Here is a 144,179-nt window from a genome sequence, read left to right on the forward strand (position 1 = left end):
TTCTAATTCTCTAAATTTCCCTAGTTTCATCCATTTTTACAATATTGCTCGCAGGGTTGGAGCTCTGTATATCCCGAGAATGCTAGACTCATTAAGAACGGAGCAATTCGACTTATAGACAATCCAAAGAACACTGGACTGACTGTTTTACCGATACTACCACAGCAGATGCTCTTCCGAACTGTCCAACATAATCTCATCAGAAGAATAGAAAATACTGAGTACTTAAAAATTTTATTAAAATATAATTTTAATCAAATATATTAATAAATATTTAAAACATGAAACTATGAAATAGTTCATTTAACAATATAAATATACGTTAAGACTAGACAAGTATAAAACTAACGAAACTGAACGTTGGTAAAGATTATGACAATTCAGTAATAATTTATATTGTTGATATTTATTGTACAAAGCAAATCAAATGACAAAGACCTTATAAATAATTATCCAACGTTCTTATTTACGTGTGGAGAATAAATATCACAAAAATATTCGTATTTACAAAATAGTGATAACTTTTCTATATTGTATATTCATTCAATAATTACATATATACGTTAAAGGTTCTCATTCTGATATGAAAATATGCCGTAGAAATTTCTTAAATTGAGCATTTTACCTTTAACTTTTACATATTTCAGTTCGTACGTTTTAATACATTTTCAACTAAAAAGAGGAAACATAAAATTTCAATAACATTACAAGTTGTATTAAAAACTATTTAACAGAATCGGGTTTCATTTAATAGTTTTGACGAATGATCTTCAACCAATTGTTCGTCAGTTATAATGATTGGATTTTCATATTCGTGCTGTCCTGGCTGTAGAATTGATTTTGGATCTTCTACAACTGGCTTTCCGTACAGCGGATTGTAGAATCTCATGCTAAAAATAAGTGATCTAGTTAAATATAGCTAAATTCAGTGACACTGAAAGTGCTACATCGAGAAGGAACAATTTCTTATTAACCTCGACGTTTTGGTAATATATTGCCTATACTCAGAGCAGGCCATGTTTATAAAAGCACATTTTTTTCTGAAGAAACCTATTTACAAAAGCCGAACAGTACAGATTTTTTCATTTATTCCAACTTAATTAATTTGTATTAAGCCTAACAAAAATCATCAAAATAACAAGCATGTTGATAGTCAGAATGTGGTCTATCGATTTGTTGGTTTGTTGTTAACTGTACTGTAATTATTGTAATTGTCATGTGTTTATCTCATGTAGACCGAAATAGACAAAAGAAGAAAATCTGTTAAATTGCATGTGGACAGGACTGTTAACGTAATGGTTTGTGGGCTGATTTCTTATTATGATTGATAATCACTTGTGTTTATTGGAGGCAATATCACAGCTGCTTTATTAGAATGGGCATTCATAAGTTCTTTTTTAGCAATACAAAACAACGCTACATATTGCACGTCTAATTATGCAGTTTTTTTTAATACAATCCGCAAACTCTAGCGCAGTTGATCTGATATGTCGTTTGGAACAAAGTGATATGGTAAAATCCGTGGAGGGTTTCCGCCTATATTGACCAACCGCTTATTAGCGAAGTTTGGATTCCATATAAAATTTTATATACATGAGTGGTATATCATGACTGTTATAGTGACCAACATGATTCCTAACATATTCTGAATTGTTACCCAACGACGTTTGGCGCATGCTTGGCTTTTTCTGTTTCAAGTCTCTCTATGGGAAATATGGATAATTGAGATTATGCATTGATTATTATTGATTTATGAAAACGGTAGGGCATTTATGATGTTTTTGAAAACAAGAACTTGATTAAGGTATTGCTCAATTCAAAAATTTGGAAACTAAAGAGGCTTTGAAAATGTCCTCACAATAATGTTGATTATGTATTTATAGAAAAATATTTGCATAAATTCTGATAAACCTAGGAAGAAAACTTTCTAATAATGAGATTTTCAATACAGGTGAAACTGCACTATTTTACAACAAACAAATTTAAAGGTGAGATTATAGTGGGGGCAATTTGTCAAAAAACTGAATAATTGTCATGTTCCCAGAAAATATGAGCGGCACGAGTAATTGCTCGTTAATTCTCTTATTACTTATTCTAGAAAATGCTTCGTATGACGTGTATGTTATTTTTCTGCGATGTTATGACATTACAGTTTATTTCAGAAATGTATATAGTAATAAAAACTCATTAGGTATGCAAAGGGACCTCAGAGTGACCCAACGAATATTTAAGCCACTTTCATACTTTGGAATTGATTTAATTTTTTTTATCAAGTACAAGTAGTACCACCCGGGTTGGGGACAATATATGGGTTTAGCCTATTGTTATCCATTCACAAACACTAAAAATTTTCTGCCAAAGGCATGCTGGTAGGATACTCGTAAAAGGGAAAGAATTTTATTTTAACAGAATAAAAGTTAGGCATTATGAACATAGTATTAGGTACACTTATTTTTTATTGAACATTATACGAAAATAAATTATAAAAAATCATAATATTTCTCGTGATCTGAGGAACTGTCATCTTTTCTTGACGTTATAATTAACGGGTCGACGGTCAGATCGATCAAGTAGTCAAGATCCCATATTTTCTTCTCTTCTTCAATGATATTCTGGACTGCTTTTCACCAGTTCTCTGGTGTCACCTCTTTAATGGCTTGATCAAACAGTAACTTAACGTCTTTCATTTTAAAGGTCGCGATGTGTCTTGCTACAAATCCCTTCACTTGCGCCCATATAAGTTCTATATGATTTAGTTCGCAACGATACGGCGGTGTGCACACTATGTTTATTTTTCTGCTATATCTTCCACGGCGTATTTTATAAAACGATGTGTAAATTTACTATAGCTAATAGTTCTTTTTTCATCAAATTATCTTCAAACTCAATACTTTTGGAGATTAACCAGTTAATAATTTCTTGTTTTCTCCAAGATGAAGTTGGAGTTTTCTCTATGCGTTGAGAATGTAAACTTGCGTTATTCATAACTACTACTGAATCAGCCGGAAGATATTTTATCATTTCACCAAAATAGTCTTCAATGTCCTCGTGGTAATCTATCGTATGGTACGACTGAAAGGTTAGCAAACCTTCTTTTAAAAATCCCTCTTCGCTTCCAGTATGGACGATTATTAATCTTTTCCCTTTACCTGAAGGCACCTTAATACCCGTTGACAGGCCTTCCTGCTTGGCGAGCACTGGTTATATTTTGGTCTTGCTACATTTTTGGTACTGTATAACCTTCATTAATTCACGTCTCATCGCTTTCCAGTAAAAGGGCTTTACGGTTATGCTTTTCCCAGGTAAAATCCATATTTCTCAAAGTGGTCCATAAAAGTTTTTAGTTATCAACGGAATACTGTCATACTGGTCAAGCTCCATTAAAATCTTATCTAGGGTGGGTATTTCTTTTTTAAAATAAAAATAGTGAACTTTTCTTCGAATTACACTTTTGGTTTGTCCATCAAGGACTTTTACTGGTCTGCCTGGACTTTTCTTGGGAGTTTCCACTTGACCTGCTATCTTTCTCCTCCGCGTACATTAAAAATAATTTTTTCATTCACTGATAGTGGAGATTATTGGAACATCTTTTCTTTCTTATAATACTGTGAACACTATTTACGCCTTAACAGCAAATACTGATGCGTTAAAATTATAAGGCCTAAAAATTTTGGAAAAGGCACTATTGCTCTTACGGCGCATGGTTAAGTAGAATCTAAAATAGGGCTGGAATTAGGCAGATGCACTAATAGAAGGTTAAACGGTACCTGTTAAACGCAAAACGTAATTATATAATCTACTACCTAATTAATCCCTATACAATATTTCAAGACCTTCCAGCCGAACTGGACGGATTTCCTCATTTTACTACTCTTTACTTTACTACTCATTTTACTACTTACTTACATTTCTGAAATAGACTATATACCTGAACGTGCACACTAGTGTATTCAGCTACGAAGACACCAAATATACTATTATTATTTTTTCATAGTACATTTTAATAAAATTTTTTGTAAAGTCGATTGTTTCATACTTAATGAAAGGCGATTACATTACCAAAAAATCAAGTTTCTCCTTCTTGGTGAAACACATATTTGGACTACTTGGCACAAGCGCCAATATTGAGTTGATACATGCCTGATGTTTAATCCAGTATTATTTTTTCTTTTAATAACGTAATAAAATATTACTCCGATCAATAATAAAAATAGGGGTACCAGCACTGCGGTAACAATAGCTGCAGAATGTTTTTTCGTGATATTTGAATTGATTGGTGTTGAGTGAACCGTGAATCTATGTTGGTTGTATGAATATTCCTAAAAATAATATATTTAATTATTTTATGGTAACAGAAATAAAAGTTTTGAGAAATAAATGATATCAATGTACATAGCTGACATAGCTGTTCGTTCATATCTAGTTATATTTGATTTTTAAAGTAGGGGACATTAAGGAGAATGAAATTCAGATTATGGGGTAGAAAAATTTTATTTCATTTGAACGCAGTTTCCTTGAACAGACACACTGTACCTAACACTTCTCCAATTTTATAGTTAAGTCATGGATAGAGGATGTGTACTTAAAAATTAACTTTGTCAGATGAAGTTTCTATAGAATCCACTATGTCCAAATGATTTTAACAATTCATACCGTTATTTGAAAGTTTGTTTTTCAATTCCTATGAATTTCATATTTTATAACGAAATTGTAACACTTCAATTCTAGGTCAATCACCCAATGATGAGTAAATGAATATTCGAAAGCTTAAAATAGATATTAAAAAGAGTATTTTATAAATTTCTAATATCTTTTTGACGAAATTACTAGGTTGGTTTAAATATAATCTGGAATTATGCTATAAAACATTTTATTATTAAGTGACAGAGCTAAAAGTTTTTATAGTTTTTCTAGATAATCATTGTCACACTTTTAATCGCGACTATTAGGATTTGTTCAATGTTTCCATCTTAAGCCGCGCCTTTTACGGTCTGGCGTTGTCTTGCTGCAATATTGCACTATGTATTGGAATACCTTGTCGTTTTGATCTGACAGGTTTCACCGTATTTACCGAGTTTACTATAATACAGCGCATTCACAGTTCGTTGTTTAGTGAGAAAATTAACCGCAATGAATCCTCTCATGTCCCAAAACAAGGTACACAATTCTTTTTCCACTGACAGAGTATTATTCACTTTAACTGACGCCCTTTCGTTTTTCTTCCTTCCGCACTTTATTTCCGAAATATAGTGGTGTACCCAAGTCTCGTCTGTGGTGATTATTCCGTGCAATAGATTTCTCTTTCTTTTATACCACTGCAGGAGACGCGTGCAAAATTCAGAAATGTTGGCATCCATCTTGTTGTTATGTTGCAGGAATCAAGCCGTTCATGAATTATTGAATTATTTGCTCAATTCTACTTACAATGATGCCCAATTCTTCAGCTATATCGCGAACAGCTTTGCGTCCGTCTCCCAGCGCTGACGTTCTTATCGGTAACATTTGCTTTACTTTTTTGGCCTTTTCGAAAAGAGGAACACTTAAGTCCTGGATCTCATAATATATTCGACCAAAAAACTAATGATGAAGCGTTGCGCAATAGACACTGGTGTATCCTTCTCGCTCATGGTAATAAGTACACTAAAAAGCGAGGTTACAGTTCTTAACAGACCAGTCCAGTGCAGCCATTTCTACGACACATTCCGGTTTATAAGGAAAACTGTTATTATCAGATTTTTCAATTCATAGGGTGAAAATACAAATAGTCACAAATAATCTTGGCAAATCTATCGAATATTAAGAAGAGAAACAACAAATATTAAATTACAAATTTTAAGATTCAATTTCATGAACATTAGTTTGGGTGGCTACCTATATGTATTTGACCAGACTTGAGTTTTGATAAATAGAAGCCCTTATACCTACCAAATTTAAGGTGGGAACTCACTAAGGCCAAAGCGATGGACACGACGCGTGCTTACGTAAGACAGCTATTAATTTTTAGTGGATCTAAATCCATTTGACAACGTCTGCCACTTTGAAATTTGCAAATATATTATTATTACTTATTATTACTATCGGTAAATAATAATAGTAGACCATTATCGCGCGGTTAACATGGTGGCAGACAATTTGTAAAAAATTCAGAAACTATTGGTGATGATGATCATTCGTCTTTTATTAGTCGTAGAGTTTTTAAATGATGAGATAATTTTTTTGTATTCTTAGAATCTCCTCTCGCAAAATAGTAGCGACAGCTTGCAAAGTGTCTTGGTCTTACAAGTGTATCATTTTAAGGTATCATCAATAATTGAAATTCCTTGTGGATATTTTTTTCTAAATGGTGTGCTGTGAATATTGATTTTGCGTCTGAGCCTTCACTCAATTGTAAATATTTATCTCGTTCAAACTTTGATAAAATTGATGTTTCAAGGTGAAGTACGTAATGGCTCATTCATAGACCGACATTGTTTTTCTTGTATAACAAAAGAAAAAACACAAATTTATATTAGCTGCAGCCACGGTATCAGAAGTCTGAAAAGTTGATGATTCTGAAGTATTTTCCACAAGGGAATCATCAACTATAGATCTATTAGTTGATGTCGATGGTAGTTCAATCGTTGAGGAAGAAGTAGGTTAGGTTATGACATTTCTAGAAAATTTTTTATTTCTGTGTGAAAAAATTTGAGATTATATATCTGTTGACAGAATGTCACTTTTTTATGAAATTACTTTTCTCCCAAGAAAAAAATTAGTACTTTTTCCCGGATATTGTATAAACACATAAGCAGAGGAAGATAGTTAATTTTAGAATATTTTATTGTACAATAGTTACATTTCCTTAATATCGAAAGTACAATTATTTAATATGCTTTGCATGAATGACACGTTCCTTAAACTATTCGGTACAACAGTCCAACTTTCTTGTGAAATGTGAATACATTCATGAAACACGAGATATCTGTATGAAATTTCAATGACTGACAACCATTACGTTGATACAAAAGGACCCTTTCAGTTACAAACTCAACTTTATATGAATAGTAATAACTGTAAGGGAACAAATATGAAGTCCATGCTTACCACCCGAACAAATTATTATTATCTATTAATCTGTGTCATGAATTATCTCCCCACTCCTGATGGAACCCATTAGGATCTGTTAATCAAATATCAAGTGATACGATGTGTCTTATATTAATGTGACTGTGTAACTTTTAGTTACTATTGTATTTATATTATAAGATTTATTGTACATTGACCGCTCCTAATGGGAACCAACGTCAAATTCAAGCGATATCAAGTGTACCTTAGACAGGATAGTCTTCACATCCAACAAGTACAGACGTCAGATTATTGAAACCACTTTATTTATTTATATCTTTTGCTTTTTATGATGTTGTGAATTGAATTATTTAACTCCTGATAAATATAGGTTCTTAAGAGTATAAGGAATAAAATATATGAATGGCAGAAGTGGTCAAATACTTTTAAAAATTTTAATTTTTGTGGCTTTTTCAAAATTGTCTGCCACAACTTGTAAATCAAATTCACTAAATCCATAAAGTTAACTAGTATTCTTTAACAGTTTATAATAAATAAACCTACTCACCTCTACGCACACATCCGTGATATTACCAATTTTCCCATCGTGACAGAGGCATTTGAATCCAACTTTCGTTGGAATACATAAATAGGGACATTTGTGACCTTCGCATACGTTCCTTGTTTTTGGTTGAAGAGAACTTTGTGATATAATGAAATTTCCATTAGTGAAACTGTTCAATTTTATTCTATGACTGCAGGTCCTAGTCCAAATAAAAATATAAAGTTAATGGAAATGATAGAAACATATTTCAATTTTTAAAATTAACAATCTATCACAGGTATCACACTAAAAGTGAAGCTTACTATCCGTTATTAGCCAAATCCTTGAAAAGTATATTTCAATCTTAATTAAGAGGTTCTTTAACGAAGACGTGCAATTTGAAGGCAGGTACAGGTATATTGATATTGTGAAAACAATTGATCTCAATATTTTTAGATATGTATCAATAATATAAAATATTGCAGCGTTTATTTAATCTTTTCTGATTTCATTCGCAATATTAGGTCTCCTGAATCTTCTATCATTCGTGTTTATCTGTTATGGGTTTCACTTTTATTTTGGATTATATGGGAAACAGTAACAAAAATAGAGTTTTGGTTGCTCAGCCTCAGCATCTACAAGGGTTGTTATTTAAGATTTATAATAGTGGTAATAATGTTATAAATATGTCAAATCTGAGATTGCCATCATAGAATTTGAAATTTTTAATCGTGCACGTACTGAGAACGTGTTGTCATACGAGTACTATTTGAGTTGATACTTGAAACATTCATCTTGGTCAAAAAATCGCGAACCTTCTATTGCAATGATTTTCTATAACAACTAAACCAACAGCAGTGTCCCGATAAATTCACTTCTTCATTTGGTGATGAAGTACCAACATTATCTACCGTGTTTCGCTGGTTTTCCGAATACAATCGTTATCGCACTATTCTACAGAATGAATTTCGTGAAGGTCTTCCACAACCAGAAAATATCGATGCTGATATTGCAAGATCGGCATGTCATTTACTGTGAGATTGGATACCGCTTAGACAATCACTCAATAAAAAGTACTTTCAAAGACGTCTATAAGATCGTGACAGCCAAATCCAACAAAAGTTATTCAAGCACGAACCACTTCGAAGAAAATTGTCGCCTGATTTTTAGAGTAACGTATAACGACCAATTCTGAATGATACATCAAAATTTGTTGCCATAAGTGCTCGAAAAAATCAGGGAAATTGATCGCAGAAGACAAATCATTCTCCACCATGACAATGCCGAGTCTTCACTCATCAGTTCAAACAAAATCGGTTTTGACCAGTAAAAACATTCAATTGGTAAGTCATTCGCCGTACAATTCTTGTTTGGTCGATGATTTCATTTTTTAACACCTGAAGAAGCGATTGATGTGTTAAAATCCCTCAATCGGAATGAAAACATGGATCGACAATTGGTTCAAACGTATACAAAAGTGTATTAATCTCAACATATTTTGAGATCAATAAAGCCTTATTCAATTATAATTATTTGTTTTTATTTGTCAAAACTCAAACCCAAGTAGCAATCCTTATATAAAAAAGACCAGATATTTTGTACATGACTCTGAATTAATCTCATTGCTCTGCCTCCAAAATAAGTAGATTTTTATCAAAGGAGGATATTCGTCTGAGAATTTATTGTTCTATTTCTTGAAGTGTTAGCTCTACTCCTCCGAGGTACCTAAGCCTTTTGTAGAAATATGAAGGATATTCGCAGAGTAGATCTTATGCTGTCTCTAGCAGTCAACAGTTTAATGTCGTTTCTGAACATCATAAGAAGTTTCTCATACTACTTAGCTGATATAGTTCTGAATGTTATGGATTGTCTTCGTAGTTTAAGGTTGGGTAGTGGGCTGTCAGAGACCATTGTGCCATTTGATATACCTATCTTACAACACTTGAAATTACCAGAGGCCTAAGTCTCCTGGAAAACTAATCAAGCAACTTAATTTGAACTTTTCAACATCTCTATGAAATCTATAATGTTTGGAAAACTTGCTCCTTATCTAATTCACCATAAATTTGTATCAGATTGTCAACTGCTACAGCCAGAGCGTCATCTGAAGCTTTTAGCATAAACTTTGTTTCAATAATTTGGAAAATATTATTGATTTGTTTCATGGCTCCGTATCGTGACGTCTATAAATCGGTCTATGAATTCAAACATTGACCGACATGTTTCTTCTTGAATTGATAATCCTGTATCATGAGCTGATTCACCCGACATCGTTCTTTTTATCTTCCTTCCATGTCATTGCCTTTTTTATGCCAAAAGTTACAGCATTGTCTACAATTGTGGTTCGTTCGGTCACTAAACACTCATTCAAGGCGTTTAGTTTGGTGATTCCTGTATCTAGAGTCATTTTTGGAGAGTGCAAATATTGTTAAACTAAATTTATTTCCTCTAGTATAGAAAGAAACTACTCACAATTGTCTCTATGTTTTCTTTTACTGACTCGTAATGAGCACTCCAGCGAGTATCCGATAAATTTTTTCCAGTTTTCTCTTTCAGTAATTACCATCTCTGTGAAGATGACGAGAAGAAAGAATATAATTTCTCTACAGATTTAACTAACTAATATCTCAGGGTGACGAGCACATTGCATTGTCGCGCAGAATTTTTATATTCTGGGTGGTATGGATTGTTATGGACAAACTATTGTCAAACTTGAAATGTTCTTTAAAACTCAGCTGCTCGCACGTCAGTTATTGAAAACGCGATACGCGGGTTGCTTTAAGTATATAACAACACTTTCAGTAACGTATGTTACTTTTAATTATATACGAGATCCTTGGAGGCTTTAAGTTTTATTTTAACACTACTAGTAACTCTAAACACTACTATATAACCCCACAAAGTTATGTATCATTACTATCGGTTATACAAGATCACAACAAGTGATTTTTAGGTTTCCATTATTTATAAAATTACTATACAATGATTTCGCCATGATTGTTTACTCAAATGAAAAGGGACGATTCATTATGCCTTCAAAAAACGAAAATTAAACTTATTTGAACAACATGGAATCCAAAATTAATATCACCCTGTTAAATACTGGTTATACGAATATCTTTGGCCACATTATTTAGCGTCTATGTTAAAAATAAAATAAAAAATATTGTTGGATATTTGAAAGGTCCGTGCATTTTTTCAAGGCATCTTGTCCATGTTAGCAGTAAAAACCGTTTCCCTCATGAAATTTAAGTCACTGCAATGCTAAAAACGCCTAATTAAGATAAATGTTATACGGCATTATAGGTAACGTGTATATAATATATATTTATCTGCCATCTTATAAATTTTTATTTTGCAGATAATAATCGAACATAACGCCATTAGAAAAAGAGCGATGTAATAAAGTTAACAACGAAAATGTGTGTCCAAGTGAGAGAAAACATATATTTGACAGGGAGAAGAGTAACAGAAATTGGTAACAGAAATATTATCAAAATTATTATAGACAATGTTTATAAGGGTAACAGTAACATATATAACGCTACATTTGACCACTAAAAGGCTCCAACCGTGGATTTTTAAGTAGTTATATAGTGGTTGCCAAAATGTTTTCGTTACTTTTGGTTAAAGCACAAGTTTATATAGCGTTACTAACCTAAGTTTTCCATAACCTTTATATACTCCCCATTTAAGCTCTTTAAGGGGTTTATACGAGTAACAGAAATATTACGGTTACTATCATATAAACATTTAAGTTATTTAATGAGGTGATATAATATTTACGGCAACTGTAATATAAAAAAAATGTTTATTGGGCAAGCGTGACGCTTACTATCAGGAGAGCGATTTATTAATGTCGTCATATAATCTCATAAGAAAAGACTCCTAAGCTTTTTTGTTGTATTTTTACCCAAGGGGAAATCACACGAAGGCATAATTTTGGTTTCTTTTTATTGCACTACCAATGAAGACGTGTAGTTCATCTTACGTCCTGAGAAGGAGTGAGCGGTGATGAGACATTATAGCTCAAGTGATCGTCTTCAAACGTGCGCTTCTTGTGAGCCCTTCCATTTAATTTAAAGCCTCGATGGTACTAAGCATATTTTTAAAGTCCTCCCAAGATTGGAGCTCCCCTGTTTTCGATATGTCGATACCGATCCCATATGAACGTTAATTTGCAGGAACAAATTGAAAAATTTGGTGATCTGTGATGGTTTAAACTAAAATTGGTCTAGACCAGTCTAGATCTAGAAACCACATTTTGCAAAAGTTCTAGAGAGATTAAATGGTATATTGATTTCGTTTTTGACGATCGTACGATACTGATATATCATTGAGTTCGCTTATTTGTTTTGATGCAAGATAAAGCAAAGATGGATTCATTCAAAGGCGCATACTGCTGCCATCCCAATGATTTTTTATCAACCCCAGGGACAGAATACAATCAAAAAATTGGCCACCACAGACATCTGATGGAAAACCCATACAGAAACTTTGGAATCTGTTAGAAAGACGGATTCGGAAGCTCCGAGATTATTGTCAGACAATGGTAATACAGGGCTAGCTGTTAACCTTGACATTAATGAAATTTTGAACAAATCACAAAATTTCTTGTCTGTTCAATCCAATACTGTGTAGTCATATAACAAAGAATGCTATGAAATAGTATTATTCTCAATGATTGAATGATTTAGTACATTATAGAGTGTATCATATCTTTCACAACATTAAAGCTTTATAAATTGAATTAAATGACACCAAGTATTGGAGTTATCGTTAGAGGTAGAGTAATATTCGTTACCTGCCATCATATAACTTGCAGCTAATTATAAATCCATCTGATTGGTAGTAGTATAATTGATTTTCGTAAAATTGTAAGGATCTAGTTTCATTGACGTTGGAAAAAAGAGGCTTAACTAATCCTCCTCTGTAACTTACAGAATTTATTGTTCCTGCTTGATGATCTTTGAAGTACAGAATTTGTTTGTTGATATCGAGAGTAATATCTTCAATATTACCTACAATGAAAAGGTTTTCATGATTTTTTCAAAGAAATATAAATTGATTTTATGTACAATGTTCCCTTAAATTCAGTTTTAAAAATATGAGATATTGATATTTATGAGAATTTCTAAATAGATTCCCATAAAAAACAGTTGCTTCGTATTTTAAAAAGGTTTCATTTCAAAAACGAGTATGTTGTTGATAGCATTATCAGGACTAATGGAGATATCTTATTAAAACTTTGTTCGTATTATTGTGTTTAATCTCTTAGAAATAGTTTGAAGTACAATAAAAGAAATGCTACGCAAATATAATCGTTCACCGACTTAAACTACGGTAGTGATTAAAAATATCAAGTTATAACGGAATTTGACATCTATGAATAAAAAATTTATGTTGAACATGTAATAATAAATTAATATTCTATTTTACCACCCGTGACACCATTAATAATTAATATTCATGATTCCAGTTCAGAACAGTCTTGCTTTTCGCATTAATGCGTTATTTTTTCAATATTTACTAGATACAAATGTGTAATAAGTAACTTTTAATGAAGTAATATTCTACTTGTGCTTTATTAATTGGATGTAATATGTGAAATAAAATGTGAATGCTAATCATTTAAATTCTATATTTCTTTCCGATAAAGGTTGTTGATATCAAAGAAAACATTTAAATTAAAATTCGGGCCAGATAACTTATAACAATAATTTTTTTTATGACCAAAGTGAGTTGTGGATAAGAAATTTCAGATTTATAATTTGCAAAACTAGTTTTTTATGAATTTTGATAACGAACAAAAGTTATCTTTTATCTGTTGCGCGAATTTTGCGGTGGATAATGTGCACTTATTATATGCTTTTGTCATATCCACAGTGAATAGTTCGAGTGATTTTGTTTTATTTTTATCACATAAGCGTGTATATTAATTGATAACAGGCTTATTGTGCTGTATTAATAATTGTTGGAAACCAACAATCTAAAGACACTACAAATGACAATCCTATATCGTATTCATTCTCTTAACATCGCACTCACTCTGTGTCGTCAGTCGGAAGCCAACAGTCGCCAGTGCAGTCAGTATATCTTATGCTCTCTATTAGTCAACAGTTTAATGTCGTTTCTGGACAGCATGAGAAGTTTCTCAGATTACTTAGCTGATATAGTTCTGAGTCTTTTGGATTGTCTTCATAGCTCATAGTTGGATAGTGGGCTGTCACACAATTACGCATGGTCTTCTGATAGACCTATTGAGCATCACTTGAAACTACAAAAGGTTGATGTCTCCTAGATAGCTAATCAAGCAACTTGGCTTGAACTTTTCAACGTCAAAATGAAAACTGTAAGGCTTGTTCGAGGGTTTGAGCCCTACACCGAGGAAGTACTCGAGAGCCATTAGGGCTTTTAAGGAACCTGAAGAGAATGTGAATATTCTTTTTAGAGAGATTTCTACACAAACACTAAGGAGCATATATATTCATTGCTATGCTCTATCAGAATTTTAATATCTAATAACTGAAACTCAAAAGACATCGATGTAATATATTCAAGACTTGATAATCGCATCAAATTCAACAATATAGAAATATGATAACGCTTGTTTAGAAAAATCGTGAATTAAAAAAATGGTAATCCCTTTTGCCACATATATGATAATGTCATCAATGTGTTATAGAGGTAGAGGTCGCCATAGAAAAATGATCTTATACAACAAATGCGAAGAAAATTTGCTAAAGAAAATAAAAAAGTGAAGGTGAAGAAGATGTTCAGTTTAATTCAGATAGTTAACCAGATGCCTCCATAGGAAGTGAAGCTCCTGACACTGCCGATGCAGTGTGTATGAACTTTTTTCCAAAAATGCAGCAAGAGAACTGTGGTTCAGATGTTTTAAAGTGGGCACATAATGACTGTGCTGGGCCAGAATTTGACAGATTAATATCTGATATTTATTAGTAAATTAACTAATTATCCCAGCTACCAAGATAAACATTTATAATAATTATTTAAGGTCTATTTTGCAATATGTTTATAATATTATGAACATAAGGCTATTACTTAGATCTTTAAACAAATATATTTTTACGTCAATTAATGGTTAATTTTTGAAGAGTTTGTTACTATTGAGACAAAAATAAAATAGTTTTTGTTTCATGAGTAATTAAAATACATGTTGTGTAAACAATTTAGATCATTTTTGCTTAAAAAAAGTAGAGAATATATGTTTAAAGATATTTTTGGATGGTATTGGATAAAAATGAGGAGTTTTGGGCACCCAATTCTGTTTTGTAAATCGTCTGAGGAATAGTAAATTTTATGGGAAAATGGTAAAAGAAATGCGTTTGAATTTTGAGCACCGACTATTTGGCGAAAGCCACAAATTCATCTCGATGACGGTTATTTTTATAGTTTGAACGTGATCGGTTTAAACACTAAAAATCGAGCTAAATGACGATATTCAAGTTTTAGTTGTGTTCAATATTCAAAGCAGCGCTCAACTAACTCTTCATTGCTTAAAAATATATTTGAACCCTCAGAACAAAACATCTTTCTAAAGAAGATTCAGAATTGTTAGCATAAAGACTGAAAGCAAAATATTCGATCAAATGAGTTTATTCAATAACGGCACAAAGCCTAGCTTAAAATGTATTCTAAATTCGTGGCCATAAAAAACGCAACACCCTTTATTTCAATATCAAAACCTAAAATTTTTTTTCTATCTCAAAAAGTTAAAGTATCTTAAATGTTAGCGATAAAATGTAGCAAAGTTTATTATCAGCAAATAACTGCTTTTGTAGTTTTTCAAAATTTTAATTTTATGCATATTTTAATGTTTGTTTAATTCTATTATTGTACCTACTTGTGGACAGCAGTAATTCAAGTCAATCAAGGTGTGTTAAAGTCGAGACTAGTTAAACAAAAAATGAATAGAGCTAGGCAGTTAAGCGAACGCGAAGCTGAAAGAATAGCCGAGTTAGTTGGTCAGGGATAAAGTTATCGTGAAGTGGCAAATCTGTTTGGCGTACACCACACAACCATTGGCAAATTGATGCAGATTTCGAAAGACCGGTTCACATTCTAGGAGGCTTGAACAAGGACGTCCTTCAGTTTTAACTCCTCGAAATGACCGTTTTTTGCAATTAAATTCATTAAGAAATCGGTCGATGACAAGGGTCGAGCTCAAGAGCCTTTTAAGAGCTTTGCTAACCAGGCAGCATCGTGTTGCTAGACTAAGATTTGCAAGGCAACATTTAGATTGGAATTTAGAAAATTGGTACCAAGTTTTATTAACTGATAAGTCAAGAATCAGTCTAAGAGGTCCAGATGGACGTAATCAAATTCGAAGACGGCGAGGAAAAAGATTTGCGCAGTCTTGTATAATTTCCAGGGAGCCGTTCCAAGAAGGGTGTATCATGTTTTGGGGAGGAATTTGTTTTGATGACCATACAAAATTAGTGTCTTTTCCTAGACCAGTCGTTAACGCAGCAAGATACATAACTGACATTTTTGAAAATCACGTCGTTCCATTTGGGCCATTTATTGGTGATGATTTTCGTTTAATGCATGATAATGCTACACCACACGTTGCGGCAGATGCTCTGAATTACGTAAGCGAAGTAGGAATTCATACCCTGGACTGACCAACAAGAAGCCCAGATATAAATCCTATCGAGCATGTCTGGGACATTTTAAAACGCCACATTCGTCGTCGAAATCCATCTCCTCAAAATATAAATGAGCTTGAGCAAGAGGCATTTGAGGAATGGGACAACATACCTTAAGAAGTGATACAGCACCTAATTGAAAGCATGCCCAGGAGTATACTGGTAACAATTACATCCAGAGGCGTTTAGAATGCAATTTTTATTTTTAAGAAAAATTGGTTCTATTGGAATGTTTTTACTTTTATTTTTTTACTCATTAAAAATCACTCAAAATTACTACACATTTCTTATTATTGCGTCATAATCATTGAAAAGAAGTTAAACAATAGCAATATTGATTTAAATTTATTAAACAAAAAAATATTTTTAGAAATCGGGGTGGTGCGTTATTTCTGTGTCCACGAGTGTATTATATAATGAAAAAAGACACGCTGGGATATCTATTGCTCACAGTACAAAGTTAAAGAAAGAATATTGCAACATTTAGTTAGTTCTGAACAAAATAAAATACAATGACCATAAGCGGCAAATTTGTGTCGATTTAAAAATTGTAAACATTCTTCTCGGCCAAATAAGTTGTTTTATATGTCTTTGAGCATTGGGTGAGAAGAAACTGCCCTTTAGAGAAAATATGGAGCTTGGAAAGAGAAATATAGTCCAGGAATCATTAGTGGCTCGTGACAAGACTATCCTTTAACCATTACACATAAAACTTGGAATCATGAAACAATTAGATGAATTACTAGATAAAGACGAGAACTTCTTATATTTAATAAAAAATTTCTTCAGCTCACTATGGAAAACATTAAAGCCGTTATTTTTGATGGCCCCAATTAAACACAGTTAACCTTCAGTCTCTGAAGACAATAACTTGGTTTTAGAAACACTTCATATGTCAGACAGTATGATTGTGAGTGTTGATGTAGTGGTAGTGTGAACAGTATGTTTAGAATCAATAAAAATAATCAATTGAGAAATTATATGACTTAGAACTGAAGGCTTGGACAGCTCTCTTCTTTGTGATTTAGAAACTTCTCTGAGAATTTTATGGAACTTCCTCCATCGTCCAGGTTTCCGGAAAATTTAGAAGATATAAGTTAAGAGCAGGAAGAGCGTACTAATGTATAGATGCATCTAAATGTTCTTGATTTTAGATCTCTTCTGTTTTAAAATTAGTTTTTTTTTGATAATTTTTAAAAGGAAGATAAATTTTGACGTTTCGACTTTTCTTAGATGCATTAAATATCAAAAGGTCTAAGAAATAAGAAATTAAAGAAATTTTGGTTTTTGATCTCAACTTACCTAATGTTGTTCCAACAATTTCCGTTTTATTCGAGCCGTCCAAATTAGTTTTATAAATGACGTAATTGGGTGAATCTAGTATCCACCAATTTCTCAGAACATAAAAGAGGACTTTATTAATAGAATCAACGGCTAAAGCAGAAACCTGTCGGTGTGCATCGATATCTATCAATTTTGCACATTTTTCCTCGAAACTACATACGCTAATCGACTTCTCGATTGAATCATCATTGTAGAAGTAAACATTCTGAGTAGACCAATCAATAGCAATTTTTTGTGGCTTTCCAACGTGTCGGATGATATGCATCATGTTAGTGTTTATGTCCAGTTTGTATATTGCTCCAGTTTCTGCGGTACTGAAGAAAACTGTTTTCGGTTCGACGAGAGCTTGTAAACTAGAAATTTTGATCATCGGTGTCGTTGAAATGATAGTCATCGCATTCGATTTCGAAATAAGCTCTCGAATTTGATAATCATGAACTATGAAGTACATAGACATGCGGGTGCCATCTGCTTTACAGCTTTTCTTATCGCTCCTGAAAAGTTGATAAGTTTATAAATCAATGTTACAGAAAAAAAAATATGAAATTTTTCAAACCAGAACTCATTGATAGTGTATAAGTGTGGTATAAATACAAATAACACTACTAGTGAAAAATCATAATTTAATACAGCCGGCGGAAGACAAAATTAGTGTCCCACCGTGATGCTGAGTTCCTGTTATATCTGCTAAAAACTATATTTTTCATTAAAAACATTTATTTGCATGTAGCCAGTGTTCAGTTATAGTAACTGTCTGCGGAAACCCCAATTTCTCCAAAAACAAATACAACTCGTCCGTTTTGTTTCGTATATTAAATAGAATCATTCTCAAATTAGTCCTTAAAACTAAGTGAGGATTCAAGTTGCTCTGGACACGACCTATTATTGAAAAATTTTTACTCGAAAAATCGGCTATTACTCTGTTTAATTTGTTACACCCTTCGGAAGATAAAAACACATAAAAACTTGTATAAAGTCCAAAACATACACACGTTGGTTGGTCATGTAGATAGGAGAGAAATAGTTTGAGAGCCGGTTCTCTTAGTCTAGACATAATGTAACGATTGCTTCCAGTAGAGTTCTTCTGTGTTAATCTGCCCTCAGGAAGAGTTATCGGATCCAACGAAAAGTTAAGAGCCCTTGTGTGAATTTTTTGTGAACTTAAAAGATTTATCACACGAAAAACTGTTTGATTTACATACTTAACTTGTTTGTCAGATGATGTGGATGCTACGATGAAGTATTGAAAAATTTTTAGCCTACTATAGAACCAAACAAAATTTCAATGTCAAAATATTTTATTACTCAACATATTCTCCTCTCAATTAATTAATTTTTTCTTCTTGTTCTGGGGGCTTTCTAGTAATTCAAACCGTAAATCACGAATTTGTTGCATGGCAACATGAGACTTGTGTGCAGGGGCGTTGTCCTGCAAAAACAAAACACCTTTGGATAGCATCTTTTCTCTTTAATTTTTGGTCAACATTCAAACATTTGAGGATCCATTTTGCAGTAATTTTTCTTATGTCCTAATTGACGTGAACTATATGATGAACGCGTTCGTATGAAATATTCAGTGCTTCAGATATCCGTTTTAGCCCAATTCGACGGTCTGATAAAATCATGTCATGAACTATATCGATATTTTCGGGGACTGACACAGAAACTGGCCTTCCCGATCGGTCATCATCTTAAATGGAAAATTTACCTTTTTTGAAGCTTGAAGTCAAATTTTTCACGATCGCATACGAAGGACATTGATCACCAAGGGTATTAAGCATATTTTCATGAATCTGCTTACCTCTTAACCCTTTTAAATACAGGTACTTGATGATGGCTCGATACTCCAATTTTTCGATTTTCCGCAATATAATAACGCAATATTTCGTTTATGCATGGAACTGGTCTAGGCTAACTAGATATCAATACATCCTCGTATTTCTGGACGCGAACCTGTACTTACAGGATGAATCACTTGATTCACCTTCACTGGTTCAAGAATATCCACTATCGGTGGAGGTGAGGCTTCTTGGAACAATGAAAATTCACCGTCGATCAATTTGATAGCAAAAACTTTTGTTTGAAAATCAATTTTAAATGATATTTCCTAATCATTACCTCCGTTGAATAAAAATGAACTCTATAAAACTCAACTTTTCTTTAACATGATGTACAATATGATTTTTGGTGCAGCCTGTATGGAGATTGCTCACTATTACATAATGTCTTTGATTACTGCTAGGGGACACGGCGTACGAAACTTCTGGAAAACTGGATATATGTGTTAAATTATTTTTAAAATTTTGCAAATATTGTTTCATCTCCTCGGATGAAGAATCGTCGATATGAATTTTCATTGTTTCTTTGGAATTGTTGAAAAGCATTGAAGATGTATTGAAGAGATTGTGTTCCAAATCCAGTACTTATTTAAACAACAAATCTTGCTTGATGAAAGTAAACATTTTGGCTATTTTGTTGATCATCTACCTCATTTTTTATGAGATTCTATTTAGATTCGTTGGTTAACTGATTTATACGACTTGCTAGCGAGTCAAAAATTTCTTGGATAATCTGATTTGTTGAACTTCTGGGAAAGTTGAATATTTGTAGTAGCTTTGTTCTAAAGTCCTGTACATCCCAAATAGAAAAAGCGTCTACATTCACCGCTGCATCAAAGCTTATTAAACTTATTGTGTAAAAATTTCTTACAGCAATTGTCAGATTTGTACCCGACCATATCCAGATTAAGATCCTTGCCAATATCTAACGAAAACGCGCTGCTAGTTAACAATAACAAAAATGACAAAAATCAAAACAAACTACTATTGAGTAATAGTTCGACTGTGAAAATAAATAGAAAACAAACACAACCGAACGGTACCATTTTTTAAATAATGTCATAGTGTAATTGTGTAATTTTTAACAGATTTCGAAACGTATTAGATTAGAAACAGACCAACGCCTTAGGTGGAGGTCTCTTGCCTATAAGCAATAAGCTTATAAAATTTTTTTATTTTATCAATGTTCGGACACAAATTTTTTTGCTAATTACAGAAAAATACAGAGCAAGAATAATTTATTTGAAGATGCAATTAACAAAAAACAAATAGAAAAGTCAAGTGAAGATCCAAACGTGTTTGTTTCTATAACTGATGAAGATCTATTTCCAATACGCAAGCTGTTAATAATTGGAATATGATATATAATCATATAGGGATTATTAAATTGGCATTGTTGTTATCCGTAATTTTTAAGAGCTCTTTCTCTTGTTCACCACTTTTGGCTAATCAAGTAACCGCGGTCGATCTGTAGGAGTGATTTTTTTCCTTGGTATTCAAGCCAATCGCTTCGGTAGACTATTTTGTCCAATTTTGAATCGTATTTCTTCCAATAGGCATATTATCATATCAGTGATCATTTTCGGATTTCCAGTGACGATTTATTCTTAGGATTAATCTGTTGATTCTAATATTTGGGCCCCTTTTTGACATCAATTTTTTGAATAATCTGAGAGGACAAACATTGTTGTCGTTGTTTTCTGTTGAAAATTTGCTTATCGACGCACCTCCATGATGCATGATCTAAATTACAATACTGATTATTTTCATTATTACTCAGTTAAAGCCAATATACATATTTAGTGATACTCACCCCAAAAAGAAGTTATTGTAACAATCACAAGTATATCCTCCATCTTTGTTGTGACATAGTTGACTGCAAACTGGTGGATCCCATTGACACTCGTTATCATCTTCACATAACTTACCATCTCCTCGTAATTTGTAACCAAGTTTACATCGACATTGTGGACCCGCTGGTGTTTTGAGACAAACTTGTTCACATGGATTCGCCGTACCGGTACAGGAATCTGAACAAAGTCCATCTTCGTCGGAACCGTCATAGCAGTCATGCTTACCGTTGCAAACCAGTGACATATTTAAGCAAGCTCCATTCTTGCATCTAAGTAAAAATAAACCATTAGAAAGAGGAAGATTTTTATACTGTTGCTCTTCTCTATGGTTTGAAAATAAAATTTTTAGACTTACATCTAATAATCAAACAGAATTAAAATAATTATCTAGTTATTAACAAAAAAATCTTTTATAAATGCTTTTTGGTGATTTTTATAAACTCTTGTTAGCTAGATATTCTCAATAAATTTTTTCAGTGAAATAAAATCTCGTTGTGTCTTCTATTTGGAACAAACTTCTATCTACGATTGATGTTTATCTGCATAAATACCACCCAGTTTATGTGGTAAATTTGTTGTTATGCCTCATTAACTGAATACTTTCACTGCTTTTTAGTATTGGAAAAAACAGTTTTATCAAGATTCTGTATATTTTCTATAAGGTTTGAAAATTTAGAGTATCAAAAAGTAGGGATGAGACTGAGAGGGCCAGACATTCTCCATCGGGGCTACCATTCTTCATGTAAATTGTTACAATAAATGCATACTAATAAGTGTGAAACGTGTAAAAGACAAAATATTCTCAATTCAAATTTTCATTTCAAGACAAAAAGAACGATTCTCCTGGGGCACAGGACCGCACCCAACTGTAATCCAGACCTTGTTTCCCCATGCGAGACTAGGCGAGGCCATTTATCTCTTAAGTAAGAATACCTCAAGAAAAAAGGAAACAGAAGAAAAGTGATCCTCCTCTTCCACTGTTAGACATGAGGAGAACATGCCGGATTGGGTCAACCGAGAGGCGTGGACTCAGTGGCGCTGGATGCCAATAATATCTTTTCTACCTCAGTGAGGGCTTCCATGAGAGAAGGTGACAGTCGAGGCATTTAGCACAAATCTAAAATTTGGGAAAGAAAACACCACCCCTAGCTCAAAATAAAAATGGGTTGAGACTACCCCAACCCAAAAAACTGAGAAAAAGAAAGAGAATAAGCGCGAAGGCGTTTCCTGAGATTTTCCTCAGCGCGGACGAGCAAATTTTTGTTGGGGAGGCATAAGTGGAAGTGATGTTTTTAGGATAGAGGCAAAATTTAGAGGTATCTACTTTTGGTCGGGACTGATAGATCTACAGAACAAAGGCTTTCACATCTCATAATGGAAAGTCATAAATCGAAAGGACAGCTTCCGAGGGTGAGAATAGACTAATCATCTTACTTGAATATTAAGGCCAATGGTTACATCATAAATTACGGTTTGGAAAAATACCAGTACATGATCTAGAAAAAAACCCATTCTCAGAACTTCTAACGAAGGTATGAAAACGAAGATCACTTTTACATTGAAAGTCCAGGTCAAGGAGAAGCAAAATCCAAGACGCCAATGAAAATTGAAGGAAACAAGTCTGCTGTTGAAGAACACCAATGGGTATACCCTGGGCAAACAGAACGAATCTAAGTTTTAATGGCAGGCATAAAACAGCTCAAGTAAAAGCTTATCACGCTAAACGAGCATCAGCCTTCATCATCCGGATGTCCAATAAAGAAAAGCGTAGTGTAGTTCAGATAAAGGAACCACTTGTCTTTAGAGAACAGGTTAGAGATCATGTATTATGGCGAATAAACGACATAAATCACCATTGTCTTCCTGAATTCCCGACAAGAGACCTAGTACCAGAATTTCAGAATATCTCAAATACGAGAAGAAGGGTAAAAAAATCGTTATTGTTTGCTACTACTTCGATAGTTACGGGCCTGTACCGCCTCCGTAATTGCGAATACTAGTTTAGTACTCCTAGGATGCGATGCAAGTGCATACAACATTTGTGGAAATAACGACACCAACAGTAAGGAGTGAGCAATATATTTTAAATAACAACCTTTCCATATACAATGTGGAGAGTACACCAGCTTTTTAAACAAAGGTGGGGGAAGGAGTTTTAGAAATAGCATTAAATACAGCGAACCTAAAAGTACGTATGAAAATCTGTTCAGACTAGAAAGCAATTCCACAGAGCGGAAGTAACCAATTATATCTGGAATAAGATCTCAAAGTGAAAGGTGAGGCAATACACGATGCATACAATTCGAGTTGCCCCATATGAAAAAGCAAAAATAATAACGATGCTCCTTGGTCGAATGACCATCTGTCTAAGTTAAGCCACAAGATACACCAATAAAGTCACTACCAACAACAAATAAATTAGATAAGCAAAGCGGCTAACTCCAGGAAATTCTGCGCGCATATTGTACTCTTCTGGCTGAAAGATTTTATAAGGTTCACGAAAGAGGAGAAATACGGAGAATGGCTCCTGTAAAAACTCACTCTCTAAGGAGCAAAAAATGAGATGAAAAGATGTACCAGAGTTACAAGAGAAACTGCAGCAATAGAAGTGGAATAGGAATGTATGAATAAAATGAGAGACTTAGTAAATAGAAAGAAATATATGGAAAACATGTTGTATTTGAATGGAACTCTTTTTACCAGCTTTTGTTTTATAATTTTTTGAGAAAGAAGAAAATACCAGTAGTAATCCGTCATAATGTAACGATTCCACCGATCCCGATACCTTCCCTTCAACACTTTTAAATGCTGGAGGAAGCGCTCTCTCTTTCTCTAGGAGTCGTCTGGCAAGAGTCTGAATCGGGTATTTTAATTTTATGTAAACTTCAGTTTATTTTATCAGAAATTAAAATTCTTTTCATTAAGGTAATTTATATTTCCTCGCATTTAACTCATAACATACACTGGCGGTACTGGCACACATTCTGTTTTCTGATACGGGAATGTGACGATTCGTTTAGTATTCACAGCAAAAAAATTATTTTAAAATAGAATCATATCAATACTTAATTCAATTGAGGGAGGTATGTTACCTGTATCCATTAACACATTGATCAGCTACAGGAGATGCAACCAAAACAGTTTTAATCTTATGGGAACATAAATTGACATCTTCGTCACTGTTATCGTTACAATCATTGGTTCCATCACACATCCATGATTTAGGAATGCATTCTTTATCATTTTTACTAGCACACTCAAATTCTTCTTCGGCACATCGCGAACAACCAATTTCATCTTCGTTATTGGGACACTCTGATGTTCCGTTACATTTTGCTGATATTGGGATGCAAATGGATGTATTTGAACTACATTCCATCTCGTTTAACGAACAACCTGATGATTTTACATAGTGATGACAATAATCTAACGTTTCATCTGAGTGATCTCCGCAGTCATCTACACCATCACATAGAAGTTTTTTATCAATACATCTGTAGTTTTCGCATTTGAAAAAATCGTCGGAGCAAGTATCAAAAGCTGAAATGAACCTTAATTAAATTTTTTTCAATGCAGTGATATTAACGTTATTGTTACAAATGTAAACTAAAATTGGAATCAATTCGGTATCCATAGTAGTACAGAACAGGTGGTTTTTCAATTTACAAATAAAACGCATTTTGAAAGCAAATTTTAATATTTTAATTGCAATGTAAGCATTTCCTATCATATATTGTATAAAATATCCGGCATACGGTTCTCGTGGTTCTAAATAAAACGAAATACGAATGTTGCTACTTAAATTTTGAGATATGGCAACAATGATGTGGATACGTCAAATCTGACATTACCATCATAAAGCTTAACATTTTTATTGGTGAACGTACTCAGCACGTGTTGTCATACGAGTGCTGTTTTAGTTTTTTACAGATACTTGAAACATTCATTTTGGTCAAAAATGGAATTAAATTTAAATAAAGATTTTCCATGAGATGAATTGAACCGACAGCAATTAAATTAAAACAACCCGCTTCGACTTCTGGTGATGAAATACCATTTGGAGCCATCGTGTTTCGCATTTTTTCCGAATGCAATCATGATCACACTTCGCTACAGGATGAATTTCGTGAAGGTGGTCCAAAATCAGCTCTTGTGCCAGAAAACATCAATGCTGTACGTAAACTGTTATTGCAAGATCGTCATGTGACATACCGTGAGATTGAAGCATACTTGAAAATTAGTTCCACTCGCATTCATTCAATCTTGCACGATCCTTTAGATGTCAGAAAAAATTTGTTCGCGTTGAATACTGTATAATTTTACAAGGGCTCAAAAAAAGTTCGTGATGATTGGTGTGAATAAATGTTGAGAAAATTCAATCGCGATACTTCAAAAGACATCTATAAGAACGTGACAGGCGAAGAATCATGGATCTATGCATATGAATCCGAAAATAAACAAAAATCAACTGTATGGACCCTTCAAGATGAGCCAAATCCAATAAAATTTGTTCGCGCACGAAGCACTTCACAGCAAGCAAGCAGTTCAAACATAAACGTTTTTGAAGAGTCCAAACATAAAATTGATGGGCCATTCGCCGTACAGTCCTTACTTGGAATCCAACGATTTCTTATTATTCTCGCAGATCAAAATTAAATTGCGAGGTCAACGTTTTTCTACACCCGAAGAAGCGATTGATGCGTTTAAATAACATGTTTTGAAGGTATCTCAATCGAAATGCAAAAATGCTTTGACAATTGGTTCAAATGCATTCAAGAGTTTATTGATCTTAATGAAGAAGATTGTGAAAAATATCCAATTATAAACATCCGTTTATATTTGTCTATGCCAAAACTTAAGTAGAAGTCCTCTTATGTAGCTCCATTTTTCGATAATATATTGGATCTTGGTCTCAAGCTTATGGTTTATTTATATGAACAAAAAAATAAATGATCTTAGCTAGTTGATAGATTGAAATTTAGCAGATAATTCGAACTGGAAACTGGAAATTGATGCTTCTAAATCAATTTTTTCGTGCACTGTGTGGCAGGTGACGTTGTCCTGCCACATCTCATTCAAAACCATAGAAATCTGATTACGATACAAGAGCTTTGTTAAAAAATTTGAATACCAACTAGAATAAAGAAATTCCATATTCATCACATGCGTAAATTTGAATATTGCATTTTGAATCCTACGAATTTAATAATTTTTTTAAACAAAAAAAAAACACTACAAAACTATGTAATTAATTTTTACATTGGAAAATTACTATAATTTTAGTTACCGATACTGAAAACGAATTAGAAAGCTGGGGTTAGACATATACGATGGGCGCCGCCTTTTCTTTCACAGCTCCAACAGAATTTTGTTTCTTTTAATGCAGATTTCATTTCTCACAAGCTATTACCTCTTCTAATAAGTCTAAGAGTCATTTTCAATCGCATTCAAAGTGTAGATAGAAATATTTTTGCGAGTTTCTTTTTGTCGAAATGTGAGGATTTTAGGCCCCTGTTTTGCACACACTTTTCGCATGTTAAAATGTTAAAATTTACCCCAGACATTCTTTGTCAATTTCCATAGATTCAGCAATAGCACGAATACTTAGCTGAGGGTCAGATTGAAAAAGATTACCGACTTTTCCTATATTTTCATCTGGTTTTGACATGTAAAGGCGACCCAAACATCTTTTCGTCATCTTGAAAAAGCTTAAACCACTCAAAAACACGTAGACGCGACAAACATTCATTGCCGTACACTTGTTTCAATAAATTATAAGTTTCAGTTTCGATTTTTCCGAGTTTCATGTGGAATTTCACAACAATCTGTTACAACAGAAAAATAGGCCCAATTCAAACGAAAGCCACGGATATCCTGGTTTGTCTACAGACACGGTATTTGAAAGAGTACGGGTTCACTTTGGATTTTTACCACAATCCCACAACGTTTTTATATAATTTTTTTAAAAGGAAACACAAAATTCAACACACCACAATTTTCAAGTGAATAATGTAAGGAATTTTTAATAATGTTATACCTTTTTAAATACGAGGATATATTGAGAAATTCTTAGCCTGCTATAGAACCAAACAAAATTTCAATGTCAAAATATTTTATTACTCAATATAATATTTATCTCCTCTCAATTGAATATATTACAGCGAACCTGCAACGTCTCTAGACCTTTCAAGTAAAATGTTTCTTCTTTCTCTGAAAAACAGATTTCCACAGCTTTTATTACCTCCTCGTTGGAAAAAAATTTACGACATTTTAAACTTTTTTACAGTTGAGGAAAGATATGATAGTCGGACGGAGCCACATCTGGTGAATAGGAGGGGTGTTCTAGTAATTCAAACCCTAAATCATAAATTTTTTGCCTGGTAACATGAGATTTGTGTGTAGGGGCGTTGTCCTCCAAAAACAAAACACATTTGGATAGCTTTCCGCGTACTTTCTCTTTAATTTTTTCCCGTAGTAATGTCGAAAAGTAATCTCCAGTTATTGTTCTACCCTTATCCAAAAAATCAATCACGATTACTCCATGGCAATCCCAAAAAACTGTAGCAAGAACTTTTCCAGCAGATTTTTGGAAACGAAATTTTTTAGGTCTTGGAGAACCAGAGTTTCGCCATTTCATCGATTGTATCTTTTTGTCAACATTCAAATATTTGGGGATCCATTTTGCAACAATTTTTCTCATGTCCAAATTGACGTGACTATATGATAAACGCGTTCGTATGAAATATCCAGTGCTTCATATATCCGTTTCAGCCCAATTCGACGGTCTGATCAAATCATGTAATGAACTGATTCCATATTTTCGAAGACTGACACAGAAACTGGCTTTCCCGATCGGTCATCATCTTCAATGGAAAATTTACCTCTTTTGAAGTTTGCAGCCCAATTTTCACGGTCGCATACGAAGGACATTGATCACCAAGGGTATTAAGCATATCTTCATAAATCTGTTTACCTCTTAACCCGTTCGAATACAGGTACTTGATGAAGGCTCGATACTCCAATTTTCGGTGGACATCTTTTTTCTTTTAATTTATTGCGTAACTCTGAATTACTTTTTTGACGTCAAACTTTACACTGACACTTCTAATAAGTTATTGTTCGTTGTTATAGTAACTCAATAATTTGTTTATGCATGGAAATGGTCTAGGCTAACTAGATATTAATACATCCTCTTATTATTACATTGTACAATGACTATAATTTCAGTTCCCAATGATAAATACATAAGTAATCGAAAGCTCGAAATATATATTGAAAAGATAATACTTTGATGTTTGTTTGTCACAACATCACAAGAATTACCTTCATAACCAGATTAGCAAAGACTTTCGTGGAATGATCACTTACCACAATGTTCATCTGAATTGTCAGGACAATCATATGCTCTGTCACATTCCCATGCTTTCGGTATACAAGCTCCTGAATCACATCTATAATATGAAAATCTGATGAACAGTAATATTACGAGAAAGTTGAATTTTAGTTTATTCTGAGATTGCTTCATCTACATTATATGTACTGTTAATTGTTACAATTGTCGTCTATAAAATAAGCGATAGAAATATCCATAGTATGTCAAGTATCGCGAAATAATGATACGAATATTGTATATAATTTTAAATAAGAAAATATTGTTTTGGCCATCGATAAGATCATAAATCCTCAGTGCCAATCCGGTGTCCGGTTCTGGATATACCCAGAGGAAAGTGCGTATTCACGTGCTCCTCATTTAATCATACATAAGTAGAAGTATTCTTCATTAAAATTCAATTAGTTTGTAGTGTGATAAGAATGAGTGAATTGCCTGGATATTAAGTGACAGAAAAGTAGTGTAAGTTAGAAATTCCATGCACTAATTATTTCAAAATAAAAATTAACATCCAACAAATCATTCTTATCAAAATAATATATATTGGTCACATGTCAGGACTATTAAAGGTCATTGATTAAAACTAAATACTACAAAAGTAAGTTCTAGAGAAACAAATGTAAGGTCAGCCTATGTGTGGGCCAGACTTCGAATTGCGTAGATGCTTGGTAATAAAACTGTACAGATGACACCGGCGTTTAGGTGGATGGAAATAGGCTAAGGAATTGAGTTGCAATGAAAAATATGGAAAAAATAAAACATATATTTGAATAAATGAAATGCAAATTAAAAGCAATGGAACAAAAACGCAAAAAGTTATAGATCAAATAGAATTCAAAACGGACCTGGAAAAAGAATTTTTATAAATGGAAAGATTAGGTATTTTTAAACCTGGAAGAAGAAACGAAGAAGATTACTACCTTACCTTAAAAATAGCAGCGAATGTCTAAGACACATTAAGCGAATGAAAAATAATAGTGACGTTAAAAAAATAACCGTTAGAAAACCGGCCTAGATGAAAATCAAACAGCCAATAGGAAAGTAACAAATTATCTGAACATAATGGAAGTCCGGTGGCCTAATACCCAGGAAAGGAAAAATGAAGAAAAGTAGCGGAAAAAGCCAAAACATGCTAGGACTTTGGTTAAAAAAAAGAAAAATGAATAAAACGTGAATAGACTCATCACAAAAAATGAGTGAAGGAGCTCTTATATAATTCATAATACAAAAATTCTGTCTCAAATATAATCAGATGGCTTAGAAAACAACCCTAAATTTTGGAACTATATAAATCGTTTTTGATTTAATTTATTTACTTTTTGGTAATAACGTTAAGAAATATACTATTTTTAAGTTACCTTGTATTTGTAACATTCACGACTGTTGTGAACTTCCTTAATTTTAATTCTCTATTAGGCACTTGTCACAGAGAAAATTTCTTAGTTTAATAATTAGATAATTTAATATAAACGTTAATTGTTTTGGTAATTTGTAAGCGGAATTATATACCAAGGCTCTAGTAAAACATTTATTCAACCAAACTGACAATCTTACTTTCTATTTTGATATTCAACAAACTTATTATTTGATGTTCAACAAGAGAACACAAACTTCACCCGCATATACATAATAAACAAAATAAACTTCACATGTTCATGTATCAAATCTTAGGGTAGTGATTGAAACTGGAATAAATAATTTTTTCCAAAAATCGCATAGGAGTCACGAAAGTATTGTATCGATAGCACATTTCACTTAACAAAGTATGGTAAAGTCATACTTCACAATGAGATATTCAAGTGACAATTGTAACATTTTACAAAAATTATTGGACGCCCTTATCATATGCGTATATTACCTTAGAGTATTTAAAGTCTTTTATTCTATGAAAAAAATTTGTACCTGAATTGGTTGTCGAAGCATATATTCTCAATACAATTATGTTCATCTGAGCTATCATCACAATCTGCATGCCCATCACATACGAATGTAGACGATACACATTCTGAATTATTACACCTAAAATGTCCAGGAGGGCAATCTGCAAAAATAAAATTCAAATGTTTCTGATTTTTCTACAAGAATTACTACATTCAAGAATTGGAGAATAGAGAATACTAGGAATTTATTTGGCTAAAATAATGAGAATGAAAAATAGTATAATCAACAACAAACTCTTCAAAATATACCAAAAGTAGAGGAAGTATTCTGCTGCTAAATTGCATGTTTGCACATTATAATTTTTTTTAATGTAATATAATTTTTAATAAAGAATATTCTTAACATTTCTATTTTATATTGGTTTTTGACGAAATATAATTCGACACTGACAACTTGAATAATTATATAATATATGGAAGACACCTCATTATTCAGTGAATGGATTAAAAAGTTATCAATATATTTAATTATAAGAATTAAAAAATCCTTGAAACAGATTAAAATATACTAAATAGTTATTTATGCAATAAGTGAGTTGAGTAACTTTTTTTCTCGAGTAGTACGGCAATTACTACGAGTGAAAAAAGTTACTTTACTCACGAGTTTCATACAAAACTTTTTCTACGTCCATGTCCATATCCATGTCAAGTAGAAGAAGTTATGTTACTATTGGTACTTGAATTGGTAACATTTAACGAGTTCAAAGAAATAACATCGTCTATAGTTGTATTAGTACTTATAGGATTGTTGGTAGGATCGTGAACATTAACGTTAACGTTAATGTTGCTTGAAGTCGATAAAATTTTCACTGCGAAATTCATATTGTTTTTTATTGAGTCGTTTACGTAACCCTCCGCAATTGTGTTGGATTTTCACCCACCATGCTTCTTTAGTTGAATTATATTACCACCGGAATCCACCAACAGAGACGCCGAAGAGCGTCGAAATGTATGCCTGGTGTAGTTCTTTGGATTAAGTCAATTCAAATATGTTGCGATAAGCGAGGGAATTTTTGAATCTTGGGTTTCGAATTTTCTATTTCTATACGGCCAAAAGAAATGATATGTTTTGACATTTGTGGGTCGTTGGTTTTTATATTTTTTATAAAGAGTGTTTGTTAGGGAAAAATTGACAGACGATAGACATAACGGTATTAGAGAGATGAACCGCTGCGTCATACTGTTAAAACCACGTCCAGGTGCTGAAGTTTGGAAAATTCTGGTGTACAAAAGTCCTCGATATTTGCCACATGTTGCATTGAAATAACAGTAACCTCACGATCATGTTCTTACACAAGTATGGACCTATGATGCTTATGTTGACATAGCCGCCCACTCTTTTGTTTTGAACACTGAAATTTGGAGCGTGAAAATAAAGATTCGGTTCGCTCTATATCGAGGACTTATTATTTGAGGAAAGAAGCTTTTTCATAAGTTTTAAGAAATAGGTAGTGTTTATTTAGAAAGAACTAAAATTTTAGTGTTTATGTATTTTAACTATCAAAATCATTGTGAATCCAAAAAAATAAACATGATCGAATTGGTAGTAGGCTCAAACGAGTTGTGAGTAGCATTCAATATTATTAGTTTCAGTTGCCTGGTGATGTCACCGATGCCTATAACATCGCACAATATTTCACCCTCCAAATTTCAAGTTCAAAACGAAGGAAGGGGACTTTTGAGAAGCACTTATAGTGTCAAATATCTTAATACGGATTGATATTATAGCCACCTAAAAAGTTTTCCAACTACGTATCCAATTTTTTCAATAAAATATAAGCTATCCTTTGTGCAAAATAGAGTTTTTGGCACCCCTTAAGGCATATTGGATTATATTTTTTTATTTATTGTTTTGATGGTAGGTAGGTGCTTGAAATAAAGCAAAAAGCTGTGCTTTAAAAGTCTTAGTCAACAACAATCGTTATTGTAGTAGCGATATTTTCCGGGACTTTGCTGTTGCAAATTCATTAATTACATAACTTAAATTTATACCATCAATCTTTCTTGAAGCATCGATTTTAAATAATTTTTAATGATTTTTAACTTTATAAAAGATCGCTTGCTAGTAGTTACAGATACAGGCAATTAAGAATTTTTAGTGAAATGTTTACGTTTGGAAGGATGGAGATTAAATTTTTTTCAAATAAATTTTGTAAAATACTTAAGGTATCATCAGGTAATGAAAACAACTTTGACGATTTAGTGTCATTAAACAAAACATTGTAGTCTATATCCTTATTATCGTGATCTGTCAGTCGTTCTTCAAGAACAAAACAACGGATGCTAAAGCATCCGAAAATATCATCATACTCATTTAATAAGTCAAATCGTTTCTTTAGAGAGCTCAAATTTCTATCTATTATTTTTAAGAAAAAACTAATTTTAAAGGCAGTTTTTAGATCATTGGGTCTCATCTAAGTGTTCATAGTCAAATAGTTTTGTTTAAAATTCCTTCCTGATCGTTGGTAACGGCGGAAAGTCTTAAATTTCGAAAGAGGATGCTATTTCTTTCGCTTATACAAGAATTTCTTGAAATGATTGATCAGATTTATATTACTGGAAGTTATCAACTAAATTTTTTAGGTAGGTTTTGCATACTTAATATTAATTGTAGCACTCTGCGTTTGCTTGGTGACAATATTTATATTAAATAAAACGTCATGCCAAATAATAATTGCACAAATAAATTAACAATTTCGTACAGACGTTAATAGAGAACTTTATGTCTTGTATCAATATGAAAGGAATTATCTTCAGCTACTTCAAGAAGATATTCGCAAACTTTAATTAAATGAAGTTTATATACATGATCTTCCTTCGTGTTTGTCTCATTATCCTAGCCTTGTCTCCTAATAGTTTTTTATATCCAAATTCAATTTTTTCAAAACTTCTGTCATGAATGTGTATATATATATATATATATATATATATATATATATATATATATTTTTTTTTTTTTTGAACTGCGATCCACTTCTAAAATATTACTTTACTTTAGATGACTATAATTTAATTATTTCATTCTGTATTTGTATGCCTAAATAATGATTCCTTTCAATATATTTTTTTGTATTTTTTTGGGAGTTACGCACTCGGCTAACTCAAAGTTTCAGCACTGAATCAAAAGAGGCAATAATCTCAACGGCTTTTAGAAAATTTCCATGATCATGTTCGAAAAGTAAGAGGAACCGTGAAATACCTAGCATTGTGTAAATAAATACTTAACACTTTACAAATTTCGTGTGTATTTACCTAATTCTATTTAATTTCTAAACTTTTGTTTTAGAATTAATTTTTGTTTCTTTTTTGCAATTTTTTTGGACCCTGTGTTTTTGCACCTCTAAAAGATGGTGCCCGTGTGCATTGCACTTTTTGCACATATGGTAGTGGGAGCCCTGGAGATACATATATGTCTTTTCGGACTGTGTAGATATATATAGAAGGAACATAAATCGTTTTGTTATATTTGAAGAAATTGGCAAAGTTTTTGATGAGGCGCTAATTTTTCTCTACATTTCCAACAAATGTTGTCTTATTTCAATCAATTTGGATGAAGTCCCATATCGTACATTTTAAGTTTTCCCTTGAATTACTCTCAATATTGGTGAAAATTGCATAAAAATCAGTTCCAAACTTTTTAGGTTTATCGCGAACAGATTGATAGTATGTAGTGATATATAACTACCGAGGTTAACTACCTATTTTATCCTGTCCGCTTTCACATTTTTGTTCATCAGATTTGTCCTGGCAATCATAAATATGATCGCATACTTGATAATTTTGAATACATTGTCCATCAGTGCACTGGAACTGACCAGCCGAACAATTCGAAATCGGTTCACAGTTGATTTCATCTTCACCAAAACTGCAGTCCATATGACCATTACACCTACAAAATAAATAAAAAATTTACTTATAATCATCTGGGTAGACTTTGATAATTATTGGGCGGTCAGAAAAAGAAGCGATCTCTTTTTCTTTACTACAATTGGATCTGTTTTATATTTACTTGTCTATAATTATGATAATCATTAACAGCTAATCATTAACAGCTAGTAAGAGCCAGAGCCAATTTTAGGCGGTCATTTCAAAAGCCAATTTTAGGAAGGGGAAGGAATAAGATTGATTTTAAAGTATAGATATTTTAGGAAATTTTTCGACAGTATTTTATCTTCATGGAATTGTTACTAGAACATTTACATTACTCCTATTTTTATCAGATTAGAATAGAAAATACATGAATAATAAATAATATACAATGTCACAAAGAAATTCCATCACCACCAATCTGCCAGAGCGAAAAACATATCCGTACGTTGTCTCCTCTAGCCTACACTCGCCTTGCTTTTTCTAGCGTGAGTCAAAAGACGTGACCCCGTGAATATCGAATAAATCAAGAGTGTGGATGTCTAGGACTGCTATCCACTTCTCTCACCACTCATGTCGAACCTCTGGGAGACGAACTGACAAAAATGATTTTTTTTATAAATTTTTATAGCCAGGCCAATGCTGGAATTGAGCACCGAGATGTGGCAAAACTTCTGAAAGGCTTAAATATGAAAGGAATGCGCATCTAAACTAACAAGTCCGCTATGCAAACTCTTTTCATATAAAAAAGATCTCTTCTTTGCAGATTGGAAATTTGCTCGAGTCAAACCAATAAAAAAGGTAAAAAGACGGTTCCCAGCAACTACCGTCCGTTTGCTTTAGTACCAGCCAATGACAAGGTCATAGAGAATGCCGTTAACTAGCAAATTTTGAGGTATCTCGAGTTTACTTACATCATTAGCAACCATCAGTACGGCATTCGTGAACAAAGATCAACCGTGGATCTTCTGGCCTATGTCACCAACATATCTAAGGCTTTTAACAGGGTTTAGCATGCAAATACTCCAATTAAATTGAGATCATACGGTTTGTCATCCTCACTTATCGACTGGCTTAGCAGCTTACATAAAGACTGATCTATCTAGGTCGCTATCGATGGTTTGATGTCAACGTTGGTTGACAGTCCACAAATCTGCAAACCTAATCTATAGCTTCGCCGTCGATATCACAATGGTGTCATCGTTCAAATCAACCGTCCCAATAAGTTCGATTAACACCCAAATCGGTAGGCAGTAACAGATCACTACCATCAATACTGATCTTGAAAACATTCTGGAGTGGGGTGAAAGCGATCTGATTGAGTTTAATGCAACAAAAACCCAGACTGCTATTTTACAAAGAAGGCTGGCACTGTGGCTCAGGATTTTGTCCTGTCTGGACATGAAATATCACCATCCTTGCAAATTCACTTGTTGGGTGTATAGGTAGAGGGTAGAAGGGAGCAATATTACCTGTCATAGCCACGTGGCCGAATTAACTAAGATAGCTTCACAAAAGCTTGGAGCCCTTATAAGACCAAAAAGCTATATATTCCGTAACACCTTCTAAACCTCCACCAGTTCCATATTCGGTCAACTTTGGAGAATACCCTGGATACTCTCAACTCAATACAGAAGAGAGCAATTCGACTTACAGGCTATCCAGAAACTTGGACAGCTTAGAGCATAGAAGAAAGGTCGCTGAACTAACTCTGTTTTACAGATACTACCACAGCAGATACTCTTCTGAGCTGTCTAGCATAATCCCACCTAGAGCAATATTTGAAAGACCTACTCAACAGGCGGACGTGGCTCATGAACACCGAGTTCGCTTGCACACGCCCAGAACGTCAACTTATTGAGCCTACTTTCTTTGAAACAGTTTAAGCCTGTGGAATCAGCTACTAATGCATAAATTTTCCAAACACACAAAAAGGAGTTCAAGGTCAATATCAGCAGGTATCTCCCTACGGCAGGCATCACTTGAACTACTCGAGTTTAATAGGGTTCATGGTGAGAGGGGCACGTGACTGGTTAAACAGCCTTCGAACAAGTGGATCAATATTGAAGAAAAAACCACTGGGTCCTTATCGAACTGCTAACACTTCGGAGAACATTGAACGAGTAAGGGAAGCCTTTGTCAGAAGCTCACGCTGCTCTATTCAGAGGCATTCAACATCACTTCAAATGAGCACAAGTACTGTAAAACGAATTCTGCATACAGATCTAAATTTCCATCCTTACAAGATAGCCGTCGTGCAGCAATTAAAAGAGCAAGATCTCAGCAGTGATAACAATTTTGGCGACAAATCGTTGGGGACCCGGTGGTTTTTTATTCAATATTGATCCACTTGTTCCAAGGTTGTTTACCCATCGCAATATTGTATTACGAGAAGGGATATTTGCATTATGATGGATATTAAATGGACGGCAGGAATCTCGCTGAACAGCAGTTATGGATTCGCCATTTCGCACAAAACTGTCATACGCATACAAGCGTTGGTCTAGCATCCACGGCTCCATCTTAATGACTGAAATGTAAATGCTATGAACAAAGAAAACGTTAGATACCAGTCACGTGCCCCTACAACCCACTTCAAAAACCTTCGGTTCCCGTGAATGATCTTGTACATCTTAATCAGTTGGCTTAGAACTCATATAACGAAACGATTGTTAGCAAATACGTGAATCATGAGAGAGGAAAAATATAGCTTAGCTCTGGAAAGTCACCTACCAAAGCACGTCATCACTCGAAACAGAAAACTTCAATAAAAATCTAGTTTTAAAGTAGACTAAGAAGTCTACGGAATACTGTAAATCCTGTGGAAGCATACCGAATTATGAATATAATCGGCATTAAACTCAACCTGCAGCTGACAATTAAATTTGAACGCATTTGTCTTTAAAAAACCTGTGGACTATCTTGAGGAAATGGATGCAGAACAATATGAATAATGGTTTTCACATATTTTCTTCAAATCCAAACCAAATCACAGATTAGCTTACTAAAGAAAATATTCAAAAAATTCAATTAACCAGTATTGAAAGTCGAATTATTAAACTTACTAATATATGATAACTATATAAAATAAAATAAAATAAAACTTAGATGGCCACTCTGTAGAATTGTGGTATCTTAATATATTTTTTCTGTTAATAAAAGAAGAGACAAAGTCTGCTAGCAGGAAAACCTAATAAATGTTTTGGCATTTGCAAGTATCGGAGCTATAACTAAAGACCAGTTAGCTAAAATTGTGTTGAAATGCTTACCGAAATTTTTTGGGAATGCATAGATTAGAATGCGGACAAAGGAACTCATTCATATCGCAGTCAACTCTCTTAATGCATGTGTGATTGTTTGTGGATAATTCCCAACCAATTGGGCAATCGCAAACTATTGCTTTATGCGATAAGAGGCAAAGATGACTGCAGCCATTGTTGTTAACACGACAAGCGTTTGGTTCCATTTTAGTCAGTGCTGCTGATATTAGATGAATACGTTCTGGTTCACCACTTACACCTAAAAACAAGAAAAACACTATAAAAGTATATACATATTTATGAAAATATGTTACTTGAGTAGAAGTTTAGAAGTATTTTCAATAAAGCGATTTGTTACATTGTTGAACAAGAATTGATTAAACCTCTAAATACATTTCTACTAGAAATTAATTTATAATCACTAGGTAAACTGTGATTATATACTTGTAATTATAATCTGTGTTCGAAAATAAAAATTTTTTCTCGGCTTTATTATCGAAAAACTACTTTTTTGATATATGCCGTAATCGATCAACTTTTTTTTAATGAAATAGTATTTACAAGACTACAACATGCTTACACGTATAGAAATGTGACTCCTAAGAATAATTTCAAATTGCAATTGGATGTTATCAATGTTCCAAAGACTGTTCATGAATGAAAAAATTCGTTCGGTAGCTACATTATAGGAATGTTACCGAGATTCGACTCCGATTCAAAAAAGTGGGAACTTCTGATTGATATTAAATCTTCAATTTCGACTTCGGTTCAGATACTTTTAAATCGGAGGAAGAAAAAGGCAGTCCGTAGTGTATATACAGGTTTATAATTGTCATGCGGAGAATTGCTACACGCGCCCTCTGCTTATTACTTTTTTACTTGTCATTTCATATTTGAGAAAGACAGTTCATTTGTTTTGTTTTTTTACACTTGAATTTCTGATGTGTGTTTTTATTTAATAGGTGACATTTTGTTAAAGTTCTAAACTTTGTAATAACATATATTCATGAAAGGAAGGCATGACTACATCGTTAAAAGGTCATTTACAATGTGCACATACTTCTGAGTTCGGAGAATTTAAATAAAATAGAAACTGAAAAGAAAAGTGCAGTGCAGCTTTCTACTTCAACGCTTCCTCAAGCAGCCAAAACACAAATTACTCTCAAAGATACTTTGATGAAGAATCAAAAGTGGTGAGGTCTAATCCTAAATCAATGGAAATAGATTGATATTTATTTTTGAATTGAGTTGCTTGCAAGATCTTCTCCTCAATTTCGTAGAAGGCATTATCAGTTATAGGGAAGACAGTTCTTTACAGAATGAAAAAATTTCATTTAAACTAGATATTTGGAGTGAACCAAATTTAAACGTATCTTAATGAAGTTTAAGAGCGCATGACATAAATGAAGAACTTAACACAGTTAAAATTATTTTGAAATGTCACACATTCAACGGACATACAGGAAACATAATCAAAGAGAAATTAATGAAATTTGACGGAATGAGAAATTACAAATGAGAAAATTCACTATTTTGCTTCTTAAATATCCTGTGATTTAATATAGAACTTATATAATATTTCAGTTTTCATTAATTTATTAGTACTGGAATCAAAGAGGCTAAAATATTTTTGTAAAGTTTATTTTATTAATCCTGCTCTTAAATGTACAATCAAGGAAAATTATTGTTTAGCAGTTTATCATTTTCAAATATCGTAGATCGTGTTACTGTTTCTCGATAATAGTAAAACTTCGTGATGGATTTTGTCCTTATAAATTTTTAATATTATAATACGAAAATATAATTAGGGACTATTTGTTCATTCATTTTTCTACATCTCTCATCTGCCTCTGCCTACGACAACTCAAATTTAAAAATTCCGGCATCGCTTCCGATATAACCACTTCCGTTACATCCCTGCTGCATTGAAGATTAAAGCAGTCCATATTCTGCTAATTTTAGCTTTGTAGAAAACAACATGCTTACTGAATGGCATTTTTTTCTTCTGTAGTGGAGCGCATAAAAAACGAATATCATCAAATAACTATCATTAGGCTTAGTTTCTGAAATTTTTGAAGAATATAATCATTGCAAACTTGTCTCTTATTATGGGTAGATTGGGAATTAGGAATGCGTCCAATCTAATTTTTCCATGTGCTGGAAAAGATCTTCCCATTTATATAAATACAGAAGACATGTTTCATAGAACTACAACACTTTTTAACACAGCAAGATTTACTAGGCCTCCTGCTTTTTCAATTTCCACCGTGGAAGGATAATATTTTTTTACTAGTTTTATTTTAAGGTTGGCTAGTTTCTATAATATATAAAATATGATTTAATTGAATTATGAAAATAAATTAGGGTATCTTTGTAAGACACGATCAACAGCAGATCGTAACGCTGAATATGTATTATTGAGAAGTGGATTCAGTAGGTCTGAAACTAACAAACCACAAAACAAAGGCTATGATGATTACCAGCATAAATAAAGTAGATACAATGAAGCTATAAATCACGGAGGAGACGATCATATGCCAAGCTATCCGATATCCAACAGTGATGATTGACACCAGACTGAATTTCAAAAAACAAACAGAGCTCGTGAACAAAAAGGCCTCAGGTTATCTAGAACTTAGGAAGTCCACAACAAAGAAGAAAAGTTCTATTGTCGTCAGTGGTCACATATGCCATCATATACAGAATTGCCATCTGGGTCGACGCATAATAGAGACAGGAACCACGAAGGAGTCGCTTTAGTTTATTGGGAAAGTCTCCTGCGCATAACGTACAAAAGGCCGTTAAAAAATAGTCAGATTATAGACCACGATAAATCGAGAACAATATAACAAACCTTGTATCTAAACCTTCACTTTGTAACTCATAACATCATATTTTGTATAAATATAAGAATCAGAAATATGTATACATACAGTGACATTGTTATTAATGTAAGCATACATGTAGCCAGTCAACAATGTGTTGACGGACATCAGTACCGACATGTACCGATGTTATTAAAAAGTTGAAAATATACCAGCGATTTTGAAGATATAGTTTTATTAAGTTAGAACTAATTGGAGGCTCCTCACCTTCAATCAACACAATGTATAATCCTCGGAGTACTGTCTGTTCGCGTATTAGGAAAGAAGATCCTTTAACCTAACCTAACAGAATCAAACATGAGGATTCCCGAAGTGCATGTATAGGAAGAAAACAAGCGTTGTTTCTGTTTCTGGATTATCAAATTCTTTTCATTTGATTTGATTTAAAATATATATACATAATCAACAGCAAGTCGTAGCGATAAATATGAATTATTGGGAAGATATCCGGGTACTAGGATAATTTGAAGAGCTGACTAAATAGTGTTGTCGTTGTTTACAAATCTTTTGTTATTTCTTTAATTGTCACTCTAAATAAAATTATTAGTTATTTTAATGTTTTTTATTAACACACTGCTAATACGAATACCTTTTTAAAAGACGATATCAATAGTAATGTTCTGATTTAAAGAATGAACTTTTATTCGCCATGGGGTTCTTCATTGACCAAAGGTTCAAAAACAAGTTTTTATAAAACGAAGTCCACTAAAGAGCAAGTCATAGAACATATAAACAAATAAAAGTGCATCTTTGAAATAAACAGTGAGTTTAGTGAAGCAGTGAAGAAACAGGAATACTGCTTAATATTTTTCCTGTTCACGTTTTAATCCGTAAAACTATCACATAATAAATACTCTACCAAAAAATACTTGATAAATAACGTCGACCTTCTAGCTTGGTTGAAAGTGAATAAAAAAAATTGTTATAAACTTCTAGTAATCTAGTAATTGGGAATGTATGATGATACTCATACTGAAGGTAAATAGTTTGACTTCAGTATCTGAAGACGATAACGTGTAGTGTGAGAGTATTTAAAGGGTTCTTTAAATATGCACCAGGTTATTCAAAAGAAGTATCTAATTCTGTCAATGTCTTTAACGTACTCTTCATCTATGTAATACATTTTAACTACTACACATGATTGCAGCTAACAGTGATACAGTTCAAGAATGGACTTTTACGATAGTTTTTCGATATTCTCAATATTAAAATTCATTACACAGTTGTGGATAGTTCATAGTCAAAAGGGATAGTCGAAGAGTACCATTCCACAATATTTGAATAACTCTTTCAATAACTTTGATAAAGGAACAATTAATTGTATCGGATTATAATGATTCTATTCATGTTGTAACAAAAACTAATAGAAGTTCTGAATGGTCATATTGATCCTTATGCAGACATACTGCTTAATATTGTTCAAAATGCTCTTCCTGTTTTATTACGTAAAATGATTACACAATACTCTACGGAAAAACGCGTGACAAATAACATCAAACCTCTAACTTGTTTCATAGTGAACAAGGGAAGGTTTGGTCCTCTGTTTCCTCTAGTTTCAACAGTCGGATTAATTTTTATATTGCTCTGATACTTTGTCACCATTAAACAGATATGCGTAATGGAGTCAAAATCCGTCAACGACCTACTTTATGGTTTTCCCTGAAATTTATATTATAATATATTCATATTTACAAACGAATAAATGAATGGGAAGATTTATGGCACCCAGAAACCAATTCTTTGTGAATAAGAAAAGCTCTCTTAAACTATTAAAGAATGGACATTTCATCGGAAGTCTAACAATAAACAAATCATAACTTTTCTAGTAACAACTTTCATCATATAATTTATGCCAATCCTAGATCATTGGTTCTTTAGATTAGTTCCAATATTAAACGACCGGTGTCATTAAATAACAACCAGCTATAACTAGTATTTATTTGGTACATATTAGCCAATTAAATTGTAGGATTAACTGTCGATTTACTCACCTAGCACGATTTTCTTATCATAAGAAGAGACTGCTTTCTTTTCTGTCCAATATAATTCCTTCGAGTGACCATTTATCCAGAACACATAATCTTTCGAAGATGTCAGACTCACCGGATGTGTGTTTAAACTATGAAAACTGTGTCTGCTGTCACCTTTAAAAAATTCATTATGTCAATATTGAATTGAATGAAGCTTTGCCTTAATAAACAAAAAAAATAGATTAAATTTTGTTAAAACAGTAGTTTATTCGAAATATACCGACAAATAAAATTATGCTTTATAAGGTTTGCCTTTAGAAATCGAATTAGTAACACTTCTTTCCTAGCTTGGGTTAACCTTTTATGATGTTGGTGTGGAGTTTGAGAACCATATCTCTATTAGAATACGTGTTTGTTTACGATGCGAAAGGTTTTTCTGGCAACATTGACTAAGGAAGAAAAATTGAGCAACTAGTTTGCTTGAAATTTTGCTTTTACATTAGAATTACGACATCTGAGAGTTATCAGAAGCTTTCAGCATGTCTTATGAATGAATCTCCCTGGAGAAAGGGGCTGAGACTGCTCTCGCGTGTTTCCTCAATTCTTGAAAATTTATTTTCAATGAATCGCTACACCGAAAAATAACGTAGTTACGTTCTGCGTAGAACTATTTTACAGAAACAATGATTCTTATGTCATTATCCGCCGTCTATTTTGATTGTATTACCAATTATACAATATTAATCAGTTTCCCAAAATGCACCTGGCTGGTGACTCATCAGAAAATGCAAAATACGACAATTAGAACATTTTAGGGGGTTACAACAATAGAACAATACATACAATACAACACGGATGCAACAAGATGACGCAATCTGTCATACATTTAACAAATTGATTTAGAGATATTTCATGGCCTCCCCACAGCCCAGGTCTTCCTTCACCTGAACTTGGAACTTTCCAAAAGTCTACTCTATGTGAATAAAGCACGAACGACTCTAGCATTAAATGAGAGCATTTGTCAAAAAATTTGTTGCATACCCGGTGCTGTGTCGTAGAGTTTTCTCAAGGCTTCAGAATTGCCAGCGACGAGATGGCGGCCACTTGGATTATATTATTTTGAAGAAATAATTTCTTATATTGTTATTTGTGTTGAATAAAAAGTGCCCCCTTTTTTCTTAGCAGTTTTAAAAGTTGAAAAAATTTATGGCACACCCTGTGCAAAGTGATAAAGTTGATATTAATAAAAAATGATTTTAATGTGTTAAAAATTAGTTGGATGAACATAACAATACTATATGTTTGCGTGTTTTAAGTTTCATCCCAATGTTCCTGTATTCACTGTATACATCAAACTGAAACATTGACCTTCACCTAAAAGATAGTAAAATTAAAACCCAAAATTTCATGGTAGAGTGAAGAGGAAAAGTATATGAAACAGAAAGTTATCTTCCTAGGTCATTTGCAACTCATCATCCTCTCAAAGAGTTGTTGCCACTAAAGGATCCAAACTGTAAATTGATAAAATAGCGATAAAACTGAAAATAATTCAACCCATCACCTCTGGGAAGAAACGCTCTCCTGCGATTCCTAAGAAATCCAAGTTGTTGACGATTTATTGGAAGAAAGGGAGAAGCAATACTCAACACGGAATGGAAGAATTCAACAAAATCTATTTCTATTTCTACTTCTTAATTTTTCATAATAGAAACTATGAACATGACACTAAAATTAGTAGAGAGAAAATTATTCAGAATATTTGTCAGTGCTCATCAAAATCCCCGGAGAGGGCGTCTATTTGTGAGTTCGATTTACTCGTTACTTGGACGGCCTATTTGAGCGCTACTCTGGACAGAGTACGGAGGCTAGTCTCTCTCATTAAGGCACTCGGAGGAAAGTTAGAACGAACCCACCCCTCTGCCCTACCTCATACATACTCCACGTTGTTGACGATTGGTCAGGGAATGAAAGATCTTCAAGTTGTTAAGATACACAGCTCAACAAAACCCTAGGTTATATATTCTTGTCGGCGATAGACCAAAATTTACGGCAATAACCAATTGATATTTAGACTTATTCATACTAAAGATTAATAGTTTATTTTTAGTCTCTGAAGACGGCACCTTGATCAGAATAATTCTCTGAACAGCTTTGTTCAAAAAGGAACATTTTTTTGGGTTATGTTGATTCTATTCATGTTGTAACTAAAAAATTGATAGTTGTTCTGATTAGTCATCTTGATCCTTGAAATCCGTTTAACATTGACATCGACTTTTCCAAACAAAAACTATAGAGCTGTAAGGAAAAGACCTGAAGGTATATATGTATACAGACATCAACAAGAGAATCCAAGATATCAAAGAGAATACCACAGAGAGAAATAATGAGAAACGAAAAGGAAAGCTTCAGAATAGTTGGTTGGAAAAAGCAAACTCCTAACAATATTTTCCACTAATATTGCTAAAAAAGAGAATAAAGTGACTATTGATACTAAAGATCTTAATATACACAAGCCAAATTTAAAAACTCACCATATGAATTTAATATAAATCACCTGTCTCATAACTTTTCGCAGTTTTAGAAGCAGCGATATATTTCCGACTGGATACCATTCCAAACAGCTTAATTAGCCCAAAACAACTAAAAATGGTAGTGGGACAGCATTTTTTCCATAATAGATGCAACGAGAGTAATTACTGTTATAAACATCCATCTACTATACGTTTTTGATCATACCTCTTATTTAAAATGAAAAAGTGAAGATTTTGGGTGAATTATGAATCAAGTAAAAGATAAACCATTGATGTAATGCAGTTCTACTAATTCAATTTCTGTTTAACAATTCAAAATACAACGTTCGATTTCATAATATTCTGATCATTTTGTACACACTCAACAAAACGATATAGAAAGAGAGGTGAGCAGTAGACATCCTGTCCAGCAGGTAACGCTCATCAATAAGCTTCAAGAGTTTGTCCAGCCAAAGATAAACGTCCACGAGGATATCAAAACCAAAGTAGCCAGTATTGGCAGTGGTTTCGGAAAGTTGAAGGCGTTGGAAGAAGCATAGCATAATCAGGAGAAGACTGGAAAGTTTAACGGAGGGTTTTAGGTGTTAGCACTATGGCCATCAAATGCTGTTGCTGTTGCCTGCAAGAATAACGCAAGATGCTCTATCTTCGCCGAAAAGACAACAAAAAAAAATCATGATCATCAGGATCACATCGCTGGAGGTAGCAGATGCCCTGTCCTAAAAAAACATTCCAGAAGGTGAAAAAAAAAAAGAGTGAAGATTTGGCAGATAAACCTCAATCACTTTGAAGTGGCGCATGATTTGCTCTTGCCTGTGTGCGTGACCTAAAGTGGGATCTTGCATTAATCTTAAAGCGATAAACCCAAGGATCATTTGGTCATGTGACAAATACGCGTTTCCAAGACGTTGTCAATGGTATTGAAGTTGGTTTTGAGGTGGTGAAGCTAGGAGGAATAAACATCTATAGCACTATGATCCACCCTAAGAAAAGAGTACAAAAAACGCCTACAGTTGTATGGAAAGCGAATAACTTTGAACCTGAGCAGAAACTATAATACAAGCAGAAGAGTACAACATTGAAAAAATTCAATATTTCCACACATTAAATTAAAAAAAAAACCATCAAATTAGACCCTTCACTATTCTTACGAGGTTACAATGAGTGTCTCATATAAGGAAATTTTTCTATCAAGTTAAAATAAGAGACTAATGCTTCTTCCTAAGGGGAAAAACATCCTGACCATTATACCGTCCGTTTTGCATGCTAGATACCGCGGGAAAATACTGGAAAGGATTAACCATAGTAGGTTTGAAAGATCTATCGAATCGCTCCTCTCCCCTGAACAATATGGTTTCCGAAAAAACCGCTCTACCCTGGATGCTACTAACCCCATCGTCAACACAGCTAAAAAGAACTTCTTGGTGGTAACCCTTCATATCAAGGACGCCTTTAATTCAGCTAAATGGGATATCTTGAGAGTACTGAGCGACATAAACGTTCCAAAATACCTACTAAAGATAGTGGCAAGCTACTTGTCTGGTAGGATCCTGAAATTCAACACCAAGACCGGTCCAACAAGTACATAATCACTGAAGGGATACCTTAAGACTCCGTTCTAGGTCCGCTACTGTGGAATGTCACCTAAGAGGGATTACTCAAGCTGGAATTTCGAGGGATGTCAAGCTCGTGAGTACACCGACGATATTGCCGTGGTAATCGTAGAAAAACATCTGTGGCAGTATACATCACCAGTAGAAAGCAGCTGGAAACGATCACACTGCAAGTCGGGGCGCATGAAATAATATCTAAGCATTATATTCGCTACCTAGGTGGAATGATTGACCCTCGACTTAATCTCAAACAGCAGACACAGCTCTTGTGTGCCAAAGTGTCAAAATAGTCTTAACTTGGCTATACGAAACATAGGAGGTCGAAAGCAGAAAAAGAGGAAACTATTGTCTACTCATCTGTAGGGACTTTACCCACTTTTGGCATTCCAATAATGTAATGACAGTAAATCGACTGAGTGCCTTGAGAGTGGAAAGCGCTTTCCGTACGGTGTCGTCTCAAGACGTAGTGAACGTTATAGCTGAAATGCCTTACTTACTGAAGAGATAAGTGCCCTCTTAAGCACGCCACGTCTTCGGAGTGCAGTAATATTTAACGGCAATGCTGCGGGGAAAACAGAGGTCGAAGAGTGAGGAGTAGGTTTTTAGTCGATAGGGGAAACGAGTCCGATAAACCAGGCATAATATCTTATCCTAATGATACGTAAAAAGTACTTTCCAAACTTCAATGAAAACAAAAAAAGACACACCTTTAGTAGAAGAGAATACACGGTATCGGTTTGTAGTTTTCTTAAGCACTCACATATAATTTCAAGTACATTACCTTCCGGTGCAAATGAATCTATGGTTCCTCTTTGAGCATCAGCGAAGAAAATTCGATTAAGCTCTCTATCGAACATCATAGAAATAGACCCAGTCAGTTGTTCTTCTATAATATGGGTTCTACCTGCTCCATCCATCGTGAAACGGTCAATGTGACTACGTTTTAATTCTTCATTATGAAAACTTATGAACATGACACTGAAATGTAGAAAATTATTATTAATATTTGTTAGTGCGCATGGAAATCCATGGGAGAGGTCGTTTATTTGGGTGTGCGATTTATTTGGACGGCCAATTTAAATGCTACTCCGGTAGAGTAAAGCGAGTTTCACTCATTAAGGGTTTTGGAAGAAAGTTCGTTCGCACATTCTTGCACATTATCAATCTTCTTCTTAAAAGGTTTTTGTCAATGAGAAGTCAATCTTCAAGAGCTTTAAAGCTTTCCCCGACAATTTGGGTATAGCCATTAGGTGAATGCTAGCCCCATGCTTCATTAGTAAAAGTTTTATGCGCTTTCTTCTCATTAACTCTTTCATCAGCCAAATGACCGAAAACTAGAAGTATCCGGCCTTCCGCCTAGTCAATACACTCCAACAGCGCTTTGATTCGTCGAGTTATTTTGTGTTGTTACATACTATTCTCTCTTCGAACTACCAAACTTATCTTTTCCGGTGATGCACTTTTCAGGTCTATAAGTTTCTCATTACACACAGAAAACTGGTTCCTTGAAAACATTTTCTTAGCCAGAAGCCAGCTATATTATTAGTATAGAGTAGTTTTTTATTGGGAACTAATAATATAGCTGGCAAAGGCTTCTTTACAAATATATATATATATATATATATATATATATATATATATATATATATATATATATATATATATATATATATATATATATATATATATATATATATATATATATATATATATAAATATATATATATATATATATATACAGTGCTTTTCAGATAAAAGTATCCACCCTTAATAACTTTTGTATTACTGGTATTTAGATAAAATCCAAAAACACGTCAATTTATGTTGGAAGGGGCAAGCATTATGGCTTATTTAAACTTACTGGAAAAGCCACCCCCTCACCCCTAGCAGCATCCCCTTTATTTTTTTAAATTACTTTTCATATTTTTTATGTAAAATTTGGATACTCCTCTTTGAGCTGATTTCAAAAATGTATAATACTTGTAGGTTGAAGTGGTTAGTTTATGAGATAAACAATTTTTCTTTTAAGAGCACAAATTTTACTTATTTACTTTCACCTTATTTACCTGTACTAAAATGGGTTGTACAACAGTTCAAACTCTTTAATCTTTTTAACTGTGCTATTTATTCTACTTAAAAAATCCAAACAACAAAAAACTCTACTTTTTATTAAAGTTTGACATTGTCAACTAGAATTTGTAGTCACTATTGATAGTGTAATTTGATACATTATTTATTTTGTTTCTCTGAAATGGTTTACTCTTTGCAAGAAAGAATTGAAATTGTAGGTTTATACTACCAAAATAATAATTGTGCAAGAGCTGCTGCTAGAATATTTAACGAATTACATGACGGAAGACATGCAACTCATAAGTATGTAATTCAACTGATGGAGAAATTTACCACAACAGGGTCTGTTTGCAATAAAGTGCATAAGCGAGAGGGACTCGTAAATAACGAAGCAATCCAAGTGGCAATTTTAGGGCAAGTCAGCTTAGAGGCTCAACAACCCCAATCGTTGTCAACAATAAGTAGAGCGATCGGTGTTTCATCTTCTACAGTTTTCCGAGTTCTACATAAATTCAAGTACCACCCATACAAAGTTAAGTTGGTGCACGAGTTGAATGAAGATGGTTTTGATCGTCGTCTAGAGTTTTGCGAATCAATGACGCAAATTATCAATAACAATCCACAATTGTTAAACAATATTTGCTTTTCTGATGAATGCTCATGGTCATTAAATGGCTTAGTAAGTAGGCATAATTGTAGATATTGGGCTGAAAGTGATCCACATATTATGCGTGAATTCCATACACAACATCCCTAAAAGTTAAACGTTTGGTGTGGTATCCTAGATGACCACATTGTCGGACCTTTCTTCATCAACGGAAATTTAAATGGTGAATCATATCTTGAGTTACTCAGGGAAGGGGTTGACCCACGTATTACAACAATAATAGAAAATGATGATAACCTTTCCGAAGATTTACTGGTATTTCAACAAGACGGAGCTCCCCCACACTATGCTATGCCTGTCCGACAATTTTTAAACGAAACATTCCCCGCTCGTTGGATAGGTAGAAGGGGGCAGCATATATATATATATATATATATATATATATATATATATATATATATATATAGATAAATTTTTTTAATTTCTTCTTTTTTAGACCTAAGCCTTTTGATATATTAATGCATCTAAATGTTTTTGATGTTAGGTCTCTTCTGTTTCAGTATTACAAAAGTTATTAAAGGTGGATACTTTTATCTGAAAAGCACTGTATATATATATATATATATATATATATATATATATATATATAGATAGATAGATAGATAGATAAATTTTTTTAATTTCTTCTTTTTTAGACCTAAGCCTTTTGATATATTAATGCATCTAAATGTTTTTGATTTTAGGTCTCTTCTGTTTCAGTATTACAAAAGTTATTAAAGGTGGATACTTTTATCTGAAAAGCACTGTATATATATATATATATATATATATATATATATATATATATAGATAAATTTTTTTAATTTCTTCTTTTTTAGACCTAAGCCTTTTGATATATTAATGCATCTAAATGTTTTTGATTTTAGGTCTCTTCTGTTTCAGTATTACAAAAGTTATTAAAGGTGGATACTTTTATCTGAAAAGCACTATATATATATATATATAGATAGATAGATAGATAGATAATTTTTTTAATTTCTTCTTTTTTAGACCTAAGCCTTTTGATATATTAATGCATCTAAATGTTTTTGATTTTAGGTCTCTTCTGTTTTAACATTAGTTTTTTCTTAATAATTTGGCGTTTCTACTTTTCTTTAAGTCTTTATTAAAAGATATTTAAATGCATCAAAAACATTTAGATACATTAATATATATAGATATATACTGTGAGTATTTTCTGTATATATGTATTTGAGTTGTTCTTTTATAAAAAAAGAGAACTCACCCTTCTTCTGGTACCAAAACAATACTTTCTGGAATTTCTCCCAGCGTATCATGCATAAGTACTTTTTTAGCCATTGTATTAAGGCTAATCACTTCCACAACGAGTCTGTCTAAGTCACATATATAAAGATTGTTACTCGTCACATCTAAAATAATATAAAAAAAACTTAGTTTACAGATTATCCCAGTATTACCAACAAAGATAAAGTTAATAGTAGAATAATGCCTTATTGAGAAAAATGTAGTGATTTTTTCCAATAATACACCAAATAATACTTAATATTCATAAAAATAGTTGTAATATTATACATATAATAATAGATTAATTTATTTTATTTATTCTGTTCTTACATGTAATTGAATTTGTAGTGTAATGAAATTCATTTCTGGCTTTATTTTCTACAACTAAGTGAAATACTATCCATATCATATTTCTAAATGTATTCACAAAACTTTCCCTCCAATTAAAATTGTAGTTGTGTTAGAAAAGTGGTAAGGTCATAGTCACTGTTATTATACAGAATGGGGAAAATGGGCAAAGTATAGAATTTGTGGCTTAATTACGACCTCTATGAGATATTGTCTGATATAAAATTCTTTTTTCTATCTCCCGAAAGAAGTTTGACGTTTTATAACTGTTAACAGGTAATAAAGTGCCATTTCATATGAAATTACTTTTTTCGGCACAACAGTTGAATTTTCTTGTGAGGAAATTATATTTCTTTCTGCCATCCCAACTTTCGTTGATGTACTAGGTCGCAAATCCAGTATTAGTTTAGCACTACCACACGTTCTAAACACTTTATTAGCTATTTATGTCATGTGTGCTCCCCATTCATCAAATTACCCTTCAGCGACCGTTGATGATCTCTGAATGTAAGTCTAACAGAGGATCTTCGAAATAAATGACCTGTATATGAGTTAGCATTTTTAAGTTGAAGAAAATTAGCCACACGGGAACCTTATAAAACTGGTTTTTACCCATAACATGATTGATAAATTTTCCATTGTGATATGCATGAAAAAGGCGGCGATAATTAACTGCTGCTGGCCGAATGGCTAATTCATGTAAAACTTAACATATTTTCAGTAACTAGATATTCACTGTTTTCATCATTTATTGTTTCCTTGAGTTTCACAACTTTCCCGAATCTTTAATATTATCTTATGTTATCTGGCTGATTTCACAAGCTTCTGCAATCGCAAATACACCAACAGCCTTGACCATTGAATAAACTTCATCGGTAGCATCATTTAAAAAATTACTAATTTGTGTACTCAATACTAATTTGCTCAATATCAACTGGAATCAATTATTGGTTGAAAACAGCATTGATAAAGGTTGCGAATATTTTTACTATTAAATTTAAGATGCAGGCTTTGCTAGCGTTCCCAAAACAATTCCCAAACCTTTCAAAAGATACCCTTTATGGTTCAACATCGAAATTATTGGCAACCTTTGTGACAAAAATTTACGAGTACCAATAATTATGATGACTACATTGAATTTAGTAATATGCGAGCCAAAATTAAGAAAAATATACGTCGGAGTCATTATATATATATCATTATACATAAAGAATGAGGAACAACAGCTAATAAGTGACCCTAAAAAGTTTTGGCCCTATTTAAATACCAATAGGAAAACTACCAGCTTAACCTTATAGTATGTCCTCTAAAAAAAGAACCTCTTAACCAACCAGATGACATTGAAAATGCTTTTGCTGATTATTTTCAGTCAGGATATATTACCGCATCTATACCTAATTTTCACCATATTGATTCAACTTTAAATTGTTTGCCTTCTGTTACTCCCTAGTTCACTGAAGTTTTAACTAGCCTCAAAAAATTAAAACCAAACTCTTTATCTGGTCTAGATGGGTTACCAGCGTTTGTATTATGTGTCTGTTCTTGTAAAACCATTGTGCTACTTTTTCAATCACTCGTTAAAATGTGGTTAATTTTCGGTGATTATAGAAAACTGGAAAAATTTGACTCATTTTTGGAAAAGGTAATAAGGTTGTTATTGAGAATTATCGATCCATCACAATTATTTCCAACTTTTCTAAGGTATTTAAAACTCTGCTTTAACAAGTTGTTTTCCACTATTTGAAACCATCCATATCTAATGAACAACATTGTTGTTATTCTGGTAGATCTACGGTCTTGAATTTAATATTTTTAACGCAGTATACTGCAGCACAATTGTATAGCGGTGGTCAGGTTGATGTCATCTATATAGATTTTTCCAAAGCTTTTGATCGCTTGGATCATGGCTTTCTTCTGATTAAGCTATTCAACATTGATTTAACTAATTCATTTACCAACTTTTTTATGCCATACCTCACGGATAGAAAACTTAGTTACTTACCATCATGGTTTCAACTCCATAACGCATATTCTGGAGTACCTCGGGGCTCAGTACGTGGGCCACTATTATTTTTAATATTTATGAATGACATTTTCTTGGCATTAAATTCTTATGTTCTTCTTTATGCAGATGATCTGAACCTGTATCATTCCATATCGAACACTAATGACTGCCACTTTCAATTTGTGATTAGTGCGATAGAATTGCAATCCCTCTCAGCAAGTGTAAAACCTTATCTTTCACTAGACAACTTAACCCCCTTCATTTCAATGATCGCATATCTAAGAATGTGCTTTGTTGAGCATTATCTTTGGTGGAACCTTTAGAAACCTCGGTTTCGTACTGAGAAAGGCAGTTTACCAAAGTTAAAACTGTATCTTTACTTTTTACTGCATTCGTTCTTCCAAAACTAGAATATGGTTCTCTTACAAGGGACCCAAGCTACCAAACTCATATCAGAAAAATAAATTATATTCACAGTATGTTAAATATATGTGGTTCAGGTCTGACAATATTTATCCACCACAAGAAATACCTCAAAAAACATTGTTAGAACGGTTTAACCTGAACGATCTAGCGATTAGAGGTACGTGTTCTTCCTTGATATTCCGCCACAAAATTGTGACGAATAAAATTGACTGTTCAGAATTGTTAGGTCTTTTAAGAATACATACTCCTCGAGTTGCCGGCCTATTCCACTCTTTATTTCAAATTTTCTACTTTATATCGAATTAATCAATACCACTATGATATGCAGAGCTGGGGATATGGATATTTTATGTAGCACATCTAACATAAAACAGAAAATTTTCGCTGTTCTATAACTTTCTCACTATTCGTATATGGCACAATTATCATGGAAAATTTGATCTGCTCACTTTTTATCCTATTTTTGTGTGTATCTTATTAACACTTCATCTAAATGTACCATTGTTGATTTGTACTTTACAACTTTAATTGTTCAATTACTAACTCTTTCCCACGTTTTACTGGGTCCTTGGGCTATAGGGTAATGTAAATAAATATTATTGAATTGTAACATACTTTCAATCATTAATGTTGATGGCATTTGTTGTTGTGCAAATTTTAAAAAACAGCCAATAACAGCGTCTCCGAAAATGAGCTACATGTTTTTTTTAACTTCCATTCGATGAATCTTGAATATGCGTAGATTGTGAATAGTTAATGAAAATGCGGGCTTGAAATAGTGAATCAAATCTCTATTCACGGACTGCTGAATCGGTCTGTGATTCCCGGAATTATGTCCGGAAGGAGGTTCAGTGTTGCCAGATGTTTTCAACAAATATTAGGAATGGGTAGTAAGGTCGATATTATATTCTATGAAATAGGTATTGAATGTAACGTTATTATATTCGATTTATATAGTTTCTACTTATTCCTATACAAAAATGCCTTAAAATCCGCAGCTTCGTGGAGCTGTTTCGGATCCGGAACCTCATCACAGCACACCGAACTGTATTGATTATTTAAAAGTACTCACCAAAATCCATTGCGATTATTTGTCCCAAACCACTAATGTCTAATGTTTTGTTAAATCCGGTATGTAAATTGAGAGTAACAATTTTTTTCAATTTCTTGTCACTGACAAATAATATATTTTTATTACTGTCGAAAGCCAAACTTCCTGCATGTTCAACCACACTAGGTAAGATGGATATGTCGTGTTTGCCAAGATGTTGGTGTTCAATGTGCATCAATAAATTGCCTGTTGCGCCTATCAGCATATGATTTGGTATTATTTCTAAAATAAATAATCGGTTTCATTTTCTTCTTTTATTATCAATTTCAGTTGATATTATCGGAAACAGAAAATTATAAGATACTAACCTTTGCAAACGTGTTTATCCACACCAAGCATTTTATTCTCCGGACACGCACATGTATAATTTTGTCCTCTTAATAAACAAATGTCGCTACAAAGCGCACGTTCACAAGGATTATATTTACGTTCATGGAGTGCCGAATGAAAAATGGCGATCCCATAAATTAAATCTTTGTGTTCATCCACAAGTGTGCGATGATTTTTTCCATCGAATTTATCACAGGTTTGAATAGTGTGCGTATCCCAATCGGACCAGAACAACTGGTTTTCGAATACTGCGATTGCGTATGGATGTTTCGTTACCTCTTCTAAAACAATCTAAAAAGCAACATAAATTTCTTTATTTTCATAATTTTTAGATATCTTTTTATGCTTCTGCTGATAATCAACTTGATTTAAGGTCTTTTAACATTGCTATGGATTTTTATATAGATAATAATATTCGATCTATTTTTGGTCTTTATCAAAATATCTTAGTTGATAAAGATTATAATTGTTGATTGAGCTGGGACAAAGTAGTCTTAAAATACTAACTTGAGATATAGTTGTATGATACAGAAATTTTGAACTAGTATAGGCAAACTAAATTATTTCTCTACCTCCGAAATTAGTGGCCAAAAAAGATGCTCCGATAGTTTCCTCATACTCTGAGACTACACAGTTGTCGATTAAAAAGCCGCGGTTTGAAAAAACTCAAAGGAAGTAATACCGATGGTTGAAGGCTTATGAATACATGCTTAAGCATGCAACGAGGTTGTGCCAAATAGCCATTGTCGAGAGAGAAGAAAAACCAGCTGCACCTGCTGGAAAGTGAGTTAGGTCGGAAACCTTCACCCAAAATCACCCCCAGCAACAAGCTAAAATAGCAGAGTCTAATGAGTCTATCAAAACAACATATGCAAGAAATCCTCCAAATGATAACGAGACTCTGGAAGTAGTAAAGGTTTGTATTGTTTCGGGCAACCGCTCCCAGGATGCCTTAATCACTGAGCAGCAACTACAAGATCGACTAGCAGCCTCATTCTTTCCTATAGAAAAATATGACCCGTGTATCGAGGGGGCATCTTCAGACCATGTTATCAATTGCAGCAACCAACTACGATAGGGTAAACTTGTAATACATTATACACAATTCCTTATCACATTGACAGTAGTAGTAAACATAGAACATAGAACAGACGAATTTTTGTCGTTTTGTGCCATCAGAATAACTTCTCTGACAAGCACTGGAAAATCTTTGTATTCACCGACACAAGTAAGAATTGTGCAGCAGTGGTTTTCTCGATTGATCATGTTAGTTAGGAGGCTTTAAAAGCCAGAGATTTCATGAACAGCTACCGATTGGAAATGAAGAAAAAATTTTAATAAAAATTATTGATTCTTAAATTAGAACATAACTGCTTATTAAGATCTCTCTGTATAGAAGGCCAAGACATTATATTCATCAAGACAAAGAGTTGAACTAAGCATGTTAGCTTGGGGTATAGCAACACTGGATACTGGAATTATCAATCTAGATGATAACTGCTGCCCATGCGGCAGTGTGTCTCCACTACTATGGTCTTTAGCAGTCGATCAATTGCTTAGAAAGTTAACCAATGCAGGTTATAATCAATATATCAAATGTAACCTGTCCTAATCGCTCAGAGATTGGGTATCAATGAAGATCTGAGCATAAATTGCTTCAAGACCACTCTAGTTCTATTCCTAAGAAGAAGCAAGTATTTTCCAAAATCCTTCATATAGATATTAAATATCTCGGTGTGAACTTTTCCATAAAACCTCAAACTTTAATGTATTTTCCAGAAATTATCCAGCTATGGATAAGGAGTAAAACTCCAGGTTTAAAAAAATCGAATAAACGTCTCATTTTACTAAATTAGCCCAAAAGTCCTTTTTTAAGCAAATACGAGCTAAGGAAGAATTACTCGTGCGCCCATTGTATACCATTTAGTGAATTTCCACCTAAAAAACATCATAGAAACTATCCTCGTTTCTTAAAGGAACCAAAACCTCCTCAAAACACCTAAAAAAATTATTTTTTCCAAGAGCCGTCATTGACGCTATACACTTTCTGTTTGGATTAAGCTGCTAATTGTTTGCAACCATATCCATCTTTATTAGATATTACATCAAGACTTCACCTTTTTCTTTCTATTAACGAAAAAATACACATAATTATTGTCCTATTCCTAGTACACATCTCGTAGTTCAAACACACTATAGAGTGAGATCCAGTGCCTACCATACGTTAAAGTATAAATTTTTTTGTCATTTTTGTCACTGAGAGAGAGCATTGCTCAGGTACATGAATGTATTTAAGAGAGTATTTCTGCAGTTTAAATTTTATAATTAACAAAAAATTTATGTGAATATTACTGAAAAATTATCATACAATAATTTTTAAATAACCAGACATATTCAAAGGGTTAAACACCCCGCCTGTACATAGAAATTAAATTTAGATTTTTTATTCATTAATATAAGTAAATAAATTAAATTTAGCTTTATATTATTATTTATATTATTCAGGCTTAATATTATAATATATTCAATCATCTTTATTTGGAGTAAAATAATTATCTCTTGTATAAATCTTTGTGTTCCTCTCGATCTGAAATTTATTATCGAGGATTCCAATGATTCTGCCTCAGATTCATGAAGGGGTTGGACTTTAGATCGATGTTTTTTCTTTTAAGGTTGCAAAACACGCAAATTTTACAACTAATTTCAAAATTTGCACCATTTTCGGTAGGAATCTCTTCTAAGGTTGAATCAAGATCACTTACATCCTCAAATACCTCATGGGTCATTGAAATTGTTCTACAAATTGTAATGTTTTTTCTGATGATCTTGGTGTAGTAGAAATGGTAGATTCATCCGTCGATGTTGATGATGTTGGAATCACGTCTGGATCTTCATAATATTTTTTCATCGGTGCTGTAAATGTCTTGTAGCACTCTCTATGGTAACCACCTTCCATCTCTCCATTTGGTAAAACTGCATCTTTATACTTAATTTTATATTTTTGTCGTGATTTTAATACACCTTTTCAATGTTTGTTCAAGAAATAAAATCACAAAATACACAATCTACATTTTCTTCCATGATTATAAACTTTTTTCACTGCAATTTCGCTCCTAAAATTTTCTTTCGAAACACTACCTTCAACTTTCGGAGTCAAAAGTATACTGGCATCTGTTGAACTCAGTGTCCCAAAAAAACATCTAGAATTTTGACCTTGTGCTTCGTTTGGAGGGATTTTAGACCCTTCGAAATTGTCCAGCTGTTCAGAGTGTACTGTGAAATAGGCATTTACTTCATACCTGTATATTTCAATATCTCTAAAACCCACTAATATTACTTTATACGCATTCATGTACACGAAGACAAGTGTCAAGAAATATATGAGACCCTCCCAGATAGATCCAAGCCTTTGAATATTCTTACAAAATAATTCTCAAGAAAAATATATAAAATAATATTTGAAATATTATAATCAAATTTCGTTCAATATTATTAAAATATTCTAAATTTTTTAAGTTATGTCATGATTACTGAATAATACATATCTATTTATGTATATTTTATATTATTTTTAAATTCACTTAACAGTTTTTTGATACTTTCTCATGTATAGTTCTAGCTAGGCTTTATCCAGTCTAAGGGGGTGTTTAACCCTTTGAATATGTCTGGTCATTTAAAAATTATTGTATGATAATTTTTCAGCATTATTCACATAAATTTTCCGTTAATTATAAAATTTAAACTGCAGGAATACTCTCTTAAATGCATTCGTGTACCTGAGCAATGCTCTCTCTCAGCGCATTTGATCTTCTACCGCGTCCGGCGGAGTGTTGAACCCTTCGGATATTTCTTGAATTTTGAATAATGACTTAGAATGGTCATTTGAATACTCTGTGTAAATTTCAGCTTTTGTAATTTAATGTGAAAGAGCTCAGGTACTGCGCACCTTGATTACCTGATACCTACCGAAGGCACCGTTACTCATTTTTGTAACCCCCAAACATTGTTCCCTACACCAGTGAGAACACGCAAAAAAATTTTCAGCTTTATACTTTAAACGTATGTCTGGCAGGCACTGGCTCTTATTCTACTAGCTGCGATCCCTCTGACGAATCTACCAAAGAACTGAACCTATTGGGTTGGCAACCATTCATAACATCATCAGACTTCCTCATTTTTATATGTAAGTATCATAGATTATGAATTATTTTATAGTTAGTACTGTTCTTACTATCCTGATAAAACGTCATTGTAAAAATAAAATCTGGGGCAATAATCTTAGATGATGTGTTAAAAATACCAGATAAGAAATTATATAGTTCTTTGTATGCGATAGAATAAATGCTAACATTGTAACAAAATTTTCTTGAAAGAGGAAATAGTCACCAAGAGGGTTATTTAAACTGGAAAAAATGGCATGACCACTTGAAGACAGAACTTCAAATATACTCATACACTCGTTACAACTTCAACTCGCGCACAATAAGTCAATCTTTGTTTTCGAAACATTTCACCCGAAACTAATCAAGTAATTCTCAATGAATACACTGTTTACGCCAACACTGCACCAACACTCATTATTACATAGACTGACGCGCGTTTCGTTATCGTCTTCAAAGACAGAGAGAAGGTAAATTAAAACCCAATGTTGACTTACTTATTTTGTACTAAATTTTGGAAGTAGGGATATAGGGCTAATTCGTTACAACCCACTACATAGTTTAGTAGTCAAGGAATAAATATGAGGATTCCCGCCAAGGTTTTTCTGCTGGAATTAATTTTAGAGGGAGAAGGTTTATTGTCAAGTCAAATCATTAGGTTTTAGTTTACCTTCAGTCTCTGAAGACGACAACTTGGTTATCGAAATGAGCGTCAGACAGTGTAATTGTGAGTGTTGGTGTAGTGGTGGTGTAAACAGTGTTTCAAAGTTCAAAATATACGTACTCTACGATCAGTCCCGTCTAAGGCGATGCTTTCTAACGTCTTCTTTTTAGCATCTGTCCAATAAAGTCTTCTATTTGGCCTATCTAAGGCTATCCCGTTCGGCCAGTGAATGTCATCTTTAACAAAGGGTCTATCTCCAGAACCATCCATTAATGAATAACCAATTTCTGCTGGTATTCCCCAATCGGTCCAGTACATATCTCTGAAATTCGATACATACGGTTTTATTTAATAACTTCAACAGATACTACGCCTAATTGGTTAAAAATCATCTTGAGGGACGATAATGAGACATGAGTGAGATATAATTTGTGTTTGTGTTATACAAGTGTCCCCGGATAATTGAAACAACTTTTGTAAGGTAAAATATTCTCGATTCCAATTTTTATTTTTATATGTAAAGTGTGTTTATTATGGTAAATTACATACTTAAGAATAAGTTAGCAGTTGAAACAACAGTCGTGTTCGATAAGCAAGGCAATAAGCTACTAAAATGCCACGCAGTTGCATAAATTCTCCCGATTACTTTTGTTACGTATGTAGAAAATTCACGACAGACTGATAAAAAGTTTATAACTACATTTATCATAGAGCGTTATTTTAATCATTTCAAAATTTAACTGTACACAAAAGTCCTGATGGCGTGCAGAAACTTCGCACAAAGGAATAAGTGTTGTAGCTCAAAGATCCTACTGTAGATGTACACGGCAATTATGAGACCAATCATCACATATGGACAGTGGTTTGGGGTACTAGAACTAGTCTGAATACCATGAGGAACAATTCCTCGAAGATACAAAGACTGGCTTGCTTATGTGCAAGCGCAGCCGTAAAGAAAAATCGTTCGTAAGTAATGACCAGACCTAGAACATGCCTCAGGATGATGCATCGAAAAAGTTTAGCTTTGAGGAAAAATTTACCCCAATGATAAGCTGTAGACGTAAGTGGAATTACAACATCATATAACAAATGAACAGAAATGCCATCAAATCGTATACGAACGGATCTAAAGCAGCAGAACCAAAAGCTCTGAAAACCTGAGCAGTACACCAAGCATTTTTCAAGCAGGAATTTATGCAATTGAAAAATGTGTCCAGTTCAATATAGAGAGGAACTATCAAAAAAAAAAAGATTATTATCCTGTCCAATAGCCAGGCAGCCATCAGAGCTGCCTGTTCTCAATATCATAAAATTCAAACTCGTTTAGGATTGCCTAGAAAAATTAAGCGAGCAAGGCAAGTAAAATTAAATTACCCTATGATAAATTCTGAGACACATCAGAGTGAAGGGAAAATAATTAGCTGAAAGCGGGAGCAGACAAGCCCTTCATGGGAAATCTCAAATAGAATAAGCATTGGAAAAGAAGGTATAAAGGGGCGAAACCAATTATTGGAACAACCTACAGGGGCTGAGATAGGCTAAGACTTCCCTGGAAAACAATAACCAGAGAAGATCTCTTGAATGTATTAATCTAAGTAAGAACAATCCTTGGATACTAACAGAAGTCCTATCGGGGCACTATCGCCTTCCTCAATAGACACCTAAGACTTAGCAAATAATGCAGCGTGCAGAATTTGTTGCACAGACAACGAAACCTCTATCCACATTCTCTCGAGGTCTGAAACACTACGGACTCCAGCGAACTACACCTAGGAGCGTATGAAATAGAAGACGAAGATCCCTGGCAGCTACTGCCTTTCCACATTCTGGACGTTCTAAAAGGAGTGGCATCAATAGATCCGCTGTAAACACTGGGTTCTCCAGTATCACAGCAAGAGAAGCAGTCACAATAGATTCTAAATAATGAGAACAAAATTTCATCCATTCCTGTAGCGTACAGTGCTAATTTAAAAAAAAACATATGAAGTGATGTGACTTGTTTTGGACAAAATAAATTACAAAGACTTTAAGTGGATCATCTGTGCTGATTTGAATATTAGTTTCAGGACTCCAAACTGGCTAAACCAAATTCAGCTGTTTCTTGTGTGAATGGATTATATCTATGGCTAGAAAAATCTAAAAAACTTGTTTGTCTATCATATATACATAAATAATAAATTTTCTTTTCTTAGCGATGCAAGATAAAAGAAGGCATATTTGTTGGACTTGACGTAAGGTAACTCATGAAGGATCAAGAGTTTTAAGTTGCATTAAACGACTTTGAAAAAGAAAAGTGGTCGTCTTTTTTAAAAGTGACAAAAAATTGAAGAGTAATGTTAAGATTTTATCCAATATTAGATTTATAATGTCGTAAAAAATATACGTTTTGCAAACACATCTTAATTACTTTCCACAAAATATCGGAGTTGTAAGTGACTAGCAAGAACAGCGATTCCACAAACACATCGCGTTATATGGCAAATAGGAGCCCTTATGCTTGCTAATTTCTGTTGGTTCATCGTATAGTAGGCGAAAGGCAAAAAAGCTGGTCAAAATTCGAAAAATCAAGGCTTTAGTTTATTGTTTCACCATGGTTTCCCCCTCGCAAGTTATGTATAAACAGTAAGGGAAATGAAAATTCTATATTGTTGAAAACTTCATCAATCGTCCACACTTGTTTGAAATATGTTTTATGATGTTCTAGGAATGTTTAACTTTTGAAAAGACAAATTTTGGAAAGATCAATTTACAACTTTGAGTGTAATGTACCTTTTTGTACTACGGTGTCAAAAATAGCGGCACGTTAAGGTTAGTTATGGCGTTATTTTAACAAGTATTCTTAAAGAAATTCCATGTACAAATAACCAAAATTCTTTCGCAAAGTCATCCAGAAGCAGTGTCAATGACTCGAAAGTCTGTGTTCTTTACTGAAGACACATTTGAATTATGAAGTAGCATCATGTTAAACATTGCTGAAAATAACGTTTTTCTACGACCGTGCGTTTTAACCTATTTTCCCGCACGCATTTTAGTGCACTAGTGCGGGAAAGTGACATTCTTCAAAGGAGAAACAACTATCAAACCCCCGGGTTTGATATCAGTTGCTATGACAACCCAAGCGTGTAATTGTTACTAAAACGTCAAAGTTGGTCTTGGAAGTGACCGAATAAGAACAATCTTCTTCTAAATTAAATCACATTAAACCGAATCCGATACAATAATATTAATGGATTCATCCGACGAAGAACTTCCCGAAGCCATTTTAAAAGCTGCAAATGAAGCTAATTCTGAGCTGTTCACTGCCAAATCCAGACTAAGGTATGAGAAGCAATACAACCATTTTGTTACATGGTATAAGGAGAAAGGGGCCAAAACTTATAAGGAAGAGGTATTTCTGGCGTAGTTTTCCTACTATTTATTCTACTATTTTTCCGTAGTAATTTTTTTCAACTCCAAATCTTACTTTTCGTATTTTTTTTGTTTCCTTCAACATAATTCAAATAATATTTTATTAAAATTTTTCCGTTGCTCTACGTTCACGTTATCTGGATATCAAATAATATTTTTCGAAAGACATCGCATATTTTTGTAGACTTTACTTAAAAGCGTAAATCATCGTTCAAATGTTAAAAAAACAACCCTCAGGCCCAGAGTAGGACTATGGACCGCATACAAAAACATGATTTTTTCGCTCTTCTATTTCAAATAAATTTATTTCTTGGATTATACCTCAAGTTTGGTTGGGGCTCAATGTGTTAATCCACATATTATTTGAAGGAATAACCGGAAAGTAGTCTTTAAAACCATTTATCCGATCCGAAATATGTTTTGGAATTGAAACTGACCTGAAAAGAAGGATAAAAACAGGCGATGAACAGAAGAAATGAGGAAAATAGTTAAGAGGAAAAAAAGTTTGGAATAATTCTATTAAGAATAAAAAGGAATTTAAAAAACAAAACGTGGAAAAAATTTTGAGAAGAATTAGTATAATAATATAATAGTAAAGTTTAATGATACAAAATCGAAGAAATAGGAGGGATAAAAAAGGAAATAAGAATAAGAAATTAAAATGGTACAGTAGAAAAATGAACACCGAAGATATATTAGAGGCGACGAAGGAGATTTTTGATAAAAACATCAGCCACAGAGACGACAACGTAACAAGAGAAGAATTGGAGGGAAATTATATAATAGAATATTTAAAAGATATTTAAAATGGTACGGAGATCTAAAGAGAAGAACACCACAAAGACTGACAAAGTGGCAGAAGCAAAAAGACACCAGAAAAGAAGGAAAGGAAGACTCAGAAGACTAGAACTGGCTAGAACAAGTATCGGCACGATGGAGGAAGAAAGGGAATACAATACGACAAATGAATGAAGAAGCGAAGTTGAAGAACTGAAGAAAAGTGTTCCTACTTCTTATCAATCGCACCACATGTGTACATATCTTACTTTTTACATATGTATTTTTCTAACTATCAAAAAACATCAGCGCCGACGTTGGCTAAAAACTTAGCCTGTATCTTTGGATGATATCCAGTTAAAATTTCAGTAATTGTCCGATTGAACGGACGCCTACTATAGTTAACTTACATATTTGTCTTTTCTGTACCTAATAAAAATATCTTACATTATAAAATATGGCATTGGACAAGACCCGGCCGTGGTGATAAATAAAGTATTCCTCTAGATAAATATTTATCTAGATAAACATTAACTTACCCATCATCAACGTTCACAACAATACCGCGAGGTACACGGATATCCTTATTTATCAAAATCGTACAATGTACACCCGTTTTGGTACAAACACCTATATGCTGTTTCTCTGCATCTGTGAAGTATATGTTACCTGTTAACCAATCAACCGATAAATCTTCTGGTAAATTCAATCCTGAAGTTACAATCATCTGTGAAAAAATAAAATTGAAATTAATACGAGTAAGAAATTAACAATTTGAAATTGAATTAAATGCTGCAACAATCTTTAGTGTTTCTCTAAACTAAAGGTAATACTAGACCTAGGAAAACAATATAGACATTTTATTCATAGATTTTTAGCAGACCTGTCATATAATTGAAAGAAAACAAACAAAAAGTTGATAAAACTGACCATGGGACTAGGACTAAATGCTAGAGTAAGAAGACTGTGATACTGAAAAAGGCAAGACGAAAAAAGAGATAACGTAAAATTGAAATAAGCATCTGAAGAAATTCACATACTCAGCTGTAGTGATAATTAATTACGTAGATAGATTATAAGAGGAGAGAAGATGCAAGTAGCGAATAGCAAAAAAATGAAAATCAAACCCAAAATATATAAAAAAACAATGAAGCCTATTATGACTTCTGCTGTAGTTGAAGTTCTAACACCTTAGAAGTCAAAAATAGCAACTTTTCAGGAGAGAGAAAAAAATGCATAATTTTGTATAGATACTTTAATAAAATGAATTTACTGTTTGTGTATACTTAATTACAATTCTATTTAATGTAGAATCATTAACTTTTTATAAAAAACAGCTATTAACCCAAATGTAATGACATACGTTGTGTTGTCAATTTAATATCAAAATTTAAACGACTTACGTCATTTTCTTTAAGGAATTAAAAAACAAAAAATTTATTTTATGAATTTATTTTACTACAATGCAATCAGTCTTTTTATTTATTAAACTTTTTATTTATTAATTAAGTATTTAAACATTTACCCTTAACAAATATTTTAAGTTTAATTGCACTTTTATTATTATTATTCATAAATTTACTTTGTACATGGGGACATCGATACTGATCGACCAAATCACATAAAGTCTAACATAAACATAAACAGTCTCAAAGACATTTTAAATATTCGCAAAAAAAACAAAACTCGAAAACTTCTCATGAAATAAACTTAATAACAAGATAAAATACCTAGCGAAATTTGAGATCTTACTTATGTGGCAAACCGTCGTAAAAGCTATGACAATCACTAAGTAGTATGACACGTTTTAATTCTTGTAAATGGGTCCATTTTATCTGAGAAATTGGTATTCTACTTTGGTACAACTTTGGTTTTGGCAGAGTGTTTCTAGGTTTAGGTCTTTTGGGTAATAATACGTAGTCATCATCATAGTTTAATTTATATTTTATAAGCCCTTCAGGTTCATAAAGTAATGCTCTGATGTCCGTAACTACTGGGTCATTAGCTACTCTACCTGGTCGAATCGAATCATACATGAGAGATTTTGAAAATCTTCTTCTTTGAAAAGCTTCCTTTGAAATAGACGCAAACTGCGAAGGCAAGTAGATGTCTCTGTGTTTAATTTGACACTCTATTGCACTGTGACAAGAATCTACCTCCATCTGGGTATGGCCCTTTTCTGGAATTTTTTGATCGATCTAACTCCAGCAGTGCAATATAGAATTATAGGCAGCAGTTTCTTAGACAAGGTTTTTTTCAAACAGTCTATAATGCAGGAAGTATACACAGAAGCCACCAGTCCTGCAGTACACTCATCGAACCAATAACAGTCTACGTCTTTGTTTTCAGGATTGTAGATGGTGAAGTTATGGCCACATAATTTTGTCTCATAATATATTGCACTGGTTTCGAGTTTGGGACACAGCTGTACCGATTGTAAGTCATGTATAAATACATGCACTTCTTTATTGGTAGCTCTTAATTTATCTTGAGTTTTTTCGTGTCTAGCTCTATCCTTCTAAAATATATGCTCACGATATTTAGCTTCGTTGATGTTTCCTACATTATGAGAACAACACAAATCGCATTGGTCTTTCTTAGGCGAAAATAGGCTTAAATTCTTTTCATTGAATATTTGATCGAATAACCATCGAGAGGTGGGCTTTTCCTGCTGTTCGTTACATTTCTCACAGTATAACTTATGTTTCAATTTGCTCTGAACAACCGGTTCTAAATAAAGTTTTGTACTTAATGCCCCACAATAGTGAGATGGCATTTTAGGTAACTCATCAAAAAACTTTTTTAGAAAGGTCACACGATCTTTTGTTTTTCTCTCCGTAGCTGGTCGTGTTACTTCTTGTTTTCTTGCCATGCCTTTCTCTGAATGTTCAATCCAATAACGCACAGAATTTTCTGTAATACCTAGAGTACTTAAAAACCTTTTCATACAGACTTGAACACGACCTTGAGACTCACTGTTTACTGTAATATTGCTTACTAACATTTCGTCTTGAGTCGGAATCTGTCTTCTTTATTTGTTTTCTACTTCCACATTAACATTAGAAACAACATACTGTTGCCTCTGAGACCAGTACATTTGTTTCCAAAAAATAGAAAAAATATCTTGTCTTTCTGTCTCTGCTATGGTATTACATCCACGAAGTTTGAACTTCGCACAGAATTCAGAAGAGCAGCGAGGTCCTATTTCACGCGCAGGCCGCATAATGTCATGTAAAATTTTAAACTTTTCTTATTTGCTATATCTTCGATATCCCATGTACTGCTCACCCTCTAATCTTAGTTTCTTGCATTTATTTTTGGTCCACTCTCTTTTGGTATCTGACTTTACCTGACATTTTCTCTTACGTTGAGAATTAAGATCTCCACAATATTCGTCGTTAATTGTTTTTTCGTTTTCATTAGTTTCTACTATATCAATATCTTGAATAAAATTCTGCTCTTTATTACTTAGTCCATCTCTTGCAGTTTGGGTCGCTGCATCTGGTATTTTCTCGGTGATTACTTCTTCTGACGATAATAATCGTGATTGGGTTTCACGTAATTCTTCTGACTTTCGTATCATACATGTTTCTATAACTTCTTCTATTATTATCAATGAAGACTGTTCACCTTCCCTCGATGTAATAATTGCATTTTCAGTAATTATATTTGAATGATCAGTTGTTAAAATTTGTGGTGAAGTACTAGATCAGAAACAGTTGTATTTTCATTTGTATGTAATATTAGAATAGGTAAATTATTTAGATCCAAATTTTCAAGGTTTGAAATCGGGTATATAGCATTCTGGGTAATTGATTTTTGTTTTACGTTTTTCGGGGATATCTTAATTTTTAATTCTTTGCAAAGTTCAAGTATAGTTTCTTCCTCATCACTGCTCATATATATATATATATATATATATATATATATATATATATATATATATATATATATATATATATATATATATATTTGTCGAAATAATTATTTATTACCGAATAAATGGATAACCTACTTGCACTAATTACAATTATTGTATTTTAAATTTTATGTTAATTATTTATTAACTATTTAACTTAAAATTTAAAATATGATCGTTTGGTAAACCAGAAAACCGTTACAATACAACACCATGTAATTCCCGGGCCTTAGAGCCACAGCACACCACTTAAGTCATTTCACCAATTTTTAATAGTATTAACTAACGAAAACAAGATTATAACAATTAAAAATATCAAAGTTGAGGAGTAGCAATATCTAAAATAACGAAAAATACAAAGTTTTAATAGTACAATAACATTTTACTATCTTTTTCAATTAATTGTTGGGAGCTACCGGGCAGTACGTCTTCTGGTTCTCTAGCGAATGGCATCAAAATGTCAAAATAGCAGAAAAGTGACTTACGTGGTGTTAGAACTTCAACGACGATATGACAAAGATAGAGGCCGCAAATGACGTATAAGGAAGGGAAACAAAAGAAGATTTATGAAAGAAAGATATTGTGTTGAACATAGAAAGAGTAAGATGACTGTGACATTCATGGAGAGCTGTTCCGAAAGCTAGGTCAAGAATGATGGGGCAATAGCCACAGGTTGGGAGAGGCAGTAAAAGACCGTCGAGAGGTCGGATTAAGTGGAGATAGAATGGAGTCTTATATTGATTAGTGAGCATACCTATTGAAACCTAAACTAAAACGTTATCACTTAAATTATTATCTGAATTATTATTGTTTTTACATCTAATACTGGTTTTTCCAATATAATATGACCCTATTTAATTCATGAGGTCTTGAAAAGTATCTTTAATCTTTAACAGAGTAGTCTTAAAATTATATTAAACACACTGCTTACACTACCACTACCACTACCCCAACACTCTCAATTACACAGTCTGATGCGTTTCGATAAGCAAGTTATCATCTTCAGAGGCTGAATGTAAACTAAAACCTCTTAACTTGACTTACCCATTTCATAGTAAATTTTCCGATCAAAGAACTTGCGTCCGCGAAAAACGATTCTAGAGAGAAAAATCACTTCAGTAGAGAACTGCACATGCATTCCTCTACCAATAAACTATTGAGTTAGCTTCAAAGAATGGTTTTTTTGTCTCTATTTAAATTATTTCGCCATAGAAAACTCTCAACGCTATTAAATACTCTCAAAATTTATTTTTTTTTTTTCGGTGTCTATATTATTATATATTATTACAGTTGATACAGGAGATATCGCTGCTACAGACAGACGTCCGGACCGACAGACAAAATGCTATTAACAGCGTGCTAAAAATGGGAAAGGGGGCTCATCCTTTAGAGTCAACTTTATGATTCATTAGTTGAAGAATACATGTGAAATTTTCCGTCTAAGTGGTTTTCCCGCTGGAGTTATTTTCCGCGGGAGAAAGTTCATTCGTAGCAAAATTTATTATAAATAGATTGGTCAAGTTAAGACGTTTTATTTTACCTACAGTCTCTGAAGGCTATCGAAACCCGCGCCAAACAATGTGATTGTATTGGAGTGATGGTAGTAGATGCGGTCCTTGGTACGGTGACGATTGTGCGCAATATAGATTACGTTATGATTTGTGTTCCAACCGACTTAGGTATCGTTTGTGAACCGTTTCCGAGACGGTATTTTCGATACTTGATAAGATAGCAAGTACCGTCACAAGAACCGTACATGGCCGGAGATATCTATACCTATCTATATTATAGATATCTATATCTATAAACGCTTCCGTCCAGACTAGCAGGTTGGAACAAACCTAGTATAAACAGTCTGCCTCAACTTCAATTAAGTTGTTCAAAGAATAGAAGCAGAAGTCGTTTAAATTAAAAAATCCGCTCTCTGTTAGTTATCCCATTTTTATTAAAACAATTGTGCACATTAACACTAGAAACTTGTTAAGAAATCATTATGTCAGAGGTATCTCAAGTTTCTGTTGAAGCATTAGAAGAAAAATTTGGGAATAAAAGCTTCGAATACAAAGTTCTGGAAATTTAACAAAATTTAAGTGACTCATTAGATTAGCTATGGTGTACTGATTCATATAATAGGGTATAATATCATTGAACACTAAGCTATAATTTCTGGAACCTTTGGTACTAAATAAACTATTTAATTTATTTAATTTAACTCCACGTCTTTCGATAACCAAGTTGTCGTCTTCGGATACCTACGCACTTCAAAAGTGTAATTGAGTGTTTCTCTGTAAACTGGGCAAATTTTTTTCTCATAATATAATAAGTTTTATTTAGGGAACAAGTATACGTCTATTTATTAATATAGGGCTGATGAACCACAAATAGTTACATTACTTTAGAAAATATTAAGCATATTCTGAAAAATGTATACAGGGGACTATTGTCAAAGCCAGGGACTGTGAACTTAAATAAAAAATACAATTTTAGTATCGAAATTAAATGTTTTTTTATTATTATAAACTTTGGAGCTTAAGAATTAAGTAACTGAATAATAAATAATTAAAGAATCAACTATCTTTATGTTATATTGTACTTATCACTGTAATCTTGATATTCACTCATTATTAATTGAAATCACATATATTGAAAGGATGTTCAGTACTTTGAAACTTACAATACAGAATCGGTCTCGAAAAATAAAGTTATTTATAAAATATAGCATGAATACCCGTAGTTAAAAAAAACAGTATTTGAAGTCTTATCTTTTCTCGAAAACACTTACAGGTGAATCAAGCTTGTAAAACATTCTATTGTTTTCTAAAATTTTTATTAGACAGCTCTTACAGCTTCTGTACCACTTGATCCATTGTAATGTCTTCCACATCATCATTATCGTGCCTAAATAATTGGCCTTTGTTATCACACAACTGTAAGAATGTAACCCGGATTTCGCCATATTCTCATCAATCTTGTCAATTATTCTCGCATATCTATATTCCATATTTGTTTTGCCAAGCAATTTCATAACAATGTAATCTCCAGTTTTGAATGCTTGTACTATAGCAAAACTAGGTCCAGCCTCATTCTCAGATTCTGAATTAGTGTACACATATTCTACTTTAAGTTTTGGCTTGACTTCATAAATTATTTTTCCGATATTACCGTGCATACAGCAGTCATTGTCGCAAAACAGCTTTAATTTTTCATCGCTGTCTCAGTAAAATTTGATTTTATTCTTGTTGGGTTAAATAATTTTCCAGTGACTTGATGGACTTTGAGGGTGTCAACAAAATTTGTTATTCTGGTTACTTCTCGATCGATTTCAACGCTCATTTCTTAAATCGCTCCATCTGGTATAATGCTCAAACTAATTGCAGGACATCTCTTTTTAATGGCTTCTACAATTTTTTCCAGATTTTCGACATCGCCTCCAGTAGCGACCAGGGTATCTGCAGTCCTCTTGCAGGTAACTCCAACGCCGTCTGGAGCGCCTTTACCTTAGCCATTTTCCGTATAGTTCCAAGTAAAATTTTGCACATGTGGAAATTTTTTTTGTATTTTCGTCGCCATAATGTAAAACATGCTTTTATGTCTGTATTGGGTAACTGGTTCATCACTCAAAAAATGCAGGTGTTTAATTTGAAGTGGCAAAGCATTAAAAATTGGATTAAGATGAGCCCAAATGCCTGCTGGAGAATGAGAAACATTCGTAGAAATTGTGCAGTAAGATTTTGTTGTGTCTTTCAAATATACTAGAACCGTGTGCAGGCTTATTTGTGTGCGTGAACCTTTAAAATGAAAAGCTTGAATTTCTTGGGAATATTTAATTGAATAATTTTCAGAAAAGTCAATGTGAATAAGAGTGTCTTCTTCTGTCAGTGTACTTTTAAGTTTCTTAATCGCACTGAACTGATGTACAATATTTTTTTCGTGACGAAAAAATGTTCCCTGAATGCTGGAACAGTCCCGTGTCCTGTAGAGAGACTGCCAGGGGACTGTTTAATTTGATTTCATTGATGAGTAGTACAAAATGTAATTGATCTATGCTACTTTGGTGTATCTATTGAAATATTTAAAGGAATCATTGAACATACGAATAGAAGTAAATTAATCCTTACCAGACTTACGGACTATTGGCTGTTAGGTTACAACGTGGCTTCCACGGAAGGACGTTCGAACACTACTAAATAAGATGGCGTTCGGGTCATCTAGCGGCAACTGCGTAAACTTCAAACTCGTTGCGTTTCGTTACATGCATAAAAGGCGTTGTTTAACCTTTCGGTTACGTGACACGTAATTTAAAGTATAGACAGGACTGTTCACTAAATGCGAAGACAAAGTTTCTTTGCCTTTCTTTAAATTGTAAAATGATATTTATGTAAAATAAAAAGGTCTCATTGACAATGAAACAATATTTATTTAATAATGCAACAATTCGATTAATTCTAATAGATACTATCTCGATTAATTTAATCTGAAGTAACTATACTGCTTTGGTGACATGCCAGGGACTGGTTTTTAAGAACTATAACAGCGTTTTTAATATAATAAAATTTATTTTAGTGGATTTTTTGTGTTGAGCAGCGGTAGATTAAGGTATTGATTTTTGGAATTATCTACGAAGTATTCACGTTGTTTTATTTCTTTTAACAAAATTAGCCTGGGACAAGTAGTTGCCCAGTTTACAGAGAAACACCCAATTGTGAGTGTTGGTGTAGTGGCAGCAGTAAAAGTGTGTTCACTGTTGAACAAAATTTACTCGCGTAGTTTAAATGCACCAGTCCACAGCAAATTTAACCTAACCATGTATTTCTCATGTATTTTGTACTTCCAAAAAACGGAGAACGAGCTAGAATAAATAACAAAATATAGGGTGTAATGAAATTACAGCTTTGGAATGGGATATTTTCATTTATCTCTATTTGTGATATATATATATATATATATATATATATATATATATATATGGGAGTGAAAACACAGTCCTCTTAGAATTTAATTCTGTGAGAATTGTCATATTTAGGCAACTCATGGATGATTCGTACATTACCTAGGATGATAATGTGCGTTTTTTGAACATTTTTTAGATAAAGAATTCTCCAAAAACTTGCTACAGTGCACCCCAACATATCCTGGTTGACACTACTCGTATTTGTTTTCTAATCTGTGCTGACGTACTCACTCAAGAGTGCGATGGAATTTTTTTTGCTTGCTTAATATTTCTTTTCATATATTATTCTTCTATTTTTTTGCGAACTTTATGTTATTGAAAACTAATGTGAATTGAGCATTTGAATCACTGTATTATTAAGTTGAAAATGAAATAATGATGAGTAAATTAACCTCGGAAAACACTATTCCCATTGACCTTGGTGAACACTCTTTCTAAAAAACTAATAGCGTAGATATTAATGTTAATTTGATTGACCTTGGTTTTTTATCTTGTTATTTACTATCATGAAATTATTAGCAATATCATTCGTAGTAAATGAAATTCATGAATTTCGTTCTATATCATAAAATATACTAACCTCTCTTTCAGAGCCGTCCTCTATAGATTTTACAATACTTTCGTGACCAGTAAATATCTCAGTCCAGAAAACGTGGACCCCATCAGTATCTACTCCCACTACTTGCTTCAAATCATTAGCAACAGTAAAGTATGATTTAGAGTCTAATGTTAGAGCACGAATTTCCTTTTTTGTACTAAAGATCATTAAACCGTTACCACCTCGAGCTTTGCACGTTCTCTTATCTGATTCCAAATAGTATTTTTCGGAACAGTAGCATTCATAGGATCCTACTGTATTTCTGCACATCTGGTCACAAATACCTAAGATAATAAATATACACTATTATAAACCCTTCAAATTTATTCTATTCTGTTTGGAAACAAAAACATATTGAGAGAATAACTAACTGAATGCAAACCAAGCTATAAGCAGAGACAGTAGTATTAAGAAACAGGATTAACGAAGCAGTAGGGAAAATAAAAGGAAATGTACGAGGGTGATCAAACATAAAACAGAATTTTTAAATGAACGCGCGAAAAAATTAATGTAAAAATGTATATTAGGCTGATTTGTTATGAAGCGTAGAGATCAGCCGTAATCGCATTACCTCGCTTTTTAGTGTACTTATAGCGAGAAAGGACGTACCAGTGTCTGTTGCGCATTTCTGGTTAAATATAATGTAAAATCCGCGGAAATTTATCGAAAATTATTCGAGCAATTTGAAAATGAGTACTTCTCCAAGCCTTAGTGTATGAATGATGTTTCGCTTTCCGAAAAGGCCCAGAACGAGTGTTATCGACGAAAACGTAGCCGGGTGGGGAAAAACTCATTTTTGTAGACCTACGCAGTACTGTTCCCGATATGATAGAAAAATTCAGCATCAGCGTAGGTAGTATAGAGCAAATAATTCCGGAATGCACGGTTACCGCAAAGTTTTAGCCAGATGGGTGCCAAGACTTCTGAATTTTGAGCTGGGAAGTTTGAAAGCGCCTTCTGCAACGTTATGAAGAGAAAGGAGAAAATTTATTGTATCGAATATTCACCACAGATGATACTAGTACGCACGTATCTACGGAATTAAGAAAGAAAGACGAAGGCGCGCCAATTAAAGTGAAGGTTACAATGTCAGCGGGAAAGGTGTTGTATACCGTGTTTTGGGACATGAGAGGAGTAATCGCCGTAGATTTTCTGATTTTCTCACTGATAATGAATTGTGAGCTCATAATGTATCATAGTAACTTTCAAAAAAACACAGTGAATCCTGTAAGACATCAAAACATCGTGATATTTCAATCCGTAGAGCATTTTTGTTGCAAGACAAGGCCGGACTACATATAGCTGGATAAATTGGGCTGGAAAATACTGCAACATCCTGCTTATAGCCCCTATTTATTGTCATGCGACTATTATTTCTGATTAGAAAACAATGAGGAGGTAGGATCCTTCGTACGCAAATGGATACGTAAGAAGCCGATATAATTTTACGAAAAAGGCATCCTAAAGCTTCCGTAGTGTATAAAGTGTAATGACGTGTAATTTAATAATAAAAATTTTTATAGCAAAATTCAGGCTTATACTTGGACTACCCTCGTAGTTTTATGATAATCCTGAATAAGAGAATTATTCGACTAGATTACATACTTACCATAAGTATCGCACTCATTGATATCTGTACAGTTATTATCATGTGAAACATGTCCTGCTGGGCATACGCATTTCGGTCCAGTTGGTAGCGGTACACATGCATGTGAACACTTCAAATGTTGACAGGTTATAACTGAAGAATTACACATTCCACCTTCATCCGATCGATCCGGGCAGTTATCGACCCCATTACATACTAAATGAGTATCGATGCAAGTTTTCTTATTTTGACAGAGATATTTTCCATTTTCTGGTATACATTTATCGAATGGTACGTGATTTTCTGGAAAATTAATGCAGATTGTAAATTTCAGGTTTGAGAAAGAACTATTCCTTGACCCAAATGAAAACATGTGAACTTTTTCACTCTTCTTCAACGCGAGCGATGTACAGAATTTTAAGTAAGTTTCTATGCCTCTGGGCTACTGGAATAAGAGAAGTTGTCGATAGATGTGGAGGAGATGGACATTAACTAAGAGAATCCTGACGACAAGGGGCAACAGAAAAAAAAATGTAATCAAACTCATATTAATGCTCATTATGCTAAAGTAGTATCAGCGATGATTGCGAGAATGTTTACCAAGAGTTAGTGAGGCATTTGCTCGAAATAGGAACAATGTGGCAATACATATCTGCTAAGATGATTAGCAGTTGAATAAATGAGCTAAGTAAATCATCAAAAACTTTTTTGCCTTTCAGATTATTTTACCAAAAACTTGAAAACGAGAAAGAAAGTACGGAATAAGTACGGAAAAAGTACTGACTAAATGGCTACAATATCTAGTGGGGAACTTACAAATGCGGATCCAAGAAGGGCTTATTTTTATTTTGTGGAACGTAATATTTGATACGATGAAGATTGCAGTGTTTTCCTTAAAATTGGAAAAGGGTAAACTTAACAGTTATATAAAGGTATGAATTGATAACAAATATGTCTTACCACAATCTTGTTCATCACTATTATCGTTACAATCGTTAACTCCATCACATACCCATTCATTTGGTACACAATGGCTATTTTTACATTTGAACCCATCACAATCGATGTGTCTACTGCATCCTATCGTCTCATCTGACCCATCTAAGCATTCTGATATGCCATTACATACCCAATCATTTGGTATACATAATTGATCCGTACATTTCCAATGGCCTTCTTCACATTCTGAGTTGACTGTTACCTGAAAGTTCCGTTTATAGAAGCAGAATTTAAAAAAAAAGTGGAAAATATATGCTGATTTTTCTTTAAAAAAATTTGAAATGCAAAATTTGCAAACGACTATTTGTAAGAACATTGAGCTTAACTGGCAATTATATTTTCTTCCGTGCGTTTCAATGATCAACTTTTCACTTTCAGAAACCTTCTAAAACAATTACCCAAACCACCCAAAATCTATATTTATTGAACTATGATCGATTTTAAAAAGATATACATTTTGAAGATTTATCGTAAGGGATGTAAAAGTTTGTACTGAACTTATTTTGGAAAAGCGACTGTATTTATTTACAATCATATGGGCTCAACGGAACTGGAAAGAGGCGTGAATGTGGTACCAGTACACCATTTCATGAAGTTTGTTGGATAACTGTTGTAAATTCAAAGACGTCATCAGTACTGTACCAATGACACGCTTCAATTAACACAGCACACATTGTAGTCCAAGAATTAGTCAACGTATTTTTAATTCGGTGGTGATGATACGATTGCAATTAGTGCACGAATTTCAACCGATAGTTTCTTGGTTTTACCCATTTTAAAGCTTACTAGTCTGAATTTGTGAGAACGAAAACATTTCTTATACCAACGTTAAGATGTGTTGGTTCAAGAAGTATGAATCACAGTACGCTCTTGCGTCTCACAGAGCTAAATTGGACTAAACTACAGTCATAAACATCAAAGAAATTATGGACAGTTAAAGAATAATGAGCAAATCGAGCTAGCTCTGGCAACTTTTAAACTAGTCACACTCACCGACAAAATATAAACGTGCGGTCGTATATAGTAAACAAAAAACTATTATTTTTGGTTTGAAAGATATCGTTTTGACCTTTGCTTGACAATATGAAAAAGAAACTCGTTGAAGTGTATTATTCTGAAATAGAATGAATGCAATATGGGAAGCATACGCTACACGGCACACATTCCAGGCCAATCTGAAAGAGCTCTTGCCGAGCTGATTTCGACTTTATCCGATAACTTCGAACGCCAACGACGCGAGGGCAACGAAATTGAAAGATAGCCTGATTTTCTCAACTGTGTCTCTGGCTTTGTTTCTAGAATTTGGTTTTTCTTGTGATTGTGATTATTTGTTTAATGTAGTCGCAAAAAACGTTTATGTGATCTAAGTTATGCTTTAATAACTTTTTCAAGCTCTTAGAAACATTTTGAAAGAATGTTAAGCGATTTTATTGTTATAGTGTTTGGTGTTACCGTTTAACCTATCTAATTGAGAAATAATTAAGATTCGGTAACCGAATAAATCAACTGGCTTAAACATTTATTAAAGAAAATGCACAACGACATATTTATTGTTATTTGGTTATGTAACTCCATAAATGTACATACAGCCAATTTTAGATTTATTTAATTAAGTTTTAATTAAGTTCAACAAAAAATTTTTTTACAGATCTCGAAATAAATACATGTTAAAATCTTTTCTCAACAATGATTCGCTCACTAAGCATTTAACAATGGAAATGAAATTAACTAAGAAACAGATGAAAAGAAACGAGAAGTAATCATGATTTTTATATTTTATCCATATATTTTGTGATTTGTAGAAATTGAAAATTTGAATTAAGAACTTCTAAATGTGCAAGACGAGAATTATAGTCGTTTTATTGGAAATATTAAAAATTTTAATACCCAACCCAGTGAAAAAAAGCAATACGAGGATGTATTGATATCTAGTTAGCAACGAACAATAACTTATTAGAAGTGTCAGTGTAAAGTTTGACGTCAAAAAAATAAACCAGAATTACACGATAAATTAAAAGAAAAAAGATGACCACCGAAATTCTGAAAATCGAAAAATTTATAAGAGTTAAGAGGTAAGCAGATTTACGAAGATATGCCTAATACCCTTGGTGATCAATGTCCTTGGATTTGGTCTGGAAGCTTCAAAAGAGGTAAATTTTCCATCAAAGATGATGACCGATCGGGAAGGCCAGTTTCTGTGTCAGTCCCCGAAGATATCGTTGCAGTTGATGACATGATTTTATCAGACCATCGAATTGGGCTAAAACGGATATCTGAAGCACTGAATATTTCATACGAACGCGTTCCTCATATAGTTCACGTCAATTTGGACATGAGAAAAATTACTGCAAAATGGATCCCCAAAATGTTTTAATGTTGAACAAAAGATTGCAAGGATAGAAGCGTCGCGTTCGATCTGTGCTCGATTTGAAAACGATGTAGACTTCTAAAACCGAATTGTTACTATGGATGAGACTTGGGTACATTTCTACGGTCCAGAAACAAAGTAACAATCGATGGAATGGCTACACTTACGGGAAAACATTTTTTTAAAGGTCTAGAAACGTTGCAGGTTCGCTTAAATAAATGTATCCAATTAAGAGGAGATTATGTTGAGTAATAAAATATTTTGATATTGAAATTTTGGTTGGTTCTCTAGTAGGCTGAGAATTTTTCAATATATCATCGTAGATAAACAAACATTCTACCTGAATAAAAAGTTAGATTGTAAGGGTTATGATATAATACTTTTAATTACTACATAATTAAATATAATATTTTTTTAGAATCCACAAAGCTACACTCAACAATTGTTAATTAATTTTTTAAACACGCCAGTTAAGAATTTTTTTTTGTCAGTCCTAAGCCTGAAAAAGTGTAAAGAAAAATTGATAATTTTAAAATGGGAATTTATTGTAACATGTGTACATTTTTAATGTGAATTGATTACAATTGTGATTTATTTCTCACATAGCATAAAGATTAAATTATTTTCGATCAATATTCATTCTAATGAAAAATGGTGCAACAGTTAAAAGTAAAAGTTTTGTTCTTTTTAGATGCTACAAGAAGTAGAAACCACCCAAAATATTCTTAATTTTTCTTTTATGTTGCTCATTGTATAAATATATCTGAAACCAGAAAAATTTACACTAGACGGGTGATTTTAACACACACAAGTGCGCGTGAGAAAACCTCATACTCGTTCGCATCTCAATTTCGCTCGTAGGCTCCTTCCTCTCCCTGAGTTTTATGGGAGATTCTAGAAAGTCTCATCTTTTTGTTAAGAGTTAGTATGTTGCCACTACATTTTGTTTCTCTGTTCAAATTTTTCGAGTTCCGCCTACAATTATTAGCGCTTTATGAACATTTTTCCTATGATTTGAAAGGTATTAACGTTATAAAAATAATTGTCTCAACTGTTACTGTTACAAAAATTGTGTAGGCGAGTGTAATAAGCAACCTAAAAAATACGGTGAAAATAAAGACTCTAGTGGGATAAGGTCTTTCACTACTTTTGTTCATACAGCTATTACAAATTCTTTATTTATAAAATTGAACTGAAAAAAAAAACATTCTAAACTTATGCCTCAGTGTAACTTCCATAGTATATCAGCTAACGACCTTTTTCGAATCCTGCTACAGGGAAAACCAGAGGTTGTTAAATGCATAAGAAATTACGTGAGGTTGCAAGAGGATAAAGCTAGGTTGTTATTGTTGAGGGTACTTTCTACAAATACTTAATAATGTGAATATAGTCAGCTAAATGCTAATGTAGGTAGTTTCTTAACATATATTTTTAGTATTAAATACCAAATTGAGACCTACCTTGAAGTTTTCACAGTCTCTCTCATCTGAATAATCTCCACAGTCATTTTCGGAGTCACAAACAAAAGCCGTACTAATGCATCTGTTATTATGACATTTGAAATAATTCGGTCCTTTGCAAATATCTGTAATGTAACAAAAATTATAAAAATATTGAAGATATATAGCGTGGGAAGAAATCGAGGAAAGCAAAAAAAGTCAATATAAATGACTAATTGCGGAGAGAATATTAACAAATTTAATGTGATGTTAATTTCATTTTTCATTACATTACATTAAAAATCACAATAAAATTGAAAAATTTTCGAATATTATTTTGAGATGAATACCTATATTAAGCTTATTATATTATTTTTTTTATTGAAAGTAGGCACATGAGGGTAAACCCTATTACACTCGAGTAATTCAACGGGTTTGATTCCGAATCTGTTTAAGGACCGATCGCATGCGCACTTTCAAAATAGTGACTCTCGTGTTGATTCTTCTCCCCGCGAACTACAATTCTGAAAGTGCACATGCAATCTGTCTCTAAACTGATTCGCAATTAGACCCGCGAATGTTGTTTAATACAACAAATATTAGGTGAAATGCCCAGAGCCCCTGTGAACTGTTTGTGACTTGCTTCCGCTACCGATGTATAATATCTTATTACAACTTTATTAGATGTGGGGATAAGATAAGTATAAGAAATAAAAACAAATAATGGAAAAAGATGGAACTCAGACGAATAATACGAGGTTTGTCCAAAAAATACCAATAAAAGTTGAATAATAACTTTATTTTACAGACTACAGACGCCACCATGTTGCACCTTTTTTCACCTGCCGTCGGCGTGGAGTTCTCTCTAATTGAGATACAGCGCGTCAACAGCAAATTTCTTTCAAAGCTATGCAAGAATGGCCGTGAGATTTTTGAGTGTTTGAAATAAGTTTACAAAGACAATGTTCTTAAGGAACCAACCGTGAACGAGTGGTTAAAAAGGTTCCGGAAAAGCCAAGAAGTAGTGAAAGGAGACTCTCGCCCAGGACGCCTTTCAACATCGAGATATGATGAAAATGTTCTAAACGAATTCAGGCTTGTGTTCTTAAAGAACCTACATTGACAGTCAGAATTATAGTTGACCAGCTGTCAATACCCAAAACAATCGTCCATAAAATCTGACACAAAAACTTGAAGAGATTATGGGCGAAAATCGTACCGAAGCTCTTGACTTCAGAAGAGAAAGCAAAAAGGGTTTAGTGTTGTGAGGATTGATCAGAAGCAGACGAAAGAGAGGAGATTCTCAACCAAGTCATCACTGGAGACAAGTCGTGATTTTACGAATTTGATGTACTTAGAGCTCAAATCTCAAAGCAATCAATTGAAGCTAGCAGGTGAATCGAGAACAAAAAAATTGTGAAAGTCAAGGTCCAATGTGAAGACAATGACGATTGATTTCTTTGATTCTAGAGGTATTGTTCGCAAGGAATTTGTCACTGAAGTTTTAAGACGTCTCGTTTGGTTCGAGTTTCATCGGATTTACCACAAGAGGACAGGTGGATCCCTCATCACGACAATGCGCCCGTTGTTTTGCGCCAGTTTTTGGTCCGAAGCTCAATCACCGTAACAGACCACTCGCCTTATTCACTCGATATAGCCGATATAGCCCCTTCTTCTTGTTCCTTAAATGCAAAATAGTGCTTCGAGCGCGGCACTTTGGAGATGTGGAAGCCTCATGGAAGAAACGACACGGTAACTGAACAGCATCACAATTCAGCAATGTTATTAACAGTGGAAAAGGCGTTTGCAGGAGTGCGTCTTGTCTAAGAGAGTTTACTTTGAGGAAGACCATATTGTAATACCAGAATAATAGTAAAAATAAAATAATTATTCAACTTTTATAAGTATTTTCCGGACAAACGTCCTACAAGAAAAACTATGAGAAATACAGGCTAGGGAAATTAAAAGTCAAAAAAATAATTAAGGAAAAATAGAAAAATATATGGGCAAACGGAACAAGAAAAATATAACTCTGGGAAATATAAAAGACAAAAAAGGCGTAATAATCACAGAGGTAGACCAAGTTAGAGAAAGGTGGCGATAATACTTGAAAGAACCTCTGAATGGACAAAACGAAAGTGAAGAAAGAAGAGAAAGACTAAAATGGCGCAAATATGGAAAAGGAAATCACATTAGAAGAGATAAAAAATGCAATAAGTAAAGCCAAAAGAGAGAAAGTGACAAACGAATGTAACTACAGAATACGAGTAATCTAACTAAAATTTGCTAAAACCATAGAGAAAACATTAAGGAAAATAATCAAGAAACTCATTCACTTCTGATTTCGACCCAATGGAGGAACACACGCCGCAATCTTTACGATCGTTGTCTGAAAAGTTTCCGATCTGAAGATATCAACACTTATCAATATAAATTGATAAATGTATTTATGTATGCGTTGGGAGATTACTTAATTTCTGTTTAACAATAGTATAAGTGAAGAAAAGTGTAGAGCAAGTTATGTCTTTTAAATATTTAGGGGTTAATATCACGAGCAATAGGAACTTGAAACAAGAAGTCAAAACTCGAACAACAGCAGCATCTAGGATATCAGGATTCCTTCGAGCCGTGATATGGAGGAATAAATTTTTAAGTATCGAAAGCAAAACACGAATATATAAAACTTGTGTCAGACCAGTAATGACATTCGCCATAGAAACGAGGGCGGAGACTGCAACTACTAAGCGGATTCTTAGAACGACCGAGATGAAGACATTACGCTCAATCACAAGGAAAACACTAAGAGACAGAATAAGGAGCAATGAAATTAAAAGAATGTGTGACGTTCCGGATATAGTGAGATGGGCCAGAACTAGAAGAAGAGCATGGAGAGATCATGTCAATAGAATGGACGACGATCGACTGGCGAAAATCGCAAAGGAAGAGAGACCCAATACAATTAGACCGCCTGGAAGACCACCAAAGCACTGGTATGAAAGCTGGTCCTCGGGGTCACAACTTAGGCTGCCTCTTTGAAAACACAAGACATAGTCTTAAAATAAGAAGAAGAAGAAGAAAAGAAAAAAGAAGAAGTTGGACACTGTGTTTGGAGACTCTGCACTATCATTTAAGACCGTAAAATTTTGGTCGTGTGAATTCTAATATAGCATCAACATGACTGAGGACTAGAGCTTGGGATGGCCAAAAATCGCAACAGCTTTCGAAAAAGTATATCAAATGGTATTGAAGGACCGTAAGATTAAACTTAAGAGAGATAGAAGAGGCTATCGGGATATCAAAAGGAAACATATGCCTTATATCTCCAGATTTATATATGCGTAAAATATTCGCGCGTTGGGTGTGACATTGCTCACTTTGGATCAATGATTCTTAACCTAAAAGTTTCACTTACAGAATAGCGATTTTTATCAGAAGATGCCGATACCGGTCAAAATCTCAATTTATTCAAAAAACCAAATATTTAAAAAATACATGAACATGAATATAGTATTATGTAATGGTTATAAGCACACAAATTCGATTAAAATACATATAAAACAAATAAATCAAATAGAAACTACAAATACTTTGAACAATAGCAGGAGCTGGAAAATTAGACAAATAAATTACATAAAAGGCAAAAAGCAAAGGAAAATTATTTGATGCAATAAAAATATCTTTTGTAGGGAACAATGAAATACCATTGAAAGATATAAGAATGAATATTTTTAAAAGAGTAGGAAAGAAAAATGACAGATTCTTAGCGCTTCAATTTGAATAATGAATGATCAACAAAGCTGCTACCTAGAGTCTCTTCATCCCTATTCATGGATCAATTCTATTAAATTAGATCAATTCGAGTGGTGCCTGTCATATGTAGATGCCTGAGGATTTTGAACTTGAGCTTTTGTAGGTTGTAGTGTTCGGAAAGTAGTAGCGTTAGTACCCAATTCTAGAGGCTTGCACTTCTCTAAAACGATAAATTGACGTTCTGGGCATCTGAGAGCGAACGCGATGTTCATGAGCCACGTCTGTCTGTCGAGTAGGTCTTGTTCGGTACATAATGATTTCTTCTTATTCACGTATATCAAAAATAATTTGCGAGATTAACGTTTTTATACACCTAAAGAAGCGTTTGATACGTTCAAATCACATGTTTTGGAGGTACCTGAATCGGTATAGGAGCAGAGCTTCGAAAAATGGTTCAAACACATGCAAAAGTGTATTGATCTTGATAACTTTGAAAAACACTAAAGTAGGATCCAATTATAAATATTTGTTTTTACAAAAATATTTTTCAAAGCCTCAAAATTCATCATTCGTTTCATTGTTTCAATATTTTAAAAATATTTAGGTAAAAACTCCTAATATTTCATTCGGATTTCAGCATCTCAGGAATAATGTTAGTACCATGACATTAAATTTTTCAAAATCATCAATGACAGTGACGGCGATCGTCAAAGTGCCCCTTTTTAAATAGCGGCCGTCGGCGACCCTTCGACACTTGTTAGTGCTGTTTCAATTCATTCTGTATCGGCGTAGCCACCTGGAAGTCTGGAATCAACTATAACTTATCTATAATATATATATATATATATATATATATATATATATATATATATATACATATATATACATATATATAATATATAATATCTATAACTATATTTCTTTCTTTAGAAATATAAATTTTTCCGTTCATGTAATTTGACTGCTCTTTGCAAAGCTATGCCAATATATTTTCAAATAATACTTTATGTCTATTCAAAGAATTAAATTTAATTAAAATAATTTTCAGCTACAGGGAATTATGTTCCTCATACAGCTTAACCGTCAACGTAGTAAAGTTGTAGTAGAGCTACATAGCAGGCTTAATTCTAAGCATAATGAAGAAACAATCGTATCCAAAACACAGTTTTTGAAGAGTTTTCGGTTTTTAACAACTTTGAGCCGTAAAAATCACAACTATTTGATAGTCACCAATATATTTATGAGAAAATTTCACAGTCAAGAAATATTTAAGTATTGTTAGAAACGAAGTTGTTCCTGAAATAGTCTAACGCAAGAATCCAAACCTCCCGAATGTATGTCTAGTCCCGCCTCATTCTGTTTTAATATTGGGCGAAACTAGATCGTCAGACCTTAAGCATTTGGATAGTAAAAACACCGAGATGTGAGAGATAGAAAGCGAGAGACTGTTATTGTCACCAATAAAGTGGAGCTTCTGAGCATTTATTTAAATATATTTCAAATTAACCACATTACAAGAACATGAAGGTCGGTAAACTAAACTTTCTGGGTGTAATACTTCTAATGTCACTAAGTGTATTTCCATTTTTATCATCCACGTCTTTGGAATCAGATTTTTTTGGAGCTTTTAAAAATAAAGCACGTAGACTGGATTGATGTGATTTGCCCAGTATATTAACATTTATGTTTCAAATTTACGCAATTCAATTTAAACGTTGATATGCAGCAGAATTGAGAAATTAAGAAACAATTATTTCACACTATATGCATACACCTTGAATGAGTAAATATTATTGAATTCTAGCTTACCGCAACCTATTTCATCCGATCCATCTTCACAGTTATTGAAGCCGTTACATTTTAACTGTAGATCGATACATTCTTGATTTTTGCATTCAAATTGATCGATTGAGCACTGAAATGCTTCTACGGAATTGAGAATTGCTGAAGATGTTGTTATTGCTCCTAGGAGCAGAATGGTGAACATTCTATAATTAAATAAAAATAGTTTAATGCACTCGAATGAAAGCTGTAAGCTTCTTCTACGAACATACTATAATATCTTTCAAATCTATGCATGCAGCATCAAAGCAATAATCAATATGGTCCATTGGGGTAACTAATTTAGAAACACGGAAATAAAAGCAATCAATTGTAATAATTTCTTTAAAATTATAACTAGTTGATGGTAGTTTTTTCGTATTCTAGTCGAGTTATCAACGAAGATTCTAAACAAAATACATTTTTTATCATTGACACCACTTTGATTCAATGCAATAATTTTATTTACTGCTTTACACTGATCATTCAATCGATCACCTTATAAACTGCAGTTGGATTGTTGAGGATATTGCTTAAATTTAATTTTGAAACACAGAATAAAAAAATTTTATATTTGTGAATAGTTGAATGACTAGAACTAATCGTAAAATCTCAGTATACTAGGTATGTAAACAAATAGACAACAATTGATATAATGTATGACCCTTAAGCGCACGTATCACAGCAACACATCTTCTTAGCAAACCAAATTGTTCAATAAATTTTGTGCAATTTCTATCCAAAGTTGAGGAAGTCGATTTTTGAGCTCATGTATGGTTTTTGATAGTTGAGTAACTAGATGCAAAAATCGTATATAGATCTTCTTCTTTTTCTCCAGAATTTTTTGTGACCTTTTAAGCGTCAAATTATTGGGGTATTAGGTTTGTGGTGTTCTTCTCGTTATGTGTACAAGCTTAAGCATCTTTCAACTAATTTTTTTTTATTTTTCCTGTTATTTTCGTTTGTTGTTTCATCTAAGCTGCAGTTATTCTGTGTCTTTTTATCCATTACATAAGTTTCACGTCCATATATTGAGATAGGCATTATCAAGTTGTATACCATCATATGAATGTCTCTCTATTTATTTTTTCTTGAATATTGTATTTTATTTACAGCCTAGTATTTTTTATTAGCTTTTTTTACTCTGTTCTCTCTCTCTGTATTTATTCCTCCATCTTCTATGAAAATGACTTTCAGGTTTTCAAATGTTCAAATTCATTTTTTGTGCTTTTATTATCAAATCTCATGATAGAAGACTAAGACTGTACTCGTTTAAACCTCTATCCTAAACTCTCTCCCCATGTCTTCCCTTACGTTTTCATATATTCGTTTCGTTTTAGCAAATTAGCAAAACCTCGCAGTACTGAAACTTGTTTATAATAGTTATATATATTACTAGCGGACCAGACAGACGTCCGGTGTGAAAAGTATGATTCATTATTCTTTATTTTGAAATAACTCAATTTTTCCATTAACAATCCATTCTAAACAATTTGTTTAATTTTAGTTTTATCTTAATAAGAGTTGATGAATAATATTTTTAGTCGATTCCAGAGAAGTATTAATGAATAAACTCGACGGTTCTCCAACGTGAAAAATCGTCTCATACAATTAGCCATGTGAAAAGATGGGATTTTCTAGAAATTGCGGAAGTCCTAATAGGATGGGTGAGTCTGAAGGGATCATTGGGATTCGTGGCAGGTGAAACTTGTATTTCAACAATTGTAGCTTCAACAACATAGCTCATAATTTTTTTATGACTAATATTGTACCGTCCTGTTCCGAGACAAAGTTTCGATTCTTTGAGCGATGTCTGTTTTAACCTTATTCTGGGAGCTAACCTAAACCAAAAACCCTCCTTCTTTATCCGGGCTTGGGACCGGCAACATGCCCATGTCGACGATAAAACAGGCGACTACGCCTAATACACGTAAGAAGAAGAAGAACAATCTTGTACCTTTGTATAGCTTAGGTGCATTTAAATTCCGAACCAATATAATAGGTGAACCAATTTTTAATTGCAAGTGATGTATAGTACTCGTATATCCAACGAATTCAAAAATTCAACAGGATAGTTGACTGCTTAGTCTGGATCAGTAACAGTGTCGATCGAAATGAAGAATATCTCATTATCGGGTAATGATTGTTGTATACTTATGTTAGTAGCGTCAACATCAATATTTTTACGGTTAAAATAGCTCATTCACGAAGCCACACATGATCAATATAATTAACTTGTAAATCTTGAAATATGCTTTCAATCAAAGCATTTCTCATAACGAATACATATAATATCAAAAGACCGCTTACAAATAATTGAAATGTCATAATGAAGCTATTTCAATACAATACATTAAAATTAAATGCCAATAAATATACGAAATACATTCAATATGACGCCTCATTATTCCGTATTTGAATGGAATCAGAGCCGCTTATCCGAAGCTGGAATGTTAAACAAAATTAAACAAACACTTGTGGTTTCCGTAAAACTAGAAATGTGATGGTAGCACAAGAAATTTTAGGTGAAATTGATGTACATCTATAAACGAGCACTAGAAATATTTTCAACACTCTAAATATCAGCCATTTATCTGTGTGGTGGGTTCGAATAGAGAAGCAGTTATATCAAAACAACGCGTACAAAAAAATTGAAATGTCATAATAACGACACTAATTTAATATAATACACTAAATATTAAATGCCAATAAATAAACGATATACATTTAATATATACAACACTTGATATAATGAAACAATGTCAAGCTATTGATTTGTACGTCGAATACAACAATATTGAACACCAACTGCATCTATTGATAGTGGTTTAGATAAATAATCCATAAACGGTGAATTTTCCGGGCCCCCACTCGAATGCATACACAAAAAATGAAGTCGATCCAACCGTTTAGTTGCAGTATAGATAAATAAATAACCTAGATACCGAGTGCAGCGCCATTTGTCGGGTTGATTTGTGAATCTAAGCCAATCAGGGCGCCACGCATACAAAAAAATTCATTCAAATCGGTACAGCCGTTTAGAAGTTCAGTGACATACTCACGTACAGTAGAATTATATACGAGGATATATTGAGAAATTCTTAGCCTACCATAGAACCATACAAAAATTTCCATGTCAAAATATTTTATTACTCAACATAATATTCTCCTCTTAAATGGATACATTTATTACAGCGAACCTGCAACGTCTCTAGACCATTTAAAAAAAAACGTTTGCTCTGCAAACCAGACATCCACAGCTTTTATTACCTCCTCGTTGGAAGAAAACTTACTTTTTTCAGTTGAGGAAAGATCCAAATCTGGTGAATAAGGGGGGTGTTCTAGTAATTCAAACCCTAAATCACTCATTTTATGCATAGGAACATGAGATTTGTGTGCAGGGGCGTTGTCCTGCAAAAACAAAACACCTTTGGATAGCTTCCCACGTCTTTTCTCTTTAATTTTTTCGTTTTAGCCCAATTTGAAGCTTGCAGTCCAATTTTTCACGGTCGCATACGAAGAACATTGTTCACCAAGGGTATTAAGCATGTCTTCCTAAATCTGTTTACCTCTTAACCCTTTTAAATACAGGTACTTGATGATGGCTCGATATTCGAATTTTTCGATTTTCACAATTTCGGTAGACATCTTTGTTCTTTTAATTTATTGCATAACTCTGGTTTACTTTTTTGACGTCAAACTTTACACTGACACTTCTAATAAGTTATTGTTCGTTGCTATGGTAACGCAATATTTTGTTTATGCATGGCACTGGTCTAAGCTAACTAGATATCAATACATCCTTGTATATTAAGATGATTCAGAAAAAAGGATTGTCTTGTACATTTCTTTTGGTTTGTGACTATATTTATTTTTTCAATATGAGGTTGTATTTACTTTTGTGTAATAAACGTCGTGTGTGTCAAATGGTACATAAGTATAAAAGCTCACCTTGCCATTTTATTGTAATTTTAGAGAAAATATATTTGAACAATAACACAGAGAATCTTCTCCACACTGTACAAGAGTGTTAATCACACATCATGATGCAGTCGTTTGTACTTATATACTTATATGTGTATGAATGTCTTTTATAAACTAAATAAATATTATCAAATCATACACGAAGTTTTTCAAGCTCCCATCCTTTCTATTTTCTCGATTCAAAATCTAAAGATAAAATATTTGATACTATCGTTTCCCGTCGCGGCTCCGTCCGCGATATGTGCCCATTCCATTTAAAATTATTATTATTTATAAAGTTTTTCATCCAAATCCAATAAACAATTTATACATAACACGAAACGTTCAAATAAAGAAAAATATCTAACAGGTTAATTTTACCATTATAAAAGGTATATGTTATTCCAGATCATATTCTATATGTGTGCATTTTCAGTGAAGCTAGAAACTTAAGATTCTTTTATTTTCGTGTACTTACAAAGCACCAGAGATGTGCAAAATAGGTTATAAAATGTATTTAAATGCAAAATGCAAATACTTTTTGTATTTTGTTATTTCAAATACAAAATAAAAAATAGTTTTTCATTTTATATTTAAAATACTAAATGCAAAATACGTATTTACAAAATGCTTTATTAAAATAAAATACTTTTAGTTTTAAATTATCTTTATTTTGTTGAAAAGTTTATTTATTTTAGCCAGCTAACAGGCTGGTAAATTTACTTTGATAACTTACTTAAATTAAATTTATTTAACAGATTTTAATAAAATAATTTGCTCAAATACACTGTCGCTCATCTTTCTCCTGTGTGGTCTCATAATCATGCCACCATAAGAAAAAAGCCTCTCTACTGGCGCAGAACTAGGCAAGCAGGTATTATATTTCAAAAATAACATCTTTACTGTAGGATATTTATTTAATGATTGCAGGCTGACATCATTATCCTTCAAATATTGCAATGATTCCAGGTCAATAGTGGTGTTTGCATTTGCACTATCACTAGCTAGTGAGGAATCCGAATCATCATAGAACATGTAGTAGGATTCATTTTTTTCTTTCTTGTGTGATGATTGGGATGTATTATCTTTATGATCATTTTTAAGTTTTCTCACTTCTGCAAGGAACAATTCCTTTATATGTTCTCTATTTCCTTTTGGCACCCATTTTAATTTAAAAAAAGGATATGACACCGATGCCAAAATTGCATCTTTAGCTTTAGGATCCTTCAAATCATGAAATTTTCCAAACCTCTTCTCTAAGCTTTTTTTTATTGTCTCTATCAGTACTCCACAGTATATGGGATTGTCCATTTGTAATGAATGCAAGATTTTTTGTATTCTTATTAACTCAGGTAGCAGGCATCCATAAAATGTTTCTTTATCTCCCTCTAAGCTTTTGATAGCTTCTGCTATGGGTTTTGTACAGTTGGTATATTCAATTAGAAACTGCAATTCAATTTCTTTAAAAACCGACAATCCTAGTTTTTTTAAGGTTTCATTTAAAGTTTCCTGAACTTTTAAAAGATCCATAATACAGTTATAATATGAATTCCATCTTGTTGGACATGGACTTGTCGGAGATTTCCCGGTAGTTTCACAATATATTTCAGACGCTTTGGGGGACCTTGAACACAAATTCCAAATTGCTTGGCATTTAGCCATAGCTGCATCATGCAGCTTTTTATATGAAATATTTTGAGATCTTGCCTGAATAATATCACGAGAGGTAATTAAATGCAATGTGTGGGTGGTACATCTTTCATGGTTAAGCAGTTGATATGTTTCTTCAGGTTTTTGAGATTCAGGAAATTCTTTTAAGAGAAATGTCTCATCATCATCGTCGTCATGTTCATTATTATTATTATGGTCGTCATCATTTTTATTTACTGAAATGTTTTCTATGTCAGATGATGAAAAAAAAAATTCCATCAGTAGCGTCCATTCCCAATTCAGATTTTCCATAAATTTTAAATGCTTTTAACATATTTGAGCCATTATCAATTACAGTTTTTGTTATTTTTGGTACCCTCAAATGATACTCTGTGTGTATGTCAATGATCAGTTCGGCCACTTTGTCAAAGGTATGAGTTCCTTTAAATCTTCTACAAGCAAGAGTAAAACTATTTCTCTCAAATGTGTGAGGATCAATCCAATGAACAGTCATACCTAGGTAACTTCTCCTTAATGATGAGCAAGCATCTGCTGTCGTACACACATAATCAACGGTTTTTAATTTTATTTTTAGATTTTCCTTATATTCTGCGCACATATCAGCAATTCTCTTGTTACATGTGCGACGGCACATAAATTTTGGTGGGTTTTGTAGTTTTTGAGCACCTTCAATTAGAGTCCTAAATGATTTATTTTCGACAATAGATATTGGTGACATTGTATCAATTATAAAATCTATAACCAACTTGTCTAAATTAATTGACGTTGGCAAAGTAGTTGGAAGAGTGCTTTGTATCAGTTTTTTCGAAGTACTTGCACTATTTTCATCAGTGTGTGTGCCACATTTTTTCTTTTTGGAGGTTTTGGTTTGGGATTTTAAATTTTCATACTCTGTCAATAGATCACCATGACCTTTTCTCTGAAAAAAAAAAGTAATATCATTATACATTCACACATACACAACCAGAATCAGCTATTGCAGTTTGTTTATTTATATACACCTATTGTCTATGTAATTGTAACAAATGAAGAAATATCAAGTTTGATTAGGAAATAAAATTAACATGTTACTCACTTTTATATGATTTAAAAAATTTGTAGTTGAAATTAGACTTCCTTTTAATGTTTTAGAGCATTTCTTGCAAACAGCCGATATATTATTATTCTCACTTCCAGCATCCTTTTTTATATCTTTAAAACAATACTTTAATATCAATGGTAGAGAAATATTATCATCCCTGAAACAAAATAGAAAATATCATGGGGATTAAGCATAAAAATAACATGTATGCATTTTGCAGGTATAGATAAATCAATGTATTAATTAAAGTATTTAACAAGCGTTGTTTGTTTTAATATGAAAACATAGGTAATTGTTTATAAATTGGGTTTGGTGGGTAGCGGGTAGCTAATTAAAAATAACATGAGATATAATTATTCATTTTGTGTACTTACATGTTTTCAAATTTAATTCACTGAAAAGATAGTTACCAAGTAATTTATTCAGTAGGTTAGGTTAGGTTACCGGTTAACCGAATTTATGATCAACTTGCAAACAAACTCGAAACAGTTCAATAATTATTTGGTTCACTTTTTTGGTTTCGTTATTATTTTATCGGAAAGCAAGATAACTTTATTAAAAGTGTAAAAAGAGATAATTCGTTCGTTCGGTTCAACACATTTGGCAACCTAAGTGGCTTGCACAGATTACTACTATTAGCGTTTTCGGCAACGAAAACTCACCGCATGGTAAGGTGACCGAATAATCCCGAATTCATACGAAAAGAGTCGATAATAAACGAAGCTGATCAGACCAAGTTACATAGTGTTTTATTTACAGTGCTCTTTTATTGTAACAAGATTTTAATTGAAGATTGTAACACATTAATTATTAATTCTTCGATGTTTACAAAACTTAGCAAAAAGTATTTTGCATTTTGCAAATACAAAATATGTCCTAAAAGGTATTTCAAATAAAATATAAAATGCTTTTCTAAAAAAAGTATTTAAATACAAAATGGAAATAGGTATTTTGTATTTTGTATTTTGCATTTCAAATACTGTTATTTTTAAAATGTCACATCTCTGCAAAGCACTTACCACGGGTATTTTTGTTGATATTCCTGTTATATTATACGGGGGTGAAATTAGCAGCCCATACATTATTTCATCTCAAAACTTTTTTCAAGATGAAGTTTTGTGGAATAGAATTGATTATAAATTAAAATCCTTCTTAAAAAAATTTATTCTCACTCTTCCAAAACCAATAGCTACAGAGAAAACGAATGAATACCATAATTTAATTTTTTTTAATAAATTGGGTAGAAAACAGTAAAAATGAAAAATGTAATACGATTCATAATAAATGCTGGAAATAAACACCTCTAGCTTGTTTTTAATTAGAAAGTTTTAGAATAGTAGACTGTTGTCACTTCGACAATTCATTTGCCGTGTTTATTTAATGTTTATTTAAAGTAGTAAACAGATGTTAACACTGTTGTTACTATTTACCAATCGAGGTTTACTTGTGAGTTTGTAGGTTGTAATTTTTGCAGTATTTGTGTATTTAAACATGTATACAAACGCTGAAATGGCCGTCATGCATTTTGTGTATGGTATGGCAAATGCTAATTCTCGACAAGCTAGACGCCTTGATGCTGAAAAATATCCCTAACGAATGACGCCTCATCATTCCGTATTTGCACGTATTCACAATCCGCAATTGGAATGTTAAAAAAAATTCGGTTTCCGGATAGTTAGAAATGTAATAATAAAACAAGAACAAGAGAACAAATAACAGCTAGTCATCTATGTGGCGAGTTTGAAAACAGCAGAAGTTATATCCTTATTACATCCTACGGATTCAAGCTCTTTTATCTAGAGATTTTCCTCAATGAGCTAGATTTTGTGAATGGTTAACATACGAAATGCGACAAAATCCTAAGTTTTTATATAATGTATTGTTTACGGACGAGTACATTTTTTAAGAGTATCTATCATAATGGCGCAGAAGAGAATCCTAAAATTATAGAGCACTATTCTCAAAATGTTTTTTCATCGAACATATGGATTGGTATTGTAGGGGATAACTTTATTGGGCCACATTTGATGTATCGATATCAGTTTTTCCGAAAATGATCTCCCTGACTGAACTACTTGAAGATACCGAACTTAAGTCAAAACATGTGGCTCATGTACTATGGTCATCCAGTACACTTCAGTCGAACTCCTAGGCAACATTTAGATGCAACATATCAAAACTGTTGGGTTGGTCGAGGAGAGTCCCAACATTGGCTTTCTCGATCTCCAAGTTGTGATTTTTGTTTGTGGGGTAACCTTAAATCATGAGTCTACATGACACCCTTAGTTGTTACGATTTGAAGAATCGAATTCAATTAGCGTGTATAGGAAATACATCTCATATCTTTGAACATCTACGCCAATCCAAGACATGTAGGCTACGTTCATGTATTTTGCAAGAGGTGGTTATTTCTAGCATTTATTATAAATCGTATTAAATTTTGCATCTTTACTGTTTTCGACTCAATTTATTGATAAAATTATAAATTATGATGTTTATTATTTTTTCTCTGCAGCTATTAGTTTTAGGAAAAAACATAAAAATAAATAAAAAATTCAATAAAACAAGGATTGTAAGTTATAATATTGTTTCATAATATTTTATCTTAAAAAAATGTTTTCATATGAAATAAGGTAAGGGTTGCTAATTTCACCCCCGTATAATGTAACAGGAATAGTAAAAAAATACCCGTGGCTAGACCTTGGCGAGTTCACCAAAAATTACAGAATTTAAAATATCTAGCTTTACTGGAATTTTAGAAAAAAAAAAAAAATAAAAACGGAATTTCAGTCATCACATTTCAAGGGTGATAACTCGTAAAAGGGTAGACTGAGGACATTTTGTTGTAGGAATGACCCATTTTAATTTCATACGAGCAATCACTTCCTGAATTTTGTATGAATTTAGAAACACCTTGAATATAGTTGTACCCTGCACGCATTGCTACTCCACCAAATAAAATCAATTTAAAGGTAAGCGACTGACTTTACATTGAAAATTGGCGTCCTTATCATTCTTCTTCGAAATATAGACCCTCCACTCAGAAACCTCCGTTGGCTCATGCACAACAACTTAAATAAAGGTCATCACATGATCAAATGCATAGTTTCCGATTATACAAACGACATAAAAATAAATATTCATTTTTATATATAGACTTGTATGAGGATTTGATCAGACCCAATTTTAAGAAGATAAACAACTACAACTTCCAAGAAGTAGATGCTCAATTTGCTTGTTCATTATTCGAGCAAGGATAACGTGCGTGACTATCCATAGCATCTTCGATCCTACACTTATTCACCTGAGTAGACATATCAGTAGGGTAATTAAACGAAGTAAATTTTATCACTGAATCTTAGGGGTCATCCATAAATTACGTAAGACTTTTAGGGGGGGAGGGGGTTCAATGTTTTCTTACTATTTCTTACAAAGGGGGGTGGGCGTGTGAAAGTCCATCTTACGTAAAGTTAAATTTTTTTGCGCTTTTGAAGATGAAGTTACTCGTAGCAAAGATTCAGATTGGTGTGTCGAAAGTGAAATTGATGTCGAGGACGTGAAAAATTGCGTCGATCGGCGTAATGATGCTCCCGAAACTGATACTTCCATTCCAATTATCAAATCGATTGAAGAGTGGGACCAAAATCCGTGGTCACCTGAATAAGAAAACCTGAATACTCTTTCTTTCAGAACATAGTTCATTATGTAGCTCAAAATTATATTGAAAATTATTATAATTGAGCCAATAAAATTCTTTGATAAGAAACCATACTAATGATTTATATAGAAATTACGTGATTCTTAAACCTACTACAATGAAGTAAATTTATAAAATATAACATTTTCACTATGTATCAAAATTATGTAAGATAAGGGAGGGGGTAGGGGTCGCGGATAATCTTACGATACCTTACAGGGGGAGGGGAGGGGTCGAAAATTCGTCGAAAAAGTCTTAAGTAATTTATGGATGACCCCTTATCTTGAGTCTGCTAACATCATCAGCGACCATCGATACGGCCTCCGTAAACATAAAACAAACAGGGATCTTCTAGCCTATGTCACCAACGTATTGCAGCTATAGAGAAATATGGGGAATCCCGAGCAACCGCACTGGACATCCTTCCAAATAAATATTACTACTACCACGTCACTACACGTTACCACGTTACCACTTTACGGCAGATGCTCTTCCGATCTGTTCAGCATAATCTCACCTAGAGAAGTATTTGAAAGACCTACTCGACAGGCAGACGTGGCTCATGAGTTCGCTTGCAGACACCCTGAACCTCAATTTATCGGAACTCCTATCTTTGGAGAAGTACTAGCCTGTTGCATCATCTACCACGACACGTGTTTACCGCACACTACAACCTGGAGAAGTTGAAGATCAATATCCACATGAATCTCCACACGGAAGGCACTACTCGAACTACTTGAGTTTAATACTGCAAAAAACTGAATTTCCCCATTAATGCAGCATCTAGAAGGATTCCACGATGATGTTAAATGGAAATATATATTGGGAAAGTGGATATAAATAATCAAGGAGAATACACAGATGGTAAAAAAATCACGCTAAAGTTAGACTTTAGGTTCTGGCATAGCTAGGATTTCGTGCGAGCCTGTTTCAGGCTTTACGCAAAAATAATGTCAGTTTAGGTTGGGTTCACGGTAATTCAGGAAACAAGTTTGTGATCGTCTATGTTGTAGTATTATAGCTTCAGGATAACAATTTATTTTGAATACAGTTTACCTTTTGCATATAAATTTAGGATCTGATACTTGGGTAGATCCATCAGCCACACTTATCATCACTGATCTTTTTTGTGACATAGGATGACATAAATTGAAGTTTTAATATGTGAGAACCAAATTCGTTTTATATAACATTTGTTTTTAAGTTATTCTTAATTTTACATGTGACATCAAGAAAATCAATTTCATTATTTTGTTCGATTTCGGTAGTGTATTGGAGTATTTTATGTTTTCATTTTAATTTTTTTGTTCAGAAGTACTTTATTTATCTACGTACCGAAGAAATAATGGAATATTCCTGGTAAGATTGCTTAAGACACATTCCTGAAGATCTTCCACTAATTGTGCTATAACACTTGATAAGAATGCTCCCATAGGACAACATCAATTTTTTCATATATTTAAGAGCATCTTCAATCGATATAACGATATAAAATACGATATAAAACACGCTAAAATATTTGGAAAATGTGAATAGCAGAATAAGTCGCGTGAAGATTGGTACAGACAGAAGATTTTAATAATGATGGATTAGAGTTTGAGAGCAGACTTTAATCACTGTTTCGAAAATAATGGACATTTTCGAATGTTCAATAGAATAAATTACTTTATATTAATTGTTTATGTACTATTGCAAAACAAAAGTATTATATAGAAATAATTCTATTAATATAATGGAGTACCAGTTAATCCCTAATTCCATTTTTAGGGATTTCGTCTGTGCGCGCTAGAGCGTTGATGTAATTTAATTTACAACCAATCTTAAAAAGTTTTGAATGTTAGATATGGGTAGAATTGGGATTATAACCATTATTAGTCTTCATATTTCAAAATTATTGAAAATCTTATGTGTTCCATAATGCTGTGTCTTATGCAAGTTACACTTTCTAAACTCTATTTTATTGCATATTTGGAATTAGCTTAACTTCATATACTTCAATAATATAGGGTTCTTAAAAAGTTATAAGCAATTCTCCATAAAGAACATTATTTTCTCGTTTTTTTCAAGTATTTTATGTGTGTACCGAAATTACTACCAATATACTTCTTTTTTTATCAAGCGTACCTAAAATTATTAGTTCTCGAGATGATTCTTCTATGCAAAACAATGATTATGTACTATAACTAACTAATTTAACAATCAATTGTGAGGTGGCTATATGATTTATTTGTGAAAACTGTCATTTTATCATTGCTGTTGAGGCTGAATTGCAAATACATGTATTTGTATTATATATATATATATATATAATATTATATTATATATATGTATTATATATATGTATATATATATGTATATATATATATATATATATATATATATACATATATATATACATCTCAGCATTTGAATGTTCTTCAAAAAAATTTGATCCTATTACGTATTCACCAACAATACCTTCCCGCACATTTAACGACCATCTGGTTTGACTGTAAATACAACCATTTTCATTAAACGTGGCTTTATCTCCAAATAGAACATAGTCGAGAAACGTTTCTGTTGAACATCGTGGTAGCTCTCTCCTTGTTCGCTGGAAATACTCCTTACACTTGTGTGTGGGTTTTCAGTAACTGACAGGAAAACATTAATTGCATTTATTTCTGTCTCAGAGGTTTTAAATCTTGCTTTTCATGATCAACTGAACTCCTGCGATTGAACCGCTACATCAGTATGTCCAAGTTTGTTATTGTACGTTGCCGCCGCGCCGTTGCATTCTACCAATATCCGGATCATATCAATCATTTCATCACTAGTGAAACTCATTTCTGTCCTAGTTCAAATCCTTCAAAATACCAATGTACCAAGCCGCTAAATTAGAAAACAATAATCTACCTATTGTCATGTCATATCATTGTCAAATATTAGTTTTTGAAAAATAAATCATAGCCAACTTAAATTAATTGTTAAAAGATTGGATTTAGTTATATAATCATTGTTTTACATAGAAAAATCAAAATATCTCAAGAACTTATAATTTTAGGTACAGGTTAAAAAAGAAAAAAATAATGTTGGTAGTACTTTTAGATATTCACATAAAATACGGGGTTCATTTAAAAAAAACGAAAAAATAATGTATTACTATTTTGATTAGTATTAGACTTGATGAATGCTAAGGAAATAAATAATTTTCCAGAATTTTTACTTTTACTTGAAGAGTTTGGCCGCAACATATCCTCATTCTTGAATTTCTCTTACATTGTACGGGGTATTGAACTTATAACGATTTTTATGGAAAATTGGTTATAACTTTTGAAATATCCCGTGGAACAAATCACAACTTCATAGTATTATATTCAGATAAGCTGATTCCGAATATATATAGTGTGTTTTATTTAAAAAAAAGTAACTTTGATATGGAACAGCATTATGGAAGATGTACCACCCTTTGTAAGGTGAGACAAAGGAGTCACTCTAATAATAACATTTTATAGGGTGGAATTTTTTTTTCAAATTAATACCTTGCATTTTTAAAATTCAAACTTTTCCATTACGGTAGACTTCTAAAGGTTTAATTGATCGAAATGGCAATTGTCTTAAGATCTGTTACCCTAAAGCGTATTCTTTTGTAAATTTAACATCGTTAATTGTTCGCCATTCCACAATGGAAAGAAAAATCGGAATAAATATCAATTAGTTAGATGAACAAAAAAATTTATAGTGCTTCTAAATTATTTTTGTCCACAGTTAGCTGATCAGAATATTAAAGTATAAAATAAATTTCAACCTATGACAATTCTACTCTTGCTTCTCCTCTGATGATAAACTGTTAAGAAAATGACTATCCGATAATGAAAGAGAAAATCGACTGAAAAAAAACAAACAATTTCAACAATCTATTAGATTCATTTCCAATTAAATCTATTTCTACTGTAAAAATGTTGTAATATAAAAAATTGGAAAACAGTATAAATTTTCAAGAAACAAATAAGTTTATAATATTATTAATAAATTACCTTAAGATTATTACACCGAATCGATCAAGTACACTGGAACAATACGTAAAAAGAATCAATATCCAAAATACAATAACTATATTTACTTATTCGTTCGTTTATCGTATCAACTTTTTGTTTCAGTTTTTTTTATCACTGGATTCAATACAGTTGGATTCTTTTTATGTGTCTAAATATACGAGGTACTCATAATGCTTCCTCAAATAAGTAATGTATAAACTTTATTATAATATATAAACAACAACAAAATAAATTTAAATACGCTGTTCTATACCATGAAAGTAACTTTAAAAAAGATTTGGTGCACTTAATATAATTTTCTGTTAATAGTTATTATTCATCAATATCCAAAAAAGTCTTATTTCCATTATTAATGGAAAGATTCAACAAAATGTCAATGATAATATACCAAATAACCAAAAAAATTCGTTTGAGAAGTCTAATGTCACCTAGCTTCAGCTTCATTTAATCCAGAATATTTCAAGATGATAAATAAATTCAACACAGTGTATTTCATGGTAATAGTGCAATATTCTGATATGAACTATTTCACATAAAACGAATTCATTCTTTATGAATGAGGCAAGCAGCATAACGTTGTGCATTGCTTTTATTCATATCCATTGATATGGATATGAATAAAAATCATTCTGTATGTGTATTAGAAGGGATTTCCAACAAAATAGTAATACCATTGGAAATTTTAGACCATGTTTATGTTTACGTGATCTGTGGCAGGTTTTCACTAATCAAATCGATTTATAACCTCACCTAAAACTTAATCCTGATATTTCTAATGGTTGCGGTTCATTACATTGGCCTACACGATTTTTGTAACAGAGTTTAAACAATTATTTTTATAATTCTAAAACCTTTCAAATAATAGAAAATACATACCTCTTTTCAATATGTTCTGAACGGTAGTAACTTCGGCCAGGGAGTTGGTAGATGACCTTTTGGTGTGCTAAATTCGGCAAAAGACATTTGTTATGCAATATTTGTACATGTAAACTCGACCAGATATTGGGGTGCTATTTTAGAACAAAATGAAAAACTGAATTAGATATTATGACGATATTTCAATACAAACAAGAGCTCTCTTTGTTTGTTCTCTTTAGCTTTAGTTCTAGAGTATACGTTCTGTGTAGTTGTGTATTTGAGGAAATGTTTTTAACAACAAAAATGGCAAATTATATGCTATATATGCCCCAGCTGCAGCTGCAAAATTTCTCCTGTTACCTTTTATATATTCGAGGAGAATTTATGGTGAAATCACAAGCCAGACCATTTATTCCCCGTATGTGCTGTGTCGGCAAAGATGCCAATATGCCGTTTACATTTCTAATTGTCTCACACACAGAAATTCACCTTATTCTATCTATAAATTTTACTTATTTAGATCTTTTTCATCATTTACAGCTTTTTCGTTCTTATGAATATGAACAATTTCTTAAAATTCTTTTTCGTGTATTAGATTCTGTTTCAAGATTTTTTGAATCTTTATAATTTAATTTATGTTTTTTTGATATTTCATGGTTCGCTTTCTCGTTTGAAGAACGGCGGAATACATTTTCGAAATATTGAATTTCGAAATTATTTCAGAGGTGAAAAGTAGAAATCATTATTTAGATACCTCATTTACAATAATTGAATTCTATATTATCGGCGACAATGCTAGATTTCTACCTGATCAATGGTTCGCAGTTGGATGTGAGGATGGCGCCACTCAGCGTTCGCTGAGAAATGTTTAACTACATGTACCAAATGCGACGTTGTTTACAGTTCAAGTCTCAACCCCGAATGAAGGGTTTTAAACTGCTCTGATGAGGTCGAAACGAAACGAAAAGGTGAGTACTTATATCTCCTTTTAATTACGAGCCATTGGGGATGTTTATATCGACAAAAAGGTCCATTTACATCACACTCTTCAGAGAAGCCAGTAAAGTAGTTGTTTTCTTCTTTAAAACAACGACGAAATATTGAACTTAATTTAAATTGTCAGTAGTGAAAAGTAGAAATATTTATTATGAAACACACACACACACCACATACACACACACACGCACACACACACACACACACACACACACACACACACACACACACACACACACACACACACACACACACACACACACATATATATATATATATATATATATATATATATATATATATATATATATATATATATATATATAGGATATATTGAAAAATTCTTAGTCTACTATAGAATCAAACTTTTAAATGTCAAAATATTTTATTAATCAACATATTTTCTTCTTAATTAGTTACATTTATTATAGTGATCGTGCACCGTCTCTAGACCTTTCAGAAAAATGTTCCTTCTTGCTCTGAAAAACAGATTTCTACAGCTTTTATTACCTCCTCGTTCGAAGAAAATTTACGACCTTGAAACTTTTTTACAGTCGAGAAAAGATGTGATAGTCGGACGGAGCCAAATCTGGTGAATAGGAGGGGTGTTCTAGTAATTCAAACCCTAAATCACGAAATTTTTGCCTGGCAACATGAGATTTGTGTGCAGGGGCGTTGTCATGCAAAAACAAAACACCTTTGGATAGCTTTCCGCGTCTTTTTTCCCATAGAGTGGTCAGTAATGTCGAATAGTAATCTCCAGTTATTATTCTACTCTTATCCAAAAAATCATTCATAATTACTCCATGTCAATTCCAAAAAACTGAAGCAAGAACTTTTCTTTTAATTTATTGCGTAACTCTGACGTCAAACTTCACACCGACATTTCTAATAAGTTATTGTTTGTTGGTATGGTAACGAAATATTTTATTTATGCATGGAGCTAATGTAGGCTAACTAGTATCAATACATCCCCGTATATATAATATATACATAAATTGTAAAGAAGCCTTTGGCAGCTATATTATGAGCAATTTCTTATTGAATTTTGAAACCTATAAAATATAAAATTTTTTACAAGAATATCATTCAAAACCACTGAAAATCCATATTAATTATTTTCCAGATGATGAATACATAAGTATCCGAAAGCTCGAAAAATATATTAAAGTTAGTCCACTTTGGTGTTTCATTGCCACGTTCCCAATAAGAAACCGCTCATTATAATATATATATATATATATATATATATATATATATATATGTATATATTTCTTATTTCATAGACCTTTAGATATATTAATAGCCATACCTCGTACATCAAACTGTTAAGAAAATTTTCGTTGACCTTATCACGTCATCATATACGAATCATAGAGTTAATGTTAAATCTAGAAAGAGCGCAGGGTATGGCACTTTGTTCCGGGGGGCCGAACTGCCGAGAGAGAAAAAGAGAGAGGGAATATGCACTATGCACTCTATAACTCTCTACGCATTTCTGGTTGGATCACTATGACGTCAAAGTGTCGAATAGTTGGAACGGGAAAGGAGAAGAATGATAAGATTTAACTTTAATATCGAGTAGAGAAAGACAGAAAGTGGAAATTCTCTTTCTTTCTCTTCCAATACAATTCCAATTACGCTCTCTCTATATTTTGAATTATCTCTATGATATTGATTCTGGACATTTGCATATATTCTTTTGTGAAACAAGGAGCTCATAAAAAAGGTCTTAACAATGTGTCACTAGTTTTACAATGTCAACTGTTGCAGTTTTTATTCAAAAGCATTCATTCCCGACAAATATTATAAATTTATGCAGTAAGTATATAAAATATTACTATATTACATTCATATAAAACTAATACATATTCAAATAGACGATTAATGAACCAAAAATATACATAATCAGTTGAACAATATACAGTTTCAGTGGAACGTTCCTTTTTTATTAGTTTGACGGGATATTTAAAAGTAAAAAAGCAAAGGAAAAAGATTTGTGGTTGGCAAAGACAAGCAGGCTGTATGTGTATGTAGATAGTAAATGGTCAGATGGCATTTGGAAGTTATGGTCGCTCGCGACTGCATACCGCTTTGCAGTCTAAATCGCCGACAAAAACAGGTACGGACTCGATATAAATTTCAATAAAATATAAACGTACAAGAAGTGAATGGTAATATAAAACAAAGAAGTGAAATTTGGAAACCGAACGTTTGATGTTAGAAATGAGCTGATAATGAAGATAGGCAAGGATTTCATTATCATATACAGTTTTTTACATTACTTATCAGAAAAAAACGTGTATTTATGTTGGATGTCGATAGTTGACAGGATTTTAGCTCATTTTAATTTCCGCGAGATTGATAAAACCTAATAACTAATCCAAAACTTAGTACGGTCATTTTGAATATGATTACATAATAATCTGATTATTTCCCAAGATTTTACCTCACCCACTACATGTTTGCGGGCTTATATTGTTCTTTTATAGCCATAAGCTGTAAAGAAGAACAATAGAAAAAGGTTTTTGTTTGAGTAAAAAGGACTTAACTTTACTTGATTAATAATGATTTAGTAATAAGAATCTCCTATCTTTCACTCATCCAATGGGATCTGCTTGCCCAACCGAGTTGTTCTTGCCCTAAGAACTTGCAGTTAAACTGGCGTGCTCATTCGTTATAGTACTCGGATTCCACTAGGACTGGTTTTATGTACACAAACCCGTACTAGCTTCGATTAAATTTATTCACTGAGTTTTGCACATTATAGACATATATATATATATATATATATATATATATATATATATATATATAAATGTTCTTGATTTAGGTCTTCTGTTTAAAAATTTTGACGTATCGACTTTTCAACTTTTCTTTAAGTCTTTATCTTAAAGATATTAATAAATCAATATCATAGAGTTAATTTAAAACATAGAGAGAGCGTAATTGGAAGATAGAGAGAGATTGAGAGAGAGAGAGAATTAGTTTACCACTTGATGTCTTTCTCTACTCGATATTAAAGTTAAATCTTATCATTCTTCTCCTTTCCCGTTCAAACTATTCGACACTTTGACGTCATAGTGATCCAACCAGAAATGCGTAGAGAGTTATAGAGTGCATAGTGCATATTCCCTCTCTCTTTTTTTCTCTTGGCAGTTCGGCCCCACTTAAACAAAGTCCCATACCTCGCGCTCTTCTATCCCTACATCGCTACATACAAATCTGCAATTGTTAGAAACAGTGCAGGAAGTCTTTTTCTGCCATTTCCTTCAGGTTGCGTACTGTTTTTTTAACAGCTTCAACAGACTCAAATCTTGTTCTTTTCAATGCAGATTGGATTCATACGTTATTACTGTTTTCAATAAGTATGAGTAGTTTTCAATCGCATTCAAAGTGTCAATACAAAAATTGTTACGAGCTTTTGTTGTGCAAATATAAGGATTTCAGGCACCAGCTTTATACACACTTTTCGCATATGAAAATTTGCCGACGAAGAGATCGAACAAGATTACTGACTTCGATATTATCATTTGTTTTGACGTGGAAGGGCGAGCCGAATGTAAATCATCTTCCTTCTGTGCCATCTTGAAACGCTCAAACCACTCAAAAACACTTGTTCCAATATATTATGAATTTCAATTGCAGTGCTTCAGACTAATTAGCTGACATTAGTTAACTTTGAAGCATGCATACTTTTTCTATAGCAACCCTAGTCTCGTTACTTCATAATCACGTAATGTATGGTAATCCACGACACGACAATTTATTAAAAAAATTATAATCTATTGGGTTTATTTTTCTTCTCTGCGGCTATTAATTTTATAAAAAAAGTTAAGAATCAAAAATTTTATTAACTAAAACAAGGATTTCAGTTTATAATTTTATTTCATAAAACTTCATTTTAACAAAAAGTTTTGATATGAAATAAAGGGTTGCTAATTTCACCCCCGTATACTGTAACAGGTATATTGAAAAAATATCCCCAGTTAGTCCTTTGCGAAAATTATAGAATTTCAAGTTTCTAGTATTACTGAAATTTTAGGAAAAAAACTCCAGTCACCATGTTAAGGGTGATATCTCGAAAAGGAGTGGGCTGAGGAAATTTTGTTATAAGAAAGACCCATCTTAATTTCATATGAAAAATCACCTTCTGAAGTTTGTCGGATGATTTTAGAAACACATTGTATTTTTGTATTATTGCTTCTTTCGACCAAAAAGTTAAGACCTATTATAATGTATAGTAGAAAATTATTCTTATTATTATTCTATTATTATTCTTGATATCACACAAAATTAACTATAAAAACTATTTTCCTTCGTCATCATTAAGGTCCATGTGTTTTAAATTATTTTGTATATATCGGTGGCATCCAATTAATCTTCTTCTACACCTAATTGCGCGTACAAATGAGCGTCAAAAGGAAGTAATTCCTTGAAATCTTCCAGTTTCTATGAGTTTATTCAAGCAATGGCTACATATTTAAGCGGAATTTCGGAAAATATTGGTTAACTTGCTAGTTAAACACCTCGTTTTCTTAAATTTGCCAACTCTGATTCGGAGTTACCTGTTGAACTTGTTGACGCTATGTTGAAAATCAAATGTGCCTTGTCTCCTTGACCAATAAAATAGATTCAAATTACTAGGCACAAGAACGAATCTGTTACGCATTATTGCCAAATGTTGATGGATTTTCAAGCCCTTCGATTGTAAAGAGTGACTCATTGTAAAGCGATTGTAAAGGCCAGTAAAATCCTGTAGAAAATAGTTGTTATAAATAGTTGAATGAATTGAATTTCTTAATACCGACAAAAAAAGAGAGATTCATTCTTAGCTGATGAAAAAGTAAGAGGGATCTCACAAAAACTGATTAATCTCTTACAAATTTACAAAAACCTTTTTCTTCTACTCACTCTATAAAGAATATACATTCGGGTAGTTTCATAAAAATAGCTGTATATATATATATATATATATATATATATATATATATATATATATATATATATATATATATATTAATTAATTAATTAATTTATCAAACAGACTTTCGTTCATTCGACTTGTTTATTTCTAGATTATTCAAATTTTTTCAAAGCAATGAAGATTACAAATACAAAATGAAAGATTGTCAGAGTGTATGTTTCAACTTGAAGGTACCGGCATGGCTATAGGCTTTCTCCAACAGTAGATAAAAGATGAAACCACTGATGAGTCGGAAATTAAAACTAAGTCGTTTCCTCCATTTTTATTATTTATAACACGCTTTTATTATCTTCACCTGTATGTGGGTTTGTTAGCTTGTTGGATTGTGAGTTCGTCAGTTTGTTTTTAATTCTCCTTTGGACTAAGTGTAAGTGGCTTATTACTGTTAGAATATCCCACCAGTTCAATGCGTCAACCTCCGGATTCTCCGGTCGTGGGCTCAAATTCCAAATCGGCAAATTCTTTTCAGAAATTCTCACTGTAAATTTTCTCTTTGCATTTGCATCTAATAACTAGATATTCGAACTTAAAAGTGGAAAATAAGTATAGTTAAAAAAACACGCTTTCGTAGCATATGAAACTAGAAAGTGAGAAAGACAGCTTAAAATACTAAAAAACGCTTTTGAAGCATATCAAACTAAAAAGCTGAAAATGATTTTTAAAATAATCTTTAAACAAAAAGCGTAGGAAGCTTTGTTCCATTTCTCACGTACATTAAGGGCCCAACGCTTTTTTATAGTGATAATAGTAGTTTTTATTCATTATTGCTTCAAGCTTATTTTGAAGATTATTTTCAACTTTCATGTTTGGTGTGCTTTAAAAGCTTTTTTTCAGTGTTTTTAAACTATATATCACATTTTTTCACATATAATTAGAAATGTTAATTGCAGTAATTTGTTGACAATAAATACAAGTGACAATAGTAATAGTGAACCAGGTATCACAACAAATATTACAATCTAACACCTGGAGATAAAAACATAATCAGAAATGTGCTTGAAGACTTTGACCCAGAGCCAAAATTTGAATGCGATAGTTAGATTATGTAGGATTTTATTCTCCATTAAAATCAATACACTTTTGCATGCGTTTGAACCAAATATCCAACCATTTTTCCCATTCCGATTGAATGAATTCCCAACTTATTTTTGATCTGCGGGAATAAGAAGATATCATTGGGTACCAAACTCTGCTTTTTCGAACACTTCTGGCTAACAAATGCTGGTGTACCATTCAAAATCGATCGTTCTACGTTACTCCAATAGAACCATAGACACATGTCTAGTTTTTCTGAAAAAACAGACAACTATTTGATTTGAAGTGCTTCGTGTGCGAACAAGTTTTGTCTCGACTTGGCTCGACTTGATATACCCATACAGTTGATTGTTGTTTAATTCCGGGATCAATGATTTTTCGCCTGTCACGATCTTATAGATCTTTTTTGAATCATCCCGATTGAATTTTTTCATCATTTCTTTGCACCAATCGACACGAGCTTTTTTTAGCCATTGCCAAATTATGCGATATCTAACGCGAACAAATCTTTTCTACGGCCAAATGTTCATACAATATTGAATATATACCATGCAACTAATGCACAAGTATGCCTAAATCTCACGGTATGTCACATGACAATCTTGCAATAACAATGTTGATGGTTTAACCCATGTCGAATGTCATAAAATATAATCGGGATTTGATGGATGTTTCAACTATCTGGAATGCCCCAAATAGCACTCGTATGACAACACGTTTTGAGCACTTCCACCAATAAAAATGCCAAACTTTATGATGGCCATGTCAGATTTTACATATTCACATCACAGTTGGCATATCTCAAAACTTAAGTAGTAGTCTTCGTATAAAATAATCGAAACAGGGGATGAAACAATCGATATCAATACTTCAAAGTCTGAGACTAGCAAAATTAAGTTAACCAACCGTAAAGAAAATGTTCTTTTCAATCTTATACAAACCTCCAAAAAATTTCAAAATGAATTTTGTTACGTGCTTTGCATGAGATTAATTTCAAGTATTTAAAGAGAAAATTCCTTTATGGAGCATAAAATATGTGAACAAAACAACATAGTTTCAAAGACAAGATAGAAGAATACAGAAACGTGGTGGGATGAAGGACATACCGTGACATCAAGCTTTTGAAGAGGTTGGAAAATTCTACCAGGAAAAAGAAAACGCTAGGCTATGGTACTATTGATGAATCTGAGGATGACATAGACGACTCAGATTGGAATAAAGGTTACTTTTATCTGTTAACATTCTTAACATTTAATTGTATGCAATAATATTTAACTATTTACTACTGTTACTATCATCCCAATAGACTACCGTTTCAAGAGGGTTATTTAGATAAATCTTTTTGTACCTAATTCAAAAGTACAAACGAGTAACTATTATAATTTATACTTTTTACATTACAAAAAAACGCCGCACGCCCATCACTCATCGATTTCCTTTCCACTTAGACCCGCAAAGTAGTAGTATCCTACTATAGAGTCTACCAAAAAGAAAACCATAATTGTGTAAATGATTTTTTTATTTATTCAGCAATATGGTTTTAAAATGTTTGAATCTTTATCGATTTCCAATAGTCTATGTACCGAGGAGTAATTAAACCCAATTTCTAATCCAAAACTTGTACGGTCGTCTTAAATATTTTTACAGAAAAATCTTGGTATTACCTAAATTTTCATACCTGTTATAATACAAGTTCTCGGTTCCTAATTGGTCTCTTCTGACTTGATCTATTATTTTAATTAAAAGAATTTTAAATAGAAAATCCTTTGAAAAAAAATTTCGAAGGTAAGTATCTGCATTCTTCTTTAGAAGAGAATTTCCAACAGAAGACAAAGTTCTTACCACTGTTCGAGATTACAAGGATTACCTTGCACTAATTTGAAGGACACTATGGAAACTTTTAAAAGATATAGGTTTTCGCTAGAAAAACCGTTTAAGGAAGTCTATTTGAATAAAAAGAAGCAATATTGTGGTATGGAGAAGAAATTACTCAAGCACTATAAAAGAAATGGAAAACCAAATAAGAAATATATTTTATTCAAATGGAACATGGATCAACGAGGGACATGTACCATATAAATTCTGATAAGATGAAACTGTTACAAGTCAAAGACAGGCTTTTTTAAAAAGTTATCGGCTGGCTTAAATCTATTATCAAAAAAAGGAGGCAGAATGGTCATAGTACACATCGGGTGTTTAAACGCTTTTGTTAAAGGTGGTTTATTGACTTTTGAATCTACTCGTAACGATGACTACCATGAAGACATACACTCGAACGTCTTTGGAGAATGGTTCGAACAAATGATAATCTTCTTCCTCAGAATTGTATTATAGTAATAGATAATACAAATTAACACTCGAGATTTTTAGAAAAATTGTCTACACCCAGGTAGGTGGTTATAAATAGATTTACAGATTTGACTAAATTCAAATGGAAGAACTGTATTCGTTGTGTTCCCTATATAAAGAGAAATGCAACAATTGCGGCATTGATGACCACCATATCATTGCGAACTAAACCGGATTGAACTGGAATAGGTATAGATAAAGGGATAAGTCACTACAGAAAATAATTCTTTCAAAATTACTGATGTTAAACTGTTGTTGTTGGACACTTCGAATAATGTGGACCCTGTAAACTGGGGAAAGGCAATAAATAAAATAAAAAATATAGGAGTTGAACAATATTACTGAAATTATTGTAAATATTGATTCATAAGTAGCTCTACTTATAATGGTGAGTTTTTCTATTAAAATTATTTCTATTTTTTATTATATAAGCAACATGACAAAGTGCTCTTCCTAAAACATTTTATGAAAAACTGCCCTTTTTTATCTTCAGCTGGTAGAAGTAGTTTAATTAAATAAAACCACCCGGAGAAATACTGGAGATTAAACTTAAAAAATATTTTAATTATATATTAAACAAAGTGATACGCCTATGGAGTACGAATGCTTCATCATTTTATTACTCTTTCCTTCATAAAAATAGACTATAATAAATAGGAAACGAAGTGTTACAAATCATGCTCGTTTTGAAATTAGGTTAGGCTACAGAAATAGTCTATATAAACAACAGGTTAATATTTGAAACAATTCATGTACATATATCAATTATTTATATCATATTTGCTGGTGGCATTCCATATGAGTCTCCGGTCTCGGTCTGTTTTCGGAAGCATTGGTGAAATTAGAAGTGGGTATGTTGACAGTGTTGACAGCAGGTGCAACGGGTGTTGAAGTAATAGTTGAGGGTAGCATTTCAACTGATGATGTAGCCAGCGAAGTTGATGTAGAGTAGATGGTCTTTGCACCATTCTCACAATTATTTTTTAACAGCAAGGTTTTTTTCAGAAATAGCCCTCCGCTATAGTTGCTAATTTCCAATCTCTATGTTGTTTTAGTTGGAGAATATTTCTACCACCAGCAGCAATAAATAATAGCAGAGGATCTTCTAAAACTGAGGCCTGTGTAAGATGTCGGATTTGCTGATTTTAAATAACCTGCAATTTTACTACGCTGGTGATGTTAACTTTTTGATTTTAGTGGGAGTACAAGTTAATTCATTATCCTATTTTTATGACTTAAGTACACAAAGAAATCGCAATGGAAACATCAAATAGAAAATTTTCTGTTAGTTTTGATTTCTAGTCTACTTAATCTTTTTGTGAAACTTTAGCTTGCGCTCCTGCGCTTCTGAATTTTTACAAGATTTTTTTTAATGTTATGCTTAAATTTAGCAAGTAGTGGAAAAAAGCGTATATAAACGAAGACGGTGAAGAATTTATAGGCATCGCACTTTATCCCGCTCGGGACAAAGCCCATCGCGAGATAATCTTGGTACTCGGTCAATAATAATAGTCTTCACCATCTTGCTGAATAATATACTTTTATTGTAATTACACATCTTGTTGGTTGAGTGTATGTTCTAAAGCTAAGAGTTAAAGTAAGTAAGAGTAAAGTTAATAAGCCCAACAATATTTTGAAACAATTGATAAGTAATCATATGGTTAAAATAATTTGAAGAGCGGTATTTACGAATTTATTTTACTCTTTATGGTCCATTAGATAGAAATTAACTTCTGCCGTTGAAATAGGTTCGTCGTATGAAATTCTCAAAATGGGTTAGCTACTAACATAACACGTTTACTCAGTGATTTTGATAATAGTTAGGTGGATAATGAATGCAATAAAATAAATTTTGCCTCGTCAAATTTATTATGCAAGTAGCAAGTGTTTATTATCCGTTGCGAAATGGCTTATAAGTTACCGTGAATATATTTATGAAAGCATATATAAAAATCGGCATGTTGTCAAGAATAATAAAATTCCCAGAGGCGGTAGATCATTGGCATTGGTCGCTTGAAAAGCCGCTAAAGATTTAGTTTTGTGTAGACAAGGTTTAGGTAAAACTGAAAAGAGAATTCGAACCGCCGTGACGTTCAAGAAGCAGTTAGTTAGCAACTATTGCCCGCCAGATGTCACAACGGTAGCGGGTGACAGTCACGGCTAATATATGTCCGAGATAATCGAGAAACAACAATCCTGGAACGAATTCAGCCCATTTGAGTCGAAGATTGAACAAATAAAATTTCAATATATCACTATATTCCCAAATGAATCTTTGTAAAGTAATTATTGCTAGATTATTTCATAATGGTGCAATATCATGTTCACGCGCGGCGTTGACTTAGAGCGTAAAAAAAACTAAAATATACCACCTCTGTCAATGATCTGTAAAAGTTTCGGACTCTGTGGATTCATCTTTTTTGCGGTGAATCACTCCGCTTTGTGTTTCTTGGCTAACTCTCCAACCTATAACCACTTCTGGCTCACTTCACTTACTATCCTGTTCCACTACTTTCTATCCTCCACGACTTGACTTAAGTGCCTCATCCACGCCCCTGCAATATCCTGCATTAATTCTTGGCTATTCCATAGCTGGCTTCCGTTCTATTACCTACTGTATTAGAGCTTTCGGATTTCCTCTTCATATATGTTCAAGTCATATTTTGCCATCTCTTGATCACGTGATTCATTAACCTTCGTCGGTCTTTACCTGTCCTATTATCTTCCTTAAGATCTTTCTTTCCACTATTCGGAGATCAAACTCTGTAGTATGTTATAGAATAGATCTGTGATCCCGGTCTACGCCATGTTGTCTTATGTCATTTTGGGTGTTTAAAATTTGTGTTCAATATGAAGGTATTCGTGTTTGCTGCCAGATTGCCCAATCTCATTCCATTCTGGTTTGTTAATAACCCGCTGTATACTCATTTATTTGCTCTTTCCCGATTTGGGCGTTGAAGTCTCCCAACATTAATAGTATGTCGTTTTTGAGTATCTTCTCGCATATCTCCTATATTTTGCCATGTAACTCCTCTTTGATTTCGTGGTTAGCTTCCTCGGTTGACATTCACAATAGTCATGCCTGCTTGCTTAAAAGTGAATCAGATTATTTAGTAATCTAGGACCAATCATAAAGGCAGAGCCATTTTGTCCTGAATTTACCTACCAAACTCTACCGTCTTTGCTTCGACAAGCTTTTTCACCTCATGACTTGGCTGCTTCCCAAATATGGTCTCAATTCATTTATTTTTCAAGAATTCTTCAATGCCCTAATTTCATTGTAATATAAAGTTAGATTGCCGATTTAAAAAGCAAAAGCTAAACATTATTTAGTTTTTACGCTTCATTAATTTGAGATGACGCTCTAGTGAACATTGTGCCACATGAACTCATTTGACGCTCTAAGCTAGCGTCGAAATTGGACCTATATAGGTGTTTCCAATCTAATCTCCAAACTTGTGTGATAATTTGTTACGATATCGGTTACTCAATATTTATCTTTCAATAATATCACAAGAAAAAAGCTTGCGTATGAAGACCGCATAATTATAGGATTTTTTGAGCAGAGGTATAGCATAGCATACATAGCAAATCTGAAATCAACTACGTTCCAATAATCAAATCAAATACATTGTAGTAATCTTACAATAGTCATATTAGGCATAGTCAGACAGGATAAAAGAAACGCGAGGGACTCCTGATTTACCGAAATATGTCGTGAAATTTATAGAGTGCTTCGATAATAATTTGATATATCAACTGTTGAAACTCGAGAAAAAATATTGTATGTTTGCCATCGATGTTTTTCATTTAGTGAACATCGATGGTTGATAATCATTGGAAGAAAATCATCGATGTTTTGAAACATCCTAAAAGAACAAAAAAGGAATAGAAAAACAATTAAGATGATATTCTCATGAAAATATGAAAGAAACGTTGTAAATTAAGTGATTTTTCTGTTTGTAAATTAACTGATCTTGCATAATAGCTGATAGGTAAATACAAGTTTTTGTATCTCTAAAATTCATTGGTAAATAAAATTCTGAAATTAATTTTTAAAGTGGAAAACGAAACCCAGTTATTTTTAATGTGTATTTAGTTGTATTACCCAATTAAAAATCATCTGAAATTTTTCTCATTCATCATCATCATCATCATCATCATCATCATCATCATCATTCAGCCTTATCTCGTCCACTGCTGGTCATGGGCCTCCTTCAAATGCTTTCAGTTTCCTCTGCTCTGAGGGGTTGCTACCTAATTTGTCCGTATTCTTTTATCGTCAGTCCATCTCGTAGGGTCTTCCTGGATTTCGTCTGTCTGTTCTCGGTCTCCAACCTAAAATTCTTTTTGTCCATCGGTTAACTTGTATCCTTGCAACATGTCCTGCTCACCGTCATTTTTGTCTCAGTATTTGATGTATGATATCTTTAACTTCAGATCGTCTGCGCAATTCGTCATTCCTTATCCCATTCCTCATAGTGATGCCGAGTATAGACCTTTCCATTTTATGCTGTGTAAGTTGCAATTTAACTATTGATCTTCTAGTTAATGTCAGGGTCTCCGCGCCATAAGTCAGGATTATTACACAAAAATAATTAAGAAAAAAACAAGGTTATGAGTTTTAAAACAAACTGTATTAAAAAGAAATAAATTTTACAGTTTAAGTTGTAATAATAATCGAAAACAAAAAAACAATATATAACAATTGATCAATTAATATTAAAAAGATAAAAATTTTGAAATAAAGATATTGAGTAATAAATTTCCCAAAATTTGTCATCTAGTTTTTATAGAAAAATAAGTTTCGCAGCCTTATCCTCTGAGAGGAAATTTTTGAGAGAGTTCAAAATCAGGGAGAATAGATGCTGAGATGGAATGGAAGTGGCAATTACAGGCACATATTTGAATACTACTTGAAAAATAGTAAGGTAAGTGTTCTTCATCATTTTCCTGAAAGCCAGAGGGCTCTGCTGAATCCTCTCATTTGGGGAATTTAAGTATAACGAAAGTTCTTCGGGCATTGATGTATCTATCGATTGTTTCTTTTTTGCCATGCGCTCTGAATTCACTCAAAACGTGTTCCACCAACTTCTTTATTCAAATAATGAAATAATTAGTCTTGGCTCATTTTAAATTTATTAACTGAAGTAGCTTTTCAACAACTAAAACAAAGCATACAACACATCGATATTTATTGAAAACCATCGATAACAGTAAAACATCAAAATAAAATCATCGATTGAAAAAACATCGATGTTTCCGTGAAACCATCGATGTTTTAATAACATCGAACCATCGATACCCATCCCTAGACTACTTACTAGTCCAGTTGCCAAAGGTGAACATGGGTATCACCTCGTAATCGCATCGATTTGTATGAAAGTTTGGGATTGAGATTATCTTACCCTCTTCTTCTAAATGCATGAAGTGTGTTTCCTGCTATTTAGGAATGTAAACTACCCTTTCTCATAAAAATTTCATGAGCTGAATGTCGCTTAAATGAATAAAATAAATATTAAATAGTAGACACACGTAAAATACATTCCTTTATATTTTATGATGCTAATTATTTTGATTTAATAGATCAACAACAGTCACAAATAAAGCAGGTAATGAGTATCTCAATATGAAAATTAAATGAATTTTTATTGACTTCAAAAACTTAACAGTTACCTATAATATTTTAACTAATTTACATTCTTCACATTAGAAATTAATACATACGAGTATTCCACTCATATTGGATTGAAAACTAACAAAAACTTTGAAATAAATAAATCAAGCTATAGACTTCTGAGAGTGAAAGTGAATTCTCAGATTCCCTTCCCAGAATCTTAATGATTCCAAAATCTTGATCAGATGGTAGTGACCGCGTAGAGGAAAAGAATGAAAAAATATGATTTACACGTTATATATATATGTTAGTATTGTTACCAGAAACGAATGTAATCCGTCAATGTATACAAAATGTATACAATTCCTAGGAAATGTATGTAGTTTCTAAAATCGCACAGAAATATGTAAAATAAATTAATAAAAATACATTTCCTAGGAAATCTATTCATTGTCTAAATAGCAATCGGAAATGCAAGACAATAATAGTTCACATTGGAGTGAGGGTTTGAGATTTGTGCAACTCATGGAAAACAGAGCTTTTCACGCTAGTATTGAGCAATCTCCTTATGAGGCACTTTTTGGGTGTAATGTTGGTTTACAGTTACCCAATGATTTAACGCAAAATTTAGAAACTGGAGAAGTTTTGGAGGAAATTATGTAGTGGACCTTACCAAAAAGGAAGAATTCACTGCATATGAATTCTCTAAGTGAACTCGAAACAAACACGCAACCTCCAGCTCGCAACCTCCAATGCAGCGTCTGTTCACAAGAAACAGGGGCTCATACATGTAGACAATGTGGATGTTCAATCCACGCTATTTACGCTGTCGCTGAAGAATTATCCCATGAAGGATTTGGATCTAAAGTTTTGTGTTCATTATATTCAAAAAAAAAATAAATTACAAGATAATTGTCAAAGTTCTGAGAAAAATCTACAACAACATGCTGAAATATTATATGTGTAGTTTTGGCTAAAACCGATGATAAATTTTATCAAATTGGTACCAAGAACGGTATCTTACAACAATTATATTCTCGATCTCAGATTAATGTGTGCCCAACAATTCTTCTTGATGTAGAGGATGTACCGAGTATGGAGATGGCACTACGGTCAGCTAACCTACAATCCACTGGAACCGACCAGGGATTTAAAAAGTGCCTTTGCAAGAAAAACTGTACTACAGCAAGATGTCTGTGTTATAAAAATAAATTATTGTGTACTTCCAAGTGCCATTTCGCCTCGTTTTCATTTAACATAATATAATAATATAAAAACTTGATTACTTACCAAACGAAAGTTTGACTTTATAAGAATAATATAAGTGGATTTTGTGATAAATACATTTTAAAAGTTTCTAGTACTTGATTTTCGAAGCTTCAATTAGTTAGATAATATGAAGATTATAATATTTTACGATATGACTGTTACCTGAACGTTGTTATTATTATTCTCATTTTAACAACGTGTTTTATTACAGAAAGCATTCTTTTTATACATTTCCTAATACGATATTGGAATTATATACAATCCCCAGGAATTGTGCACATTTCCTAGGATATTTATTGATTAAATAGTTATTGAAACAATATTTTATACCTTTCCTAAATAGGATTTGTACACATTCCTAGATTTCATACATTTCCGGTAACTGTATCATTGAACATTTTACCATGGTAAATACATCAAATAAAACGTGCAATTCATTACCATGAGTGTTTTTAATACAGAGTGTGTCATGAGGAACTTTAGACTTTTACCATATGTAGAACGCCTCAGTGAGACTACTAAAAAGTGTCCCTATTAATTTACAGGGTGATTTGTGAGCATAAATTTTACTTATCTATAATGTTTATACAGCTCATTTAATTCTTTAAATTATTTTATGATGCAATACGCTACTATTAAGCATTCCACTGATATTAGATAAACTTAGAAATGCCAGAATCATCTTGGGAAAATCAATTAGATTAGATTAGCTAATACCAGTCGAATGCTTGACATCAACAGAAAATCTAGATTAATGAACAAAAAGGAGTTAACAGTTTTCAGTAGCCTCATAATATTCCCATGAGTATCTCTACATATGATAAAAGTGGTCAAAGTGGCTCATAGCTCACCCAGTATTATATCGAAATTCCAATTAATCGATTGAATCCAGTTATCTGTTTTAAATGTAATCTGAAGACAAAATAATGAGCTATATTTCATTTCCATAAAATATAGTTTAATTTAATAAATACCTGCAACTTAAAACTATTTTATTTTACTGATCAAAATACCAATGATACGTTCAGAACTACATAATAGTTTGATAAAAATTTCATACAAATACAGTAAACAAATTTCTAGTAGTAAGTATGATATAATATGCGTTAAAAGGAAGGCGTACTGTTTACCTATGAGGCTTATCTATTCCGCTCATCAGTAATGCAGATCCCAAGTATAAAAGAATTACAAAAATCAGTTGACATAAGTTAGAGTACGCCGAAAAGCGGCACGGTTGACTCGAAACGGCTACCGCTCTCCTCCGACTGTCCACTCTCGTACAGTCACTTCAAGAACGCTGCAATATTTCCATATCCGAGCAGGCTATGCAAATTCACAATCAAAGACGCCGGTGTCCGCGCGTTACCATGGTAACTCTAAGAATTGTTTATATCCCTCGTTTGTATCGAGCTGCCTGTGCTTTTTTGTTTCCGATGTGTTTTTGTCCCCGAGATTTTTGCTTGTTGGACTGAGTTATGGACGTCTGAAGTTCGCCAAGTCCGAGGAAGTGATTTAGAATGGCCAACTTGGCTGTCAGTTTTTTCTAAGATTATTTAATGAGTTCGGGATGCAAGGGCTGATGCTTGGCAGAGATTTAGTGCTCACGATTTTTATATAGCGACAATTAAGTTGCTTTGGTTGTTTTTGCCGCGTCGAATTTTTTATATTATGACGATTCATGTTGCCATATATATTTTATAACACTATATTCCAATTCGAAACCTTTAAATAACAAATTATTATATATGAAAATACTTTAACTAATAGTAATTCATAATTGAAAAATATATTTCCTTCTTAGAGAGGTTTTTATATGATTTTGTTGATATATAGTGTTGATTTTAAGTGGAATTATTGTGAGGATTATTTCGATAAAAAATCAAAGCTTAGTATTTATTAATATATATTTCAAACTATGCAAGTAACTATATTCATTCTCGGGCACTGAAATTATAGTTTTAAATCTACGATAAAAATATCATATTTTAATCAGGGTGAGTCATGAGTTACATACGTATATCCCCTGAGGAAAGATATCATATTACTAAAGAATGTCAACTGGTTTTTTATTAATTTACTGAGTGATTTGTGAAATTGAACATTAATTTTAATTGGCTATAGTAGTTATACACTATCAAGCATTCGACTCGTATTAGCTAGTAATGGAAATTTCAGAACCCGCTTCGAAAAAATCAATTTAGAGATTTGTATAATACGAATCGTATTGAATATTGAACTCTGTATAATATATGTATGTATAAATTTAACTACACCTGCTTCTAAGAACAGAGTCAATTATTTTTCAATTTTGAATTATTAGACAAAAATCGCATTAGATCATTATTTTCGATATATAATGAATTAAATTGGTGTTAATGTGTTGTGATTGTGAATGAATGATGAATTTAAAAGGTTTAAAAATCAAGATTGGCGTTGACCGTTTGTGTGTATCTACTTTTTGTACTATTGTGCTAGTTTTGGTAGAGTTTTTATTAGTTTTGTTCATCAGTTTTCGACCACAGAGCAGTTTTTTACTACTTGAGGAATAACTTCAAAAAATATTTGAACGGTCTACTACAAGCAGATATCCATGGATTAAGAAAGCTTCATTATTTTTTCTTACACTCTTCTGCATACAGATAGATTATAATCATTTTTTTTGGAGGAATTTTTGTTTTGGGTTGTTTTTGCCGCGTCGAATTTTTTATATTATGACGATTCATGTTGCCATATATTCTATAACAGTATATTCCAATTCAAACTTTCAAATAATTATATATGAAAATACTTTAACTAATAGTAATTCATAATTGAAATATATATTTCCTCAATATCTTACTTCTTAGAGCTTCAGTTTTGTGGTTGAAGAAGTAGGGGTAGGAGAGTCCACGATTCTAAATGAGGATTTACTCGAGCGTCATAGAGACTTATTGGGTTGCGAAGCTTAGATGATAAGGAGAAAAAATATTATATAATGTATATCTTTCCATCGGTGGTGGGAACGTGATAGATTTTGAAAAATATGTGAAAAGCTACTGTTGCATGGACATACTCGAGCGCGTCAGATATTGACAGTATCAATATAATTACTATTTATTTAGAATAACCGTCATTTTATTGTACTTAAACTCTAAAATACAGGAAAAATTAAAAATAAACGAGAAACGTATAGAGAAACTACCTGTGGTAAGTCGTTCGAGGTAAATATTCTGGTAATAGGTTCGTAATCAAGCATGTGTATTTCAGCGATCCTAAACTACTGTTGCATGGACATACGTGAGCTCCTCAGATATTGACAGTATCAATTTTCTACTTATTTTTAATTTGTAAGTTGATCTGATCGTTTGCATGATACAGATTGTCTTACGTAAAGGTTAAAAATGACGACAAAACATGTTATGGAGCGCGTCAGTTTTTCTCATGGGGTGGTAAGTGATCTAATAAAAAGACTTCTTTCAATAATTTGACGATTTCCATGTGATGCAAACTCGCGGCTAATATTATAATGTGTAAAATTTAACAATTTTTTTTTATTTTTTGAATCATACGACTTTATTAATTGAAAAGCTCGGGAAATATCATGCAAATAAAAAGGTGTATGTTTTCAAGTAGAATATTTGTATTTATAGGAACATAATTTGAAACAATAAGATATTTTTCATAAACTAATACCATTTTATTGTTGTGAGTTTTTTGGTTGAGGCGGCATTTTCATTTTTATAGTGTAACTTGCAAAGTTTCCAAAAATTTTATTGTCCTTTCAGTTTTTTCATTTGTTAATTGAAAAGAGACATATAATTTAACGTCGGCATTCTTTTATGTATATGTTGAATTTGACTCGAATAGATATAAAATATCATCTTTTGGAGATGTGTTTAAGGGTCGTAGAGACCTTGGACAGTTAGTAAAAAGTGAAAGGGAGGAAGAGATGAACGTTTTCTGAATAGTTCAGTTATAAATGACACGCATCCTGTATATGTTGTTTACATAAAAGTGAAAATTGTGTAATTTTACGGAAATTACTATATGTTGCTAATGGAAATTCTATTCGAGACGATTTTTTGCAGTTGAACATCTGCTCAAGATTTTTTATTTCTCGTGGATAAGTTAATTTGGTTCAAAAACTGCAATTAATATTGAAGAATTGAATAATTGGTAGACGGTTGAAGGTCAATCCAAATAAAATAAAATAAAACAAATTAAGTAAAACGCAATTAATTTTGGTATTTTTTGTTTATTATAGGTTTCCAAAAATGGATGAATCATGTACCAGTATAATGGATGATGAGTATAGTTGCAAACTAAGTGGAAAATTAGGTTCATCATCCGAAACGAACTTTAGGTGAAATTATAAAAATACGCAGAGGAGTAACCACTTTTAGAGCTGCTTTGAGCGAAGGAGAGGATGGATTATTAGCTAGCCTCTAATCTGAATTCGTTTATGCCCATGCAAGTTGTTGTCAAAAATATATTAATAATAAATGTATTAAAATTTATAAGAAGTACAATGGAACTTTATAATTAGCTCCGAGAAAAAAAATTCGAATAGCACTGATGTATTAAACTTCGGTTGAGAAAAAATTGTGGGCAAGAAGCTGATAAAGCAAAAGAAGTAAAATTGAATAAAAATCGGCGAAGAAGAAATTTCATATATCAATACTGCAACTTTTAGTGACTACATTATGAATTTTATAGCCGTATAGAAAAATGAGTTTGATCACGTAATTCATAAAAGACTTGCTGGCATAACAGATTTACAGACGCTCAAAGCAAAATATCATGTTGATTGTAATAATTCGATTGACAATTCTGATTAACATTGAAATTAGTCCAAGAATTTTGATGATTGATACTGCAATGCAGCAAATATATAAGTACATAGAAGAGAATGACGATTCACCATTCAAGAGTTGGAAAATGTCATAAGTACAGATCATATTCCGGATGAAAAGACTATTAGAAAACGACTCTTGGATCCAATACCATCATATGTTTTAAAAAAATCAACCCTGATATATTAACAGAAAATTGGTACAATCAAATACACAATAATAGTTTACGATAATGAAAGTTACACAAGTGAGAAAATGCTTGAAGATATTGATAGGTAAACTCTGCTATCTTTAAAGATTTTATTGTTAGGGTAATTTTAAAAGATAAAAAAATAGGTAGACACAAATCCTGCTCATGAAAAAATGTAAATCTATCGCGTATGCTGTAATATTTGCTATACCAAGATCATTTCTATCATCTTTGCATATTACTTTGACTATGATGTTTCATAGAAAGTTTGGAGAAAAGTTATAGATATTTATCAATTATTAGTATTTTGTCCTTCATACAAAGGCTAAGTTACATGCAAATTTTGCATCTCCACCAGAAATAAAACCTTTGTTCTATTTGTGCATGATAATGCCGATTTCAAAAAAGGATTTTAAAAAAGGAAATATTCCTCTACAAATCTATCCAGTTTCTGGTGGTACAGGTTTTTCAAACATAACAATTGGATATTAAAAAATTACAATTACAAATAACGTGTTCTCCCCAATAACGATAGACCTGATTGAACTACTGCAAATGTTATTTTGTAATAATAAAATAGGCTATGGAGCTGCTTGTGGTTGTCGGAAGAGTGGTTTATAGTGCAACGGAAATAATTTCCTTAAAACTTGACCTACCATTAAAATAACTGAAGTAGACGAGAATTTTTGATGCAGATAAATCATGTGAAATGCCTAAATAAAATATTTTGAGTGGTACATTTTTCTTTCGATTTTCCTTGAATTGCTCCATTTTATAGAGAAATAAGCAATAACTTGATTTTGATATAACCGTATAACCATATTACAGCCTAATAGCTGTTCCAATAGGTAAACTTTTTCATTTGTGTTATTAGCTAAACTTTCCACTTTTTTTTCACCCACTGTAACGGAGGTTTGCATGATGATGACGCTCCAGACGCCCCACTATTACTATTATTATAATAATAAAAAGAAATTGAATAGCATTGGAATGTATTTCAATATACATTTTTTTGTAAATTGGAAGCACTACTTCAACTAAGCATAAATTGTATAAATTCAAAGGGCGAAGAGATGTGAGAGCAAACCTGGGTCTAAGTCAAGTATCTAAATTGAAATTTTCTCCTATTTCTTTTCCTAATGGGACAGATGAACATAATATAGACAAATTTATCCCACAAATGAATTATATCTAACTGTAGTTTTGGAAATTGGGTACGTAATAGTTATTTGTATGTCATGTACTGAAAGTACTACTTTGTTGGACGAGTCTCAAAAAATTGCGAGACTAGCGAGGCGAGCAACAGACGAATCTAACAAAGTAGTATTTCAGCCGCGGCGTTACACAACATTTTTTAGACGACGCATAAGATCCAAAACTTTTTCAATTACACTGAGGATAGAAAATAAGTAATAGAGAATTATAAACATTTTATTTATAATTTTTACTGGTGACACCTCTTCATAAAGAGCTCGTACTGTATTTCGTACCTTGCACGAGATTTATCCGGCAACGAATTAAGAACGGCCGCATTGCTTTCTTCAGTGAGATCAGGTGGCGTAGATTCGAGTAACTCTTCATCGCTGATGTTTTCTTTTTCATCATTCATTGTTATTAATTAATATAGACAAAACTTGGGATACAACAAATAATTTCAGAAAAATTTAAGGTTATGCAAAATCATCGAACTGAAACTGTCAACTGTCAACAATGTCACATTTAAGGAAGTTAAAGTTGTTTACTCCAGAGCGTCCCGAAAGTGTTTTGGAGTACGGAACTGTCACTTTCACTACATGGAACACTCAAAACGCACCTTTCGGTATGTAAATGAATACAAAACGAACAACTTTCAGATGGCATCCTCTAAAAAATTATACAAAAATATATCTCCTACATATTTATTTATTAAAAAACTTTTCAATCAATGTAATAAACTTAAAATGAAATACAGAAATTTGTAATTAAAAAATATAGTCCTAGAATCGGTATGATCACTACTATTTATTTAAAAGAACCGTCATTTTATTAAACTTAAACTCTAAATTACAAGAAAAAATTCAAAAGGAACGAGAGACGCATGAGTGATAGAGAACTACTGGTGGTCCCTAAATCGTTCGCGGTAAATCAGCATCCTGAATAGGTTCGTAATCTGTAATTGTGTGCATTACAGCGATCCTAAATTGATTACCAACTGATTCGGCATCGATTCTAAATTAAATAATACAATAATAAATTTATAATCGAGCAATTCTGATGATTTTTTTTTACTAAACTGATCTTTTATTCTTCACAGCCTTACATATAGAGCTTATATTTGGTAGATGTACTTAACCGGGAATGAGGTAGCTTCATATTATTATTACACGCTTTAGTAAATCTCGCAATCCCCGTTTGGCCCACCCACAATTATACTTCAGCCAAGAGGCCAAGAAAAGGAATATATGAATTTGATGGATATTACCAATATATATATATAATAATATAAAAAGGTGTTTAGTGTGAAAAAGAAGTATTGGATATTAGAGCAGTTCTATATAAAGTGGCCAATACTAAAATAAGAGACAACCAATGGACCCTGACGTATTAAGAATCAGATATATGTTAATTTGATAATAAATATGATGTGATATTCTGTCAATGTATTCCAATAAGCAAAAATTTGTTTTATCACAAAACTATTTATTAGATAATTCGAATTTCATCAGTACCTATTTTTTGTAAACCACATCAAGTAACACAATATCAGTTAACTGTTCTACAATACTTCTTAGTATATAACAATTCAATTTTATACAAGTGTACAGGTAGGTACCTGACGGAACTCCCTGCCAAGTTAAATATGAAGTCTAACAGCGCAAGTCGATGAAATATAGCAAGATGATATATACAGGCTAGAGACAGGGCTATCGTAAGAAGTGAAATATGTTAACTCACCATTGATTTAATTTATATTAAATTTATGTAAACAGCAAAATAATAATACTGATTTACATAGCTCAAACAATTATTTGTCTAATGCTTACACGTTCCAAATGATATAAAATTCCCAAGGAAACTCCAGGAAACGTTTTATCCCACATTCACGCTAAGTTCCAATTCTGGCGAGACACATTTCATTCTTCAAAAACACTTAAACAGCCAAAGATTATTTTTTCTCGTCTTAATGAGCCGAAGGAACAAAAATTAAAATTTCAGAAAAAGAAATTACGGGTTTTCTACATTTCCCACATGAAATCATAAAAAAGGGGTGGCTTGGCAAAGGTTAAAAAATCAAAATCCTTTGTTATGCCGACATGTCGAAAATAAAGATTATCTTCCAAGATTATTCAATATCCTTATCTCACAAAAAAAATAGTATAAAATGAGTGTCTCGGCTAAATAAACCATTTACATGACAACATTAGATACAAATTAGAACTAGATGATCAAATAATACAACAGAGAATGAAATACTAGTATTTACTTTGGATTTGATATAACCAGTTGATAAAAGAGACATAGAAGATGTGGTGAGAGGATAAAATATCTAGAACGGGATGTCTTCAGAACGGAGTATGGCGGAATACAAGAAACAAAGGTACGAATTTACAAAGCGACAATTAGACCTATAATGACCTATACATCAGAAAGAAACAAGACCAGAAACATCAAAAATGAAACAAGTCTTGAAGACCACAGATATGAAAATTTTCAGACGGATCTCTGGAAAATACAACTAGACCGAGAAAGAAGCGAAAACATCAGACGATTATGTGATGTAGATAAAATTAACGAATAGTTATCATTGTGTAAAGAATAAAGGGACCAATATATAAGTCGAATGACAGACAATAGATTGAATAGATTGGTTAGATGCTCCTTTTAGTTTAAATAAACTAAAACCACTACAGGGAATGTAAAGAGGGTGTGGCAACCATACTTTTTTTACAACATTTTTCATCCTTCGACCGTTTTCTCGAACAACTTCCTCAATGAAACTATAATATATAATACTATACTATATATATTATAAAACTTCTATCCCCCACTCCGTCTAGTTCATAGTAAAGAGCTGTGCATGAGTGATCACTGTCCTGATTCAATAAACTGACCCAAAGAATGCGCGTTACGACAATCATAACTTATTTAATTTTTTTAATATTAACTGTAACTGACCAAATATTTATATAAGTTGACCTATTAGATATCTGACCTTTCAGATGGTATAATTGGTCAATCGATGGGGTGCTACGATCGCGGAGCTGAAGGGGTTGTGCTGTGAAACTTAAGAAGCTTTCGGATACTTGAAAAAATGTTTGAAAAGGTATCAAGCAAAAGCTAATGCTGGTACTTTTGTTGGCCCGTAAATCAGATATTTGTCGGTCCGTGCATCAGATTTTGTCGATCAAAACTTTCTATGGTTGTGGAATCGTACTCAAAAGCGAGTTGGAACAATTTGGCACACTTTTCTGAATTTTTAGTATAAAGCAATGCTGGAAACCACGTAAATATGTTGACGCCAGGGGCTATAGGATGTCATTAAAATTAAGTTATCTTGTTGTTTTTGTCCGAACTTTATGAGCTTCGAACATATTGGAGAAGACCAATATAATAAAAACATGATGGAAAACTAGTTTATTAACAGAAAGTACTCATGAACACAAAAGCAAAAATAAAACCATGCTTTTTGTATGTTATTTTGATAGTAAAACCAAATACACATAAAAAACATATTTGATTGGTTTTATGTTTAATTGAAGAATAAAACCATATATTTTGAGAAATCGTTCAAATGATCTGTGTTTTTTCTTCTGATAACGACTTACAATATCGAAATGTGATGATTAAAAATCGAAGCCAAATTTCGTGCTCAATCTTGTAATATATAGGTTTAGTATACATGGTGATTGATTAGTGTGATTAAGTCCAGTGCCATCTTTGAGATATCAATTTAGAAATTTTATGAATTATAGCAATCATCAGTATTCACATTTACCCCAGAATGGTATACCATATCAGAGTTACATTTTTACATTAAACACCCTATATTTTATTGCATATTTGGAATCAGCTTCATTGCCCTATCGAATGAGTTGTGTTGTTTTACGAGGTATTTGAAAAATGATGACCTATTTTCCATAAAAATCGTAATAAGTGCAATGTAAGAGGAAATCCAGAATTAAGATCTGTTGTGACCAAAGCACTTGAATAATAGTGAAAATTCTGGAAAATTATGTATTTCCTTGATATTCATTGAATCTGATACAGGGTGAATTAAAATACTAATACTAATTTTTTTTTCAGTTTTTTCGAATGAACCCCGTTTCGAATCCCGTATATTATGTGGATATCGAAAAGTACTACCAGCATTCTTTTCATTCATCTATTAAACATTTCCTGTACCTAAAATTATAAGCTCTTGAGATAATTTGATTTTTCTGTGCAAAAGAAATCATTTAATAATCAATTGTGAGTTGGCTATATGATTTATTTACAAAAAACTGACAATTTATCATTGCTTTTGGTAGTGTAAAGGAACGAAACATTAAAAAACTATCCCAATTACTACAGTATATGCACACTTCCTGATTATCACAATAGGTGTTCGAAATGTTATCCAAAGTCATCTATACATGCTTGAAAGTTAATAATTGAAACAGTTACTCACATTACGAAGCATTTCTATAGAAATATTTCGCAATTCATTTCGTATTCTCTCCATCATGTCATCCCTTGTTGTTGGAGTTATATTGTACACTTTATCCAGAAAAATAGGTTCATTTTATTGAAATTATCCATTAACTGATTGATTAGTGTGGGCAGGTACACCATCATGCAAAAACGAAATTCTTTAACGTGCACAAAGATGTACTTCTTCCAATGAAGAAGGTAATTGGTTTCAAGAAAATCTAAAAGATTAGTTATATCAACATAAACATTGTTTAGCACAGAAAAATTGAAATATCTCATGAAGTAATAATTCTAGGTATAGGGCATGCTTGCTAAAAAAAGTATGTTGGTAGATCTTTCCGATGCCCATATTAAAAACAGGGTGATTCATTTTAAAACCGACAAAAATAATGTAGTCACATTTTGATTCACTCTGTGAATTCATATTCAATGAAAATAAACGAAATAAATCATTTACCACATTTTACTACTATTCGAATGCTTTGGCCGCAACAGATCTTCATTCTTGAATTTGTCTTAATTACTCCAGGGTATTGAGGTTGTTACGATTTTAATGGAAAATTGATATATCTTTCTCAATAGCATAACGTAGCATAACACATCATAACCCTATATTATTAATATGGGTAAGTCAAGCTGATTCCAAATCTGTTATAAAATGTACGATGTTTCATGAAAAAAAAATGTTACTTTGATATGGAACACACTGAAAGATTCTGAATTATTTTAAATTGTGAAGACTAATAATAGCTATAATCGCTCAAATTTTAAAATCGATAGCTTAAAGTTCAAAGGAGGTACTGAAATTTATCACACTAATCACACTATATAAACAAGTTTAAAATTGAAATAACACTGCTTTAACCTCTCATATTTATTATGACTTCTTGTCCTTGTTTATGTAATCAATAGCTTACCTGAAATAGAATTTAGAAATTCAGAGAAATAGATAAGTGAATTATTCTTTACAGGGATTATTGAAAATTCTATAAATCTCCGGTCACCTTTTCATATGCAAAGAAATAAATTAAACGTGACTAAGCAAATTAATTTGGCCTTCACCCACGACTATGGATAATTAAATTCTCTCAATAATTCTATATTTGAATCCGAAATGCGCTTAATAAGAATTTTATTGTGTATTATTAAGACTGAATTGTGATTTATCATTATTAAATCTTATTATTATTATCAAATAATCAAATTCAAAACATGTGGAATTGAAATGAAAACCAAGCAGAGTTCAGAAAATTTGAAAATAACTTTTAACTTAAATGAGTGTTGAGAGTCATCGCCAATGACATATAAAACGTGCCATGTGACATACGCCTTGAAACTATATTGAAGGCGACATCAAAGATGTTGCGGGAGTCAGTCCCAAGTAATCTGATACGAAAAATATCCTAAGTAGCACTCCGCATAGGTTCTTGCCAATAGCAATTCACTGTATCTACGTTTCAAGTCGCAGGCCCATGCTGGGTACGTCGAAAGGATAGGATAGGTATGAAGATAGACATTAGGCTAATTACTTGATCTTCATTTCCAGTTTTGAGGCCCTTCTCACCCACACATAAGAGTGTGAATGTATAAAATTAGTTATGGTACTTCTAAACCTAAATCGACAATTTTTCGAAAATGTAAACCCCAAATAATATATTTCTAACAACATTTTACACAATTCATAACTCAACTTCATGAACATAAAAGGAAAACTATTGACACTGTTAAAATAATTATAGAAAACTGCTAGATTGTTAAAAAATTATAGTACCAGGTCACAATTGTAAATTTAACTAAATATTCTCCTCATTTAGATGATCAAAAGTTTTCTCTTCAAAACTTGATTTAAACAGGTTGTCATTAACCAAACTTGAGACAATGTCAGTCAACTTGCCTCTCTCCGTGTACATCAGAACAAATGCTTCTGAATTGACATCAGTCATTGTTGCTCTCAATCTGCTCTTTATTAACTTCAACTTTGAAGATACTCGTTCGCAGGTGTGTTAGTGGAATCTTTGGTTAATATATGTAAACTTTGGACAGTTCTGTAAATTGAAGAGAGTACAGGTCATAATCTTCAATAATTTCGAATCCATAGTAACGTTTACATTTTACTATGCAAGCTATGAAGCCTTTAAGATCATTATCTACGGTTACTTTATCTTCGCCATCTTATAGTAGATATAAATCGTCACCCATACTTTCAAGTTCCTGAATGTTTTCAGAACTATCACCTCTTTCAGTCTTATCGGTACATTAATCTTGCTCAATTGAAATCCTGCTCATATTGGGTCAAATATTCATAAGCGATATGATTTCTTTTCTAAGCATGTATTTCTCAACAGATAAAATCAATGCACTTACTTCTTTCAATACATTTTCTAGCAATTTCATTAAATTTTCGAGGATCAAAGGCAGCCAAGTCCAAATACAGTTTATGCTTGGCAAAACGGTTTTCCGTTATTTAATATATTGATTTAAGGACGTTATCCCAAAAGCATCTTAAGGAGATGAGAAACACTTTCATCGTTACATTTTTTCCGTCCATTTTCTTCACTTTTATTGTACGCTTGAGTTTGAAATTAGATTCAATCAACAAATCTTTAAGATCCTCGAATTTTGTGGAGGCCCCAAACTTCTAGTAAAATTTAGCAACGAACGTCTTTACTGTTTCTAGTGCTTTATTAAATCTGTCTCCAAGGTATTTCAGTATGACTATTGCTGACTCTATTAGTCTCCAAGCTTGAGCAAAGTCAAGGTTTTTCATTTGGAAATAGTCTGATAACGATGTAGTTACTTTGAATATCTGCAGAAATGTCATTGCAATAACGATTGTCTAAAGTCTATGAATTTAGTAAGTGGCGTTGCTCCTAACTGTAGGGCTGACTCAGTTGATGAGAAAATCTTTTGAGTGTAGTTACTTCACAGAAAAAATATTTTCTTTCGGAAGGCTCATTTCGCTGACTAGTTGCACCAAGTTCGTAGGCCATGCAGCAAATATAAATTATTCTCACTAATGGCAACAACAAAGTTTACTTCTATCAAATTATTTAGTTAAGCGATACGTATTTTAAGAGGAAAAAATAATGCAATGGACAGCATTAATATAGTTTAAATAATAGAGTTACATACATATACATAAAAATCGTAATTTTCGTTCGATAATAAAAGGCGCCGTTTACCTTTAAGCCGAGGGCGCAAGGGAAAACGTCTTCCTTTATTTAGGCGACTTATGAGTGCTGGAAGATATGGAAAATACTAAAAAGCATAATCTGGTGAATTTCATATCACATGTCATAGTAAACTGAGAAGAAGGAATTAATTGCAATATATAGGTAACAATAAAAAATCCTGAACGAGCTGATATAATAATTCAGTACATTACATGATTACCAAAACATGAATATCACTAGTTTCAAATATATCCTTTCTAATTTTGCAATAAATTACCTATTCTATTTCAATATTTTTACTATCTTTGGAATGATACCTGCAAAACCTAGAATACAAATCTCGAGAACAAATTTGATATGTACAAACAAAAACAAAGTTCTATTTTTTATCAACATATATGTAAGTTGGTATTTTTGAAACCATTGGTGATATTCATACTGAATACACTGTTTACACCACCACTACACCAACACTCACAATTACACTCTCTAACTCGCGTTTCGTTAACCAAGTTATCGTCTTTAGAGACTGGAGGTAAACTAAAGCCCAATGACTAGCATTACCTGTTGTATAGTAAATTTTTCCACCAATAAACCTTCTCCGGCGAAAATTCCAGCGGGTAAACCTACTTCGCGGGAATCTTCATATTCATTCCTGCACTACTAAATTATAGAGAGGGTTGTAGGGAATTGGCCCTTTGCTCCTTTTAACGCTACTCTTATTTTAAGCAATTCCCATGCTTTCATATGCATCTGAAAATTTATATTTTAAATGAGCTATGTGCTCCTTAAACCGGACAATAACGGATCTCTTAGTCTGTCCAATATACTTCCCTTCACAATCACCACAGCTAATAATATACCACTCACCATGTGTTATTGGATTTATAAACCAATTTAAAACCCACTCTGTTAAATATTCCTTCTTATCCTTTTGTATAAACTGATTGAAAGGTATCAGAGCAAATTTATCCCTGAGAAGAAAAATTACCTTTCAGGTATCAGGATATTCTTTTTTAAGCTGTGGTAGATATTTTGCGCATATTGAAAAGAGTGAGGAGCCATTTGATTTACTGACTTATGGAAGAAGAGAAGTACGTGAATATTTTCAAGCAAAATGTTGATAAGCATTCAATCAAGAATCTCTTATGAATTTCCTTATGAGTGTCGTGACCTGATTAGAATTTTTCTATTCCCTTCCATATTTCTCAATATTCAGCCTTGTGTGACGATACGTGAATGTGTTGGTCTATAACTCATTTGATTTGATCTGACTATCTCACAGGCGGTCGGCCTCTACTTCTTTTTGCCTGTACTTCAACCATTACTATAAGCCTGTCTATATTGTCATCTCGTTTTCTAGCTGGTGGTGGAGGACAAATCCCACAGAACAAGTTATGCAATTCAGATATCTGGGCATAGACATATCAAGTACCAACGACCCAGTTAAAGACCTCAGAAGCCAAATTAACAAAGCATCCGCAGTATCAGGATACCTACGAGATATAGTCTGGTCCAACCCGTACATGCGCAAAAATAGCAAAATTAGAATCTACAAGACTTGTATCAGACCCATCATGACGTACGGCACGGAAACACGCGAGGACACCAACAAGACGAAACAAATGCTGAGGTTGGCCGAGATGAAAACATTGAGAACAATAGTGGGGAAAACAAGAAGAGACAGAGTAAGAAATACAGATGTCAAAGAGCAATGCGGGATACAAGACATTGTGAGATGGGGAAGACAACGTAAGAGGCAGGGGTACAACCATGTAAGACGGATGGACGAGACCAGACTTCCGAGAATAGTCCTAGAAAACGACCCGCCCGGCTCAAGGCCTCCCGGGAGACTACCTAAAAGGTGGAAAGATAGTTGGCAATCCACTTCTCAGGAAAAGATGCAGATGCAGCTTCACAATTAATAGATTGACAGATCTCCAAGAAGTAGAAGAAGAAGAAGTTTTCTAGCTACGTGTCCCAAATATTACAACACTATCTTAATGCATATTGATAATGGTCTGGTGGTTACACGTAACTTTTCTAGTATCGATAGATTGTTTTCTCCGCAGTTTTTAAGAATTCAAGTAAATTATAAAATGAAACTAAGCTACTATTATCATTATCCTGATTTGGTTCCCATTCCTGTCGAGTTCTATCATCTAGTTTTATTAATATTGGTAAACTGAATTGTCACTAGTTACTTCTAGTAAGTCGATTAAGCGCAATGCGTCGTCTTTACAACAGATCTTTAAATACAAAAATTTTTGAATTTCAGAAATATCATTACGTAACATTAGTGAACCATTGACTTGAAAACATCAAAAAACCCTAATCACGATTCATACGTTCCGCAAAATAATAGTTAACCCATACCTGGCAACCTCGGTAAATGTGAATTCGAGTTTTGGTAATGAGCAGGCATAGATGTTATAATTCTAGTCTCAAAATTCGACTGAATAATTCCTTTAATAATTTCTCTACAACGCCCCGTTCTCTCCAAAATCTTGACGACTACCTTCTTTTGTTTTCCCCCTTTAATCACATCACATCTTACTAGATATTTTTTTCTGTTTTTAACAGGGATCTGTTATTGAAAGAAAATTGCTATTATATTTATAAATTTTGATAACACATCTCATAGTTCTTCTAATATCTTCTCCCAATTCACTTATCGTTATATATTTCAGAAATAGTCCTTTTTTTAATTATGAAGTATAGGTATAAACACTATTTAGTGAATTATTACAATTTAAATAATCAAATTCTATATATGTAATTTCTCTATTTTGATTTTATTTTCTAAATATATAATTTTTCAATTTAAACTCTTCGTATTTTTAAAACAATATCAAATAAAAGTTCTTATAGCTGTTGCTATAACTGTCATTCTATGTCAATTCTATGATTTCACCATTCTAAATTTTTCTGAAATCATTATTTAAACATTAATATATACTGCCAAGGTAGAGGGCAAGAGAAACTAAGAGAAAAAGAAGAAGTAAATTGTCATGATTCCATTGAGGTAAATAACAATATTACATTTCTTTTCAATAATCATTAATCAGTAATTATAATACTAACAAACTTTTATACGACCATGTCGTATCAATAAGATTATAAATATTGATTTACATCAAGAAACCTTATTTACATCCATTTTCAAAGTATGGTTTTAGATAATGAAAATATTATTTTGAAACTTAGACCTAAAATTAAAAACATTAAAAACATATTTTATATATTTTTCAGAGAAAATGGCGAAGGAGCAAGGATTAACGTACTTTTATAACTAAATTGTTTTATTATGGTATGGTATTGAAATTAAAAGCTTTACAGAGGAACACAATGAATCAGAACATCTAATAATATGAAGATATATTCAAAATTACGAGCCGTTGTAATTATCGATATAACAAATGGGTGGATCGTAAAATAATGAACAAAATACGATCTCATTATAAACCGAAAACTACATTTAACGTAGAAAGTATGCCTTAATTCAACACAACGTGAAATAAAGCATTAAACAACACCGAACTATGTGGAAAAGCCATATTGGCAGAAAGCTGCCAAGACAGTTTGTTTATTAAAAGCACCAGGCTCAATATATGGCCTCGCTCTTCTGAACGCTGTGTGCCGACGAAAAATATGCGATCCCCAGTATAGATGGTAACATACGAGAGAGTGGGTTCGTAGAGAGTCCGCGTTGCCGTTGCCTTTGGATGATATCGAACGAAGTCTTTACAAGGAAACGGTAGCTACCCGGACCTCCATGAAAGATAATCTCACTATCATTAAACTCTGTTCTACTAGAAAACCCACAAATGTTATCGTTTGAAAGGGCAAAAATACACACGTGCAAGCAAATAACGTCGATCTAGATTGGAATTACGAGGTTTTGTGATTCAATAATAGCGTAATAAAGTGATTTAACCCAGAAATTCAAAGCAGCTGCACGTACCTGAATATCTTACACGAAATTCAAATTTATACTTCCAACAAAAATAAAAAATTCAAAGGAAACACAAAACAATCGTTATCACTTATTTCTTATCAGCTTAAATTAATATCAATTGTGTATTTCTTTTTATACAGGGTCTACTTCTATTTATATGGACTTAACGGTAAAATATTGAAATATTTTGATATGACATTACAAATGAATTTGGTTCGCATCTACCATAATGAACCACATGTTACATTTCATCTTATAGTTTTTTAAGCGGGGGTCCTGAATTCGGTCTTTACTGAATATCAAAATATTCACTTTCTTATTTTAATTGATCTGTTTTCCTGATTATTTCATATGACTAAACCGTTAAATTTCGTTGTACAAACATTTTGAGATATTCTTTTTATGAAATTTAGCTAAGTTGGTTTTAGACCTAACTGATTCTACATATTACGTTTTTTTCATATATTTTATTAACAATCACTAGGATCTCAAGCAGCTGTGTTATCATTTTGAGGTTTACAACAAGCAATGTACTTCTTCATGTTAGACCGATTGGCCAAGGTTTTTTAAATATTAGTTGTGACTCGATACTAACTGTTTTATCAATAGTGGGTTTGGATGAGTTCCTATGATTATCTGATATTTTTCAATTTTTTTTTTCATAATTTCTTGTATTATTTTACTTCTTATTGTGTTACAGCTTGTATATGGTATCTCCTGTTTCTGTTAAAAGTGATAGGCTTTGTTTTATGTCTTGGTTTATTTCTTTATAAGAAACTGTGGTTAAGTACAGTGCTTTTTCCGGTGGTAGTTGATGTCTCATATTTATTTTTTTTATTTGTAGTCCGGATATCTTTTTTGATATTCTTAATTGGCATCCAAATTTCCAAATGGAGAATTTTGAATCATATTCTTCAAACCGAGCATTTCTGATTCCTTTCAACTTTGGTTTCAATTTATGGTTATACCGATAACAAATATTTTTGTCGATAAGAGTAAGACTTTTTTGTATATTCATGAGTAGGGAAGGCCGGGCAAAGTGAATTTCTTAAGATATATATGACTTCAGTAGAAATAGTATAAAAGAAAAATGTTAATGCGAAGTGTTCCAATCAATCTTTATCAATGGCTCCAACAAATAACATAATCAGTTCTTTTGAATGATAAAAAAGATCAAACGTAACTGAAATAATAAAAAATGGGAAATTATTTACTTTGCCCAGACCTCTTCTCTATAGTACGTTTAAAAGCGTAACACTCTTCGAGACTCTAACGGTGACCATGTCACCTCGAATCCTGTTTTAAATTGGATTTCGTCTCCTTCAATATACAGGGTTCTTCACGACGAGCTGAATCGATATGTATATGGGAAAGTACTGCGAATAGTGTTCTGAAAATTTGCTTGCATGCTTTTTCCGAAATGCTCGTTTCAGCTAAATTAATTTCAGTTTTCTGAAATTTCCGGTTATACCGGAAATATACCCAAACTTCGTTATTTTTAACGGATTGCTATGGTTTTTATGAAATTTTTTGAATCTACGAAGAATTTCAATATAACTTTATATTAGGCATAATATGCCTAAAGTCCACCATTTTTAAATTAATTCAAATTTCGAAATTTTTGGACACATGCAACCCCCCTCCACTGAAAAAATTATATTTCTAAGTTTAAGTGAGTCAGATCTAATATTTTTGAGATTTGGTCAAATAACACTTACATCTTGGATAGCAAACGATGGACCGTACCAATGGCCTCCCTGTTCACCTGATATCACCCGATTATTTTTTTTCTTTGGGGTCGTATAAAAGATATCGTGTATGCTTCGCCGCTAACTACGAAAGAAGACTGTTAGGAAAGAGTTCGGAATGCATTTCTAACTCTTTCACCACAAGAAATTCGAAACGCCACTCAGCACGAGTTTTTAAGAAGAATCCTTAAATGTTTGGAAGTTAGGGGAACCATTTAGAACAATTACTTTAGTTAATTTTTAGTTTTGTTCTTCTCCTCTTAGTGTAGTGTTTTTAAATATTTTTTAATTGACTAAAGTATTTCAATTTTTGATACGTTAACTTTTGTTATTCGTTGTTCTCCATCGGCAATGACAATTAAAACCTATGAAACTTTCAGATTTCTCAAGTTAATTTGAGATATATGAATTTAGTTACGAAGTCTCCTTAATTCGAATCGTAGAATCCAATGGTAGAGAGAAAAACAAGGGGTTGCGATTTGAAAAAATTAAGTTTTCGAAGTTTTTAGATAGCGAAATTCGGCACCACTTTCTGAACACCCTATATAAATTTTTGTTAAGGATTTCACAGATTTTGAAAGCTGTAAGTGTTATATCGAAATTTTGCGTAGATTCCAAAAATTTTATAAAAACCATAGCATTCTGTTTAGAATAACAAAGGGTGGGTCCACTTCCGGTATAACCGCAAGTTTCAGAAAACTGAAATTATTTTAGCTGAAACGAGCATTTGGAAAAACTGATACAAGCAGATTTTCAGAACACTAGTCCAAGTCCCATATGCATATCGATTCAGCTCGTCGTGAAGAAACCTGTACATTGAGCTATAAAAAAAAACATAAAATATCCTTAAATTTTCTGATATTCTTTGGTATTTTACCTTCTACAGATTTTTTTTATTTTTTTTAATCTTGGTAGCTGCATTGAGAAGTTGAACACCCAGGTTCTGGGTCAGGAGAGTTTTGATAGCTGGTTCTAGGTGTAATAACTATTTGGGTCTCTGGGCCACTGTGTTACTTTTTTGAGAATTTTTAACTCCAATCGCTCGAAAGTTAAGTATTTTCAATTGTTTTTCTTTGCATAAGTGAAAGCTATCAAGGTCCTTAAGATTTGTTATTAATTCTACCTCCTGCTTCTCCGTCTTCAGTGAAAACAGAGCGGAATCGATCGAGTTTAGGAGCAACACACTCTACGGGTAGCCCATAATTTTTGACTGTGCTCTTTATTGACTTTTCTGCATTGCATAAATTTATAGCCGTTTGAATTCCATTAGGATCCAATGAGCCTTAATTGAATTTCTTTTTATATTTATTAACCATCTAAAATAAACAAAAAACATAATGTTATTGTGAAATATTTTTTAATAATTAGGTACTACTTTGCCCAACCAGATAAATTTTGAAACTATATCTGAGAAACTATAATTATAAATATTGGAAAAACATCAAAATACTTAAATTGCTGAGCTGATATATTTTTAAGTAAACATAAATGTCTATTTCTATAATCTAAGATAACTATTCGCTTTGCCTTGGATGTTCGCTTTGTCCGTCTACCCTATAACCAATATATCGAAATATTTGAGGCGTCTCTTCCTTAGCCTTCAACTGGAGCAGCATAAATAATTTTATCCAAATTATCACATGATCGACGATTTGTCATTGGTTTTCTGTATTTGATTCTCCTATCGCTAGCATTTTTTAGAGTTTCTGGTGGCTGTTCAGTCTATTCGTAATTCTGAGCATACTAACTATAGAAATAAGTACCTATATGAAATTAATAGTATTCGTTTAACATTTCCGCAATCATAATCCACTATTGATTTACACTACGGATTAGCAGTAGGAATAGATAGATAAGGTAGTAGGGACGCAAGATTAACTGAAGAAGACAAAAATAGCATCTTTATAGACACTATTTTCATAAACAGACAAATTAATAGTAGAAAAAGCAAATATTTACAAAGTGACACGACTTTTTTGTGATTTAATATAAATATCTTTGCCATAATGAAATGACAATATATTGTAACGAGTCTAGATAACCTAAAGAAGCCGCATTCGTTCCTACCATTGATACCTCGTGGTAAAAAGTTTTAGGAGTTCTGCAATGTTCCTTATAATAGTTACCTTGTTGTCAACTGCATCAAATTTCTATTGAGTTTTTTGGTATCCCAGTTAACATAATGAATTATTAGAACGTTTACCACTAATGAATAATCTTAATCACCAAACACATCTTAACGTGTTTACTGAAGTCTTTACTATACTTTCTACTGCCTTATTATTATTTTTAAAGGGCATGAGCAATGGTATATGTGTGTGTTCAAAGTTTAACTTCATAAATATCAAATTTCTTCATTTTTTTTAAATAGAATCACCCGGTTTTTTCTATTTTAATACATTCAGTGGTAAAATATATAACTAAATCTTACGGTTATCCAGATATTAAATGTTTTCTGTGATTTTTTAGAGATGCAGGTGTGGTCTAAATTTTATTTTGATCCGTTGATACAAGCCCTACAAAAATAAAAAAGTATTTTTCTTTATCTGATCAAGGTCTGTAAAAAAATCAAATCAAATTGTATTTACTAATCTTATTCCAACTTTTAGTCGTTTCCGAGATATTTGAGGTTTTAAATTATTATTGTATTAATTTTTTATGTATTCTTTAAAGCATCAATACGTGTTGCCGTAAGAGATCTTGGAGTAAGCAAATCGTCGATTCACTGTATTTTACGAAAACATAAAATTCATCCCTATACCTAAAGATTTTATTAAACGAGTAGAGTTTGCTGAATTTATAATAATAAAATGCCAGAAGACGAAGATTTTTAAAAAAATATAATTTGGTGAGACGAATCGAAAAACACGAAAAATGGATTATTTAATAGACACGTTCCCATTATCGGAGTCAAAATTCTCTCTATTTAATCAAAGAACGTGCTTTTCAAGATTGGTGGCAGTTCAATGTCTTTTGTGCTTCATTTTTACGATGGGAATTTGAATAGTTAGGAACCACAATCAATTAATTTATTCTCAATTAATAATGTAAAAGACACTGTTTTTGTATTTTAAATGTTTTTTGTTTTATTTTTAGGTGATATTGATATTTTAAGAAATTTCAAACAAAATTATTTAGACCGTTGGCCATCAGACGAATTAAACAAACTTTTTTTATTCATGACAGTGCTCCTGCTCACAATTCAATCGTCATAAATATATTTTTAGAAGAGCAATTTGAAGACAGGGGGTTAGCAAATAATAGTCCTTTTTCGGTGGCCACCTCGTTCTCCCGATATGACGCCCTTAGATTTTTTTATATAGGGTCACATAAAGCAAGAGGTTTTCTCACAAGCCTTAACACTAGAGAAGATTGTGAATTAAAAATTCGAAATTCCTTCAATTCCCTTTCTGAGATGATAAGGCGTGCGACGAATGAAGTCGTACTGAGAAGGGTTGAAAAATGCATTGAAGTTCAAGGAAGCAACTTTGAACATTTACTTTAAAACATCAGACTATTTTAATTTGGCTTTTAATTTTCCAAAAAATTTTGTAGAATATTTTACTATTGTCTCAAACGGTTTGATTCGTTCAACTTTTGCTTAAAATGAACCGAATAGCTTCAAATTGTTATGTATTCTTTTAACAATGTGCTGTTTCGATCGTGGTCTATCTGGATATCTTACTTTCAAAGAAAGCACATATTCTTGTAACAACTTTGCCATATTTACCTTGTATCAACGGGTCAAAATCAAATAATTTATAAGGGTCCGCAATGGTCAATTTTTTTACAAAAAAATTAATAACTCAAAAAGTATGCATTTTTCGAAAAAAGTTATTAGACAAGAATATGCTAAAATTTTAAGTAGATTTCATAAATCTATTAATATACAGGGTTTTCTATTAAAAACAACAAAGTTACAGTCGATTTCGAAAATTGGCCATCTTTGAAAATACTCTAGTTAAAAAGATTGTATCCGAAAATCCAAACGTAGAAATTTTCATGATTTTACTATAAGTATTTTGCAATATACAGATAGTTTTAATTCGTCGTAGGACACCCTGTATAATATGTTTAATTCTCCAAACTTAACTACATATCATTTATACTAATTGTCCTCGACTAATTCGAAGCATGAATAATTTTTCTGAGCAAATGTGATCAAATTTAGCTCGAAATAAACAGTACTGAACTTGTAATTATTCTATTGTTTTTAGAAATACATATTATTGACACTCCATTAAACGTTCTAAAATGCTCCTCCTCGCTCAAAACAGACTTCATATAGTTGTTCCGGGTTTTTAATCATATTACGGAATAAGGGTTGAATTAGGTCCGGGAAGAAGGCTCTAAAGACATTTTTTATTTAATCGATGGATTGCCGTTTAAAAACTGCAGAGGTCTGGAGTATGGGAAGTCAATAAATCGTGAAATGAATCTGCCGGAAATGTCAAATTGACTAAGATCATGATAAAGTTTGTTGAAATTTGTATGTACCTCTGCGTCACACAAGTCACATTCAATCTGTTGCTTAAATGTGACTTGCCCACCATTCTCTCCAATAAAGTACGGACCAATGATACTCTATCTCGAAACTGCACACCGAAAAATCACGTTTTCACAATGTAAAAACCTACTTGAAACTCATCTGATCTGGAAAAGCCCAGAAACCAATTTGTGCGACGATTTACATAGTCCGACAAATAAAAATGTGTTTCGTCTGGCGGAGTATTCTATTATATTGCGATAATCTCGAGGATGTAATTGTTGATGTATCTGAATAACATACGAAAATGCATCCAGCTCCTTCAAGATTGTTAGCAATTAAGTTCTTTTTAAGCCAAGATGCACCGGTCTCCTTGTCTGGTAAGCTGTCCGATTTTCTAAGATCTATTCATGTAATGTACCATTATTTTAATTCCTAAGAGTTTTTATAAAACACCCTGTAGGTACGATTCTTATATACTGATACGTTTTCTGCTTAATAGTTTCCACAAATAGATTTTATAAAGATAAATTTGTGAGTAAACTAATTTAAACTAGAGTTAATAGTTGGATAAATAAATCGACCACCAACCGAAACTCCACCTCTTTAAATGATGATGTAGACAAAATAAAGAGATGCCTTCACAAGGATACCTTATTTCAGATTACCTTCATTTAGTAGGTACGTCGTGCATCAAGATCTCAGTTTTGCTTTATGAAATTTAATGGTCTCAAACCTTATTATTACCTACACGATAATTTATACACAATATTTAATATTACAGTGCAAATATTAACCAAACGTTATTACTGTAATTTTAATAAGTCATGACGGTAATATATTATTAATATTTTGCGTTGGTGGGCACAAGTTCTTCATTTATGAAATTTTTACTTTCGCTCATGACTATTATTGTTATTTATAGTATGTATATTAAAATTGAAAATCAATCGAAATGTGTCGGCTAATGATGTAGATTTCGATTTCAAATCACTGACATTAGATAAAATCACAAACCACAAACATATCGGAATAAAAGGAAAGTAAATCAATAGAAAAGTTTAGACTTGAAAAAACACGATGGAAAATTTGAAATGAATCAAGCTTAGGATATGATTGAACGTATTGAGAAGGTTTTTGAATAAATTTTGGAAACAAAACTATCCAACTCAAACTTAAGCAAAGGGTCCTGAACCGCTCTGAAATATGTGGTTAAAAATATATTTCTCTGTTATAAATTTATGATGGATAACGATTTTATTCAAATGGGATTATTAAAACAAGGTAAAAAGTCGTACCGCGTTGCTCGTCATTCTGTTGTTGGTTTAATCCTCGGCGAAAGTTATAGAGAATCATCAAATCAATCAAAAATTCGCGATTTAATTCCATTTTATGCACAAGATGAATGTTGGAAGTATCTGTAAACAACTCAAATATCAGTCTTATAACAACACGTTCCAAGTACGTTTACCAATAAAAATGTCCTACTGGCGATGTCAGATTTGACGTGTTCATATCGGTGTTGCCATATATAACTTAAGTAGCAACCCTGGTAGATAGATAGAAAACATTTAAGCAAAAAATTGGAGTTTTATTGAATTATGCGAATGGATTGGGAGGTTGAAATTTCTTCAAATTCTCAAATGTTAGAATAAATAAATCCGAAGTAACTACTAAGCCGCAGTACGTGAACAAATTAATATTCAAAATATTGGAAGACATACGTAACAAGTCGAATGGTACGTTACAATTTCACTATTAATTTATCTGACATAATATGATGAAGACAATTAACGGACAGCCAGTCTCTCTTTTGTCTTGTATACTCGTTTACTATTTCCCGAAAAATGTGAAACTCTCGCGCAAAGAAACCTCATTTCCAAAATAATAGACCATGATACATTCTTAGATTCAAGTTGAAAATAACCCTTAGCCCTTAATTTGTAAACTAATTTTCACATATTTAGGGGTTTGTTGTTTCTTGTAAAAACCAGAAACTTGTATATTACATTCGTGTATCTAACTGCCTAGTATGCAGAGAGCGGAAAGTTTGTTATGGTGACTCAAATTTTAAAAAAATTCTTAGCAATGGCCCCAGACTCTGTAAGTTATGTAGGCATTCCAGAATCCGATAGTATTGTCCCCTACAGTAAATGTAGTGGCATATTTTCAAGTATTTAGATACAAATTTTTATTGTCGTCTTTAAAACAGGCTCTTTTCATCACAATACTTACCTAATACTCCATACACTTTTCTTGGTTGGGAAGGTCTTCCATAAAGTCAACTACTTTTTATAGCTTCAATAGATTCATGGCGCGATCCCTGAAGCAGATTTTTGAGTTTCTGAAATAGGCAAAAATCCCAGTAAGCGAAATCTGGCTACAGTCCCGTGTTTGGCCAAAAACCAGTCTCAATTATGGTGGAATGTGACATGAACGTGGTGAATATCGATAAATTCTCTATGCACAAAACCGGTCGTTACCGACCAGTTTTCTCTTGAATACGACTCATAACGATCAAGTAGTACCCCTTATTGAACATTTTGCTCTGCAGAACGAATTCTTTTTTAACCAAACTGTGGCATTTTTGAAGCGCCTATATCTAGATTCTTAGTGAAATTTAACCTCAGCTAGCTTGTTAAGCATCTCTTTTCTGACCCCTAATCGTCGTTATTTTTTACAAAAGATATAGATTTTGTGGTACGAGTTTAGTCGTGTCCTGATTCATATTCAAAACATTAACAAAAATATGTTGAGTCAATCCACAGGAGATGTTGAGAATCTCTGTTTTCTCTTGGATGTCGATTATTGTTAACAAATGTGGATGGCCGATTTGCATAAGGCCTTCACTAAATGCTTTGTACCACTCAAACTCTTGCGCTTGCGATAAACTAGACTCAACAAAATACTGTAATATTTTCAAAGATTCCGTAACCGATATTCCATTAGAAATACAAAATTTTAGTTTAGCAAACTCGTTGTTAACTTTTTTCCATAATCATTATTGCCAAACTTTACGCATCAGACAAACACAAACAAATTGAAACATGGCACCCATACTTCACACGAACATCAAAAAAGTTTGTGTTTGTATCAATTTAGAGACAAAATATTAACCACGTGCCATTTACATGAACCGATCCTGGTCAAATTTTATGACTTTGTACACT

The 144,179-nt window shown here is 32.7% G+C and overlaps 3 protein-coding genes across 3 annotated transcripts; 1 reads left to right on the forward strand and 2 right to left on the reverse strand.

The window, feature by feature from the left end:
* Positions 1-217: 217 nt before the first annotated feature.
* Positions 218-99,941, reverse strand: LOC130445918 (vitellogenin receptor). The gene is made up of 24 exons (XM_056781819.1): positions 99,821-99,941; positions 85,384-85,562; positions 79,846-79,970; positions 75,979-76,219; positions 75,040-75,321; positions 73,413-73,714; positions 64,502-64,689; positions 59,898-60,099; positions 54,932-55,244; positions 54,585-54,845; positions 50,714-50,858; positions 47,533-47,729; positions 42,629-42,781; positions 37,762-38,011; positions 34,324-34,514; positions 30,588-30,726; positions 28,664-28,746; positions 24,388-24,835; positions 21,256-21,564; positions 17,563-18,098; positions 12,393-12,609; positions 7,613-7,808; positions 4,141-4,319; positions 218-890 (listed from the first exon to the last, which is right to left on the reverse strand). Exons 2-24 carry the CDS (start codon positions 85,559-85,561, stop codon positions 728-730), a joined length of 5,298 nt encoding a protein of 1,765 aa, XP_056637797.1. The 5' UTR covers position 85,562; positions 99,821-99,941; the 3' UTR covers positions 218-727.
* LOC130445919 (uncharacterized) lies at positions 85,842-94,545 on the reverse strand. Its single transcript, XM_056781820.1, has 2 exons — positions 92,105-94,545; positions 85,842-91,948 (listed from the first exon to the last, which is right to left on the reverse strand). Exon 2 carries the CDS (start codon positions 91,318-91,320, stop codon positions 90,106-90,108), a length of 1,215 nt encoding a protein of 404 aa, XP_056637798.1. The 5' UTR covers positions 91,321-91,948; positions 92,105-94,545; the 3' UTR covers positions 85,842-90,105.
* Positions 99,942-132,394: 32,453 nt separating the features above from the next.
* LOC130445851 (uncharacterized) lies at positions 132,395-132,742 on the forward strand. The gene has a single exon (XM_056781738.1). It carries the CDS (start codon positions 132,395-132,397, stop codon positions 132,740-132,742), a length of 348 nt encoding a protein of 115 aa, XP_056637716.1.
* Positions 132,743-144,179: the final 11,437 nt, after the last annotated feature.

The sequence above is a fragment of the Diorhabda sublineata genome, chromosome 6 (genome assembly GCF_026230105.1).
Source record: "Diorhabda sublineata isolate icDioSubl1.1 chromosome 6, icDioSubl1.1, whole genome shotgun sequence".
In the NCBI taxonomy this organism is placed as follows: domain Eukaryota; kingdom Metazoa; phylum Arthropoda; class Insecta; order Coleoptera; family Chrysomelidae; genus Diorhabda; species Diorhabda sublineata.

What these genes read in the sequence shown, in the direction of transcription:
- LOC130445918 (XM_056781819.1), bottom strand. Translation starts at nt 85,561, where the DNA reads ATGTTCACCATTCTGCTCCTAGGAGCAATAACAACATCTTCAGCAATT. An exon ending in CAATTCAGATGAACATTGTG is followed by an intron (nt 24,836 to 28,663) that starts GTAAGTGATCAT and finishes GGTTCATTTCAG; the next exon opens with CTTTTGATACTTGCTCCGAC. An exon ending in TCACGGATGTGTGCGTAGAG is followed by an intron (nt 4,320 to 7,612) that starts GTGAGTAGGTTT and finishes TATTATTTTTAG; the next exon opens with GAATATTCATACAACCAACA.
- LOC130445919 (XM_056781820.1), bottom strand. Translation starts at nt 91,320, where the DNA reads ATGGAAAATCTGAATTGGGAATGGACGCTACTGATGGAATTTTTTTTT.
- LOC130445851 (XM_056781738.1), top strand. Translation starts at nt 132,395, where the DNA reads ATGACGTACGGCACGGAAACACGCGAGGACACCAACAAGACGAAACAA.